General features: G+C 37.6%; 2 protein-coding genes and 2 long non-coding RNA genes across 4 annotated transcripts; 3 read left to right on the top strand and 1 right to left on the bottom strand.

Moving 5' to 3' along the window:
* The first annotated feature begins 12835 nt into the window (after positions 1-12835).
* Positions 12836-15626, top strand: LOC139136126 (uncharacterized). The gene is made up of 2 exons (XR_011553115.1): positions 12836-13339; positions 15159-15626. It is a non-coding gene; the product is annotated as an uncharacterized lncRNA (long non-coding RNA).
* Positions 15627-41785: 26159 nt separating this feature from the next.
* Positions 41786-68156, top strand: LOC139137828 (MAM and LDL-receptor class A domain-containing protein 1-like). Its single transcript, XM_070706093.1, has 11 exons — positions 41786-41894; positions 47919-48071; positions 49056-49321; positions 49913-50144; positions 50270-50381; positions 51469-51622; positions 52258-52309; positions 65128-65271; positions 67067-67128; positions 67680-67770; positions 68086-68156. Exons 1-11 carry the CDS (start codon positions 41786-41788, stop codon positions 68154-68156), a joined length of 1446 nt encoding a protein of 481 aa, XP_070562194.1.
* Positions 68157-68442: 286 nt separating this feature from the next.
* LOC139136125 (uncharacterized) lies at positions 68443-70458 on the top strand. Its single transcript, XR_011553114.1, has 3 exons — positions 68443-68601; positions 68873-69030; positions 70251-70458. It is a non-coding gene; the product is annotated as an uncharacterized lncRNA (long non-coding RNA).
* A 12409-nt stretch (positions 70459-82867) lies between these two features.
* On the bottom strand, positions 82868-86680 carry LOC139136812 (uncharacterized). The gene is made up of 4 exons (XM_070704651.1): positions 85940-86680; positions 84934-85093; positions 84544-84676; positions 82868-83408 (listed from the first exon to the last, which is right to left on the bottom strand). The coding sequence occupies exons 1-4, from the start codon at positions 86188-86190 to the stop codon at positions 83263-83265; spliced, it is 690 nt and encodes a 229-aa protein (XP_070560752.1). The 5' UTR covers positions 86191-86680; the 3' UTR covers positions 82868-83262.
* Between the last annotated feature and the right edge of the window lie 57499 nt (positions 86681-144179).

Raw genomic sequence — 144179 nt, 5'->3', positions numbered from 1 at the left:
TCAACATGTTTTGTGTCGTAAGTTTCTGTTATAAGGTTTTATATTTCTCTGTTATTTGTTCTGAGTCATCTGTCATAAACTTTGTGTGGTATCACTGGTTGACGAGTTATTTTGACGCTTCCTTATTATGTAATTAACAGTGTCTAGAACTGCTGTTCCACTTCCATTATCTAATGGTTTGATCAGTACCTCGCCGTTTTCTGATAGCGTTCTCAAAGTATTCTATTCTGTGTTTCGGAAAGGAAACCTAGTTTCAGGAAAGTATGCAATAACATTACACTAGTGTTATTAAAGTTATTATTTACTCAGGGCATTGATAAACAAATGATCACGTATGCAAGTTCAAGTTTATTACATTTATGGTTGAGTTTTATTACATTTATGGTTAATTTGTTTATTACATTTGTGGTTGCGGGTTGTTACATTAATGGTTGACTATTTTATTACATTTGTGGTTGATTTTATTACAATTGTGGTTGATATTACATTTGTGGAGATTATTACATTTGTGGAGGTTACAACCCATTCCGGACACCTGGTACCACCCGCTATTTCGTGGTTCAAAATGACCCCATTGCCTTTGTCATTTTCGATATATTCCTTGGACATGGTAAATTTCATAGTTACCTTGAATTACAATGATTATTGGACCTGGATTGATGTCTATTACCGTTATTGTTCAGGATGGCCAAAATCGTATTGTAAATAACAAATGCTTCAGGGATATGGCTATGAATTATCTTGGACAGATATGATTTTTGGACAAATTTTGATGACACATTTTCTGCTGAAGGTTAACCTTCCACATACTGCGCAATATCTCAATACGAAATATAATTTTAATGGCCTGAAACTTCATAGCATTTAAACATGTGTTATTTTAATAAAATGAACAAATTAAAATACATGAACCCGAGTTGTGAATCAATGGTACCCTTCAATAGAAATGATTGCACTAGGACACTTGATATAAATACTCAAACTAATAGATACTAAACATAGCCTAGAAATCTTCTTATCAAATATTCACGTCTTCTAAATAACAAGCATATGTGTATAAACCATTGAAAATTATTCAAGGAAACTTGTGCGAAAAAAACCCACAGTAAATGTAAAGAAAACGGATGTAATGATGTCACCGAATGCTTATATTTGGCTGGAATGTTTACTCTCCTCATGCATACATTTCTGACATACATTTTATTTGACGCTGTTGACTATTCTCGAAACAAAATGTTGACTATCGATGGACTTTGTTGCATTAAAGGACACTCCACATTCACGATTCTATATTGTGAATCGTAGCGGAATATTCAATTTGCCACTGTCATTAAGACCCTTCCCCTCTTACCGGTCATTTTGTCCAGACCGTCGGACGATATATCGATAGGGATCAACAATAAACACAGAAAGAATGGACAACGTTAAGTGTGAGAAAAGGATCAAAGGACGCCAACAGCGGTATACAAACTGTGGGAAAGGTTTGCTTGTTATCACTACACAAATATAACTTATATCATGTTTGCCTAGAGAATTTTCTAACTTATCAGGAAAAAACAAACTTGTACCCTTGGCGTTGAAACAATATATGCAACAACAACATACAATTATTTAGAATCATATGTGGTACTGTAAACTAGCGATAGATATTAGCATTTGTCACTCACATTTCGTTATTTATTTTAAGTCAACAATATGCAATTTCGATATTTTCAGGGGTGGCTTCATAAATGAAAATACGTGTAGGTGTAGGAGGTGAAGTATTTGTAAGTCCCTTCAAACTTTTAACGAATTTCTACCATCTTACAGCTTGTTTATTAGCTGCACAGATCACAAGTCAAATTGTTCTTCTTCGGACGACGTTTGTTTCGATGTTAATGTTACATTATTATCACGAGGCCTAGATATGAATCAAAACTATTTCTTGGGCATTAAATCAGGATACTATTACAGCAACAAGAACATGAATTGCGGGAATACTGTCACTTTCCCCATGTGAACACGTGGCAACAGCAATTAGGTTGTAAAATTTTTAAGTTGGAACCAATGGCTACGGAGAAGGATATGATGTGCGCGCCACTGGAGAGAATGTCGACTTATTTGCTTTTGGCAAGAAATGTTCTCTTCATTTCTTTGTTTGCGCTGTGAGGGACGTTTCGTCGTGAAGCTTGATTGATTAATGTCCAATGTAATAAGCGATTGCTCATTAATCCAATTGTAGCAATTCATCCGAGTATTGTAAATTTCCATTCACACATGCAATCAAGAACAAAACATGACTGCTCCTTTTAATTGAGATATTATTCACTCAATAATTATTAAAATTGATACACTTATCTTTAATATATTTCGTCTCATTTATTTTAAGATCTTTGTTTTACTTTATTAATAATACACTTCTCATCCCGATAGTTTTCTCTTCTCCCGATGCGCCGTAAATCTCCAGCGTCCATCCTCCCCACAAAATCATTTTCGCACAGTCTCCTTTATACTTTGTATCCAGAGTGACAATCTCACAGAACCGACAAAAACTCGAATCATTTGATTTGCCGCCCACTATCTTTTTTTCCACATTGCCCGCTCCGCAAGGGAAGAACTTTTCCCGCCGTCAATGGCAAAATTTCCTGCCTGTCCACAAAGAAATAAGTAGCGAATATCATTTCCAGTGACTGTACAGCATTGCTGGCTAACCTTGTTTGTTGTTGTAATATTATAATTTAGCTGTCATAGCACGTACAATCCTTGCTGGTAAAGCACGTAAAATCATGGCTGGTATAGCACTTACAAGGATTGATTCCAGGGTGTTCCTGTGACATCTGAGCCTTCTAATGTTATCATAAGTTTATTAGTCACAGGTACTATTTGAAAATCTTCAAAAGGGTATGATCTAAATGCTGAGCTTGTTGTAATTTCTACCAGCTAAAATATATTTTCTAGGCCACTGGAGGCTAATCTTCCATAAGTGCTCGCTGACATTGATAGCTTTCCTACTTTATTTCATTCTCTTCTAACTTATGTCTCGGTAAATACCTGATCTGTACAGTTTTTTAAACTTTGATCGACAGAGCAATTCACCTTATTTAACAAATATATCTCAGACGTACAAAGACACTCAGTTTGGACAGTCATCAAATGTATACAAATATATCTAGCCTGACAGGGCTTTTCGAATTTTAGGATGTTTCCATTACAACTGCGTTGACAGGCAGACATCGCCCAATACTTAGTCTTCACTTTTATGTTCAACACTGTGCAACAAACTCCAAACAACCACAAAACAAGAATGCGCCATTCAAAAGACCGATGACAATTGCCCTTTGTTTCGACCTAATGACAACTATTACTTAAATCGGTAAATGTCACGTTCAAAAGCTCTATGATTAACTTCTTTTGGAACTTTAAATCATTGTGTATACAAACGGTTCCCTTCACAGAAAACTTGACGAAACCTGAAAAAACGTACATCCAATGATACACTGCAAATTCTTCTGGCTTGAAATATAACCACTTGGTTTGTAGGTGGCTTGCGGGTGAACCTGTGTGTATATGTTTGAAAATATCGGTTTGCCCGAAATCCACTAAGGTTTTTATGGTTTGAAGTCACGCCACCACACAGAGTATGGATGGCGTGTATTCATACCAATGCATCGGTGGCTTATTATCAAGCCCGTCATGATATAAATTTAAGCCGAATGGCTTCTTTTTGAGCCAGTGACAATATAATTCATCGGTTTAAATTTGAGCCACTGGCATCGTTGGTTTGTTTATATACCGACAAATTCATTGGCTCATCTTTAAGCCAACCACAAGTGGCAACTTTGTGGGCATGGTTTGAGTTTAAACCATTCAACTTTAAGAAATTAATCGGTCTGTTTTCAAGCCATTGTCATCATCAGTCACTGGTTAATTTCTAAACCAGAATTTTTGACATCACGTCACGACTTGACAGCCCTTTCGCACGATAGGGAGGACCATGCGCATTCAGTGCAACAGACTGATAAGCTTTAATTTTGGGCGATACAATTTTGTGAAGTTTTCAATTGAACAAAAGACATGGACTTGCTTGAAGTCTGTGGGCACATAAATATCAAAACAAATTGAAGGAATTAATTGACAATAAAAAACGTTGATCTCAAATGACGTCATTTTTCTTTCATTAGGCCTAACATGCAAAAATAAATGTAGGGCCTATACGTCGGATTGTCAACATTTCCCAAGACAACGACGAAAGTAAAAACCCACTATAATTAATGGCTCAGACTTAAGCTACCACAACCGTGAGTCACGCATCCAACAACAAACTTTGGCCGAATGCGCGCGTGCTGTAGTAACAAACCTGAAATCGCGATCAATGCTATATTCTGTAGGCCGCATTGTAGGCATATCCTTAATTTTTGCCAGGCCACAGCCTTGATCCTGGGATAAGTCCGACGCATTTTATTAATAAGGACATGTTTGAAATGGATGTTCTATGCCCCTGAATGCGCCAAAAATATACACAAGCCATAGCAAACACAACTGATATTCAGACGGCCGTTCAAATTACCAAAAAGCGTACAAGGAGGAAGTCCTTAACCTTTGACCGTCGTTTCACCCTTTGTAACATTACACTTTAAAATAGTTCAATTTTACACAATGATTCATCAAGCCAATGTTTAAACTTCGTATAGATATTATATCTCCGTGACATATGTAAGAATTATAGTACTTGTTGGTTAATCGTAATCTTAAAGGGACCACTGGTAGTGGAATCCCCATCCCTTCACTTTAGGCAGTTGCGTATTAATACTGCTGTGCTGGGCGCGAAAATTCTGAATTCCACTGGCCTTCGCACCGTAGCCGAGCATGCCGAGGCGTTATTGACGATCGTATCAGCGCTTACGATTCAGTACTCCGGCACAAGTCGACAGTAATGGCTTCCGTCAGCGATGAAGAATTACTTCGCAAGCAAGAAATGGTTATGTACCTCAACGATAGCTATTCGCCACCACATATACACGGGTCATGATGCAAGTTGCAACCGACGTCTTGGAATGCACAGCAGCCACAAATCAACGTAAGCTTGTTTTTGCATATTCCGTGGACGATTTGCAAAGTCATTGATTTAAACCGGGCTTGTTTTTTCCTCAAAGCATATCGTTAGCTTGAACCATTTTTAAGTAACATACATGCGTTTGAGTATTGTTGGAAAAACTGAAAATTTCTTTGACATACCGCTTTCCTCAAAGCATATCGGTTAGCTTGAACCATTTTTAAGTAACATACATGCGTTTGAGTATTGTTGGAAAAACTGAAAATTTCTTTGACATACCGCTACACCATCATGACCATGGACGGGTGCACCAGCGAAAATTGATAGCACTGCTCATTAATGACAAGCCATTGTTATGTAGGTCATTTCCCCCACACTCATCATGACCTGAGTTCAATTAGTCTAGAACATTCTCAAGGTCACTGCCCTTGATGACCTCACAACCTTGAATTCAATTAGTCATGTTTGGAATGTTCTGGAAAGTTGATTAGTTGTGTAAGGGAGATAATTTTAGAACAGTAATTAGCATGTCAATAAAAGTTCTAGATTGTTCTTATATGCCTTTATAAAAGGGACGTGCTCAGCTTCCAGTCAGACTTTTGGGATCGTGTCTCTTGTGTGTTACTAAACTCCAGCAGTAGTCATTCTCAAGACCTTTCAAGACCTTCACTGCCAACGCTGGATTTATACTGTGGACTTTGTGCAGTTTCAAGCCTGCAAGCCAAAGGACTGTTCATTCATCCGACTGACTGTTACAACTCTGAGACTGGAGCTCTGCCGTCCCAGCTGAGATAAGTAGTCTGTACACTTTTAAAGCTTGTACTCTATCCCTGACTTAGCAATTAGTTTTATTTTTGTAATAAATTTTGTTTTAACGTTAACTGCTGAGTTCACCCTTTTGTTCGTTTTCTCTAGCACGTAACAAATTGGGGGCTCGTCCGGGAGACGAATATTTTGAGCCGTGTGACAACATTTTGTCTGCCTTTTCAAAACTACTGTATACTGTGAACTCAGCAAAATTCAATCATGGCGGAATTCAAGCCAGACGAATTTATGGATGACCTTGATCAGGACACATTTAATTCCCTCAGAAAAGACAACCTCATAGCACTGGCAAATTTCCTTAAAGTAGATGTCAAAAGATCTATGCGCAAGCGAGAAATTCAGTTCAAGATTGCAAAACATTTAGTTAATTCTGGCCATTTTGAAGAGTCTGCCTTAAAAGATTATGAGCCTGAGTCTTCCTTCGAACTCAAAAATTAGAATTAGAAATACAGGCAGATTTGGAGCTTAAGAAATTGGAATTAGAAAAGGAAAAATTACAAATGAAAGACAAAGAATTACAAATGGAAGAAAGACAGAGAGAAAAGGAGAGAGAACTGGAAGAACATCGACTACAGTTAGAAATGAAACGTTTAGAGCTTGGACAGTCAGGAAAATTCTTCCCTTCAGACAAGTTTGACATCACTAAGCATTTCAGGTTAGTTCCCCCTTTCCAAAAAAGGATGTTGACAAATATTTTCTCCATTTTGAGAAAATTGCTCAGAGTCTGAATTGGCCTAAGGAGTCCTGGTCTATGCTTTTGCAGAGTGCTTTGGTGGGTAAAGCCAGAGAAATTTACATTCAGTTGTCAGTAGAGCAGGCTTCAAATTATGATTCTGTGAAGGAATTAATTCTCAAGGGTTATGAGTTGGTGCCTGAAGCGTACCGTCAGAAATTTAGGGATTGTGAGAAGGCGAAAGATCAAACTTATGTTGAATTTGCTCGAACAAAAGAACAACTGTTTGATCGCTGGTGTTCTTCTGAAAAGGTCAGTCAGAATTATGACAAATTACGACAACTTGTTTTGATTGAGGAATTTAAAAGGTGCATCCGGAGTGACATCAAGACGTTTATCAATGAACAAAAGGCAGATACATTAGAGGTTGCTGCACGTTTGGCCGATGATTATTCATTGACTCACAAATCTTCATTTCTCAGCAAACCATCCCAGTCCTTTTCATACAGAACAATGCAGGTAAATTTAACTCGTCCTTTTCATCCAAGAATTTTTCAAAGGAGAGTAGAAAATCAAATGACAACAGTTCACAAAATTCAAGTAACACTTCCACATCATCAAATCCCAAGTCTCAATCTCCTTCTGACAAACAGTTCGGTACACTTTCTTGTAATTATTGCAAGAAAGACGGCCATTTAATGTCAGAGTGTTTCAAGTTGAAAAGAAAACGTGAAGGTCGAAGTGGTCAAAGTGGATCTAAGCCCACCGGCTTTATTTCTTCATCAACTCAATTAGAGTCTATAATGTGTGTAACACATTTTCTGAGGTTAAACCCCTCTTATCCCCAATTAATGAGGTCAAGGTCAATTCTTCTCAAGATAGCATTATGGGTATTTTCGAACCATTTATTCATAATGGTTTTATATCACTTTCTAGTGATTTTTCTTCCGCTACCCCTGTCAAAATTTTAAGAGATACCGGGGCTTCCCAGTCTCTTTTGTTGGCAGATACCCTGCCGTTTTCTGAAAAGTCATTTTCAGGTTCTAAGTTCTTATTAAGGGGGTAGATTGTAATGACTACATTCCTGTTCCTCTCCATAATGTCTATTTGTCTTCGGACTTTGTTTCTGGACCTGTGGCTTTAGGTATTAGGCCTTTTTGCCTTTTGAAGGGATTCACCTTCTTCTTGGAAACGACCTTGCTGGGGACAAGGTCATTACTAATCCACTTGTGACTGATAATCCTAGTTTAGATCAGGATCCAGAGCCAATTGAACAAGAGATACCCGATTTATTTCCTTCATGTGCCATTACTCGAGCCATGTCAAAGAAAACTTCCGAGAATCAAAATACTCTCAAAAATAATGTCACAGATGCTGACTTAAATGACACCTTTCTCAGTCAGGTGTTTGACACGGATCATTCCGTTATCCCTCGTGGATTTGAAACTTCCAGTAAAACTTCTGCTGACCAAAGTCAGACATTTTCTAGATCAAATCTCATTGCAGAACAACACAAAGACCCAGATGTTTTGTCTTTGTTTGACAGGGTAGATGATGAAGATAAAACTTCAGATAGCTCTGTTTCCTATTATACAAAATCTGGTATTCTCATGCGTAAATGGAGACCTCCAGATGTTTTGGTTGATGACGATTGGGCTATAAAACATCAAATTGTGGTTCCAAAGCCCTATCGTGCTGAAATATTGCGCCTGGCCCATGAAACGCCCTGGGCTGGTCATTTGGGAGTAAGGAAAACTTATCATAAAATTCTCAGTCACTTTTATTGGCTTAATCTCAGGCAGGATGTAGCACATTTCTGTAAACTTGTCACACATGTCAAATGGTAGGAAAGCCAAATCAGACCATTCCAAAGGCCCCTTTACAGCCAATTCCTGCATTTCAAGAACCATTTAGTAGGATACTAATAGACTGTGTTGGGCCCCTACCAAAAACAAGATCAGGAAATGAGTACATGCTGACAATATGTGTACATCAACTCGGTTCCCAGAAGCCATACCACTGAGAAACATAAAGACAAAGACTATAGTGAAAGCTTTAGTCAAATTTTTCACTTTATTTGGCCTCCCTAAATGTGTCCAGTCCGATCAAGGCTCCAACTTTATGTCTGGTATTTTTCAACAAGTAATGGATCAGCTAGGCATTAAACAGTATAGGTCATCCGCCTATCATCCAGAAAGTCAGGGTGCTCTTGAGCGATTTCATCAAACTTTGAAAACATGATTAGGACCTACTGTTTTGACACAGAGAAGCAGTGGGATGAAGGATTCATTTTCTGCTCTTTGCTGTTAGAGAGTCAATTCAAGAGTCTCTTGGTTTTAGCCCATTTGAGCTTGTATTTGGACATACAGTCCGTGGCCCACTTAAGCTCGTTAAAGAGAAATTCCTGTCTGACGACGATGATTGTCTGAATATTTTGCAATATGTGTCAGATTTTCGTACAAAACTCTCTAAAGCATGTGAATTAGCCAGAGAAAATCTTGAGTCATCTCAGCAGTCAATGAAAACCAAATATGATAAAAGCACCTCAAAACGGAAGTTTGAACCAGGTCAAAAGGTTCTTGTTCTACTTCCGGTTCCTGGCAAACCACTCCATGCTCGTTACTTTGGGCCATATCTAATTGATAAGAAATTGAGTGATTTAAATTACATCATAATAACACCTGACAGGCGAAACAAAAACAGCTATGTCACATAAATATGCTTAAGCATATTTGGATAGGGATAATCCTACTATAACTCAGCCTGTCAGTGCAGTCAGTTCAAACCATTATGAAGATAGTGATACTGAAACTGACTTGAGTGAAAATACTCTAAACTCAAAGCTGGGCTCGGTCAAGCTTCAGAACTCAGAAATCCTGGAGAAGCTGGAGTCTACAAAGTTGGCACACCTCCAGCCAGAACAACAACAACAGCTGAAAGAACCAATCCATGAACATTTGTTCCCAGACATTCCAACAAGGACAAACATCATCTACCACAACGAAGATGTCTGCGACAGTAATCCAGTGGAACAACATCCAGACGGACTGAATCCTGCGAAAGCGGAATATCTCCAGGAGGAAGCCAAGTATTTGCCGAACAATGACTTTATCGAACTCAGTAAAAATAACCAGACTTTGCCGTGCATACTTTATGCCAAATTCAGTGCCATTTCAAGTTTTCCAACAACAAATTGCAAGAGGATAGTCATGGGACCGATCATCCTGTTTGCTATTTTTAACAAATTTAGCAAATTTAACAAATCCCAGAGAAACTAATCCCAGAGAAACTACTCTACAATTGAAAAAGAGTGTTTATCTTTGATATTAGCTTTACAGCATTTTGAAGTTTATGTTACTTCTTCAAATCAGCCAATAGTGGTTTATATTGATCACAACCCTCTTGTTTTTCTGCAGAAATTTAAAGGCAAAATCAGAGATTGTTAAGATGGAGTTTAATGTTACAGAGTTTAATCTTGATATTAGACATATCAAAGGCAGAGACAATTAATTGCAGACTGTCTCTCTCGTATTTAGAGTTTATTGTTGTTCACTTTCAAGAAATTTTACTTTAGAGTAAAACAAAATTTGAGTACTTAATCCTTTTCAAGATTACATTTGTAAAAGAAAGATTTTTCTTTGAAAATTTTCTTTTTTTGAAGAGGGGGTGTGTTATGTAGGTCATTTCCCCCACACTCATCATGACCTGAGTTCAATTAGTCTAGAACATTCTCAAGGTCACTGCCCTTGATGACCTCACAACCTTGAATTCAATTAGTCATGTTTGGAATGTTCTGGAAAGTTGATTAGTTGTGTAAGGGAGATAATTTTAGAACAGTAATTAGCATGTCAATAAAAGTTCTAGATTGTTCTTATATGCCTTTATAAAAGGGACGTGCTCAGCTTCCAGTCAGACTTTTGGGATCGTGTCTCTTGTGTGTTACTAAACTCCAGCAGTAGTCATTCTCAAGACCTTTCAAGACCTTCACTGCCAACGCTGGATTTATACTGTGGACTTTGTGCAGTTTCAAGCCTGCAAGCCAAAGGACTGTTCATTCATCCGACTGACTGTTACAACTCTGAGACTGGAGCTCTGCCGTCCCAGCTGAGATAAGTAGTCTGTACACTTTTAAAGCTTGTACTCTATCCTGACTTAGCAATTAGTTTTATTTTTGTAATAAATTTTGTTTAAACGTTAACTGCTGAGTTCACCCTTTTGTTCGTTTTCTCTAGCACGTAACACCATAGCAAACGCAACTGATATTCAGACGGCCGTTCAAATTACCAAAACAGCGTACAAGGAGGAAGTCCTTAACCTTTGACCGTCGTTTCACCCTTTGTAACATTACACTTTAAAATAGTTCAATTTTACACAATGATTCATCAAGCCAATGTTTAAACTTCGTTATAGATATTATATCTCCGTGACATATGTAAGAATTATAGTACTTGTTGGTTAATCGTAATCTTAAAGGGACCACTGGGTAGTGGAATCCCCATCCCTTCACTTTAGGCAGTTGCGTATTAATACTGCTGTGCTGGGCGCGAAAATTCTGAATTCCACTGGCCTTCGCACCGTAGCCGAGCATGCCGAGGCGTTATTGACGATCGTATCAGCGCTTACGATTCAGTACTCCGGCACAAGTCGACAGTAATGGCTTCCGTCAGCGATGAAGAATTACTTCGCAAGCAAGAACTGGTTATGTACCTCAACGATAGCTATTCGCCACCACATATACACGGGTCATGATGCAAGTTGCAACCGACGTCTTGGAATGCACAGCAGCCACAAATCAACGTAAGCTTGTTTTTGCATATTCCGTGGAAGATTTGCAAAGTCATTGATTTAAACCGGGCTTGTTTTTTCCTCAAAGCATATCGGTTAGCTTGAACCATTTTTAAGTAACATACATGCGTTTGAGTATTGTTGGAAAAACTGAAAATTTCTTTGACATACCGCTACACCATCATGACCATGGACGGGTGCACCAGCGAAAATTGATAGCACTGCTCATTAATGATCATTGCCAAGGATGTAACAAATTAGCCTTCAATTTCATTTTATCAGGCTGAACTGATGTGTGTTTGTCCATTTTGTATGTTATCGTGTTTGTATGGCTTTTCACCACCGCGAATGAATGTGTTTCCCCGAAATCGTCCGTGCACGGTGAATAATCAAATGCGTTTCCACTGTGCTGTGTCAGCTGGTCAGCGACGAGGAGCTTTTCTAAGAGTAGCCCTGAGTACAGGTCTGTGTGTTCCCGGCGTTATACGGCCTCCACCACTAGCTTATAGCCCTGCAACGGTCTATGGAGATAACTGGGGTTGTTGCAGCGAGATTCAAAATGGCGATCCCCGTGGGTAAACAACTTGTCGAGTACGTTATGTTTCAGAAAACGAGCGGTTTTGGATGTTAGAAGTTAATCGCATCTTTCCTTGGGTCGGTAAGGAGGTAAGGTAGGCTGGGAAAGGATTTTGCCCCGATAGAGCTGAATTTTGGCCAAACAGACCACGTTTTCGTTGCGGTCCTCATCCGGACCGCAGAGACCCCAGTTATCTATATAGACCTTTTCAGGGCTGTGGTGGAGGCCGTGTAACTATAACTGTACGCAGGGTTATTCTGAGAGGTGGATCATGGTGTACGTCGTCCGTAGTCCGGCCCGCTGTACATTTAATAACCCCTTGCCATTGTCCATCCTGAACGGAAAGATGGCAATCATTTAAAATTTGTCATCCATCAGTTCACAGGAAAATTGCATTTAATAACCCTTTGTCATTATTGTGTATAGGACGGAGACACCAACAAATAGCTGCAACAAGAGCTATTGCCACAGTATAGAGATGCCCATTTTACCAGAAATGTGAGTAAAACTGCACATTTGTTTCACGCTACCTTTCTGTGTGATTTTCAGGCAAACTGACTTGCCACAGCTTATTTGCAGATATCCTCATGCCATTCTTTCAATAACAAACATAGACTGTTTCATGGACGATATTTCTTGTTTATGTTGATAATAACCTCAAACTGGCAACTTAGATGATTTAATACAGACACATACCTCACAAATCCTTTGGCCAAAATGATGTAATGGTTGATTCTGTTATTCAAGGCAAATTTATGTTTCCACAGCATGATTTGAACTTGGGTCCTTCAACATTGCTTACACAATTTTGTGAGCCATCTTGTCACTCACGACAAGTAAATATTAAAGTGATTCATTTTCAGCAAATAACTTCCTGTACAAATGTGACTTTTGACTTCCACTTACGGGTAATAGATAATTATTTGTTTTTTTTTTCAACAGATTGTCCAGGACATAATATACTTGATACAGAAAATGCCTTCAGCTCCACAAATTAACAATGGATTATCTGAGTACAATGTGTAAGCAGAATGAAGACTGCCCTCAGATATGGAATTCAAAGAATAGATATAAAAGGTGATCAAGTATCGTTATGTGCAGTGATAATAATTAAATCAGGCATGAATGTTCCTCATATTTCCACATATTACACTAACACTTTGGGTTTTGTTTAAATTTCAGCTGTTATTACAATGTACATATCTGTGACATATTATCTTTGTCGTGGTCACACAACAGACAGACATGTTTAAACTTTTTATTGTTATAATCAATCATAAGAGGGGAGCCACTTGCTTGCTCCTAGTTTATGATATTGAATCTTAGTCTGTTGTATCAAAACATAATTTGCCATTTCCCTTATTTTAAACAGGCATCAAACATTTTTGGTTCTCAAGAGTGTCTTTGGTGGAAAAACTGCAGTTGGAAAAATGGTAACAATTGTGACGTAAGTATTGCTTGTTGAAAAAATTTGTTACTGTGATTCAGTACAAACTAGTCAAGGCACATAATGTGCCTTGACTAGTTTGCTCTGACATTAGCTGTAAGTTTTAGCAATTTTCAATCTTCATTGTTGTGTGTACAAACTGCACAGTTTTGACAGCTATATAACAGTCTCTTGAATACCAGTGTTCTACTTGACAATGTACTGTGTACATGCTTAACAACCATTGTTATTGTTGACAAATGAATTCTATTCCAGACTGATATTAGATTTTTAACAATAACCATGCTATACACATATGAACTGGATTGATAATGTATGTTAGACATTCATCATGCCTTAAGAAGTAGAACAAGAAACTGCAGTATATACACACAACAAAACTACTTGGAAATTGCCAATGGCTACAGCTGATGGAGTTTTCATCATGCTGGATTTATAATTTCTGTCTGATTCAGTACAACAAAGTCCGTGTAACCCTACACTGGAAATCTCTCACAGCCCTGTTACATTCTGAGGGCTGGTCAGGGATGTGCACATACCTGTACCGGCTCTGAGAAGCTACAGAGACTACCAGCTATTAAAATAATATCCTCAGTATAGTATAGTCAGAAAGATAAGTAGCACAGCTGTATTTCACATCCATGTACCTAGTGTGTCAACAGTCCTGTACAATAGTTTTGCAAATAGTACATGTAACATGGGTTTGAAAAAATGAGCTTGAAAATTTGCTTCGAAATCATCCTTGTAGAAGCAATGTGTACAGTTCTGTAATAGGGAAATTCCAACATAACTGGTACATGAATGTCTGCATAGGCAGAATTGCACTGTGTGTTTACAATAAGGCTGGTACAGGGAGGTAAACTTTTATATGACCAGGTAAAAAGGGGCTGAAAATTTTAACAGGGCTAGCTGGTATGTGGATGTGTTCATTACTGTGCCTCAAATGCTGAACACAGGTCCTGGTACAGGGGTGAACAGCTCTTCTGGTACATGCATATAGTGCTAGGCACGTCACATACCTACAGCACACATTCCTATATCAGGGATGTGTATAAAATTATCCCTGCTAGTGTTGTCAGGTACATGGGTGGTACACAGAGTGCTCGTCAAAGCTGTGCTAGGATGTTCTACAAGGACATGGCCATGTCAAATCTGCATTTGTTAATTTGTTTCAAGATAATTAGACATTCCCTAATATTTTTCTTCGTTCAGCGAAGGAAAATACGAGTGACGTAATGACCGTGTCACCACGAGTCGAAGACAAGTGGTGACACGGTCATTACGTCACGAGTATTTTCACTATGATGGCTGTTGCATAGCCAGAGTGACAAAATACTTTCTCAAAGTCTTTCCAACTTCTTTGCAAGACTCAAAAGCACATTGCATTGTGACTCTAATATATCTTGCCTTGTAATATATTCATTTTGATATTCTGGAATTGAAATTCATTATCATGACATTCAAACCATAGTTTTACACACTTTTTGCCAGTGCAGTGATGCAGCAAGGCCTATGACATTGACAATAACTTGTAAGAGCTATCTTTTTCATGCTAAGAGACTTTACCCTGAGTAGTCATATCAGATTATTGGTGCAACAAGAAAGACTTGATAATAGTGTACCTGCAGTCAAATATGTGTTTAAGAACATGACTGTAATTTAGAATGCTACCAATGAACATTCCAATATTGTACAAATTCCCTAAATATACCAGTAGATAGGCCTTGCCCTCATTGTACTAGTAGCTTGGCACTGAGTGTTTTACCATGATCTAATCTTGTGCCTCAAATTTTAAATGTTTACATCTTTTATATTCCAGGATACTGGAAAACTCTGAGGAAGAGATGCAAAGCAGCAGCCCTTTCTACGTATGCTCGTCTATGAAGGAAAAAGCAGTCTGTGTTGTTTCTTGAAGGTGTAATATTGTGCAGCATGGAAAGAGACAATGTTATGCTGGGTTTGCTTAGTTATCTAGGGTTTCAAAGTTTTAATTACATCAGATGTCTGAAAGGAACTTGTCAATTTGTAGAGTACTTCTGGCTTGACAAAGCTGGGATGTGAACTAAATATGCTGACAATTATGAGTGGTCTGTAATGCACAGGGGATTTCCCGGTGAAACAGCTAGTAATTTTGCATCAGATGCATGAGGTAAACTTTATAACATCAAGGCGTTCATAAGAATATCATTTTCAGTGAGTATACCCTTGTAAGTATTAGATTTAATTATGTTGCAACAATTGCTGTTTCATTTCTTGTAAATTGCAATAAATGTTAATGTGAAATTAATTTTGATGATTGATTGTTGTTGTTTTTTAATGTAGCTTGCATGCAGGATTTCTGACTATTTCAGCTGTTGTTTGTGTTTCAGATATTTTACAGTCCTGCTTTGTGTAGCTCCATCACATAGAGGACCCAATAGGCCATTCCATGGGATGATAATCCTCCTCTGTGTCTACAAAATTTGAAGACATCCAATTTAAATTTGAAGGATGGTCAGAAATAATTATCCCTCCCCCCTGGCAATATGGCTAATATTGAACTGGTTTGTCAGCAAGCCATACAAAAGCCCTAGAGTGGCATGTCTGCAAGCCAGCTTGTAATGGCTTGTTGGTAAACCAGAGGAATCCGTATAGTGGCTTGCTTGTAAACCAGAATTAGTCAGAAATTGGTTTGTCGGTAAGCCACATTGCAGTAATATTGGCTTATCTTCAAACCAGATGGAACCAGAATTGGCTTACTGTTGAGCCAGAGATGTGTGGTATTGGTTTACAAATAAGCCACTGTTCAGCATTATCTGGTATATGGGCAAGCCACAGTATCTTAAACATGGCTTGCTAGCAAGCCTAGTTCATATAATAGTGGATTGCCTGTAAACCATTGTTCAGTACTAACTGGCTTACTGGCAAGCTGAAGTAATCTTTGCTTGGCATGTATATATGCCATATCAAAAACCAAACTGGCATGCACAGAAACCAGACTTGGCATGCCAGAAAGCCAAATATAAGCCAAAATTCACAACTCGAAACAATCCGTTTACTGACAAACAAGCCGGTTTATTTTTGGCTTGAATTTAGCTGGCCGGCAAACCAGAAAAATTTGCAGTGTATGAACATGTACAAACTATTCATCACTCAGACAGGAAATTATGAAAGTTAACCTTAAGGGTATTATAGAGGTTAACGGCTTGCACAAGAGTCAAACAATTTCTAAATGTCACATGTACCTTTGAGACTCAATCGAGCCCATGGGGATCCATTGTCATCATTTTCACAATAACGGCAATTAACATTGCTGACGAAGTCTATTAAAACTTACAAGTTGTCTTGCTACTTAATGATCTCGACTGGAAATGTCGTCTGCTGATTATCGCCAAATGCATTCATGCAAAGCGAAGATGTCAAACTGATGTCGATTCTCAGACATTAAAACGAAAAAGAGAGGCCTGACATTTTGATACACGCCAGAATCTGCCAAGGGCAATCCACATATATGTTTACTTAAACATAAACAAATGGCCATTGGTATCTATAGTTTGTAGTTACCTTCAGATTACTGCTATTCTATCAATCGTAACGTATGTAGATTTTCCCTTTTCAGCCGAACAATCATGATGTTTACTATATGCACAAACTTCAAAAACACAAACGTCAATATCATTAATGTCGCATTAAATCCTGAGAGGGTTGTAACTGGTCCAAAATAATAGACAAACGATACAACAACTCATTCCTACAAGTCACTCGTGTGAAAGATACTGATGATGGACATCTTTCGCAGCGTTTGGAGACATCCCTGTCTTGACGTGCGCAGATTGCTCAGGAGTTTCAAGCGACGCGCATCTCTCTCGTGGCCACCGCACATCAATAACGTTATAATCACCGTTATTCCAGGAAACTGAATAATAGTTTCTGGCGTTCATCGATGTTCCTACAAATAATACTTAATCAAAATGTATGCATTGCATTAATATCCGAGGTATTACTTATCTGTCCGATAGCGGACACATTTTCAGACGGCTGAAAGAAATGCGACCAATTTTCTATACCGAAATAAATATAAAACTTGATTCTCCACTATCTTTACCATTTATCTATATTTATTCAATATTATTATTTATTCATATAGTCAATTAAAGGACATAAACGAACACTGTAATTAGAAATACTATTGATGATCACCGTCATTTGTCTTTAGAATAGATAATATTTTGTTGGTTAAATTAAGCAAACTCATATATCGATAAACCAATGTATAGCCGCCAGCCATTTTATGAAAATGAGTTTTCGATAGTACTCCTAAATATAACAACACAAGCTAGTCCTTTTCAGCTAATTAACTGCTGATCCCTCAAGTAAATAACGTATATCAATTCATCAGCCGAAGTCATTACTATCGTCTCTCCGCTTCACTTGGTCAAGGTAGTACCGACACACTTGCTTGATAACATTACGACTGTTAACCCGAGAAGAGACTGTGAAAAGGGAAAACATTTATTTTAACAGCTACGTTTTTGCACAATTAAGTAATTATATTTTGTAAAGGGAAGAGATGAAAGTATATGTTGAATTAGTATCGCCAGGGAGAGCTGTCATATATGTTTCGTTCTTCTGCCAAAGTTAGTGATCTCCTACCCTTTCTTACCTTTGATGACCCCTTAAGAAGATGGTACAAATTTGATGCCCCAGCCTTCCACTACACATGCTATAGTAACATTAAATTTCGGTGACTTTGTCGATACATTAGTTACTCATGTAATTAACAGTAATAGTGAAATAAGCATTGCTTACATTGCCGAACATGATAACGATCTTGATAAATTATGAGCTGTATAAGTTGAATATTGGCCGAACATACATACATGTTCATATTCAGTACCAGAACCAGTTTTTCACTAACATGGCAACTGGCCTTTCTTCTTTTCGCGTATGGCAACGTTGAGATCTTTGGCCAAGTAAAGCGATGTATTCATAAAGTTTGTGTGCAATGTATGATAGCGAGTATGTGAGTGCAAGTGCTTCATGAACTCTACAGCGTGTGAAGAGGTCACAGTCATAAAAACTTTAACAACTTAGCTCTGTTATTTAACCACTCTATTTAAGGGAGGGGATTTTGCCGAGTGTTTTGACTGTGATGTCTTTGCTGCTAGGTGACTGGGTGCCGTACGTTGTGAGTTCGAATCCGATCAAAAATCTACTGAATCTATAAATTCTGTCACGTCATTCTGTTACTATTAGCATAATTACAACATAATATTACATACTATTAAATTTTTACACTTAACGGTCCTAGATAGGTGCTCCTGAACTTTTTGCAAATCAACTCACGCGACACTTGGTACACCTAAAGCAAGCAATGTTAATGTTGATAGGTCGATTTTCATTTGCACTGCTTGGAAAAGAAGGCCATGAGCTGTCATCAGAGTAAGCTTTAGAGCGATAGTTGTTATTCTAAGTTCTGAATAGAACTACATTTAATGCGTATTGTGATAAAGGGAATTATTTTCAACGCATCGTGAGACTGAACAAAAACATATGAAATCTTAGAGCGAATATCTAAGGAGCATAACGAAGACAATAAATAAAAGTAACGTAGAAGTTGACCTGAAGATCTGAGAAATCAATAACAATCCGACGCAATAATTATTTCCCCTTATTATTTCTTGATCTACATCAATGCCCTTGATGGCGCTATCACCACGTATTGATATAGAAAGGATTTCCAAACCAATTATGAAAAAGTAGGCTGACAGAGGGTCTCCCTGTCGAACTCCACGCGTAACATCAAAATAACCAGATGTATAACCATTGTTTATAGTACAACTACTAATGTTGGAATAGAAAACATTTATCCATCGAATAAAGGAAGTGCCAAATCCAAACGCATGAAGACATTTTTGTAAATATTTAAAGTCAATTGTATCAAATGCCTTTTCAAAGTCTAGAAATAAAAGTAAACCTGGAATGTGATTTCTCTTCGTAAAATACATAACATCTGAAATAGAGCGAATAGCTTCTCTAATATTTCTACCCTTGACATATCAACGCTGATTATGATGAATTATATGAGGGAGTACATTATCAAGGCGTTTTGCAATCGCTTTGGACGCTATCTTGTAATCAACATTGATAAGCGATATTGGGCGCCAATTCTTGAGAAGAAGTTTGTCTTTATCCTTCTTAGGTATAAGAGTGATGACGGCCTGTCTCTGTGAGTGAAACATTTCGCCATGAACATGTGAGTAATTAAAAGAGTCCACACACACGTCAGCTATATCTTCCCAAAAATACTTATAAAACTCAGCACAGATTCCATCATTTCCTGGTGTTTTGTTTTCAGCTAAATTTCTCACAATTTTCCCGCATTCAAGGATGGACAATAAACCTTAACATGTTTCACGCATGATATCATCGAGTTGTGGAATATTTTCATTTCCAAAGAAAAGATCTGCATTCTTCCATTCAACTCTACGTCTTTCTTTGAATACAAGTTGGAATAGTAACGCCTCTGTTCATTTAAAATGCCATTTTGATTTGTAATGAACTCGTCATGATCTGTTTTTAACTTCTTCATATGTTTTTTTGAAGATCTGGACTTTTCCAAAGCGAAGAAGAGCTTTGACGATTTTTTACCATACTCATGCCAGTTAATGCGGGGCCTTACAATTGCCCCATTTGTAATATTTTCATTAATATCGTCATACATCTTTTTGTATTTTTCATACTCAGCAATGGCGCTATCATGATTGGAAATATCCCTGGAGAGCAAACTTTCAGCATTTTGCAATTTAATGCTGATGTCCTTTTCGAAGTTCCTACGTTCTTTTGCACGACTCTTAGTCAAATTGACTGTAAAGTCCCTAATATAAAACTTAAAAAGCTCCCATTTGCATCTAGGGTCTTTCATGGAGCTGTACTCGTTTTTCCAATGGCTGATTTTGCGCTTCATTTGAGTTACGTAGTTACCATCATTTCAAAGAGCGGAATTTAACTTCCAGTACCCCGGACCCCGATTCTGAACGTCAATCTCTTGAAAACAAACAAAGACTGCGTTGTGATCTGTGTGCACTGCTGGTATAATATCTACGTCAGTAATCTCACTATGAAGACCATCAGAAACCAGCCAAAAGTCTAAACGAGACTAAATAAGAGGGGAACGTTGCCTCCAGGTATATTTTCTTACACTTGGATTACGAATGCGCCAAATATCATGCAGATCATACTTGCATAAAATGCGTTCAAGCATCTCTGCAGCTTGAGGTTTGTAAATGGCAGCACCACCAAACCTGTCCAAGTCTTTGTTAAAAACACAGTTGAAATCGCCACCAAAACAAATGTTGTCTTGAAAAGAAAGTTGACAGTCATCCAAAAATTCTTGCATATCATAAAAAACAGAATCTGTTCCCTTCCATTATTTGGTGAGTAAATATTTACAAATGCATAAGATCTGTCATCTATAGTACAGCGAGTGATGATTAGTCTTCCATTTTGTCACAAAAGGTCTAATTACATGAAAATCAAAATTCTTTCTGAAAAGTATGGCGACCCTTTTAGAATGTGCACTGCCATGGCTAAAATTCAGTGTCCATTCCATTATTGAGACCATCTAGTGACTACATCTGCTGTACTGTATGTCTCCTGCAGAAAAAATATCTCCTTTCTGCCTTTTCAGCCACGAAAAAATACTCTGTCTTTTCTTGTTACTTCGAATTCCTCGACAATTTAAAGTGATCACTTTAAAGGCAGGCATATACGTAAAGTATGAGAAAATGGACCAAAGGTATTGTTACCGTACCATCAGAACACAGCAGGAGAATAAGAGACGAAAAAAAAAACAAAACAAAAACAAAAACAGGCACAACATTGACGAAAACGGAAAAACGGCAGAGCAATCCACCTTATTTAACAAATCTATCTCAGACGTACAAAGACACTCAGTTCGGACAGTCATCAAATGTATACATATATATATATATATAGCCTGACAGGGCTTTTCGAATTTTAGGATGTTTCCATTACAACTGCGTTGACAGGCAGACATCGCCCAATACTTAGTCTTCACTTATATGTTCAACACTTTGCAACAAACTTAATGTACCTTTCGTTATTTTTATCACTATATTCATCGTTTTTGTAGGATATCAAGCACATAAAAAAGATAACGAAAATAAATTATTTCTTAAGTGCCACTCCTGATCCAATCTGCAATTGTAATGTAATGAGTACAAGTACACTGGGGTACAATTTATTCTGAAATTTCTTACTAAGATATGTTGCATCCTAAATAATACAGCATCATGCTACTCGTGATACAGCCCAATCGTATAAATTTACAAGTAAAGGCTGTGGATAAAGTACTCAAGGAGAGTAAGGTCAAGACTATTGCATTATGTCAACAGTTATCCCATGGGCAAAATTTATTACTAAAGATAATGTAATCTGTGAATTTTTAATGAAACTGCACACACATGCTGCCTTGGTTGAACTTTAAAACGTATTAAATTGATGACAAAATATTGTACAGCTTAAATGTTCATCAAGTCATGACGTCTTCTCAAGGTTTCCTTGCTGGTAAAGGAACATTTTATATTGAAAGATATCAAAGAACGGATTTGTAATCAGTGTTACTAATGCAGGACCTAATTTGCTCTCATTTTCTTACCATTAAAAATATCAAATTTATTTATTATTATCCAAGTCGAATGCTTGCTTGTCTCATATAGGATTTATCTATAAAGATAGATAGGAAGGATATATTAAAAAATAACGACATTCGACAAGATCATTGTCTCATATTACCGTCACTTCCTCAAGCAGAAAAAATATGTATCGAATGATATACACCAAAATAATTTTACTGAGAGAACAATGGCCAAGTGAAATTGACATCAGAGAGGTTTTTTCATTGAACGTAATTGTGACGTCATTGCAGCTTGCGCAGTCACACTTGTGAGTGTTAAACATCTAGTCACCTTCCCTTGCGAAAACCATGATAACCATGTGATTTGTAGATCGGTAACGTACATCAGTTCTATTGACAATAAATACACAAGTGTAAACAAATAAATCTTTGTGCTTAACTTATAATGTGATTTATTATACATAAACATTCTCGAAGGAACTTTCTAAAATAACAATACACTTATTACTTTATAACTTAATACTGAAATATGATAGTAATAGCTGCTTTACTAGCTGCAGTATGCTAAATTAAATGTGGAAAAAGTTGACTTCTTATTACTCTTGTAGAAAATCGTCAATTTAACATTCAAATATTGCCGATGAAAGGCTCCGAAATACATCACATAGTATAAAATCATCTAGTATATTGTCTTCAGCAATTGTTATTAAAATGTGAAAAGATTAATCATCTCATTTCTTTTCACTCTAGTAACACAGACAGGCGCTCACAATATGCAAGAGTCATATGGAAGGGATAAGTTTGAAGCAAATAATATCATTTTGAAAATTGTCGATAACGTTCTATACATTCGGTCAGGACAATTCAAATTTATCAACAGTTTTAGGTGTCATATAGCTTAAAGTTGCAATTTTTCAAATTAGCCATAAGAACAAGTGTATGGCGAAAAAAGGCAAAGCAGATGAGCTAACATTTGCAAATCACACTAACATGAGTACACCATCAAATTATCCCTAATTAGTTCCAATCATGTTAAATGAAATGGTTTGAAACTTTAGATACGATACATTGAAGGTATTCATCAAACCTGTAGGTAGTCAGCTCATTTATGTCACTATCCCGTTTGAAAGAACATACAGTCACTTAAATTGTATATTGATGTATTTATAAAGTGAGTAATATGAAAATGTGTACGCTGAAAGACAAATGTATCTTTACAGTGAACATATTGTATATTTCGATATAATGAAATATTAACCTAGCGGTGTGGTTCAATTTTCTAAAAACCCTTAACACTCTACCCTATAGAAGTTTTAATTTCTTGAAGGCATAATCACTTAGTCAGCTCATTTATGTCACTATCCCGTTTGAAAGAACATACAGTCACTTAAATTGTATATTGATGTATTTATAAAGTGAGTAATATGAAAATGTGTAAGCTGAAAGACAAATGTATCTTTACAGTGAACATATTGTATATTTCGATATAATGAAATATTAACCTAGCGGTGTGGTTCAATTTTCTAAAAACCCTTTAACACTCTACCCTATAGAAGTTTTAATTTCTTGAAGGAATAATCACTTAGTCAGCTCATTTATGTCACTATCCCGTTTGAAAGAACATACAGTCACTTAAATTGTATATTGATGTATTTATAAAGTGAGTAATATGAAAATGTGTAAGCTGAAAGACAAATGTATCTTTACAATGAACATATTGTATATTTCGATAAAATGAAATATTAACCTAGCGGTGTGGTTCAATTTTCTAAAAACCCTTTAGCACTCTACCCTATAGAAGTTTTAATTTCTTGAAGGCATATTCACTTAGTCAGCTCATTTATGTCACTATCCCGTTTGAAAGAACATACAGTCACTTAAATTGTATATCGATGTATTTATAAAGTGAGTAATATGAAAATGTGTAAGCTGAAAGACAAATGTATCTTTACAATGAACATATTGTATATTTCGATATAATGAATTATTAACCTACCGGTGTGGTTCAATTTTCTAAAAACCCTTTAACACTCTACCCTATAGAAGTTTTAATTTGTTGAAGGCATATTGACTTATATTTCAAAAGATTAAGTGCATTCACATTTCCATGAGGAATTACTTAGGCCATATGTCATTATTCAAACTCTATTCTCATCAATTGAAAGGAGAGTTATACGTGCACCTACCTTTAAATTATTAAATGAATAAGCAACGAGACTCAAAGACGATGGTCATAAATGTCATTTTAGAACTATGGAGACTCCGTGTTATCAAGCCATTAGTCAAGTTACTCATCATTGGTTGCATTTGTCGGTCACCACTGGGGTAACCCATGAATAATGGCGTGAGAAAACACTGCGAAGTGATACAGGCATGAACATAAGTGCTTTTAACAAAGCTCTCTGACAGTTCATCCACTATAATCACTGTAGTCACTATAGCCAGTAGGCCTCTATCTGAAGTTGTACTTCCTTAAAAGTTAATTGATATTTTATTAAAAATGAATTTCGTACATGCACGAGGGGTCTAAAACTTCAGGCCATGTCAGCCATTGCAACATAACGATCAATATAGCAGGCATAGGCACGTCATTGCTCAAGTCGTAAGACTTCAAAGTTCCGTATTGAAAATCATAAATCGTAAAAAATGACAAACTGACAATCAAAGGCAGATTATATTGTACATATAGTTCTTAAATGAAAAGCTTAAAACAAAGACATCTTTATTGTGTTATTGTCAACATTTATTTTTAAAGATAAGGTGACTAAACCGAATATTTAACAAATTTATCGATGTGAAAGTCGTTGTAAATTTGTGATTGTATTAAATATTTTTGTTTAAGTGAGATACACGATTTTTAGTGTGAATTGATGTAATGAACAAATTTTAATTATATTATACCTCTACGCAAAATTTATCTAAAACAATATGGTATATTTGACACAATCTTTTTAACATATTACATAAGGTATATTACAAGTGATATTCTGTGAGTGTCCTCGAACTTTGTTGTGAGTGATTATCGGAACCTTTATTTTCAACAAATGTCATTCCAGACATAAATAATCTTATCCCGATTGGCTTTTCAAAGCGTTGGCTTATTCAACATACTATTGATTTATGTTTTAACTTTGTTTCTCATGGATCAATTAATGTTACCATTCTTTCATAAAAAAGGTAATAGGTGATTAAATGGGCCAAAAACATTCAGAGGTTAGCTGCCAATCAAAGGCAGATTATATTGTGCATATAATACTTAAATGAAAAACTGAAAACAATGGCATTTATGGCTTTATTGTCAACGATCGTTCAAATTTTTAAAGATTAGGTGACTAAACCGAAAGTTCAACAAATTTATTGATGAGAAAATTCGTTTTAAATTTTAATTGTATTAATATTTTTGTTTAAGTGAGATACATGATTTTTAGTGTGAAATAATATAATGAACAAATTTTATACTCATATTTACTTCTAGGCAAAATTTGTCTAAAACAACACTGTATATTAAAAACGATAGCTTGTGAATGTCCTGGAACATTGTTATGAGTTATAATCGGAACCTTTATTTTCAACAAATGTCATTCCAGACATAATTGATCTTATCCCGATTTGCTTTTCAAAGCGTTGGCTTATTCAACATATTACTTGATTTATGTTTTCACTTTGTGTTTCGTAGATCAATTAATTTTACCATTCTTTCATTAAAAAAGTTTATAGTTGATTAAATGGGCCAAAAACATTCCGAGGTTAGCTGCCAATCAAAGGCAGATTATATTGTGCAAATAATACTAAAAGAAAAAACTGAAAAAATGGCATTTACGTCATAGTTGCCAACGCTCGTTCAAATTTTAAGAGATAAGGTGACTAAATCGAAGGTTCAACAAATTTAACGATGAGAAAATTCGTTGTAAATTTGTGATTGTATTAAATCTTTTTATTTAAGTGAGATACACGGTTTTTAGTGTGAATTAATACAATGATCAAATTTTACTCATATTATACCTCTAGGTAAAATTTGTATAAAACAACAGTGTATATTACAAACGATAGCTTGTGAATGTCCTGGAACATTGTTATGAGTTATAATCGGAACCTTTATTTTCAACAAATGTCATTCTAGACATAAATAATCTTATCCCGATTGGCTTTTCAAAGCGTTGGCTTATTCAACATACTATTGATTTATGTTTTAACTTTGTTTCTCATGGATCAATTTATGTTACCATTCTTTCATAAAAAAGGTAATAGGTGATTAAATGGGCCAAAAACATTCAGAGGTTAGCTGCCAATCAAAGGCAGATTATATTGTGCATATAATACTTAAATGAAAAACTGAAAACAATGGCATTTATGGCTTTTTTGTCAACGCTCGTTCAAATTTTTAAAGATTAGGTGACTAAACCGAAAGTTCAACAAATTTATTGATGAGAAAATTCGTTTTTAATTTGTAATTGTATTAAATATTTTTGTTTAAGTGAGATACATGATTTTAGTGTGAAATAATATAATGAACAAACTTTATACTCATATTTACTTCTAGGCAAAATTTGCCTAAACAACACTGTATATTACAAACGATATCTTGTGAATGTCCCGGAACATTGTTATGAGTGATTATCGGAACCTTTATTTTCAACAAATGTCATTCCAGACATAATTGATCTTATCCCGATTTGCTTTTCAAAGCGTTGGCTTATTCAACATATTACTTGATTTATGTTTTGACTTTGTTTCTCCTAGATCAATTAATGTTACCATTCTTTCATAAAAAAGTTTATAGTTGATTAAATGGGCCAAAAACATTCCGAGGTTAGCTGCCAATCAAAGGCAGATTATATTGTGCATATAATACTTAAAAGAAAAAACTGAAAAAAAATGGCATTTACGTCATAGTTGCCAACGCTCCTTCAAATTTTAAGAGATAAGGTGACTAAATCGAAGGTTCAACAAATTTAACGATGAGAAAATTCGTTGTAAATTTGTGATTGTATTAAATATTTTTATTTAAGTGAGATACACGGTTTTTATTGTGAATTAATATAATGAACAATCTTTATTCATATTATACCTCTAGGTAAAATTTGTATAAAACAACAGTGTATATTACAAACGATAGCTTGTGAATGTCCCGGAACATTGTTATGAGTGATTATCGGAACCTTTATTTTCAACAAATGTCATTCCAGACATAAATAATCTTATCCCGATTGGCTTTTCAAAACGTTGGCTTATTCAACATATTACTTGATTTATGTTTTGACTTTGTTTATCGTAGATCAATTAATGTTACCATTCTTTCATTAAAAAAAGTTTATAGTTGATTAAATGGGCCAAAAACATTCCGAGGTTAGCTGCCAATCAATGGCAGATTATATTGTGCATATAATACTTAAAAGAAAAAACTGAAAAAAAATGGCATTTACGTCATAGTTGCCAACGCTCCTTCAAATTTTAAGAGATAAGGTGACTAAATCGAAGGTTCAACAAATTTAACGATGAGAAAATTCGTTGTAAATTTGTGATTGTATTAAATCTTTTTGTTTAAGTGAGATACACGGTTTTTAGTGTGAATTAATATAATGATCAAATTTTACTCATATTATACCTCTAGGTAAAATTTGTATAAAACAACAGTGTATATTACAAACGATATCTTGTGAATGTCCCGGAACATTGTTATGAGTGATTATCGGAACCTTTATTTTCAACAAATGTCATTCCAGACATAAATAATCTTATCCCGATTGGCTTTTCAAAACGTTGGCGTATTCATCATATTACTTGATTTATGTTTTATTTTTGTTTCTCGTGGGTCAATTAATGTTACCGTTCTTTCATAAAAAGTTCATAGTTGATTGAATGGGCAAAAACATACAGCAGTCTGCTCAATTGAGGAGCACTCTAATTGGATATGTTAATTGTATAGTTTGAATTCACACATTGCTGACAGTTCTGATGGACGATGTTCTTGTGTATTCTGTCTTCGATGTGAACGAGTACTGATGGCGTCTAAAGCCTTTCTTGAATATGCATGGCAGGGCGTACTTTAAATCAGCCTGGAAAAGAATTCAAAACAAATTTGAAATCAACTTCAGATTTTAGTAAATGGTATGCTAGTCTTTGAGGTGGCATTGAACGAGTCAGAATGCAAGGCAACGGATGTGAGGATGTTATACTGGTACACACGGTTATTTATTACCGTATCATGAGTGGATACAGAATTGGTCAACAGACTAAAGGTCGGTGTAAGCTTTTACAAGCTTTTAAATCAATCCGTATCTGTTCAGACACCACTAAAACTTTCAGATTGTACAAGTATAATTAAATCCTGTTTCGAAAGTACAAATGCACTCTGAATTTTCAAGCGACTTTGAGCACGTTTTCTGTCAAATCGAAGAAACGAGTTGTGATTTTTCTATTTGTTTATATTTATGTATGTATGTATGTATGTATGTATGTATGTATGTATGTATGTATGTATGTATGTATGTATGTATGTATGTATGTATGTATGTATGGATGTATGGATGGATGGATGGATGGATGGATGGTGGATGGATGGATGGATGGATCGATGGATGGATCGATGGATCGATGTATCTATCTATCTATCTATCTATCTATCTATCTATTATCTATCTATTATCTATGAGCGAGGTATGTATCTATATATCTATGTATCTATCCATCTGTCGATGTATTTACGTCAGTGTTTTGCCCAGTGTTTTCAGAGTTCTAAATTTCTGTAATATTTATTCATTTCACAGAAATATGTATGCTAACAGACGATGTAACAAATACTCTCACTCCAATGGTTGAAAAATGATAACAAACATACCCTGAAGTTCTCGTTGAGGAAGGTGTAGATGAATGGATTGAGAAAGCTGTCTGACATGGCGAGAAAGTGCACGGCCAAGTATAACTTCGTGAATGTTTGTTGGTCGAAGATTATTGATGAGGGGGAAAATACATAAAGGACCCGTACTACATGTAACGGCAGCCAGCAGAAGAAAAATACCAACACCACCAGTAGAACCATTCGAATGACCTGCAAATGGTACGCATCACATAATTTCGTTATTTTCTAGTGAAGCGAGGTTTTCTGCTTCGACTGTGTTTGTGTGCGATTAATTCTAGCTTGTGAATGTGCGTGTGTTTCGGTGAACTAACAAGTGTTTTAAACATAACAACTTTCAACAACTTAGCTTGGTTATTGAAGTGCATTAAAGTAGATTGTTAGATTGAATGCCATCAAATATTAACGGAATTTTATCACATATTTTTGTCTAGTTTATTTGTTTTTGTTGTTGTTGGCACATTTGTCCTGTCAAGTCAAAAAAGAATTTTCATTTTTTCTTTTGGCAAGTACGAGGTATAAAAGTAATGTAAAATATTGTGACTATGAAACTGGATTATAATACTCTCGTTAATGAGAATATTAAATTCAAACTACATGAATCGATCGCTACGTTCTTTTTTTCGATACTTCGAAATTTAGAAAATTGTAGCAGTTCTCTGAAATCGTTTGTTAAACATGTTAACATATTATTGGTCAAATCTTAATTGGATAGTAGTATCAAATTTACGCTTACAAAATCCGCAATTACGTCCTCTTACGGCCTCAAACGTAGCAGCACCGAGCGTTTGTAAGCAATCTAACAACAGAAATTGAAACAAGGACTTGAAGGTAAATTGTTTTGACATCGGTATATTTTGTGAATATTTAAATCCGGTATATTTTGTGAATATTTAAATCATACCTTCCATTTCACATTCAGATGATGTTCATGTCTAGATTTGTTGTCGTTGTCAGGGACGTTTCTATTCCACAGTTGCTGTGCAATCCTGCCATACATTGCGCACATGATTACAAGTGGTACTAAGAACGATATAGAAATGTAGCATACTTCGTATATCTTCGCGACGTGTGTATGCCACGGCCAGGTTTCATTGCATTTCACGATGCCAAAGATGGTATAAGTACGTGTGAAGATCAGCTGGACGACTGCGATGTTAATTGCAAGTAGCCATATGAAGGCTATGGTCAGTAGTTTACGGTAGCTTGGTGACTTTGTTCTCACCCGCAGGGGACTTTCGACAGCCCTCCACCTTCCCACGCTGATGACTAACAAGGTGAATATGCTGACAAGAACAGAAACCTGCGATATAATGATAAGACAAGGGAGATTAAGAAAAAAGTTAAAACCTATTTCACTACAGACGATGTTTCACCGTCAAAACACTCTAGCCCTAACGTAAAGTGATACTTTCACACAATAATATATGTAAGGAGTTTTTTTATACTGACATAATTAGCCTAAAAGGATAGGACGATAGGTCCCATAAGTTTCAATTCTGTCAGCTTTGCTGACTGCGTTATCATTTTGAAATTAATATTGCGTAAGTGTTGGTAGCTGTCACGCATTTAATCCTGCAACGTTTGAGAGGATGTCACGGTGAGAAAATTCTTGTATGGAATATTTTTTCAACATTACATAAATGAACAGCCACACACACAAACGTAGATTGATTTCATTTCGATTTATACGATGATTACCTATGACCAGTTTTATTAACTTTCTGCAATATTCAATTGCTGCTTACTAATCCAAGAACTAACCAATCACATTTGGCTTCAGAGACTGTAAAAGGTCAAATTAAAAATATACTGTGTCCAGTGCAGCACAAAGTCGGCAAACTCTTATGGTTATTTGATAACGAAATATTACCTTGCCTATTAAGGTGGCGCGACACCTAACACAGCATATTTTGCTCAAAAATCTCGTTTTTGCAAATATTCATTAAATTTAATTAATATGTTAACCAAGATTAAAATGTTGTTGAGACACACACACACACACACACACACACACACACACACACACACACACACACACACACACACATATATATATATATATATATATATATATATATATATATATATATATATATATATATATATATATATATATATATATATACAGAGTTCGCGTTTACGCAAAAATCGTGCGTATTTACGCATTGAAATTGACTCTCTACGCATTTTTTTCATTGTTATGCGTTTTCTATACGCAAAGGATAACAGTAAAATGTTTCCGAAAGCACTCCCCACGACTGAGCTTAGGCGACAACCAGACGAAATTTGTTGCAACACACTTCTGTCAATCACTCATTTTGTGTGGAAAGTTTCGGATTCTGTGGGCGTTGTCTGAAAAATCAGCATCGTAGTTCACAGGCACGTTATCATGTCAGCTATGCCTATGAATTACGTTGCTAATTTTCAGGCGAGCGATAGTTTCTGAAACTTATGACACAAAGTGAGTGATTGACAGAAATGTTGCGACAAATAATATAAATGCCAACCCTGCACGATCATCGCGTCTCTGTATTCCAAATTTTGATCAAGCACATATGCAGCATGGCGTCGAAGCAGACAAATCTGTTTTCTTTCAACTTTGCTCTACGAGTCCGTGAAAAAAAATGATTCATCGGTAGAGCTCGTCGGAATCCTGATAAATTTTGAACACTGCAGAAGTGTCTCGATAAGCTGCCATAACTCTAACTTTTGGGTTGCCCGATGTGTTTTGACGGTCGCATGTATACCCTTCGCTTTTACGTTTCAACATTGTTCAAGTTGTTCGTTAAACTGTTTCCATTAAAATAATGTTACATCGTACAATCCGAATATGTAGTGTGGGTTTATTCAACGGCACATTGTATTTTGCAGTCAGTTTTTTCATCAATCGAGTGCGGAAGTGAAATTACGCACAAAAATCCAGCCATTACGCAATTTTAGCAGACTAATGCGTATGCCGTACGCGAGGAGAAATAAGTCACCGCGAACACTGTATATATATATATATATATATATATATATATATATATATATATATATATATATATATATATATATATATATATATATATATATATTTGATACATCATATATCACATGATCATATCACATATCAGATAAGCCATATCACAAAAATTATACCACGTAAATTGTATATTTATATTATTATTATTATTATTATTATTATTATTAGAAATCTTAATACTGGTAAAATGTGAAACTAAGAAAGTGCTTCCTCAATAACCATGACATTTTATATATTTTTTATGTTTTTTTATTTGGTCTCTTGAGAACAAGGCCCGGGACTTTGATGTACCACGTGTTCAATTATTGCCAGAGCATAGAGTTGCTCTAACATAAGCAAGGGATGAGACAACTACCATTTACTGAGATTGCGCAAGGTTCACAGGTCAACCTCAGTTTATACCTCCATATTATTAATGCTGGTGTGCTGAAGGCAGTAGCATACCATTTGTCTCACACCATGTGGAATCAGCGACAACTATGTATGTACCACGTTTAAGTAAAACACATTGACCGTCCACTCAACAAGGGTTTTCGACGAAAGAATATGGGACATGCTTTCTTTGAGTAAGTCCACGTGGTTGAAACCGAACTTGCTTGAGTTTCGGACGGAGACCGATAGTCGTCACGTCAAAACTATCAGGACCGAAACGGCATGATGCCGAATCGCCAAGTTACCGTTTACAAGCAGCCTCATACAATGTGCTATTACCAATTTAAAACATCTTCTCGACATCGCAAAGTGGCGATGTAATTTTCGATACAGACTCCCCACTAACTAAGAATATTCTGGAAAGCACAATTAATCGTACAAGTAATTAATGTTCAAAACACGCAATATCCCCAAAATGTCAAACTCTCATCACGTCTTTAATTTGCGGCAATCATAAGATAACAATAATTAGTTGGTTGACCGCACCCTTAGGGAGCAATTTATCAAGTATTAGTTTCAGAAAACTAGCTGAATTGACGGACACAGCGCCTTGGTTAACATTCGTAAAGACATGAAATATACCTTGTCTTCTCTTGGGGACCCTCCCTTACAACCTAAGAAACAATCACTTATTTGTTACCGTGAAGGGTTGATTGACTTTTACGAGAAGTGTTCTGCAGTCTCTCTCTCTCTCTCTCTCTCTCTCTCTCTCTCTCTCTCTCTCTCTCTCTCTCTCTCTCTCTTCTCTCTCTCTCTTTCTCTCTCTCTCTCTCTTCTCTCTCTCTCTCTCTCTCTCTCTCTCTTCTCTCTCAGGAATCTGACGAAGTTATTCAGAATTACTCTACAATAAATCAATGTCTAATCTCTCCTTGCATATAACAAACACGTACAGTGTTCTGCAGTCTCTCTCTCTCTCTCTCTCTCTCTCTCTCTCTCTCTCTCTGGAATTTGACGAAGGTTAGTCAGAATTACTCTACAATAAATCAATGTCTAATCTCTCCTTGCATATAGCAAACACGTACAGTGATCAGCTATCGAAACGTTGCTTGCGATGATTATTGGAATTTTGACAACATTTTGGATTCACATACCTTTAGATGACCAGGGAAATTGAATGTGCTTTTCAGGCAGGGCCAAAAATTAAAGGTGGAACCCTTCAGCACTGCCTGGATCAACATCATTCTTTTCTCCAAACACTCTTTTGACATTAACTTTTTAGTCGCAGAGATAAATTCAATCCATATCAATTCAATCATATTAATACGAAGTATATATTCACAAACAATCCCTTGTCATCAAATTGAATACATTGTAATTGACTTTACAGTCCAAATTTGACAGCAAAGTTATCAGATGTTGCAAAGGTGCAATAATATGGTTGCTTTGAGTAAGGACTTTGTAATACCACGTTACATAATTACACGACTGGACAGTGGCGCAAAGCATGCTTTTATTCAGGAATTCTCTTCAATTATTAAGATCCTAAAATAAACAACTGAACTAGTTTGTGTTTTTGAGCTTGTTATTCAGGAATGTACAAATTACGTCCACCAAAATATAGCACACTATACATGTGCAATATCAATAATAACATAACAGTCTAAAGTTGAGTTAAGGAAATATTGAGTCGGTCTTCTTATTGCAACATTGGTTTTGAACCCCCAAAAAATCATGAGGTGAAAATGATTTAGAAATTGTGATGAACAAGGGGAATATAATCGACTGTGAGGCATTAAAAGTTACAAACATCACCTTACCTGTTGTATAAAATTTACAGTTGGGCACATGAAATCACCAAAGATCCACTCTTGCAGCATCACGGATATAAATGTAAATGGCATGCAGAATATTGCCATGGCAATATCGGCTACTGCCAGATTCATTAAATATATATCTAAATTCGATCTTGACCGCTCACTTCGAGAAAGGACGGCTATCACCGTAAGGTTTCCACTGAGACTGAGAGCGATGGCTACGGAATAAACTGCTATTGCCACGTACTGTACAGTCGGCGAGACCGTGCTGTGTAACCAGTTGAGCGGGATATCGGTAGGCTGCAAGTCAGATTCATTTGAACACAGTATATGTCTGTTTGCCCGGAAGACTGTGCTATCGTTGCAGGACGCCTCTAAACACGTAAAACACTTGTAAAACTTTGCAAGGTAGTAACGCAATGCCATGTTGTCTACTCTACTCATTGTTACCTAAGATGTGTAATGATGTGTAATGAGAAGAGCTTTTGTTAAATGTCAGATACTGCACCGATGCGCAACAAATCCAAAAGCTAATCGATGTGCACAGCTCTGCTTACAAAGCCAATTGCGTTTCGTGATGTCTCTGGTTGAATATATTTATACCTGATTCATTCAAGCCTGCTCTGAGAATAATTTTGCCGTTGCACCTTACAGCGCATGCGTTTACCTGCTCAACGCACTCCGGTATAACCCCCCATGCCAACAAAAGGAAAGGGCTGTTTTAATCAGTGGACCACCCGCTCCTTACATTCAGTTTATAAATATACGCAAATAATCAAACCGTAGATGCAGCCGACTAAAGTTTCGCACACGCTCCTTATCTTCACAATCGAACAAAATATAGTGTATGTAGTGTGCATGTATCTGTGTATATGTATATGTATATGTATATGTATATATATATATATATATATATATATATATATATATATATATATATATATATATATATATATATATATATATATATATGAACGGACAGGTGGAACGATCGAGGAACTGAGCTATTCAGGGAGGGAGGGAGGTATGAAATATAGTGTGTACGTGTTTATGTAAATGAGCGTATGAAAGATGAACACCAATACTTCTTGGAAGAGATTGGCACTAGTGAAATAGACCTGGATGAGCATGTCTTCCTGAAGAACAGATTTTGCCTGTAAATTGACGTGTGCAGTTTAGTGAACATCGGGTTTCATTGCAATGTCTCAAGTTCATGAACATGAAGAATATCATACAATTTGAAGTACATAACAAAAATCGGCAATGCAAGACATTATATGCACATGATTACTCATGTCTGTGTCTTATCCCATGCCATGGTCACTGTTAAAAAGAGGAGATCAAAAATATACCTTTATAAGGTACAGGAGCATTGTGTAAAAACAGTTGTTGTGGAGAGCTGCCATTCGGTATGATAATAACCGTTTAACTGCTTGAAAAAGACAAAACATCTATTTGATGTAGCAATACTTTCAGATATTTGAAAATGTTATTTTCATCTGTCCGACGTTTCAGAACAAGGCACAAGAAGCTTCAGAGACTCTGGAGGTATAAGGGATGTTGGAGTAGAAATGCTATAATAACTGCTATCTAAGTATTGGAATCATGGGTGTGAGCCTGACTGCCATTGGTTTTTATTATTCGCTTCAGGGGCATACTTGCCCTTAATATTGTATGACAATACGTGAAGCTGTATCTACGACGACGAAGGTACTGCGTCAGTGACCCTGCTGGAGACTTCTTTACTTTCAAAGCATGCAAATGATGGATCAAAATTAGCAGGATTTGCTATTACTTATTCCATTCATGGTTTTGAAAAGAGTCCTCAAAACAGGGGGCTTGGAATCCAGGAAAAACTATCTGAACATAGCTGTAAAGCTAGCAGTACCAATTATAAGAGCTCTTGCAACAAAACTTTTTCTCAGGAAGAAAAAAGGCAATTCAAAAGAACGTAATGTATAGATGTGGCAGCAACAGTCAACATGACAGTATTAAGAGCCATAGTCAATGCCACTCATTTAAACGAGGCTCAATTCTCGGTCAAAAGTTATCAGGGTAAAGTAAAGAGATTGCTCAGGAAAGAGGAAACATGACTGAGCCTTAGGAAAAATTTACACAGACACTGAGAAAGACACTTAGCAAAAGGAAACATCTTATGACTGAAAATCGAAACAACCATGCAGCTTGAACTTACTGTTACAGATGGTGTTCTTGAACTGTACGCAACTGCCCGAGAAGATGATATACAGAAAGGAGCTGGCCCACTTACGTAATGGCAAAACCAACTTGCCAACTATTATACTCCTCCCACTAGTCAGAAGAAACGAAGAGTCATTTATATGGCTGGCATACTCACTGTAAATGAATTTTGAAGTTCAAATATTTCAAGCATCTATGCATAGCAATGTTCGGTTAAAAGCATATTTTAATGTTTTTGAAAATCATAGAGAATAACAAGGGTATAAGATACGCTGAAGAGATCACACAGGCATTTTTCGTCTATCAGCCCGGGGTAGCAAAAAGCCGCCACAAGATTTAGCCCTGGCTGAACATGGGTGACATATTTCTTTAACCAAATGCGCCCTCTACTATGAAAACAGTATTACCACATTTTTCAGTGCTCGAATCTCCATACCCTTACCTTTCGGGTCATTGCTCCTCGGTCGTCTGCTGATAAATATAGAATCTTCGATCCAGCCGTTTAAATGTGAATCTGGTGTATTTGTCATTTAGCCACTCAGAATATAAAACTATCATCATCGGTGTCTTTGAAACCACCAGTAAATTTTACGAGAGCATTCTCCTTCCAAAGCTTAAAGCTTAAAGTTAAGTGTCAGAGATCATAGATATCAATAAACACATTTGAACTGATGAAAAAAAGCTTTACCACATGAAATCCACTCACCTTAAAACTAATATTGAAATTTTCATGATGAATAGCGATTTAAACGTTCTGAATATACATCAGTGATCCGTACGTGCATGAGCTCTTAATATATCTCAAAAATACAGTAAGCTTTACTAACGTCTCAATACTCAGTAAATAATACAATATCAACCTGTGGATAAATATCCATGATTAAGTCTGTTAAGTGTCCTACATATGAAAAGAAAAACTATAGCATGATTTATATAAACGATATAATTTCACTGTTAAGTAATTCTTTGGTAAACATTTGCAAAATAGGCCATGCATGTGCAGTGTTTTAATCAGTGACAATCAGAAAGTATTATTTTTATTTTAGGATTTATCTCAGATCTTAAGTTCCGTAACCTTAGCTATTTCATTTCGTCATTTATTTTAATTATTTCAATTTTTATCGTTGTAAATTCCGGGAGCCTCAGTGAGTATACACACGCTTACCACAATATTTTTCCCACAATCCCATATGACATAAATGCACTGATTGCGTTTTTGATGAGTGGATGCTATGGTGATTAGAATTTCAAAACCGTTTATAGTCAGTTATAGCCTTTGAAATGAAAAATGACCCAAGAGTGTTTTGCTAGGCAAACAACTGCGTTGGGAAATGAAGTCTTGTATTGATTTAGCCGAGAGGAAATTATACACTCTGTAATCCCTGTGGCTTTTGAAACAAAATTGCGCTTTAAAAGTATGGCATCGCTAGTGAGTATACAATCCCGCCTAATTTCACAATTCTTTCAAACTCCATTCGTCACACAAAAGACGCGACAACCGCATTTCTATAACTATACTAATCACAGTGCCTGGTTTTTCACTTTAAGGTATAATGCGCCCTAAGGACTGATATGCGGACTCTCAACTTTTAACGATAATTTTTTGGTCTACCATTTGTTGGGGCCCATTTTGAAGCTCATTAAGTTTTCTCTGGCTTTTTTCTTTTAAATTGCAAATTTGATTTAGCTCATAGATTAACACAGGAATGGCAGCTACTCCGAATTTCAAGTGTTGGTATATATTTGGTAGTTTGTTTGTTTCGCTAGTACTAAATTTTGCACCGTGACCAAGATTGGTATTCTTGATTTCAAAAAAGAATGCTTCATAGTCTCCTTGGGGAAAGTTACAGCAAAAGTTTAAGTATTTTACTTTCGAGAAGCGAAGTATGCGATGTCATTTTCCACTTTTTCGACTAAATGTTGGAATATTTTAGAGGAAGAACAGTGTCAGAAGATACAGTTTGAAGTTTTCTAAAAATAAAAAGAAAGAAAAATCGTCGTTCACGTTGCGAAAAAGAGAGCATTTTTAAATCTTATCCCAACAATATAGTGTAATACAAAATAAGAGCACTTCCAACAAAACGCACAGTATCTTGTCAATGTATTGTTGACAAATGAATTCCAGGCTAAAATTTCGACTGTCAGTAATAACATTGCTCATTGCACTCTTGCAAAATGTATTTGTAAGTTGGACAGTAGACATTTCGATATAATTGTGCGGATAGAATAGTTTAAAAACAGAACAGAGGTTATGAAAAATACTTCAAACGTAAGCAAATTAAACTGATGAAGCATTGATCAACCACTTTACAGTCAAATTACACTCTACTGAACTTTAATGGTGGCTTCTATACTATTTTTTGTTCAAGCTATCAGTATCGATATTGTCTTTACGAATGACAACCAATTATCGCCTACCATCGAGAACATATAATTGTTCACTACATCAACTGAAGACATTTCGCAATTCAACGAACTATGCCAAGCAAGTGATTTACAACTCCGCTGAGCGACAGGCCAAGATACGAGTAGGAAAAATGTCCAGCATCCAAGAAGCTGTTATCAAATTGGTTCGCTGAATCTTAGCGTTATTATTGAATTATACACAATAGACCCCTAAGGTGCTGTAGATAGTGACAATCGACCAATCAGATATAACCTTTTGAGCCAGTTGCACATCAGTAGAAAAAAAGAAGTGCAAGGAAAAACGACCAATGGAGGCGTAACTAGAGTTATCAACATGTATTTTGACGATCCAGTCATATAACGCTGGTGGCTATTTTTTAACGCAAAGGCAAAAAGTGATTCATGCAGTAATCGCTTACGCATGTTTGACATTGTAGAGAACAAAAGAACCACTTGTACTTTGAAATGTACCGTGATAACACTTGATGCATACATTCGCTTTTATCGTGTGCTCAATTGAAGTAGTGTAGCAGAACAGAAAAGTTCAGTCTATGAGAAACGTGTCTGTGTAAGAGGGCGCGACATAAAGGAAACAAAATTTAACCTAAGTGGAGAATGGTCACGACACGATAGTTACTGAGAATGTGACATTTGGCTGATTAAATTCTCCAGGGAGTTGAAATTCATCATGACAGTTGAGTGCCTAATTACGAAAATTCGTTTCTTCAAGAAAACGTAATTCCAAGCCCAATACGACGTCACGATGCAATTAGAATATAATCGGAGCGCGCCTGAGCGGTGTAAGTAAGTAATCGATGACAAAGAATTACTCTGAATGGTTAGCTGATTAACTAATAATTTAGCGCTTGACAACAATCGTCACACTGTTAAGCATGACTCTGTAGTTTTCTTTCTGTTTAAGGAACTGGTCAGTTTCGTCGGCCACCGGGGGTTGGATTATTTTTGCCGACGTCGAGAGGTGGCTGACCCGCCCCCTTTTCCAACTTTCGAAAAGAGGGTGACCCTTCATTCCAAAATTTGAAAACAGGGTGACTCCCCCTGCGCGTGACAAAGGTAAAACAAAAAGGTGGAATATAAATTATATGTGCAAAACAGTCCCGTAGTTGTTGGACAATGGAGACAAGTCTGCATGTAAAGAATGTAAGGGATGTGTTAACAACCATGTCGAGGTTAAAAGTGTTGACATTTAACTCATTGAGCACCTATTGCAATTTGGTCAGATTGTTTGACACTTCAACTAGCATTGCCTGGCGTGATGTCAGTGCTCGCATAGGAATGAGTTGTACACTAAAAAATATTAATCACATTCCCTCCACACAAATCCTTGCTTTCTCGTTAAATAATAAATAATAAATTCATAGTACAATGCTCTAAGATCACCTTAGTAACAGTTAAGGATCATATGGTTAATATGGAAGAAATAATAGACGGTGCGTGACTCAGGTCAGTTGATTTGTTTGAATGCCATGTTATTAGACGACTTCAAGAATAAACGTAAATATGAAAATAAAGTGTATTCATTATTGACACATATACACACATTCATACATGCATAGATATGTATGTATGTATGTATGTATGTATGTATGTATGTATGTATGTATGTATGTATGTATGTATGTATGTATGTATGTATGTATGTATGTATGTATGTATGTATGTATGTATGTATCTATCTATCTATCTATCTATCTATCTATCTATCTATGTAGGTATGTATGTATGTATGTATGTATGTATGTATGTATGTATGTATGTATGTATGTATGTATGTATGTATGTATGTATGTATGTATGTATGTATGTATGTATGTATGTATGTATGTATGTATGTATGTATGTATCTATGTATGTATCTATGTATGTATGTATGTATGTATGTATGTATGTATGTATGTATGTATGTATGTATGTATGTATGTATGTATGTATGTATGTATGTATATATGTATCTATGTATGTGTCTGTGTATGTATGTATGTATGTATGTATGTATGTATGTATGTATGTATGTATGTATGTATGTATGTATGTATGTATGTATGTATGTATGTATGTATGTATCTATCTATCTATCTATCTATCTATCTATCTATCTATCTATCTATCTATCTATCTATCTATCTATGCATGTATCTATATACGTATCTATGTATCTGTGTTTGTATCTATGTATGTATCTATACATGTATCGATTTTGGTCTATGTATATGCGAACATAGTTTATATACATACAAAGAATGCGAGTAAAGGATAGAAACAAACAGGTATATACTTGCAGAAAATTATGACTGTTTTAAAAGCCCACGTAGAATCTGAGTATAAATTTTAATTATATGGTGAAATAAATGCTAAATCATCCAAGAAGTAGGACTTGGTCAAGGACAAACAGTGCAGCTGCATTTCAGACTGGCAACATTTCTCTCTCATCCTTGAGGCAAACGGTGTGCCAAAGGTCAAACATTATCTATTATTGACTTTATAGTGCTGTCACTGATAATTGTTGTTGGCACTTGTCGCTGTGTGACTTTCGAAGTCTCAAATAATCGTGCACATCATCTTTTGAATCAAATTATATAGTATGTGCCTGCTTTTGAAGTAATTTGAATTTACACCTCCAATCATATATATAATGGTAAACTTTTACCTCAACGTGAACAGCTTTCTGAAAGCTCTGAGTAATAGCTTGACAGGTACGTGTAGATTGACCGATAGTCTAGCAATCATTAACCTGAAAAAAAAAAAACAGTTCAAGATTCCTCGCTCTATACTGACGCCTGTAAATGTTATCAATAGTGTAATAATCTTGTAAACACATGAACTCATGAACACATGAAAATATACATATCACGATATTTATTTATTGTCGATCAAAACAATTGCACATTTCCCTTAGCAAAGAAGTGGGGTCGGTCAACCGAAAAATGCCACATTAATAACGACATCGTAAGATGTGCATATCATCCAAACGGATACTGAAACATGCAAGAGATGTTTGTCCCACTCAATCAAGCATCGCAATTATTATTAGGAACTGGACCGAAGCGCACCGGAAGATATTATCTCGTTGATTATGAGGTACATGCTATTGTTGTACATTTACGATAGAAATATGAAGAAATCGACAAAGGCTGACAACCTTGAGTATGAGTCATCGTCCCCGTTTACGCAAGTATACTCATTCCGACAGCAAATACCGAGTTTTCATACATTCCGCTCAGGTAGGCGGCGCACATGAGAAACAATTCGTTTACACATTAAAACACATTTTTTACAGAATATATGACACACATGACGACCATTTACATAGACATAAATAAGTATTGCGCATAACTAGTCTACGTAGTATAAACATGATTGCGTGCATTAATACAAATAAACACACACGCGCGCAAACACACTCACATATAAACAGAGGTACATGAATATATACATGCATAGTTATATTTACTTTGCATACATATTTTAGGGGAAATATCATTTTATTGATAAGAGCCTATATGCAGGCTTTCATCCAATAAGTGAACAAGGAGGTTCAATGCTTTTTTCGTATCCAAAGTCCTCGTATAATAACTCTCTGTCTGGTTACCGAAAAACGACTCGGAACTCGGTAGAAATTCCTTACATATTGTTTTACCTTACAGTCTGTGCTCTCGCTGTCGCTCGTAACAATCGTATTACGAACAAAAATGAAAATTTACGAAAAAAGTAAATGCCTGATCGGCCATTTACGAATAATTTTGTTATTTTTGAAGCCTGATTTTCGGTTAAGATTAGGAATTCCGGGGAAATACTGTCATATCTCGTCTTTCAAAAACTACTCTGCCCCTATCATCGTCGCATCGACACATGGCGATAACTTTGGACTTTGACCTGTGCTAACATGAGCATGCGCGAAAAGGTTTCAAGATTCTCGGGTCGTGTACTCAGATACTGGTGTGCCATGCATTACGGTAGTTTCGAGACACCCAAACACTCACACGCTGTCAACTTTCCGAATGGACGGTTGGAGCGGATCGAGGGAAGCGGGCAGTTATAAATGCTTTAGATGGATAGTACCCTCAGCTGCGAAAGGAAGTTAGGAAAAAACGGCAACTGATATGACAAAAATTGGAAACCATGAAACCGCCGAGAAGAGATCAAGAACAGTAAGCCTGAAAGACAGTCGACCTGCAGTCCGGACCGCGCATGGTTGAACGACGTACCGCAAAGTGTTTGTCTGTGCATGGAGGCACTAAAGCGAGCCGGAAATCTAGCCGGAAATCTTAGTTGTCATAGATTTGTCATTTGACGATGTGCAGATTGAATTTTTCTGTGAACTTTCTAATTTTAATAGGTTTCCTTCAAAATATTTTACAAGAAACTGTCTCAGCAAATGTTTTGAATACTGATAGTTTTCTCTGATGCTCCATAGACAATGCTGTGCACAGTCGCACGACGAAAGTTTATCCAGACACACAAACATAACGATCATCTGCAGCACTTTAAAAATGTGACTGTCTCTGTGAAAACATTTGCAGGATCACCAGTTTCAGTTTGCGCACTTAAATTTGCAGTTATAATGGGAAAAAGTTTGTGCGAAACCACAGACTGCCAAATGTTCTGATCAGTGGTTGTCCTAAAATAATTTTAGAGCTGAACATGGCATAATGACTGCAGCTATAGAGGTATCACCTAGTACCAAATGGATGACATGCATACTTTCAAAGTAACAGAGCTTTCCAAATATGAAAAACAGAGGACAGATTTTCTAGCATCTAAAACTTGTGCAAACACTGATAATATTAATGACTACTTAATATTTTAATATATATAACCATCAACCACTGAGAAATAAAATAATAATAAAGATCGATTAATTGAATAACATTCATGGGCCGGTTGACCAAAATGACACACGTTATTGAGACAAGGAAGAAATTTTAATGCTACAAGCATTTATGACCCATGGTGTACTGGTTATGCGATGGATCTTTTGAAAATGGGTATCAAAATATGAGTGTTAATTGTCATAAAAAGCTAAAAAGGAATTTTTCGTTTACCTTTGTCTATCATGTAATCATTCATTATTCATTGAGTACCAGAAGTGCATGTTGAAAATTGGCAGGCTCGGCATTACAGGGAGAGCACAGCTTACAGTCATCTATAAATTCAGTCATAATTTTCTGTGACTATATATATGTTTGTTTCCATCCTTTTCTCGCATTCTCTGTAAAATGTGAACGCCCATACATATACATAAACGAACATACATACATACATACATACATACATACATACATACATACATACATACATACATACACACACACATACATACATACATACATACATACATACATACATACATACATACATACATACATACATACATACATACATACATACATACATACATACATACATACATACATACATACATACATACACACAGACACACACACACACACACACATACACATACATACATACATACATACATACATACATACATACATACATACATACACACATACACACACACACACACACATACATACATACATACATACATACATACATACATACATACATACATACATACATACATACATACATACATACATACATACATACATACATACATACATACATACATACATACATACATACATACATAACATCATATCTATGCATTCATGCATGTGTGTGCGTGTGTGTGTGTGTGTGTGTGTGTGTAAATGATGAATACACCTTGTTTTCATATTTCCGTTTATACTTGAAGTCGTCTGATTTAGGTGCTTAATTGCATAAAAGTCTTTGCTTGTCGTCTGCATCCTGATAGGTGATCAGAAAAAAGTAAATGAACACAACGTTAAGACAATGTTAATCACAAATAAAGATATCATTTTTCCACAAGAAACCAAGTAAATAATGGGCTTATATTGGTACACTTGTGTTTTTGTCTGTGTTTGTTCTTTTCCTTGGCTGGCTGATAGGTTTTGCAAAAATCCCAGGACGGCAAACAAAGAATTATTTTTAAATGGCCTTAGAGCAGACCAGAAAGGTTTTTTTTCCTACTTGTTCTGATAACATGACATTCAAACAAATCAACTGACCTGTGTCATGCACCGTCTACTATTTCTTGCATATTGACCATATGATCCTTAACCTTTAGTAAGGTGATCTTAGAGCATTGTACTATTTATACCACTCCAGGTCATGTAACCTATTCCATACTTGCCATCCATTTATCCCTGAAATCACGACTGGCACCTATTATTCTCATGCAAATTAGTAATCAGTCACACTTTTATTCATATGTAAATAAGTAATCACCACACTTTAATGAAAGAAAATCATTATCATATCAATAAAAGTGTAGTGATTACTCATTTAAATATGAAAAAGTATGAACGATTACTAATTTGCATGAGAACAATAGGTCCAGTCGAGATGCCTAAAGCATTCACACACATTCAATAACACAATAAAGACAATTTTTCAACTGATATGTTATAACATCACATTTTATAATTCAATTTTAACTTTCTTTGAACCATGCTCAATATAAGCAACATGATTTGTTGATGAAGATCTGTCTATTTTTTGATTCGGCGTCTTCTTGGGTTGGACCAATCCTGTCTGTTTTGTTATGTTGTTTCGTAGCAACTTAAGAAACTGGTTTACTTACAGCTTCCTCTGCTTTAACACTAGATGAAAATGGTAGATGTATTCGACTCATGCTTTTGTAATGAGATCGACACACATTTTAGGCGCGTAAACCGTCATCTGATCTGTGACCTGTTTGTTCTTTGATAAGCTTCGCATCGAATCCCTGATGGTACAGAGATGTTGCCACACTCACCTGAAATTATCAAACACAAAAAATATGTCACAAATAGCATGGAAATAAGTACAGCCTTTTTATTTAATACGTTTGTGGAATAGAGGAAAGAAATTATGTGATATTGCCACACACACAACAAAATATTTTGATCAATGAATTTAATGTTATAACTTTACAGAATTCGTTTTATGATTGTATAAATATCTTAGTAAAAGAATAAATTACCTTGCCAGAATGCCCAGTGTGATGGCCTTCTATCCAAGCCATCTCGCACATTTGCTTCACGTAAAGACGCCTACTTTCTGGTAGGAGAACTTGATTACCCCTTGGCAAGGGTCGTCGATAGTACGGTCCTGTCGGCGGTATCATCGCCAAGTTCTTTTTATAAGTTGAACTACACATCGTGGATTGGATGAACTCTGTAGTAGCGGCTGCTCTTATAGGGCAGGTTGCCCGTGTAAATCCACTTTGGTTGTTTTTACATGGCCGTCCATGGACCTCTAGGAAGTCTCTAGGGTCATCAGATCAGACAAGTTGACAAGATCCATCTTGACCAGTCAAAAACACCAAAATGGCATTGAAAGCCTGATGCATCCACGAGGCAATCACATGCATCTACAGATTGAATGCCTTCTCCCTAGCCAATAGCCAATACGACAGAGTAAAGCAAGCCATTTTATTTAACCAATCAGACTAAAACAGTTTACTTCTACACAGGTGCATTATACCACGCTGTAGCCCTTATTCACATGCAGATTTGCAGTTGACCAAAGCCCTTGTCCTACTTGTCTGGGATAGGTCGTTCTCCCAAACTCGCATGCCAGGTGCATAATGACCTCTGTGAACCTTTCGACGTACAATGGTCGCTCCATTCCATTGTGGGTGTTAAAATGAAAAGTCGACAATTTATTGGTACTAAATTACAAATTTTTAGAGAAGATTGGCCTGTTTTTCGTGGTATAAGTCGTTAATCGCACCTCGTAGGTGAGCTGTTACAGTTGTAATCACCACACTTATGGTCAGGAACTTGTAAACATCACTCGGCCTTCGGCCTCGTGATGTTTACAAGTTCCTGACCATAAGTGTGGTGATTACAACTGTAACAGCACACCTACTCGTGCGATTAACTATACTAATTTATTATTTAACAAGCAAGCAAGAATTTGTGTGGGAGGGAATGTGATTAATATTATTAAGTGTATAACTCATTCCTATGCAGAGCACTGACATCACGCCAGGCAATGCTAGTTGAAGTGTCAAACAATCTGACCAAAATTGCAACAAGTGCTCACTGATTTAAATGTCAACAATTTTAACCTTGACATGGTTGTTCACACCCCTCTTAAATTATTTACGTTCAGACTTGTCTGCACTTTCCAACAACGATGGGACTGAAAATTTTCTGTCTTATTTTATTGGGGATCGTCTCAGCCACACATGGTCAAAGTAGGTCGGATTTTTTTCATTTTATCTCAATTTAGCAAGGATGGTTACAAAGTTACCTACATGCTTTTGGCAGGAGCGAGTTGTAATATTTTTAAGGGGCGGGTCCCCAACGGAAACGGACTACTAGTGTGTAGTCGGCAAGTGGTTTTAACAAGTGGGCCATGCGAGATCACTATACTCTCGAAGTGATAATGTCATTTTGAAGAAAACTTAAGAAGAAATATTGTCATGATTGGGAGGTAAATAGCGCATGGTATATTTATTCCTTGATTACCCGACAGCGTTCATATCATACTTTCTGGGGTCAATTTATTGTCAAAAAGCGATAGTATACACGTCTCAGTTGTTTTTGGCATGAAAAGGTTTATATGTAAACTTCATTTTCTTTTTTCAAAAAAATTAATTGAGTTTTCTTTAAGTGGTGATATTTAAATGAAACTTGTAATTATGGTAACCTTTCAATACCGACGAGTATAGCGACGAAGTAACACGAGAGTTCCCTTTCGCTAAGTTAGTATCACACGTGATATTAAGAGGCTCATGTCTTGATACTGTGAACTTTAAGCACCGTAATATTTTGAGGTTATCACCCAATATCGCCTGTTTCTATGTCGTATCAGCATGAGTGTCATTTGTGCTGCGTCAGACACAAGACGAAGCCTTGTTGCTGCGGACATGAAAAATTATCACATAATGGCCGGCACGCAGCCAATTTATTTGATCTTACCGTAAAAAATTCAAAGTGCATAGATATGACATCAGTCCATGTCCTTGTACCAACTTTGAATAAAATCGGTTGAGACGTATACCGTTAAATATCACGGCTTAAATATCACGGCTGATATTTTACATTAAACGTCACCAGAAAGGAGCGATATGGGCGTTGGTATATGATAATCATTCTTATTCCTACTTTTAAACTTTGAAAGTAACAGCATAGTAAACATCAAGATCTTTTTATTTTTTACAGAAAGTGGAGATGGATATAGCTGTGACTTTGAGACTGGTATGTGTGGTCTGTCAAACAAAGAGGGCAACCCAGTGAAGTGGGTTCGGAATCAGGGTGGAACGCCAACGCCGAATACAGGTCCATCTACTGATCACACCAAATCTAACAATCAAGGTAAAATCAAAACAGTCAGATGCACGCGCTAGAATGCCATGAGTTTTAAATTCCGACTCAGGCTGCATAATTCGAATTAGTATATTGCCTGTTTAAGTTTAACATGTTAAGTTTTCTATGAGATCGACTCGCACTGACAATCAATGGTTTACTACTTTGTTTGCTAGGGCTGAGGTTTCAGCATATCCAGTCCCCTTAACGTATCTATTTCCGGCTAAAATGTCGCTTCTGTGCCCTAGACAGAGCCAGTTACTGGCACTACAGATAAAACGTGTTTTATTGGTTTCTTTCGGATCTTTCCGAAAGTATTGCACTGAAAGTTTCAGTCTTGTATGGGCATTCCGACCCTAACAATTACTTAAAACGCAGACTACGGTGTAGAGTCGGAGTTGGATGAATGTCTACACACGACTGCAACTTTCAATCTTGTACTTTGAATTTTGTAAATCGGGCACCGAGGGCGTTGTTCTGAAAGTACACTGAGCAGCGTCCTCTGTCAAGTGTTACACATTCTTCACAGAAATAAATGTTTTTGATAACAACAAATTAATACCTCTTATATCCAAATGTTCCTACATGAACCACATACGTGAAACTCATTTGTTATCAATAAGCTTGCTCTTAATGTTATTCAGGAGAAAACAACTCTGTCAAACATATTGGTCGATATATTTATGGTAGCTACATACCTTATAGACAATTTCAGATTTTCGCATCTTCATTTAGCACATAAAGGTTTGCAATTTTCGACTTTTATCAAGCAGACAAATACTTTGTGTGGGAAGGACATTCATAGTGAGATGTGCCGAACTGTGCATATATGTAATAATTTTTATCCAAACTTCGCAAGAAAGTTGAAGTATTACGAGAGTTTCGTGCGTTAAGTGACACCTTTGAGTTCAAGTTGAAAAATGAACTCTCAGAGTGTATTTTGATAACTATTGCCTGCTTAACCATTTTGGCATATGATTACGTATTCTGTAGGTTACTATGCCTTTGTGAACGCTGCTCTCCTAGGCAACGGCGGAAAAAACGACCATGTTTACCGAAAAATTCAGCGCAACAAGCAACAGCTGTTTGAAATTCTGGTACTACATGTATGGACAACATTGTGGGTCCTGACGATATCTGTTGCAGACTGGAAAACTGGAACCTCAGCTACTATCTGGAAACGATGGTTCGACCAGGAGATGGATGGATTCTTGGTCAAGCTAATATCATCTCCAAGGAATCCTACACGGTGGGTTAAGGTAGTACGTACCTGGAAACTGAAATACTAATTGTTGCTAAACCTTTCCTCAAGGAAACTTTAAACCATTATCTTTTCTTGATCAAGATTCAAAATCAGGATTTAAGTGTAAATTTGGTATCGGGAAACAAACTAGTGGCATTTGAAATTCAAATAACGGCTTTCTCTATGTTATCTCTATAAGGAAAATTAAATAGTCACGAAAATAACACCTTAAAATCTTCAATTACTTCACAGACTTCAAAACGAATCTACACGAGTAGTAGACCAGGAAAAGTTTTGTAGAAACTAGAGTGTTCGAATATCTGTCCCTGAGGCGCATTCTACCATAAGTGTATATAGATAAAAAGTAATTTTCAATATTTTAAAGGAAATGAATTAGTGAACATTCAGTAAGGCGTAGGGTAGGGTAGGTAATGTGTCGACAGCTGTAGCGAAATTTTCTAAAAACGAGTCAAAAATATTCTTCATTGAATTGAAAGAGTGAAGTCGATGGTTTATATGAAACATGATTATGTCCTTTCTGTGTAATGCTCCCTTTGACATAACCGGCCTGGTGAGTGTAAAATTATCGTATATTATTTGTTTCCAGATTGAATTTGAGGTATACAATCGCATAGCTATCAACGCGTTCGAAGGTGACGTTGCATTGGATGACATTGCTATAGTCAGTGGTTCTTGTGAAGAAATCGGTGATTGTGATTTTGACCTTGATATGTGTTCATGGACAAACGACGCTGGAAATGACTTTGATTGGTCAAGACAAAAGGCGGGCGATATGACTGTCGGACCGAGAAAGGACCATACTTTATCGTCTGAAAATGGTAATGTACTATTTTCATTTACTGTACTGTTTACATTGAGTGATGTCTACTAAAGTATTCAAATAGAATTTTCATCATTTATTTCCATGTTACCTAGTACATATTTTTTCTTCTTTTCCGCGTAGTTTATTTTGTTCATCTGGCTTTGCAGTCTTCCACCGGAAGTGACAGGGAATCACGGTTGATAAGTCAACAGTTCAGCTCAACCGATGTCAACGGCAGGTGTCTACAGTTCTGGTTAGTAATTTTCTGTCCTCAGTTCGATTAAGATTATTTGTACAAATATTAACCTTATATGTTGATTTATACAAAAATATGAAGGATAGAGCTCTTGATACAACCAGAATCAAATTGCCTAAATAGGAATGTATTGAAAGGGACATACATTCTGATATCAAATATCATCTTCATGGTTAGTATGTTTGCAGTCTTTTTGATTTTATATAAATACACGAAAAACCTGTGGCGATTCTAACACATCATCAAATTACCAGCAATGTGATATTTTAAATTCTGAGGAATTTCAATATAAAAGTGATGTATACATATTTCGTACCGACACACACTCTGTCGATACTCAGCTACGCAGTATTAAGGGGGACAAGAATGCTTCTTGCTTGCTTCTTGCTTGGTATAAATAAACTATTTCAAGGTTGAAGCATAAGATCTAGTTACATACATATTTTGTCAATCGACATCCGGGAACATTAAAATGTTAACAGTTCCAATGTATTTTATAGAAAATGACATTCTATCAAAGACTTAGACCTATGAGCCTACAACACTGTAGATCATGTTTTCGGCAGAAAGGTTGCGTCATCGTTTTAGTATCGGATTCGGTATTCATCTTAACAGTCAGGATTTTGTCTGTTTATTTGAATATTCAGTCAATAGACTCATTTGATTTAAAGATTCAATTGCGTCCTGTTATCGGACATTACCCGTGATGCTCTTACAGTACTAATATTCTTGGCTACTATCTGTTACAAATGTGTTGTTAAAGACTTCTCTCACTTTTTCCTTTGTTTGCTCTTGTGGAAATGTTAATACAAAGGGATACCACGCTAGTATCCACTTTGAATTTCAAATTAAAGCATCAGTCAATATTGGGTAATTTGTTTCTCTACAACGAAAATTTGCACTGTGATATGACCCCTGATTTTTATTTCAATATAACGTTGAAATCTTTCATTTTAGATCACGTGAAGACCGTTAAAGATAGTGCCGTGTAAGTTGAGTACAAGTTGCAGTCTCGACTTTTATAACTGAGGATTAAATTTCTAATTGATTGGCAATTTTCCTTGCATATTGTACTGCATTACAGGTACTACACAGTTGGTTCAACGGGAACAATAACTATCTACGTCGATTATGGATCAACATTTCCATTCGAACAGCCATACTGGAGTTTGACTGGGAGTTCAACGAACGATTGGCAGAGAGGGTTCGTACCTGTCGTTAGCGAAGTTGACTATAAAGTAGGTGACATTCTGTCTTATTTATTTTTGTGAAGTATCGCTTTGAAAGATTTATATCTTGCATGATAAAATATGCTGAAATTTGAAGCGGTTATCTCTATACACAATTAAGTAATGCTTCAGATTGCATGTCAATGGAACTTGATTCAATGCAATGTAACGCTACTTTATAACTACTGTAATTCAACTATATTACATTAGAAAAGAGATGAATCCTATCAGATTTTCTGACCATGACGAGGGATATTCATCCGGATTTTAAGAATTCGACGCCCTACTAACTGTACCAAAGAACATGACTTTGTATTTTTACATTTACTTTAATATAGTGTATATAAAGCATTACCAATTTTGATCACGTTAGCTGAAGAAAAGTAAACGAACGGATCAGAAATTATCTCTGGCCTGTCTTTTGGTGCGAGAGCTTCACGACGGGCATCAGTGTCTCGGTAGACTTCTGACTCAGAGTCTCTCTCTCTCTCTCTCTCTCCTCTCTCTCTCTCTCTCTCTCTCTCTCTCTCTCTCTCTCTCTCTCTCAGATAATTATAGAAGTTGCAACGGGAAATGACAGAAACGGTGTTGTAATGATCGATGATATAAGACTTACTATTGGCTGGTGCGATATATCACCGCAGTCTGCTTACCCACCTGTTGATACTCAGAGTAGGCCTACAGCGCCCCCACATGGTATGTCTTACTAGTCCTGTTTCAAAATGACCTACATTACACGTCCTACACACATGTACTGCATACTCTGATTGGTTAATCCACTTCTCTAAGGTCCACTTTCGGAGCAGTCATTGGAGGGACCTCATGTCTTAGGTCTCAGTATTATGTATTATTCAATTTACAGCTTCCTGATTGGTTAATGTGTAGGTCTGGTCCTCCAGTGTTCACTGCCTCATTATGCAATGTCCCATGTACTTTTGGATGATGCCTGCACGCGGTCGCAGCTCGATCCCAGTATATGAAGAAAGGTACTCATGCCGAGTATTTGTCAAAATATCTAGTTAGATTTGACCTTGTTCGAGAGTTCCTTCACTATTCATGGCATTATTTGCAATGATTGAATGGATCAAATACCCTCTGCAGCTTTGTGTTCTCTTCAATTGCATATGTCAGTGTTTTATTTCAATTGTCAATAATTTTTCAGTATAGTACATTTCCACGTTTGATCCTTATTTCTGTGTAACTTTACATACTAAAATCATTCTGTAATGTATATTGTTTCAAACTACGAAATTTGATGTATAGTGCTATACGAGGTAGAAATTTAATATATATATATATATATATATATATATATATATATATATATATATATATATATATATGTATATATATATATTATACGAGGTAGAAATTTAAAATATATATAATATATGTATATATATATTATACGAGGTAGAAATTTAAAAGATAGATAGATAGATAGATAGATAGATAGATAGATAGATAGATAGATAGATAGATAGATTGATTGATTGAGTAATTTTGAACGAAGTTGGCATCGGCACTCAGGTTCGAAATTACTAATTTTAGGACCATGCAAATCAGTGAACTCACTGCATATTATACACTTAATGTCGTAACCTATGGGAGTTTCGGATGCGCTATTTTGCGGGTTGCGGGCTGCGGGCTGCGGGTTGCGGGCTGCGGGCTGCGGGTTGCGGGCATGAAAATATGTGTGATTTTTGGTATCATTTTCGCTAGTAGATAGAATAAATGCTAAAATAGTATCTAGATGATTTGTTTATGGAATAAAAGCCGTGAACTTCTTGAATAATGCCGTTATTTTAGCTTACATCTGGTAAAGCACCACCAACGTCAGAATAGTCCATTTCCCATCCAACATTCGCCGTTGCACAGCGCACTGCCGATCAAAGCTTTCGAAATGATATGACTGAACACGGATGAGTAATAATATGAACACAAGACAGATTTCACAACAACTCGCTATATTAACTTTTTATGTAATGATTAGGACGGATAGTTTAAAAGTAAGTTTCGGATCGTTGACAGCACAGATGAACTGGGAGATGAACTTCGGTTCGTTGAAACTCGACACGCCTAATAATTGTTACTTTTTCACAGAATGCCATACCCTTCTCACACTTCAGATTAGTTCAACCGCCGATAAAAGCACAATTTTCAGAATCGTTTTCAATGCCGTTTAAAATTATTTTATTGTGGTGAACACGATAATATTCCTAGGAAACTTTTCATAGTCACGCTGGATCAAATGCATATGGAGCGACTATCATGCTGCAGGTGCAAGTCATAGAATATGTTCATGATATTAGGAGATACACAATTATTGAGAGCTGCAGAACACAAACTCATCCAAAAATATTCCTATTAGATCGATTCCTGAAAATAAGTTGTTACGTGCAGAGAAAACGAACAAAAGGGTGAACTCAGCAGTTAACGTTTAAACAAAATTTATTACAAAAAAAAAACTAATTGCTAAGTCAGGGATAGAGTACAAGCTTTAAAAGTGTACAGACTACTTATCTCAGCTGGGACGGCAAAGCTCCAGTCTCAGAGTTGTAACAGTCAGTTGAATGAATGAACAGTCCTTGCAGGCTTGCAGCTGCACAAAGTCCACAGTATAAATCCAGCGTTGACAGTGAAGGTCTTGAAAAGTCTTGAGAATGACTACTGCTGGAGTTTATAGTAACACACAAGAGACACGATCCCAAAAGTCTGACTGGAAGCTGTGCACGTCCCTTTTATAAAGGCATATAAGAACAATCTAGAACTTTTATTGACATGCTAATTACTGTTCTAAAATTATCTCCCTTACACAACTAATCAACTTTCCAGAACATTCCAAACATGACTAATTGAATTCAAGGTTGTGAGGTCATCAAGGGCAGTGACCTTGAGAATGTTCTAGACTAATTGAACTCAGGTCATGATGAGTGTGGGGGGGAATGACCTACATAACACACCCCTCTTCAAAAAAAGAAAATTTTTCAAAGAAAAATCTTTCTTTGCAAATGTAATCTTGAAAAGGATTTAAGTACTCAAATTTTGTTTTACTCTAAAGTAAAATTTCTTGAAAGTGAACAACAATAAACTCTAAATACGAGAGAGACAGTCTGCAATTAAATTGTCTCTGCCTTTGATATGTCTAATATTAAGATTAAAACTCCTGTAACATTAAACTCCATCTTAGCAATCTCTGATTTTTGCCTTTGAATTTCTGCAGAAAAACAAGAGGGTTGTGATCAATATAAACCACTATTGGCCGATTTGAAGAAGTAACATAAACTTCAAAATGCTGTAAAGCTAATATCAAAGATAAACACTCTTTTTCAATTGTAGAGTAGTTTCTCTGGGATTTGTTAAATTTGCGTGAAAAATAGCAAACAGGATGATCTATACCATGACTATCCTCTTGCAATAAAACAGCACCAGCAGCCGTATCACTAGCATCTACAGCTAATTTGAATGGCAAAGTGAAATCTGGTGCAGACAATACTGGGGCACTTTGCAGTATGGCTTTAAGTGTATCAAATGCCTGTTGGCATTGCTCTGACCAAACAAACTGTACTTTCTTTTTAAGTAAGTTAGTCAAAGGCTCAGTAATTGTGGAGAAATTTGGACAGAATTTTCTGTAGTAACCAGCCATACCGAGAAAGCGCATCAGTTGTCGTTTGCAGTTTGGTATGGGAAAACTTGAAATGGCACTGATTTTGGCATCAACAGGTTTTACCTCACCCTGTCCTACAGTATGTCCGAGGTAAGTTACCCTAGCCCAACCAAACTCAGATTTGGCAAGGTTGACAGTCAACATTGCTTTGCTCAGTCTCTCAAAGAACTTCCGCATGAGCTTGATGTGTTCCTCCCAGGTGTCACTATACAGGACGACGTCGTCAACGTAAGCTGCACATCCGTCTAGCCCGGATATGACGTCGTTGATCATCCGTTGGAACGTTGCCGGAGAGTTCTTCATTCCGAATGGCATCACCTTGTACTGGAACAATCCGTCTGGTGTAACAAAGGCGGATATTTCACGAGCACGATCCGTCAGAGGGACTTGCCAAAATCCCTTCAGTAGGTCAAATTTCGTCACATACTTGGCTTTTCCCACTCGGTCGATGCAGTCATCAATCCTCGGGATTGGGAAAGTGTCTGTCTTTGTTAAAGTGTTGACCTTCCCAAAGTCCGTGCACATACGATAACTGTGGTCTGATTTGGGAACAAGTATGCACGGCGAACTCCAGTTACTTTTACTGGGTTCAATAAAGTCATTGTCCAGCAGGTATTTGACTTCTTCCTGGAGATATTTCGCTTTTGTTGGATTCAGTCTGTATGGATGTTGTTTTACAGGCTTACTGTCCCCAACATCAACGTCGTGATAGATGACGTTTGTCCTCGTTGGAACATCTTGAAACAGGTGTTTATATTCGTGGAGCAGTTCTTTCACCTGTTGTTGTTGTTCTGGCTGGAGGTGTGCCAACTTTGTAGACTCCAGCTTCTCCAGGATTTCTGAGTTCTGAAGCTTGACCGAGCCCAGCTTTGAGTTTAGAGTATTTTCACTCAAGTCAGTTTCAGTATCACTATCTTCATAATGGTTTGAACTGACTGCACTGACAGGCTGAGTTATAGTAGGATTATCCCTATCCAAAATATGGCTTAAGCATATTTATGTGACATAGCTGTTTTTGTTTTCGCCTGTCAGGTGTTGTTATGATGTAATTTAAATCACTCAATTTCTTATCGATTAGATATGGCCCAAAGTAACGAGCATGGAGTGGTTTGCCAGGAATTGGAAGTAGAACAAGAACTTTTTGACCTGGTTCAAACTTCCGTTTTGAGGTGTTTTTATCGTATTTGGTTTTCATTGACTGCTGAGATGACTCAAGATTTTCTCTGGCTAATTCACATGCTTTAGAGAGTTTCGTACGAAAATCTGAGACATATTGCAAAATATTCAGACAATCATCATCGTCTGATAGGAATTTCTCTTTAACGAGCTTAAGTGGGCCACGGACTGTATGTCCAAATACAAGCTCAAATGGGCTAAAACCAAGAGACTCCTGAATTGACTCTCTAACAGCAAAGAGCAAAAAATGAATTCCTTCATCCCACTGTTTCTCTGTGTCAAAACAGTAGGTCCTAATCATGTTTTTCAAAGTTTGATGAAATCGCTCAAGAGCACCCTGACTTTCTGGATGGTAGGCGGATGACCTATACTGTTTAATGCCTAGCTGATCCATTACTTGTTGAAAAATACCAGACATAAAGTTGGAGCCTTGATCGGACTGGACACATTTAGGGAGGCCGAATAAAGTGAAAAATTTGACTAAAGCTCTCACTATAGTCTTTGTCTTTATATTTCTCAGTGGTATGGCTTCTGGGAACGAGTTGATGTACACATAATTGTCAGCATGTACTCATTTCCTGATCTTGTTTTTGGTAGGGGCCCAACACAGTCTATTAGTATCCTACTAAATGGTTCTTGAAATGCAGGAATTGGCTGTAAAGGGGCCTTTGGAATGGTCTGATTCGGCTTTCCTACCATTTGACATGTGTGACAAGTTTTACAGAAATGTGCTACATCCTGCCTGAGATTAGGCCAATAAAAGTGACTGAGAATTTTATGATAAGTTTTCCTGACTCCTAAATGACCAGCCCAGGGGTTTCATGGGCCAGGCGCAATATTTCAGCACGATAGGGCTTTGGAACCACAATTTGATGTTTTATAGCCCAATCGTCATCAACCAAGACATCTGGAGGTCTCCATTTACGCATGAGAATACCGGATTTTGTATAATAACAAACAGGGCTATCTGAAGTTTTACCTTCATCATCTACCCTGTCAAACAAACACAAAATATCTGGGTCTTTGTGTTGTTCTGCAATGAGATTTGATCTAGAAAATGTCTGACCTTGGTCAGCAGAAGTTTTACTGGAAGTTTCAAATCCACGAGGGATAACAGAATGATCCGTGTCAAACACCTGACTGAGAAAGGTGTCATTTAAGTCAACATCTGTGACATTATTTTGAGAGTATTTGATTCTCGGAAGTTTTCTTTGACATGGCTCGAGTAATGGCACATGAAGGAAATAAATCGGGTATCTCTTGTTCAATTGGCTCTGGATCCTGATCTAAAACTAGGATTATCAGTCACAAGTGGATTAGTAATGACCTTGTCCCCAGCAAGGTCGTTTCCAAGAAGAAGGTGAATCCCTTCAAAAGGCAAAAAAGGCCTAATACCTAAAGTCACAGGTCCAGAAACAAAGTCCGAAGACAAATAGACATTATGGAGAGGAACAGGAATGTAGTCATTACAATCTACCCCTTAATAAGAACTTTAGAACCTGAAAATGACTTTTCAGAAAACGGCAGGGTATCTGCCAACAAAAGAGACTGGGAAGCCCGGTATCTCTTAAAATTTTGACAGGGGTAGCGGAAGAGAAATCACTAGAAAGTGATATAAAACCATTATGAATAAATGGCTCGAAAATACCCATAATGCTATCTTGAGAAGAATTGACCTTGACCTCATTAATTGGGGATGAGAGGGGTTTAACCTCAGAAAATGTGTTGCACACATTATTAGACTCTAATTGAGTTGATGAAGAAATAAAGCCGGTTGGCTTAGATCCACTTTGACCACTTTGACCTTCACGTTTTCTTTTCAATTTGAAACACTCTGACATTAAATGGCCGTCTTTCTTACAATAATTACAAGAAAGTGTACCAAACTGTTTGTCAGAAGGAGATTGAGACTTGGATCTGATGATGTGGGAGTGTTACTTGAACTCTGTGAAACTGTTGTCATTTGATTTTCTACTCTCCTTTGAAAAATTCTTGGATGAAAAGGAGGAGTTAAATTTACCTGCATTGTTTCTGTATGAAAAGGACTGGGATGGTTTGCTGAGAAATGAAGATTTGTGGGTCAATGAATAATCATCGGCCAAACGTGCAGCAACCTCCAATGTATCTGCCTTTTGTTCATTGATAAACGTCTTGATGTCACTCCGAATGCACCTCTTAAATTCTTCAATCAAAACAAGTTGTCGTAATTTGTCATAATTCTGACTGACCTTTTCAGAAGAGCACCAACGATCAAACAGTTGTTCTTTTGTTCGAGCAAATTCAACATAAGTTTGATCCTTCACCTTCTCACAATCCCTAAATTTCTGACGATAAGCTTCAGGCACCAACTCATAGCCCTTGAGAATTAATTCCTTCACAGAATCATAATTTGAAGCCTGCTCTACTGACAACTGAATGTAAATTTCTCTGGCTTTACCCACCAAAGCACTCTGCAAAAGCATAGACCAGGACTCCTTAGGCCAATTCAGACTCTGAGCAATTTTCTCAAAATGAAGGAAATATTTATCAACATCCTTTTCTTGGAAAGGGGGAACTAACCTGAAATGCTTAGTGATGTCAAACTTGTCTGAAGGAAGAATTTTCCTGATTGTCCAAGCTCTAAACGTCTCATTTCTAACTGTAGTCGATGTTCTTCCAATTCTCTCTCCTTTTCTCTCTGTCTTTCTTCCATTTGTAATTCTTTGTCTTTCATTTGTAATTCTTTGTCTTTCATTTGTAATTTTTCCTGCCTTTCCCTTTCTTCCATTTGCAATTTTTCCTTTTCTAATTCCAATTTCTTAAGCTCCAAATCTGCCTGTATTTCTAATTCTAATTTTTTGAGTTCGAAGGAAGACTCAGGCTCATAATCTTTTAAGGCAGACTCCTCAAAATGGCCAGAATTAACTAAATGTTTTGCAATCTTGAACTGAATTTCTCGCTTGCGCATAGATCTTTTGACATCTACTTTAAGGAAATTTGCCAGTGCTATGAGGTTGTCTTTTCTGAGGGAATTAAATGTGTCCTGATCAAGGTCATCCATAAATTCGTCTGGCTTGAATTCCGCCATGATTGAATTTCGCTGAGTTCACAGTGTAAAGTAGTTTTGAAAGGTAGGCAAAATGTTGTCAAACGGCTCAAAATATTCGACTCCCGGACGAGCCCCCAATTTGTTACGTGCAGAGAAAACGAACAAAAGGGTGAACTCAGCAGTTAACGTTAAACAAAATTTATTACAAAAAAAAAAAACTAATTGCTAAGTCAGGGATAGAGTACAAGCTTTAAAAGTGTACAGACTACTTATCTCAGCTGGGACGGCAAAGCTCCAGTCTCAGAGTTGTAACAGTCAGTTGAATGAATGAACAGTCCTTGCAGGCTTGCAGCTGCACAAAGTCCACAGTATAAATCCAGCGTTGACAGTGAAGGTCTTGAAAAGTCTTGAGAATGACTACTGCTGGAGTTTATAGTAACACACAAGAGACACGATCCCAAAAGTCTGACTGGAAGCTGTGCACGTCCCTTTTATAAAGGCATATAAGAACAATCTAGAACTTTTATTGACATGCTAATTACTGTTCTAAAATTATCTCCCTTACACAACTAATCAACTTTCCAGAACATTCCAAACATGACTAATTGAATTCAAGGTTGTGAGGTCATCAAGGGCAGTGACCTTGAGAATGTTCTAGACTAATTGAACTCAGGTCATGATGAGTGTGGTGGGGGAATGACCTACATAACAAAGTCAACGCACCGACGTGTTTTTCCCGCTGAAATTCTCGCGTAAAATGTTAGCGGAATGTCGTTCTCTGTGGTCGTGACCTCGGTTGAACCGAAACGGCAAAGTAAGCTAAGTCCATTGTCGTACGTCTTTTTCTTTTTAAAGATTTCATGAAAAATACACGGCATTTAAATACACAACACTTCTACGCTTTTTGAAGTCAAATCTTTCCTTACACATTGCATTTAAGTAGGCATTGTTTAATTTTCTGTATGTGTTGCCCTAGAACCGAATTGTGAATAGATGCATTACAAAGAATTTACTTCCTATGGCCTGATACTAGAAATGTAACAATTTTCATTCCGCGATAAGTGGCGACATTTCCGAGGCGCGAATTTTTTTGTCAGTCTGGTATTATTTCTCACTCACATCCATGGCAAGAAAGAAAAGTGATTTCAGATCCCAAATTATTTGTGATGGCCAGGCAGCTCGGAACAAATAAATTGGTCCTCGGAATCGCCGCTTTTAGTTTAGCAGATTTTGATTTTTTTCAGAAACATGACGTATTTCACCCACTTGGTATGGTCTGTTATAGCATTTTTAGTCCAAAAAATCAATTTTACAGCATATATGTTTTCAACAGCCTTCAAATGTACAGTATTATGTTAAAATACACAATATGGAATATGTTGTGTTTCATTAGTTTTAACCATCTTGACCTGATGGTGAAATATGGACTTGGCAGGAAAAGGGATACTGTACGATAGACCTGATCATGATTATTGATAATAGACACCTTCTAAAGGTTTTATTTCTTATATACTAAATGCCATATTACATATATTAGAAATCTAGCCATAATTCTAAAAACCCGCAGCCCGCAACCCGCAGCCCGCAACCCGCAACCCGCAGCCCGCACTTTAGCAGATACCTGGGAGTTTGACCGTCCAATAACTTTCCGTATTTTGTTAGTACGCGGAGTCCCGAATACGGGAGACGCGCGACGCCTCTGTTTGACCTTTGACCTAGCGATTATCGGATGTGAACAAACTATTTTACGGTGAGTTAAAAACATAAATTAATTGGCTTCGTGCCAACGATCCCCCGGAGCAGTAGATCGCGCGCGTTCCACTCATATCGCGCGTGCCGCATCCCACAAAATTTACCATAGAATTAGTATATACGGACGATTAATGGAGGGAGGTGTATAATGATAGGGTTATACACAAAATACGGCCCTGTATGGACTCGGGCTAAGTGAGTGACGTATTGGACTCGCCTTCGGCTCGTCCAATACGTCACTCACTGAGCTCTCGTCCATACAGGGCCGTATTTTGTGAATAACCCTATAGTACAGTATAAACGGACATAATCTTATACCAGGTTGAATAATCTGTAGAGAGTGTTTGTGGATTCTTGCAGGTTTGCTAAATGGCTCTGATAAATTTCTTGATCAAGTCAATTTTTCATTTCTCCAAGAGTTTGCGAGAGGGATATTCATTCATATCTGTCCAAATATCGGTATATGTAGGTTACGACCGGTACGACGTCGACTGACCCACAAGAATCTATGACGGCTGGCACCAGCTGCAGTCAGTTGACTGCGAACAATTGTTCTCACACGGTCAAAATTTTCGATCTTTGGAACATGATAAATGGCTTACTGAATTATATAATAAACCCCATGTGTTTCCCTTGAAGCTCTATTGTTTCCTCTTGTCATTCACAGGCCTCACTGTTGTCGATGCGGCCAATGCCCCCGTCAAATCAAAATGAAAATGAAAAGCGTGAACTTTGTACGTAACCAACAATTGGAAAACAACGAGCCGACATGACTGTAATGCATAAAGGGGCAGGGATAAGTAAAAACATGGAAACTTAACACTTGAAGGTTTGTCGGGCATTTTTCGTTGCAACTTTCGGCCGATCCGTAAACATCACGAATAACGTAATACTTCAGCGGCAGCCAGGACGTACGTGGGACATTGCATAATGAGGCAGTGAAAATTAAAACAGTGTTCGGAAATGCAGGTTCTGTGTGGGGATGTCAACATCGCTGCAAAACAGTGCGTGCAATATCTTGGTACTGACTTGGATCAATCCTTGTCTGGTGAAACAGTAGCATCTGAGGTTATTAAAAAGACATGCTCTCGTCTCAAATTTTTATATCGTAATAAGAAGTTTTTAGATTTTCATAAGAGAAAACTGTTGGCTAACTGTTTGATACAATGCCGTTTTGATTATGCAAGCTCTTGCTGGTATAGTGCCTTGACTCTAAAAAGCAAACAAAAACTTCAAACTTCCAAAAAAATAAAGTTATACGGTTTGTCCTTGGTATGTCAGCAAGAGCACACCTTGAATCGCTTCACTTCAAACAAATGGGATGGCTACCTGTTAGCCACAGAGTCGCATATATAAAACTCAATCATGTTCATAGAGTTATATTAAGATTAGCACCGAAATATTTGTCTGATAATTTTGTTTTTAACAGTCATGTCCATAGAACGAGGTCCGGACCCTATTCTATTTTTATTCAAGGTGGGGCTCGGTTTTATCAGAATAGTTTTGTATATACAGCTAGTGTTGAATGGAACAAAGTTCCAAGAAATATACAGAGTATTACTTCAAATTCTCTGTTTAAAGAAAGTTAAAGAAGTATTTTATGAAGCAATGAATCAACGTGAGCAAAATGATTTTGTTTTTGTGAGCAAAATGATTTTGTTTTTTATAAATTGTTGTGGTGCCGATTTGCTTGTGATTTTATTTTTCGTGGGACCACAGTGGAAATAAGTTTTTAACTTTTCTGTGTTATCCCAGCACTTTTGTCTTTGTCTTTTTTCTTGTTTGTATTGTATGGTTATTTTTTTAAGTGCTAAATAAATCAAATCAAATCAAAAACACACTGGAGGACCGGACCTACATATTAACCAATCAGGGAGCTGTAAAGTGAATAATACATAGTAATGAGACCTAACGCATGAGGTCCCACCAATCAGCGTAACGCAAATGGATCTTAAATTACCAGATGAACCAATCACTGATGTTGGTACATATGTCATGGACCTGACTTATCAAACAGGACTACTAAAACTAAATATGGTATTATCGAAAAGACACAGTAACAACCTATGAATGTACAGAAATCAAATTTACGCTGTCTTCCTGGATAAGTGAAACGTGGCTCATAAAAGCCAGTTTTGCTGCCTTTATATATTTATGTGCTGTTACACAGTATTATAATATGACTCGTGTGATGCGGCCCACAACCGCACTCGCAGCAATACGACCCCACCAAGAGGTTATATCGAGGGATAACCTCTTTATCATATACCTATGCCCACGTTATTGAATGAATAAATCTCGTATATTAAAATATGATACGTTTCACTGTGGTTTTATTGATGGACTACATTTGTTTGCGTCATCTTGCTAAGGCGGATTGATATACTAGCGTCTGACATAATCTTTCAGCTGGCTCATTGCCAATTATTTTACGGTTAACGGTAGTCTGGCAGAGACCTGCGATTCGCGTTTCTTCCTGTTGGAACACGGGCGCGCCCTTCAGAGACGCGACGCGAATCCCAGGGTCTGGACGTTCTTGCAAGCGACCGGTCGGATTTCTGCCTGATCCGGGTACTTTATAGAGCTCCACACATCCGTTAATCAAAACAAAAACTAACAAGTAGCATAGCCAAATAAAATTAAAAATGAAAAATAAAAACATACCGCGTATATAGGTCTACCAGCTACTAGTATATATTCTCTCCGCCCAGTTAGATAGGTTTTTCTTTTGACATCACTACCCTTATGAATATTCATATACTTGCAAGAACAGACAGTCGCTGTGTCTGGCAGCGCGTGCTCACAGCTGCACAGCCTTCGAATGCAGGCCCATCGCGGCGCGCACAAAACAAGGCACAGCGACTGTGGAGAGTCTAGGTTTGACGGTTGAGCAGAGAAATGCTTGAACTCTGTCATCAAACATGTAGGATATCTACCAAATCGGTACGGTACATGCAAGTGTTGTGTTTGGTATTATTTTCCAGAGCGCATTTACCATGAATACACGATATTTTTCAAAGTTGTGCTTTTGAATTTGCCGGACCTCCGACATGTCCGATTTGCTTGTCGTCTGCGCGTCTGTGCTTATGCACGGACGGAACAGCTGGTCTGTCATCGATCTGTCAGTGCCCGTACGGTGTGATGCATGCTCTGCTCTTTAATTTGTTCAAATTGGTAGCACTACTAGCAGGTCAATCCGATATCGACACATGTGTTTTATTTAGTTACCCCGCATTTCCCTATGCTTCAAAACCCTGCCACTTTTGGAGATCGGACATGATATCGTAGTCAAAGTCAAAATCATAGACGGGGCACCATAGTTTGTTTTGATTTGGGCGCCACCATGTAAGTAGTCCGGTATGCAAATCAACAGGCCGTATCAGGCTTTGTTATGTAAATCAACAGGTCGTATCACTTTTTCATATGCAAATATTCAATTGAATGAAAGAAAGACGCGCTGATCATTCCTTTCATATGCAAATCAACAAGGCGTATCACTTTATTGACATGCAAATCAACATGATAAATCATGCCACTGAACTCAATACAGACACAATACAGAGCATAGGTATATGATAATATTTTGATATCGACTGCTAATGATATGGATTGGCTTTGAAATCTCCTGCAACAGACTGACCTGAGATCTTGAATGGAATAGCATGAGATTCTGTATTCCTTTTATAGGTTAAAAGCAGATACTCACTTTATTGCTGAACAATAATGTCTTTAATAGTCTCGATCAACACCGGCGTTATTTATAGTCACCAAATGCATTATGTCACCCACCAACTGTCACAGGTGTTCGGTCAAAGTTACTGACAATATACTGGAAACGTTTTTTACATTAGGTGGATAATACATAATCATTGTTCTTTGACTACATTTCAGTGTCAACTCAGTATGATTGCGACTTTGAATTAGGCTCCCTGTGTTCCTGGACTCAGTCTAAAACCGACCACTTTGATTGGAAAGCTATACAAGCTAAAAGCAACGGTGGACATGGTCCTGTCATCGACCAAACTAGAAGAACAGGTAAAATGTTGAGGATAAAATATAGCGATCACATGCTTGCGCTTCATTCTTGTGTCCTGCAATGTGCGTGTCAAATTATTTTGGTTTACACATTAATATTGTACTAGAAATCATATAATTGTACTTTCTATTTTTCTCTGATTCAACAAGGCATACTGAATTCATACTCCAATTAATACTTCGTCACATTATCACCAACGTTTCCTTATAATCAAACGATGGCATTATACGTCATAATTTCACCATCATCACTGCAAGCACAATTCATCTGTACTGCGATAGCATGTCTTGAGAATGAAAAGTCGACTGATTGCGATGCTTAGTCGTACACTGTATAGAAAAGTTTGATTGTTGTCCATAAAATTTTTGACTTCACTATTCCTTTTCGAGACATAGCCGGATTTTCATCTCTCTTCATCTCGGCCTGGCTGCAATGCCTGATCATCGTTCAATATCTTGATGTATCCTTGAGTCAACAATGTGATACACCTGTGTTTGTAACCTGGGGAGTTTTATCGAACTGTGAATATTGGTATCAGTATTCGAAAAATTCAAGTGCAGTCCAATTTGGTACTATTGAAAGTTACTTGACTTTGAATAATATTTTGCTGAACTATGATTTCTCATGGCGATAGCGGTTTAGATTTTTGTTCCGTATGGGCCACTCAGTTGACGGTCTAGACGCATTCTCCCTTCATGCATTTTGCGCACAGGATATTCTGCAGACACTATTTGTTCAACTTTGCTAATAAAATTCTCCTACTAGAGTGATAAAGGTTTTTCACAAAATACCGGGATCTACGTTCTTGAACACTGTACGGCGGAGGGAAAAGTGCATCTGCAGTAAGATGTAATCTTGCACAGACATAAACCCCGATTGTGTCATTGCATTACTATAGTCACAGACAAATAGAAGAAACAGACTCGCAACGCGACATGGCTTTTGTTCCATGGTCGTCTCGGTAGACTATGGCCTTTTCATATCAAAATGAGCTTCAAAGGTGTTAAACTTTTTGGAGACTTTGTTTGTGGTTGATAATTGCACGAGATTATGCGAAAAGTACGACGAGATGGCATCGTGCTGCCAGTCGCGTAGCAACCATACTTACTTTGTGAGCTCTCAGGGCAGAAACACTGCTTCACGCCAATCAAAAACATAACACGCCCACAGTTTCATAAACGCGTCCTTCCATCACCAATTTTTAAAAGACGATATGACTGACCGTAAACCATTGAGTAAAACCAGACAGTATCGATAGAAGATTTTCAAATTTGGTTGAAACACACTCATTATATATTCATAAAAATGTGAGAGAAATTTTTAAAATGGTAAAACTCACCTTCCCAAAGCTCAAAACTTTCCGTTTTCGCCAGCATGTCGATTCCACTCAGCACCACACGACAACAACAACACGAACTTTGCCGAACATACTTTCGCTTAAAAATTGGCGAAAATCCTGAAACTACCGAAGGGTGCATGGTCGGCACTCTTCGGAAAAGCGAGGCGAGAGCTACCTGAGGCGAGGCGAACATGGATGACTTACGTAACCGCTTCACGCCTTGAACAATACCCGTTTTGCCAGTCTGTTTCCATTTGTCTGTGCTATAGCGCATGTGTGCGTTTACCTTTCAGTAAAAGTTTATGTATCTCATCAAATATAACGAGTATTTCTTTATTTCGCTTATGTACACAGTAAATTAGATCCATTAGGTATTTGATGTCTTAATAAAATATTTGATTTTTGATATTAAATATTTCATCGACGATTTGCGTTCTGTTTGCATGTTACTGAAGGAAATGGTTGGTATATTTACATTGAAAGTGAGGACCAGACTGTCGGTGATAAAGCCCAGCTCGTGAGTGATGTCATACCTGCATCGGATCAATCGTGTGTCACATTCTGGTACCACATATATGGCACACACGTTAACAAACTAAAAGTTTATACCAAAGCAAAGGATACGACATCACGACTTCCTATTTGGCTACGAGAGGGCGGGGAAAGCGACGAATGGACATTCGGTTATGTTTCATTTTCGTCAGCAGACGACTTTCAGGTATTATATGCTTCGTAGAATTTTCCCTATAGACTGGAAAACTATTAAATCGTGAATTTTCAAAACGATTTCTCCCGTTACACTTTGTCTACATCAATAAAGCGTTTCCTGGTGAGTTATACGCTGGCGAGTACTTATCTTAGCCCGTGCATTTCTTAAGGTAGTTAAATTAATCCAGCTTCCTTACTATTTCAATTATTCACTGCATTGAAGTTCGTAGCAAGCAACGCACATTTACACGACGACTGTTCTAAATGATTTCAACGTTTGCATACAGTATTTGACAATTTCGCCTATAGATGATGTTTGTAAAATTGATTGACCGTTTTGCTAAAATTCCTTTCTCAAAGCTCATCTTCGAAGCTGAATGTGGAAGCAGCTACCATGGAGACATTGCGCTGGACGGAATCTTGTATATGAACGGAGAATGTCGATTTCCAGGTAGGTTGAAGATAATAAAACTGAAGACACTGTCGTCAATTGAAGATGTATGGCAAAACGCTAAGCTATCAAATTCATCATCAGACTTTTCTCAGTATTCTTCATAGCTATAACTGAAATTCACTTCATTTGGATAGTTTAAGCTTTTTATGCCTTGAAAAATCGTAAATAGATGCGTATAAACATGACAACAGCTTTGTGTTCTTGATCACGGTACTGTATTTCACACGCTTTCTCTTTCCGCCGGGGATACATTGATACACTGCGTCGACGATGTTGTTATGTAGACATGATTTGAATTTGAATATATTTCAGTGGATCCGAGCACATGTAGCGGATTTCGGTTAACTACAACCTTCCCTAACATCATTGCTGGACGGTCCTAAATTGCAACAATCGTCTAAAAATGGTCTTTTGCTCAAATGTAATGGGAAGATATTTCGGAATGTATGGTTTCCTGCCGTAGGCGTTAGTAAACATGAAGCCATAATGTACGACACAAGTAACAAAGTCGATCCAATCTGATAAAATGTTACTCTGTCATCCCTCAAAATTTCCCCGTTGTTTTACTCTTAGCTTAATGTGCTACGTTATTTGCTCGTTTGTCTCTCTGCCGTCAGATATTTTGAGTTTAAAAATGAATGAGTTGTTTTGACTTCTCTATTACAGAGATCCATGATATGGATTGTGACTTTGAAGATCCTTTTAACAGGCTGTGTGGCTGGCAGCAAGAAAAAGACGACGATTTTGATTTCGTAGTCGGAACTGGCGCCACACGAATTCACCATGAAATCGGTCCATCCATTGATCACACGACCAGAACCGAAAACGGTAACTTTTAAGATAATACAACACACAAAGCTCTTTCCTGCTTTTCTTTAGTTTAATATCGAGTGAAGTTTTGTTTTATACACACTACGTCATCTTTTGAACGTCATAATGCCTGCTTAAATTTTGTGCTGGAGAACATTTTAAGTGTATCAGCATCAGGGTCTGCACAGACCTCTATCTCCATGTGGAAACCATCACAACATGCTTTGTTCTTTACGATGTATGGGAGATGTTGCAATACACTATTAATGTAGATCTCGATTGATCCTAGGTCACTTTATTTACATTGATACAACTGACCATGAAGAGGGGGAGGCAGCATCCATTTTGTCTGGAAAACATGAATGGAGAACTTCATCCGTGAACAAGTGCTGGATTTTCCACTATCACCATTGGCTTACCACGGGAACGTTGTCAGCGTATGAACAGGTAATGAAAAGCAGTTAACACCCCGACCTGAAAACGGTTTCCATGGCCGTGGATTTACACATACACAAAGTTGAGACGAAACACTAAGAACAAGACAATGCTACAATCAAAGCAGAAAAAAAGATATGTGCACTTTCTGTCGTAAAACTAAGATGCATGCATGGCAGGTTCATCAATAAGAGTGGATGTATCCTTCCCTACGTGAGGCAAACATCATTAAATATAATAGATAGTTTCAATGCATGTAACTTTCATTGGCTACCACCTACACCAACCCGATTCTAAAGATAAAATCCATCATCAGTGAAAATAAATAGATTTTATTAGTTCCATCCATCTGCACATACATCAATCTGATTAAAATCATGATCAGATGCAGAGTACGGCGACGTCTATACTTACGCGGTATTCTCTTGCTGTCGCCTATCACTACATCTGATCAACTCCCATGCATAGAAGGTGGCATTTAAATCTCGCGCTCTGAAGCTGCAAATCAGATTGCATGTTACATCGATAACACTGGAGGAAACTTTCTAACTTCTGCTATATAATCACAGAGTCTCAGAAGGGCCGACTTCGATCGCCAGGTCGTTTGTCGATGCGATGTAGGGTTCCCTTGTTTTTATTCATGTAAACATCCGATCGTTGTTCAAATCTGCACTGACAAGTACACAACACAAGGCATTTTCAAATTTCAGTCTACAATTCATAAACCTGACAGTTTGTTTATCTTGTCTCTTCAACATATCGAACCAAAACTCATCTTAAGGTCCAACTACAACTCTTCGGTAGTTTTCTCAGTCTCCAACTGGGTGGATGGCTCGGTTACACACTTCGACGACATTTTGATTTTCGTAGGTCTTCTTCTCGGATGCTCGCGAGTCATACCTATTGTTCTCTGTAAGGCGCGTTCTGATAGGTCGGCTGTTCTGGCTAGCGCTTGAGATTTGAACGCGACCTTGTATGTGAGTTGGCCAGATGTAGTGAGAGGCGACAGCAAGGGAAAACCGCGTATAAGTTTAGACGTCGCCATCTGATTATAATTAGATAGCACAAACATGGATATGTGCGTACGCACGTACGTATGTATACAGGTATATAGAGAGTGGTGCCAATCATGTAAAATTTACAGCTATTATAATTTAAGGATTTGTTTATGAAACAGACTTTATTCACTTACAACTGTTATTCGCTTAAATAAAATAAAAAACTTCTTGCAGTTTGACTTCAAAGGGAAGACTTATAGGAAAATCTATGGGTGGACGGTACGTCGACGTGGCAATAACTGGGGAATGGGAGCCCTCACATTGAAACTCTATCAACATCCTAATTCACCTGTGCAGTGGGCTGTTAAACTGTATGTCGGTCGTGATGATAAAGGAGATATGGCATATGATGATTTTACTGTGAAAGAAGGACCATGCTATGCGAGAGGTGAGTGAAATAACACATAAAAATCAATTTATTTAGACACCTGTGAAAGAACAAATATCTGTCTGTCAGACAGACACTCATGCATTTGTTATAGAAATCGTCCGATTCGCTCTTTGGTTACGTTGATCAGCAAAACGCCCACCTCAGAGAGAAACGTACGTTGAATCAGCTAAATTAAATTTGTAGTAATAAGGGCATCCGTCAAGAGTTGAAGTTCCACAACCGCTCGTATAATTGTTAGCTCACAGTTAGTCCAGATACTAGACTTGCAATAAGATGAAATCATAAAAAATACTTTTATATGGTGAAACGCCTAACGACTAGAAATCTTCAAATTTGATGTAAAAAGGCAAACACAATGAAAACAAGAGCACTGATATAGCAATTTAGTGCAGTTGACTCGCGATAGTCTTCAGTTAGTATATTTATTTAGAGAGGCCCGGTAAATGAGGTGTTACATGTACTAAAAGTGTAGTTGAAACCTCTTTGTTACATCAAAATGATTTCAGAAAGATACAGGGTCTGAAGTCAAAAAATATTGTTCCATTACAGACTTTGCCCCATTGTGTGCACTGTTAGATCTAATTATTCATAAACTTGCAAGTCCCCCGACATCTATCTGCGACGCCGACGTAACAATTAAGGTCGGAAATATATCATGCCGTAAACGTCGCCTTTGCGCCTCCTCTTGTACTGATAAGTATAGTAACCCGCGAAGTAAATGATAGACAGTTTCGACTTGAACAACTTCGTACATTTACATGTATATACCATCTTACTTTTCAAGGAAATGAGCCGTTCGAGGAGGGACTTGGCACATGGCTTAATGAACATGATGAAAACATGGACAAGTTTGATTGGCTACTGGCGTCAGGTGACAGTGTTTATGGAGTTTCTGGACCACAAGTGGATCACACACTTGGTACTGAGAGAGGTGAGCCCTGGACAAAATGTTTGGAACTCTTCAAGTTAGAAAGCGTCTTGCCATAGGTCGTCAATTCATTCATGTCTGTATCTTGTGTATTTTGCTTTTGTGAAATTTTCATGGAGAGTGTAATGTGGTTAATCTATCAATACATTTTGTACATTTATTGTGAGATTTGATCTACGGCTATGGACTTGACTAGTCCTATGGTATTTGCATGGTCCTAACTAGACTATGATGTCTTAGCATATCATCAGTATCAGCTTTTAATGGTTCTACTCCGGAATAAAAAGGACGCGATGAGTTCTATAGCCTCCGTACGACCAAGAGATCAGGTGATGGCGATACAAACAAATCCACGTATACAAGCGCATACGATGGTCCATTCGAATTCCGGTTTTTAGGTTACGTGAAGGGTCTACACGAAACTAACTGAGTATTGTCATTTTTTCTGATGTCATTTTTTATATTGGGCTCTAGTCAATTATATCAACAACCATGAACAGAAAAAAGGGGTTCCCGTCCTATACGTTTTGAGTTGGGAGTCCTAACGTACGGCAGGCAGTTTTCATGCCAGAAAATCCCAAGAGATTTTGACCGGTTGACCTCGCTGTTAATTTAATGCAGGAAATTACAATAACAATGCTTGGTCGAATGACGCAGTGCCTTGAGGGTGGGATCGCCAGTGGTATATGGGGAGGAGTACCTTCCCGATGGTGATAGTGGCGCAGATTACCGTCGCCTAGGTGACTGGCGTATACGCGTGCCAAAAGACACCTATGGTTGATTTCCTGTTGACCAGTCGGATGGCAGAGTTGCAAATACCTGGACTGAACCATTTGGTTTTTTTGTGGGTGTTGGTGGTACTTTGACAATATAAGTAAAGATGCCACATATATTGAATTTATTGTCTTGTTTATGAGCGGCCAGTGTTTCCAACAGCATAAATTATGTGCATTTGCCCTTGAAGAAAAAAATAATTTTCGAATAAAACATCGCGAATGTAACTACATTCCTTAAGCTCGACGTACACTTAAGTGCCCCAAAGAACCATGAAATCGCCCGACTTTCGATTGAAGAGATGAGTTTTGCCAAACCGCGTATACAGAAAAAGTGGCAGATGACTTTATTTTTAGAATCATAGACAGTATAGCGAGATGTAAAAAATGTGAAACAGGCTCCCCACCTAACTATCCTAAATTTTTTTGTGTCGAGTTTGTGTTTGATTCGTTTCGAAAATGTGTTCCTACATTCTTATCCGATTGTTTGTGTTAATGAAATGTTTGTTTCGCTTTGGATATTTGTAGAGAAGTTTGGATTAGTGTGTACGGTAATGTTTTGTTTGTGTGGGGAAAGCTTATGGCGAGACGCAGCCGGACCTATGTTGTTACAAAAGTTGATAGAGTCGTCCTTTGACGCTTGCGTTTCGAAACCCGAGTGTGGTTTCTCATCAGTCGCAGTGTAGATTCTTTCCTTAGTTTGTGTTTGTGAAAATTTATTTTAATGCATTTTAGTGGTCTTGCTTTCCGATTAGCGAGGCAAGTATATTAATTTTGGTCACGTTGTGAGTCCGTTTGGTGGTTCGGTTTGTTTGTTCTATATTTCTTTACTTCGGTAAATTTTGTTTTGACTGGTGTGTCTTTAGATTTTTGCGGAGGTTTGTGAATTTTTAGGCAATAAGTACCACTGCGGGGTACGGATTTTATGTTTATTAGATCAAGATACTTACAAGTATCCTGGTTGATGTGCTTGTTCTCGTACATTTTAATTAATAGTTCGTTTACTTTGTTTACTGTTTGTTCTGGCTTGTTGTGTATAATACTGAGTGTTACGTAATTGCCTTTCGCATTCGAGTACGTAATCGTTTGTGTTGACAATAACGAAAAACCGACCCTTGTCGAAGGGTTATTTTCCGTAATTTGTCAATTGTTTGCAAGCTGGTTTATCGCGATTCTTTTGGCACGCGACATGTTTTGTTTCCTTGTTTGAAAGGGTATCTCTAGAAGTGCGAGTTTAGAAGCTTCAGATAGCTTTCAAGTTTTTGTTTTTTTGTTGTTCGTGGAGTCCAATTTGACTTTTCTTTGAATTGGTGTTGCGATTGTTTGTGTCTCACGATGTAGCGTAGTCACATTATACGACTTCATTTGTTGAAATCCTGAGGTGGTTTTATTCTGTTTGGTTTTGTTGGTGTCCGAATGAATTTTAAGGCTTTTGCCTAGTACTATTTTCGGAGTTCCATAGTTTGAGCGGTGATAGGCTGTTGTTGAATTTCATGTTGTTGTCGACTTTTCTTTGGAAATAGCTGATTTATTTCCACGGCCATGTTTTCTGTTACGTTACTGTGATTGTTTATTTTGTATTTAATGTTGTGTTTCAGTTGTTTGTTATGTGTACGATTTTTGTTATTTCTTTTAAGTGTTTGTGTGTTCTATGTCATTTTATCGTATTTTTTGGTAGTTCTCTTTTTGGAGTATTTGGTGGCCCTGAAAAGGGCCGCTTGGTATGGGTTTTGTTAGCGCTTGGCGCGTTTGTTTTGGCGATGAGCCTAGCTTTTTTATGCTTCTTTTCGCCGATTCGATGTTCTTGGTGAGTAGGTGTTTGCCGCCTTCTTGTCACTGTGTGTGCGTACATGGACAGTCTGCATAGCCCTTGAATGTGGTCTCGATTTTGATCAACTTACAATTTAGGAGTATATATCAAACTGATAAATGATTTATGTGATTACTGTAGATATAGATAGGCTACATTCAGGACGGGCAGCGACGGGCTGTAATTAGTAGGCAAACCAGGTGGTTTTCACCGTGGGCAGAACTCGGTGCAATGATACTGAACATTAATAGTAAGCCTGTCACCTTAAAGGTAATGCTGTAGGTGAAACAAGGACTTCAAACGCACGATGGTACAAACAACACCACAAGTGAAACGTACTCATAGAAATACACGCTTTCCTACGTTGTGCCCACCCGGGCCACGCGATCAAAATATGACTGATACTGCTGGATAGTGTTAATTGGGTCGGTAAACAGTCAATTAATAGTTTAATTGACTACCTGGGTGATTGGCAGGTCGTGTTCAACGACGCATATGCAAAGCAGGCCAAAAGACAAAAGCCCCCAAAGATATTGACAGCTGGCCAGGGGTCACCATGAATACGAATGACGCTTCACTACGCAGAAACTGCGTAGTCAAGCCCTTCTTAACGGTCAAACCCTCTTGGCATTTTCCCTCATGTCTACTACAAACTGGTCTTTTTTTGTCATTTTGTGACAGTTTCAGTGAGGAGCTCTGTCTGCGAAAATTTCCATTTTCCCGATTTTGCATATGTTGTGCATACTCTGATTAATGGTGTCAACAAAATGAAACAAAAAAGGGGGTTTCCATCCTACGTTTTGAGTCTAGCTTTTCTGCAGTACCGTTAATCAAAGCTTTTTTCAAATACAGACTGGCTTTTTTGTCATTCTCGAGGATTTCAGCAAAGAACATGCCTAAATCGTGTCTGAAAAAAGTGTCACTTTCCCGATTTATGCAGATATTATAAATTCATTTATTGTAACAACAAAAATAAACGACAACAGGGGGTCACAGTCCTAATTTTTATGTTGGGGGGAGAGGATCTGATTCAGATTTACCCTACCGTGCGATTATCAGCTGCAGCTGGGCAGGTTTTTGTCATTGTTTTATAATTTCAGCAAAACATACGGCTAAATATTGTAGGCGAATATTTTCTTATTTTTGAATATACTGTGTATGGTATAAGTGAGTAGAAAAGAACAATGACAAGAACGGGTGGTGTTTCATCTTGTTTTTTGAGACACATCTTATAGTAGCCACGTCAAACACCCGAAAAATTATTCTGCCGAGTGAAGTTCACGTAAAAAGTCCCAACTTTAAAGGCATATTTCTCCTAAATAAATGATTTTTTTCAGTCATGATACTTCATTTCGATTGTCATAAATTTCTTCTTTCATTTGTAAAGAAATAAAATGGAAAAAACAAAACTAATAAAAAGTTATAAAAACTTGAAAATTGGGTTTCGTTCTCTTGCGTGGATCGCCAGAAAAGGGTGATTTTGCGACACCTGTATTTAATGAAACATTCCACTAAAACGTATGGGCGATTTCAGTGTATGACCCCTTTTTGGAAACGTCAGATAATTTTCTAATGTGTCAGAGACCCGATGTTGCGATGTTCACATGTTGTCATCGCTTGAAATTGAAAGAAGAACTTTGATCGAAAATCTCGACCTCAAGACAGCAAAATTTTGGATGAGCGGCTATCTGATGATAAAATTTAGTGTATATTAAGTAAGATTCGAATGTTTCATGAAATTTTGTTGAGCGATTTTGATGGAAATTGATCGACAAGTACGTTGAGCGCGATCGGGAGGTAGCGTGAGTGCCACTATCGACATTTCCGCTGCAAAAAAATAAGCCTACGGGCCTTTGTTTGCCGTGTTGGCTCTCAACATAGCTGCAATTTCCACGTGTCTTTCTTTTGCCGTGTTGGCTATTCAGCCACTTGCATGGCGGGGCTGAATAGCCTACACGGTAAACAAAGGCCCGTTGGCTACAATTATTGCAGCTGCCGACATTGTGACTTGAGTGAGGCCAGTGTGTACGCTATCGCGTACTGCGTAGACAGTTTGGATGAGTGTATATTCGCATAAAAACAAAATATTGACTCGTGTAGTTTTGGAAAATTTGAAACCACTGTGATTCATAATTTACTTTAGAAGATGCTTCGGGACTAGTAAATTTTCGTAAACTGATAAAATGTTACTTTCTTTAATATTAACAAATGCAAACAAAATTTAGTGGCAGAATACATACATCGCACACCATGAGTGTTTTTTATGGACTGGTCTGGCACAAATGATTGTAGTTACCCATTTAGCTGACATATGCTAATTACAGAAACTTACAATGAATAAATCTTTTTGAAATGTAATAATTTGCATAAATTAGCATACCTGAAAGGCTGATCAGGAAAACTTATAGGATATGGTCAGACATCATTTTGAACGATTTATTGAATTTAGCATATTTGAAAACTTACAAATTGAAAAATCTATGTCTCTATGTGGAAGAATAATCGAGATATTTAATTTTTGCATATTTAATTAGGTGGACTTAGTTTTTCTGTGAACGCACTGTTTTTACGGTCTGTGAAATTAGATAATATTCAAACTTTGAACGCATATGATTTGTAGTTGAATAAGTTTTTTTCAGAGTGAATGGCCACAATTGGTTTCCAAAGGAATATTGCAACATGTTTTAAGCTTTCATCAAAGCTATTTATGTATTATTTCTGATATATTGACATCAAAACTTCATTAAAATTAGAAACGTTAAACACTTTCAATGAACGTCAGAAAAAAATACGAAAATTTATCACTTTAAAAATCTGTATCTCCGGAACTACTCGTCCAATCTTGATCATTCAAGGCTTGTTTTGTTCCTCTCTACTCCAAATTTTTAAAAATGGCCTGACATGGCTACTTATAGAAATATGCCATACCCTTTGATTTTATGTAGTTTTCACTGCTTTAAGATACATTTCAGCCCTTCAACATGACGGGATTGATTACGACTAAAGAATTGCTATTTAATGCAGTATAGAGTTTGAAAAAATCCTTGAAAATATATGTTGCTGACCACTCGATCAAGTTGCATGATTTTATATTCATCAAAGGTACTAAGTAAAAACTTTAAGTCACCATTTTGTAGGTTGTTTTGTCGGAAAGGAATCGCGCCATTCATTTATCTTGAACCGTAGCACAGTGACAAATTTTTAAAATACGTTTTTCAAAATGACCTTATTTTTGTAAAATTTTCAAGGAAACTCCAATATTGCAAACCAATAGAATTGGCTGATACTGCTTTTTCCAAGGGTAGTCCCCTAACTTAACCTGTTTGACCGATATCTTTACATTACTTTTTCTTTGAAATGTAAATACTTTCAAGCTATGTTTATCAGTATCTTGTTTAATAAACTACTGCTATCATATTATACATTTGATCGTGACATGTTGGTTTACTGAAGTTCGGGCTTTTTATCAAAATCATTTTCTTGCAGGCTCATATTCACTGCTTTAAGATGACTTTTGGCAAACAATGCAAAAACTTAATTATCTAAAATAGATAGTAATGTTACCCTATACATACTATCATTGCTGGAACGAATGCCATGTATTCTGTTATTTATAATGGATGAGTCGAGATAAGCTTCATTAAGAGCCGTATTTGACTACACCAACACAAATTTAGTTGGCAAGATTATCAAAGGCACTAATATCAAGGTTTTCTTACACAGGTAAATATATGCTATTGGGTGTATCGGGTGGCAGTGCAGGGGACAACGCCCAACTGAAAAGCGAAGAGCTGACTTACACTTATCCCCGCTGTTTCGGATTTTGGTATCATATGAGTGGAGACAATATAGGCGAACTGCGTGTTAGCATCAGAAATATGGACACCAACGACGATACCTTGTTATGGAAACTAAACGGACCACAGACAGCCGGTTATGCATGGAAAGAGGGATAGTTCCACTTCCCGAATATCCTCCTGCAGAAATAGGCCAGGTAATTAGATCGGCTGTCTTCCTCAAATATTGTTTTGCTGTTTATTGTCGCCAGTGGATTATCTAGTTAAAGTGACCACAACGAACTGTGTCTGGTATAATCATATTAAACAACGAGGCAGAATAAATATTACATTACCTTATATGATATGAATACACATTTTGCAGAACAAACACGAATGAACCCTTTAAGCGCCAAAGTCATTTTTTGTCGCCCTTATAAAATATACCTCAGTCATTATTGTCAGATTTTTCCCAAAATTTTGATAAAAAACTGTGGCCAATGAAATGTTGTGTTCATTTGGTCTAAAATTATCAGAAAAATTACAGAAAAGTTCATAAATGTTAGTAACATGTTACACTAAAATTTTGGTGGGAAACAATACAGGACTAAAAAGGTTAATGAAAATCATGTTGTCCATTACCATCGAAGTGTGCTTGATATGATTTGATTTAACTTCTGCTCCCTCTGCAAACGAACCATATATTTTAGCATTTGGATTATGTATGTAGTTTCCGAGCATTTGTCAATTAATGATCTAACTGCGCCTTGATAATCTCGATGTAGCAAAGCAAATAAGCCTAAATAAATCGTTAAAGTACATGTAAAATTTGTCCCTCCTGCTCCTACCGACAGCTCGTTTTTGAAGGTATACGTGGCACAGGTACCCATGGTGATATTGCTATTGACGACACAGCAATGTATACAACGCCGTGTGATAGAGTATTGCCAACAGAAGCAGACCCTAACACAAGTTCAGGTAATACACTGTGTCAAAACCAATAAAATTCATCATTTTCCTCTCTCATTCATACATAGTGCACAATTTTAGGCCAATGAATATATTCCATTGATAATAATTCATTGTCGACCGATATACATCCTAAAGCTATTCTCATTCATAAATACAAATATTGGGGACATTGAACATTACGTGTAAGTGTTTATTCATTTGGCACTATCATAGCTGACTTCTACCAATTTCCGAGTCAACGAGGAAAACGTACCCTTTGCGTTGAGAAAGTGACACGTTCTTGCAAGTGTGAGCATCAGCGGATCTAGTGCGTCACTGACAAAATCGAATCGGTTCTCACGGTTCTCTTTACTTTGGTATCATCGTAAATGACAAATTAATCAAGCGATGCAATGAAATAAACTTGTCGAGACAAAAAAGTTATTTAAAAGGCGATTGAGTGCCGAACAGCTTCCTCCGTAAGTTGCTTCGAGAGTCAAAAACCCTTTTCTCGAACTGACGCTGAAAGGTTTTATGTGTACGTCAAATATCATGGAAATCTTATCCATATTTACAATGTGCATTTTAAGCAAGTCATGCTATATTACGGCGATCGAACGTCTGGTAAGAAACATCTGTATAAATTGAATTTATAAATTATGAGTTAAGCTGTTGCAAGGATCGCTTAAAGATAGATGTATCTCTTCCAAGATGTAACCTGTTCTTAATTTAAGTAACATGCGATGATCTAAACAATAGCAGGAAAGCTTCATGTAAAGAGTAGAAGACAAAACAAGATATTAAATCGAGTAATTCTAGCTTTTATTTTTAATCAAACCTGAAACATCAAAACTTACTGGGAAATATCAATATAACAGTCCTTCATAAAGTAACTATTTAAGAGTTCTCAGACATGAAATAACATTACCAAACCTTTGATATCATATTATTTCATCAAATTGAAATGATAAAAGTTGCATCAAACAAAACAGTAATTTCCCTCAACTTAAAGCCTGTTTTTCCCTTTTTGTCAAGTAAAGTGTAGTTACTTCTACGAAGCATTTAATTACGTCGTAATTGTATGTCATAAATGAAAACAAGTCTCTATATCCTTGAGCGGTAACAGTTTAAATTTCGAACTTGTTCATATGTGTTTTGTCCGAAGATTATTAACTACTGTAGTGAACTTTGAAACTTTTGTAAATTCTACAGCATGCATGCGTTGTATAACACAAAGCTACGCAGTATTTTAAATCATGTATCGTTTTATTGTTTTTCAGGCAACACGGGCGTGATAGTGGGAGTAGTGATTTCTTTATTATGGCTATAACGATAGTCGTTGTTGTTATCTTCATTGTTGTACGCAGAGATGAGCTGAAAGTGTGAGTGAATTCGAACACAATTACGTACATTTTCAAAACGATTTCATCAGGTTTGATTTATTTTGTATTTGATACATGTATGTTGATTTGATAGAGCGTTTTCCATCCTTCATCGTTTAATGCAGAGAATGAAAATGTGAATAAGTTCGCTAATTGCAAGGTTCCGTGCACTAACTAAATTTGACTTATATGCGCACCCTTCGCACATCGTTGTCTATCAAACATTTTGTGTCAATACAGTTATTAGCATGGATTATGATATTAGGACCCATCGGTCTGGGTAACGAAAACCTGTACTGTATTTTAAGTCCCAAGTTCCAAGATCCCGCCCCAGAAGAGTACCGCCATTGACTGGTGATCAAATGGCCCTGCGCACAGTCAGCAGGACAATTTATGCAAGGGAAACTACTGAGTCACACCTGTAATGGTGAAAATTGCTGACTGGTCTGACTTCGACTTAGGATAAACATTTGAACCTATATGTAAAGTGTGGAGGCTAGACGTTCCTAACAGTGTAAGTCAAAGTCAAAACTGCACACAATATGGTCGACAGAATTATGGACTGTACAAAACTTGAAGTTCTATTCAGATGTCTTTATATATTCGCGAGGCCCTTCGTGATGACCATACTGTGAATTGCGATAGTGGAGGGGGCATCAAACCACAGGGAAATTTGGAGGTAAAATTTAACAAACAAACAAAAGAACTGAGTTTATAAAATGTTTTGTTTATTAGGCAAAAAAATAATGTTTTGGTCAGCGCGCGTCACTTGAACAACAGCACGTCACCCTTTTTTTCTGTTTGTGGCCGGCGGCCGTGGCTGACACCAAACCAAAATGGCTAAAGAGAAAGAGAAAATTCTTTGGGGGCATGATCAGTGACTGCATGAACAGTATATATGTGACTATTGATAAAACTATAAAACTGACCCTCCTCCCTCCCTTGAGGGAAAAAAAATAAAATATAAAAAAATAAATTCGCATCGCCGCACCATTTTTAAAGAAAGAACTGATCAGAAACATGTTTTTTCTTTCTTTCTTTTGTTTTTGGCCTAACGCAAGGAAGCGGCGTACTATGCGAAATGGGAATCCATTAAAAGGCCGTCACCTTTTACACAAAGGGTTCAGCTTTTATAAAGTCCTAGGGCTTTTGTATATAATAAATTATTCAAATGAACTTCGATTATCATTCAAAGTTTAGTCAAAACCTGCGTAGGCACAAACACAGAACAAGATGCACTTAGGCTTCTATGGCATGTTCCATTACACTTGTAGGTAACTTTAACAATCAAAGTTTTTTTATGTGTTAAAAGTGTTACATTGACGAACGAGATAGTCAATTTAAGACAACCCATACGAAAAGATGTCGGTTTCGGGTGTTAGTTTTTCAGTCCGATAAAACCCACATGTACAGGCTCTTCTCGTATATGAAGTCCTCCCCTACGATAAAATGTCGAAGCCAATGGCTGAGACATTGTTTTCGCAGGATCGGAATTTACATATCATAAGAGCCCTCGTGCTTGGCCTTTATCCCTTACTTTTAATCTATTTTTTAATTACATGATCTAGTCAGTTGCGGGGGCCTTTAAGTGTTATAAATAAATTGCGTTATGACTAAATCGTTTTGGTCTGTATTTGTTACTTGACACTGTCGTCACTGAATTTTCGCAAACCACGTTATTTTACATTTCAGGTCTAAACACCTGACTACGCTGCAGGATGTCGTAGTATTTTGGCGAAAAACGGACGACACAGACGAGATGAAATTGGAAGAACAATTGCCTCAATAGTTGATTATAAATGTTTGGAGAACAAATTCAACAACGGTAGACGTCAAAGTTTGATTGCGTCATGTTCATATACAAAGTACAGTCTTTACTTGGTGAACTAATATCACCAATTACCAGCTTCAAAGATTTTAATTTTTTGTGAATGATAACATGGCGTTGATGCATTGCCGTGAATTATTCTTGACAAGTTTATGTACAAAACTTTCTCGATTTTAGCATAGAGAAAGATAGATAGAGTGGCAACGGGTATTGTTTAAGGCGTGAAGCGGTTACGTAACCCATCCATGTTCGCCTCGCCTCAGGTTGCTCTCGCCTCTCTTTTCCGAAGAGTGCCGACCATGAATCCTTCGGTAATTTTCGGATTTTCGCCAATTGTTAAGTGAAAGTATGTTCGGCAAAATTGTGTTGTTGTTGTCGTGTGGTGCTGAGCAGAATTGACGTGTTGGCGAAAACGGGAGTGTTTTGCGCTTCAGGAAAATGAGTTTTACCGTTTTAAAAATTCCTCTCATATTTCTATGAATATATAATGAGTGTATTTGAACCAAATTTGAAAGTCTTTTATCGATACTGTCTGGTTTTACTCAATAGTTTACGGTCAGTCATACCGTCTTTTACACGTGCGTCAAGGAAGGACATGTTTATGAAACTGCTGGCGTGTTATGTTTTGATTGGCGTGAAGCAGTGTTTCTGGCCTGAGAGCTCACAAAGTAACTATGGTTGCTACGCGACTGGCAGTACGATGCCATCTCGTAGTATTTTTCGCATAATCTCGTGTAATTATCAACCACAAACAAAGCCTCCAAAAAGTTTAACACCTTTGAAGCTCATTTTAATATGAAAAGCCAATAGTCTACCGAGACGACCATGGAACAAAAGGCATGCAAGTGTTGCCACTCTGTCTATATGTTTCTCTGTGATTTTAGTAAATTAAGTCACCTGAATAAAAAAATTGCAAACATGAAATTAAAATAATTCAGCATCTGCGTGTATATTTCCCCAAAAGTGGCATTATTTAATCAACGACCAGCGACTTTATTTCAAAAATATAAAGTTAACATGGAATAAATATACAGATTCCTTGTTCTCGATTAACATCCTTCACAACTACAATCTGCAAACATGCAAGATTGAACATTTGTGTGTCGTTCAGATACAGATTGTAAGGCAGGCTGTTGCCATTTTGTTGGTAAACAAATTTACAATACTGAAGTACTCCTGCATAATTGACAGGATGAAAAATAAAACACCACTTAGGAATATTAGATTTAAATCGTTCAAGTATACTCTTCTGATAACATTAACACTTTATTGTTATTGTCCCTCAATGCTGAAAAAAAAGTTCGATAACATCTCAGGAACCATTTTCCTCTTAAGATTTGAAACTGATTATAGTAGATACCTGTAAGACAAAAGATGACTTGGTATCCCCGGCATACGAATCAGCTGGATGGTTGCCTTCTTATTTCTATTCCTAGCAAAATTTACAAAGCGAGACCATTGAGATCCAATCGATGAAATAAAGAGTGGTGTTCCTGTAAGAGAAGTATATCTGTCAGCCACTTTGTTAGGTGCTATACGAATGAACTCTTCTGTAAATCGCCTGATCTTATGTTACATGTAGCTTGATTCACACTAGATTAACTGTCTATGATCGACAACACTAGAAATAATTAGCGTCGCCAATTTTTAGAATCTTTTTCCCCTTTAAAACGCACAGCTGTTATTGAACGATGTTATGTTTTTATTCCTAAAGAAAATATTGATTACTTTTGATTTAGTTAGAAACTCCAAAGTTAACTGAGTAATTTTAAAATTTTATCGCTTTCAAATATTTATCAAATAAAAACATATTCAAGGTAGGTTCCTGACATTTGATGACGCACTCACAAGCGTTGTGATTGCCATGGCAGCGACCGTATGGCTATGGAAAAAGTTCTTATTCTACTGAAGTAACGGATGTATATCTGTAAGCGACTAGTGACCGGCCTGGTGGTCCATTGCGCGAACTATGGTAATAAAATTACGAATGACTTTTTCAAAAGGCATTTTAAAGAAATCGCATTTCAAGCATGCAAAAGCTTTTCAAAAACTCTACTGAATGGTGGTTTTGGAATCAGATAAATGTTTGTTTAATTTTATTTTGTTTGACTCTCCCGGCATTGCTTAGGCAGTTTAATATCACATGCAATTCATTAATCTAGGAGACTGCTGAACATCTTTATTCGAGTTAATCTCTATCACCAGACACGATGATAATATCACTTAAGCTAACATTAGAAACTTTGTTTACCACCATTAATGCTGCCATAAATATAGAGAAGAGGCTGGGTAGTGTTATCGATCAGTATCTAAATGAATTAGCTATCGATCAACTATATTCAATGAATGAGGTGTTTGTAAGTCAGTTCATTTTTCTGTTGTGAATACCATGTTCTTGACTACCTCTGATCAATCTTTTCTTTAAACTTTAAATTCATATGGTGACGTTATCTTCTTTCACATACATACATACATACATACATACATACATACATACATACATACATACATACATACATACCAACAGACACAGACAGACAGACAGATAGACAGTCAGAATCTATAGGAAAGACGCAAGTCAAAAGAATAATGTCTTGTCGATGTATGTTGTGATTTTCGTGCACCTACTTTCAGCGATCTCCTGTTCATCTAAGGACAGAACATAATTGTCATCTTTGTACGTCATGAGGTCATCAGATATCCTTAGTGCATCTTCTAATGTGTGGACAAATTTTGATTTTTTAAGATGATCAACCATTTTCTGAAATGAAAGCATGCCTTAGTCAAATATTTTGTATCTTATTCTTGCCATTTTTACAACTACAAATACACGGCTCTTTACGAGATACTGTCGCATTTACATTCTTATTTTCGAAATATGTATATTTCCTATCATCAATAATATAAATATTGATTAATACTAACGCTGCGCAATGAGAGCAAGATGGTTTACTTGATTTTGTATTTCATCGTCATTCAAAGATAAACCCTCAACATTCTGGGAAACTATTATCGTACCTGTTCGTATGGAGCAGTACAGACATACAGGCACGACATGTTGTGTTCTTGAAGTGCCTGCCAAACGAGGTCTATAATTGTATCAACTTCTTCTGACAAGTAAGCCAGGCCTTCCTTCACATCTTCCGTACATTCAGGCGTTTCCATGCCAGGCCTACAGCTAGAACATATTTATGCACATTTTTATTAGTGCACTGATCACTGATGCAAACATAACCATTAGTTAAATTCTTATATTTAAAGGCGGAGCCTCCCTTTAAAAGGGCGCCAACCTATGGCGGCGTTCACTGTGTAAGTGGACACCAAACAGGCAACATGAGGGCACACGCTCCAGAAAATGCCAATTTTTAGTTTTTTCCGACCGCAAAAACGCTGACAGACTGCCAAGCGGTCAGCACGAAGTTGCTGCCGATCGAACTCTGTGGTTATATTCAAATTCTAACGTGACTGGAAGACGTTTTTAAGGAAATTCGAGTGTGGTGCTGGGGAATAAATGACCGTTGGCAATTTGAACCGACCGTCAATCAAACGGTTATATAAGCTCTATTTGCAGGATTAGCAAAAGATGACAAAAGATTGAAATCAGTTTTTGTAATTAATGTAATAGAAATCAAACATCGTACTGGCCATGTGTTTGACTGGGAGGAGAACTCCACTAATGCGAAAACCAGGGATTGAAAAGTGCGGCTTTAAAGATAGGGGACTTAATTCCAGGGATCAAGTTTGTTCTAGTCTGTAAGAGGATTATGGAAGTGACATAGCCTTTTGTTTTCAGATGAAATTGTAATCTACTGAGTAAATTTCCGTGCAAGACAAGATTACCGAAATAATGCTATCACTAAAAATTATTTTGCATTTTGTTCCTCAGTGTTTTAGATGTACAAAAACTACTGCCCGTTGTGTGACTTGCACGACAACATTTTTCATAATGTGTGCTCTACGTATTCTGTCTACTTTGTAATCATATCAAAGTAGTTATGATGTAAACAGAAATACAAATACATACGGCTCTGCACTTTTGTTCCTCCAGTGCATCACAGCAAAGGATCCCTCGCATATTGTCCCCATCACTTCATCAGCCATCCTGCGAATGTATGGTGCTCGGATGAAATATTTAGATACCTTCTCCTCTATCTCTTCTTCTTGAAGTTTCTGTTGCCGGGGAGTGATGTAGCCAAGACATCGTACTTGTGACATTGCCTTAAATCTTTCAAGGACATTTTCAAGCAAGGGAGGAACCTCATTCACGTTAGGCATGGTAACGCCTATGTAACGTTCACATTCTCCTTTTATAATGTTGTATTCTTCAAGTTTAAATTCATCGATGAATCGCTGCGGGTAAGGTCCCTCTGTAATGTTTTTAAGTGTGAAATGAGTACCACAGTCTCTTTTGAATTCGTCGAAACTACTGACACTGACAATTTCCCTAGCTTTGCCGTGTCAAACGTCTCGTCAAGAGTTCGTTCTTCAGGTCCCGTTGCCTGTGTTAGATGCTTGTGCAGGTATGGTATAACCAATGATCTATTTTGATAAATTGCGGCAATTATTGCATAATACAAGTGTATAAATAGACCACTTGGCCCATCTTCGTATTGAAACAAGGGAAGTAGATAACGGTCATCATTACTTCGTTTTATGGGCATGGTTGACCATTTTGTCAAAGTTTGCTCCCGCCTGATCTGTGTGAATTTCTGCCTCCTTTTGCCGGTGCTATTCCATGTAAAGCTCCCTTGAGTGCTGTGACGACCTTTTTGTGACCTGTTGAGACATGGTGTAATCACTGACAATACCTTCAAACATTTTAGTAGCAAATATTATTATACACATTTGTCAGTAACCTAAAAGTTTCATCGTACAGAAAGTTTTGCTATACAGTAAGAGGACGCGAAATCCAAAACATTGACGAAGAGTATAATATTTAAGCAACAAGTCATCGTTGATGACACAGTCCCCATTTGTCAATGAGAACTTTGATTACAGGTCCTCAGAGAGGATAGAGTCCTCTTCATTAGGTCTGTGATAAAAATACTTTGATACAGATGGCACTCAATGGCCAAGAATGAGTTCCATAGTGATGAAAACATAAAACCAATGTAGGCCACTATCCTAAAAGTCATTAAATGAGTCAACTGGGAATTAATTGACAGGATGTTGCAAAACATTTTTTCATACTATCCTAACACTAATAGATTATCCCCGGTACCATATTTCGTAAAGTTTAATGCAGTATTTACAACACTATGAGATCAACATCTGTATCAAGTTTCATCAAATTTGATGTTGTATTTGTGGATACAATTATATCACTCTAATTAGGAAAGTTCATTACATATGCAATTACAAATTAATTAAAATGACACTGATAAATGTCTTTTTCACTGTTAAAGCAATGTGAGCTTAACATCTGTACAAAGTTTCATGAAATTTGATGCCTGAGTTATGGCTTTGTACATGAAAAAATCATAATAAAATGGCCGACTGGCGGCCATATTGGATCGTATCAAAAAACAAATCGACGTGCATCTGTATGACATATGAAGTAATCCTTGTACCAAGTTTGAATGAAATCGCTCCAGGCATCTCTGAGATATCTGCGTGAACGGACGGACGGACGCACGCACGGACATGACCAAACCTATAAGTCCCCCCGGACGGTGTCCGTGGGGACTAATAAAGCACACCCAGCGATGGTGTACCACGAGATTTTGACCAGTTCAATACATATATGCACGAGCGATAGCGAGTGCATATATGAAGTGAACTGGTCAAAATCGAGTGGTATACCGTCGCTGGGTGTGATTTATTGCTATTATATCATAACAGTATATTGAAATTCTGGTATGGAACGTCATAAAAGGAATTTTCCTCAAGCTGAGAGCTAGTGCGCATGCCAGCCGTGGTATATCGCCAATATACCACGGTTCTTTTCGCGTCTCGACCACTCAGATCGCTGTATTTGCACCATCAACATACCGTATGATATAATATGTATAATATCATACTAGTATATTGATGGCGCAAATACGGCGATATATTGGTATATTGGCGATACGGCTGGAATACGCGCGAGCTCTCAGCTTGAGCAAAAATCCGTTTTTGACGTTCCTTGCCAGAATTTCAATGTACTGTTATGATATAATAGCAACAAATCACACCCTGCGACTGTACACAACACGATTTTGACCAGTTCACTTCACATATGCACTCGCTATCGCTCGTCCATATATGTCGTGAACTGGTCAAAATCTCGTGCTATATATATATTACATAATACATAATATAATACTCTACTCCAAACTAGAAACTATGTGCCCGAGGGTAGACGACCGTTCGCCTTACGTCAGGAGGGCGAATGGTCTTCTGCCTCGAGGATACATAGTCATTTGTTTGGGCTATGTTTTATAACATGCTTTTCATACTTAGTTTTCACTCTAAATGTTTGGATTTATTAAAAATGACAATCATATGCTTTATATTCATGTCAGACAAAAATCCGTTAAAAATGAGAACGATTTTCATCATAGAATGGCGCATCAATTTGATATATTTAAATCACTTTTATATGATTTAACGGCTCTTCATGCATAATCTTCTAAAAACGGTTGTGCTACACATATTTGAAAATTTTGAAATTCCGAAGTTGTAAAGTTTAAAATAGTGCCGGTTCGATTTCAAATGATGAGTATGCAGCACTCGACGTAATCGACGAGCTACTATTGAACACATGTAGCACCCGTTCATTACCACGAGGTGCCGTGCGTTACCAGAAATACATCGCTATTCCACGAGGCCGTAGGTCGAGAAGTACAGTGGTCTTTCTGGTAAGGCATGGTCACGAGGGCTAACAAAACGGGCGTATTGCCAAGGATTTGTAACTCTGACCATCGGTTATAATTTTGCATAGACTTCCCTAGGGATATAGTCTTTGGAAAAATACACTCTTTCATTACGGAGAAACTTGGCACTACACATATTCACGTTTTTGAACGCTGACCTTTGGCATTATAACTGTTTTACGGCAACAGAGGTACAAGACAAGATTTCAGATTTTTTTCAATATATATATATATAGATTACTAAGTCACGCAGTGAATAATTGTCAATCCTAAACCTGTGAATTTACGTGAAATATGATGCCGTACTACAACGCTTACCAGACGTGCTAAACGCTTTGTCTTTCTGCTCATAATATCATGACGCAGTTGTACGACAGGGCATTTACATAATAATTTTGACTTCCAGTTTCCTGGTAAAATTGTACTATAAAAGGAATGATAATAATGATTTTATTTTTATAAAATGCCCGGATTTATGTGCTCGTACGTCATACGCTTCGATATTTTCATCAAACCCACGCGTCTGGGATATCTTCGCTATATGTGGCGCTCCGATATAATTCAAGGTAGTTTGTGAATCACCTTATATTATATTTCAGGTGAAGGGGCGAACAACAAAGGTTTTGGCGTCATCAACTGATTTGAGGAAACCAGCATACGACAAGTTTGTTTCAGGCAGATAGCCTAGCTGATTATAAGTCTCTCATTTCTTCAGTTTTGTGGGAGTTTTATTAATTTCGATTTTGTTGCCACTGTACGAAAAGTCAAATTTATCATTTGCTTTACCTGGGTGTTACAGTTGACGAAGTACCACCTTTATACCACAGTTACAGTGTTACTTATGCAAACATGGTAAAAAGTTGTACTTTGTCTTCTTTGCCTGGGCAGGACAGTTTATGACAAACTTGACTTTTTGTACAGTGTTGTCTTCTTATACTTGTTCTCTTCACGTGTATCTTTTCAGATTTCTAAATAATTATCATCGACTCTTCCATTTTTCATTCTACTCCTTGTACATTAGTCTTTATGACTGAGGGGGGCATACTAGTAAATAAATAAATTGATAAATAAATAAACAAAACTAATTGCACTTGATCTAACAGTGGTATTGTATAACGTTGAATTCGAAGAAAAATAGCTTAAGCTGATAACTCAAAAGAGTCAAATTTCAGCTGGTATTACACGTTTGTGCGATCCACTGACAATCTTTCTGTCTAGACGGACGAAGCCCTGGCAGGTTTTACAGCAATTTATCAGTAAGGCAGTGACTGTGATTTGTGTTGCGATACACGTGTGCACTATATACCTGTATCACACAGGAGTTGTGGAGCTTGACTCAAATCCATTCTAAATTCTAATGCCAGTGGAAACGGTTGGCGTGGACCGTCGTTATCGCTGAGAGTGGACATTTTTAGCTCACATGTATGTGTAAACACGTGGGCTAATGTCATAGCGATGTCTATCTGTCTGTCCGTGTGTGTGTGTGTCTGTCTGTCTATCTGTCTGTCTGTCTGTCTGTTTACACGATAACTCAAAAACGACTGAACGGATTCAAGTCAGATTTAGTACACGGGTACCATATGCTACTTGCAAGTACTGATTAGATTTTGGTTGGTGTGACTTGCATATTAATGAAGTTATGCAATATTGTTTTTTTCCGTACAATGGTTTCCCTATGGAGACGGTAATGACAGTGTAGACATATATCAAGAAATACTGCACCAAATTTCATGAAACTTTTCACAGAGGACAGTCTCAGAACATTATGATGATACTGTGAGTGTCATGTCAATTACCTTCTCATTTATATATTTAATGAACTTTTGTTATTAGTGAGATAACTCTAAAATTCCTGCACCAAACTTGATGATACTTGCAACAAATATTGATCTGATATATATCTAATTATGCTTAGAAGCATTTGGCAGTGTCAAGTTAACAAATAGCTCATTTGCATATTTTATGAAGTTTTGTAATTAGTCATATAACTCCGAAATAACTGCATCAAACGTCATGAAAACTGCTGCATATACTGATCCGACAGATATCTAACTGTGTTGTAAAGCATTTAGTAGTGTAAAGTTAATTAAGGGTTCATTTGCATATTTAATAAACTTTGTAATTAGGTTTATAATTCTGAAATTACGGCACCAAATGTTTTTAAACGTGCTACAGAAATTGATTTGATAAATATTTAATTGTGCTATGAATCATTGTACAGTGTCAAGTTAATTTAGGGTTTATTTGCATATTTAATGAACTTTGTAATTAGTTACATTACTCTAAAATTACAGCACTAAATTAAATAAAACGTGCTACAAATGTTGATCTGATGGATATGTAATTGTCCCATGAAGCATTGAGCAGTGTCAAGTTAATAACAGCTCATTTGCATATTAAATAAAGTTTTGTTATTAGTGATTAAACTCTGAGAGTACTGTGCGAAGTTAAAAACAACCTGCTACATATAGTGATAACATAGAACTATTAATGAACCTGTTGTAAAACACGTGAGCATATTCTAGGTAGTTGTGAATATACGGCTAGCGGAGAGGCCACAGAGAGAACCGCTTGGCTAAATATCCACTCCCAAATAAAAGAGTGGTTCAATAGCCGGCTAAGTTGTTACATTTTCTGACTGAGACCGCTCCACACATTGTAGAGTTCGTGAAGCACTCACGCACGCATGTTCACTATCACACATCGCATATACAAACCTTATCGAGGCGAAGAAACGAATTTCATCGCTTTAACTTTAATAAACAGGTTGTTCTACACATTTTTCGTGAACATGAATGCGGAACGTCACGAATTTATTGGATGACGTCATCGACTTGTGGGTACGTTCTCGACGTACATAATAGACAGGTTTGGCTACACGTTTTACGTGACCGTGAACATGTAACGTCATGAATTTCTGCGATTATGTCATCGACTTGTGCGTACATTCTTCACGTGCACGGAGCCGGCTTCGAGTAATTACATGGAGATAGCTGTTTTCACGTAATCTGTAAACGTGTAAATTTATTCTCATCTTTAGGTATCAAAATATGATATAAACTGTGAATCATTTTTTGCACATTGTAAGTTTGATATATGCTTGTGCTATCCTCAAAGATATTTATGTATTTTCGCCATTTTTATGTGAAATTTCTTCGTCGATTCGCGGCATACTGGATAACCATTGAGCTATCCCTGAGATGCGGAAACAGATTACGCGGACCCAAGCCGGGCCAAATCATTTCTTGCGCGTGCCACACGAAAGGGTGACGTGAAGCGCAGCCAAATGGACATTAGAGAGGTTTGGCTACACGTTTTACGTGAACGTGAACGTGTAGAATCCACGTTGGCGTTAGCGTACACGTTCGCGAGCAAAAATCCGTTTGGCTACGCGTTACGCCACCCGTTCTTTTTGTTTCACGCAGAGATTGAAGCGCGCAGTGTGGATAATTTAAGCAAGCTAGAGGGTCTCTGAGTCGTTGACTTCGAGCCCAACCATTTATTTATCATCGCAACTTTCTATGTCTGCCTTTTTTTTTATTATTGCAAAGAATGCACATTACATTAAATGTTTTCACTCAGTACCGTCAACATACGAACATATCAGCTTTAAATGTGTCTACCAAAATTGACAAGGTCTATCAAATATGCAAACCTTCCGAGAACTGACAAATTCCATTTTGACAAATATCACCAGTACAGTTAATTTTTTCGATATGTCACTAATTGACTACATCGCTACCGGCATCCATTCATTCACCGTAATCACAGCTCTTCTTGTGTAAACATGAATAGAATGACCCACTCTTTACAAAGTTGGCAAATAATTATAGTTCTTAGGGTAATGTTCGGTCAGGCTAGGTCAGAGAATGCAAAGTAACTATGTTTGACGCCACATGTGCTGTTAATGCTACAGTGTGCCTTGTTTGAAGTTAGGTATTAAATGTTTTCCCTAATGCGATTATTTATGTCTCTGCCATGACAACACTTATTATACTGGAAGAGGCTGCCTGACTATCGGGTTGTATTAGGGAGTGACACAAATAGTAATAGCTTTAATTCGCTAATATCTGACAGATTCATTTAAATTACGTAACAATTTTATCCGAAATCTTTCAATTGTCAGGGGGGAAACCTGTCATCGACTAGTCACAGTTTTTGGAGTGTAAATTGCTCTGGCTTTCACATTCGGAAACAACATGACCTCTCTCGCCATCAAACACATGCAGTAGATAAAGCTATTAACTCAGCTGGCTGCGACGTTGCTCGACTTACCTTGGGTTGATATGATTGGCGCCTTCCTATTATTTGATGCTGCTCGCCAATATTGACGTACTTGCTGGCAATGAATAGGGGAGAGAAATCTCTAGACGTATCGGCTTTTTGTCTATATCCAATCATCTTTCCGTTGGAAGTATTAAGAGGATGACACATACCACTAAAGTTATACAGTGCCATCAAAACAAGAACTGTGACACCACACATAGAATACAACAAGAAGTACCAGCGGCTAATCGATCCTTTGATGGCCATCCTACAAAGGAGTAATGATGGATTGATAATTACATCGCAGTAACGTCTGTAAATCCTATTGAGATAACCTGGCATATCGTTAAATTTAGGCGATGCGTATTGCATTAAGAGGCGAAATCATGTGTTGACAACCTGAATATGCATGTTAAGCACTCACTGTGAGACAGATGTTCGGATCGTAAATCCTATTTGAATATTGCTATGTAATCACTATTTGCAGACCCTTGCTCAGTTGATTTCAGTCTACCTCCATATTGAATTACAAAACTATGTGTCATCCCATTTTCATTAATAAGGAAAAGAATGTGCAATATATTAATATTCAAGGTGTTCACCTATGAGACACGTTCCATTGTATTACGATAGTATTTGTATAAACATTTCTGTGACCAATGCTCTTGCAAACAAAAGTATTATGAACTTGTTGCAAACTCATTCCTCAAAGAATTTCTCAGTATTTACACAATGCTTCATGATTAGAAGCCTGGTTCTCCCTCTGTACATATCTATTTTCCCCTCACGTGACTTGTTCTGGCCGGTAGTTATACAGAATGAGCAAGCAGTGTGTTATAATGATCCTAGGGAGTGCACGGTGTTAGATATACGAGTCATTTAGATAGCTGTCATTATTTACAGCCTTGGGTTCGAAGGAATGTGAGGGAGGTCACTCAAAAATTTTAAAACTTCAAGGGGGTTGCTCAAAATATGAAGAGGAAGAAGGGGTTACTCATTTTTTTTGTGCGAAATAAATTGAAATAGCTCTCAGATTGCACCACTGCACACATCAATTTCACAAAATGTTCGATGCGAGAGGAGTAACACCCCCTCTCGTGCTCCCCCTAGGGGTGTTCTGACAGTTTACTGGTAAAAGACAGATTGGAAATACCTCTCCGATTGTACTCTAGAGACTGTACGATTGCACACATGAATTTCTCAAAAAGTTCACAGGATCTAAAACAAAGCATAACTGTTGTGAATTCATCCTTTATTATCACATGAATTTCCTCAGTTCAATAACCATTTGGACATTTAAACATACCATATTCAGGCGTTTCATTAGAAGTCGCGGTGTCAGAATTGACACGAGAAGATCTTGCATTCCTGCATATTCATTTGTATTCAATCTCTTGCAAACTGAGAACTCAGTCTGTTTTCACAAAACGCATTGCCTTGTTTGGTTGTTGAATATCATGACACAAACACAGATCACGCAAAAAATGTATTGAAAATATAACTGTTCGATGTCATTTTCAAACAGTTTCACAGAGTACAAAATAAATTAAACACCTTTCAATTGCACCATAACACATCAATTTCTCACAATTTTCGATACGAGAGGGGGGCCCCCACCTTCTCCTTTGCTCTCCCCTTGGGGTGTTCAAACAGTTTTACTTCGTAAAAGAACAAATTGAAAAAAACCTTTCAGATTGCACCAGACTGCACCATTGCACACATCAATATCTTAAAATTTTCCATGCAAGATAGGGGAAGCCTCCTCTGACACTTTCCCCCTCAGCGTCTCGGGTGTTCTCCCCTGTACTCTAAAATTCTGCCCCGTCAGATATCCTAGTGAAAACCCTGTCATGATACCCATCAAAATTAAAAAATTTGCTGTATGGTTAGATACTGGTTGTAGCATGAGCTTTTATATCTGTAGTTTGTTGTGACTTTGAATTTCATTTGATGGTATCACCTTTTTCAACTGTCATGATATAACCGATGATAATCTGGCAGGGTACATCAGGATTTGAAAGGTCATTACTATTGCTGTACTTTGTAAATTTTACAAATATATGTGTTAGTATTTAACTTTTCTAAGGGGCGGGGTCAGTCAGAGTTAGAGAGGGACGTCACTCAAATTCATCGTGATTTGCATGAAGGGGGTTACTCGAGATGTCGAAGTTTCCGATGAAATTCCTCCGACCCCCGGCTTTAAATTATGACGGCTGCCTTATTAAGTAAATTATTTTATCATATAGCTTGAGCCACGTTCCTGTATGTGCAACGCTATGGGAGAAAACGCACTTATATTTGTGTAATAATTTTCCTTATCATACATGATATGCCTGTATTGCCATTCTCCTATTGTTTAGACGGTACTAATATGAACCCGTATTTAAACTAGTGAAAATACGATTATATTTTCACTGTAACCGAACTACTTACAGCTACGCGTACGCGTGACCTTCGGTTGGATGTTCACATACATGTGAAACTGCTGAGCGAATAGACTTGTGACACTCCGAAACGTCATTGTGAATGTGATTATGGTCAAAATTTTGTTGTTTGCAGTCAGTTCATGGGCAGTGCACTAAGGTACAAGTACAGTTGTACCAAAAACATACAAACGAACGCATAGAAAATGTGTATGTTTTGCCGACCCTACACCTGTCATCTTTCACGGCCAGTCCCGTACGGTGGTGTTTTCAAGTCGTCTACTCTTCGCTGCCGAAGATTACGATCTCGGTTGACAGAACCGCTTTATGAAAAGTTTCCTGTTGACGAGTTTAAGTATCTAAGTGGTGAATTACATTGTTTACAGCCATAAATGAGCCACAAAAATCCAACCGCAATGAAAATACTCGCGACAGACAAGGTGCATATACTATATTTCCGATTTGAACCTGTCAGTGAGATTTACAGGTCATGATAGTTGTCCGGAGGCACCGGTGCGAGTTTCGGAGACAATGTAAGATACTAGGGAAAGCAAAACTTTCGTTTAGGTTATTGTGAAAGAAATTTAGTTCTAATTAGGCAAGCCAGTCACGAAAATATACGAGCAGACGACCTTTGAAATGTTTTATTCGTGCAGCAACATACGAATGAGTTACGACACTACAGCTTTCAGTATACTCACTTCACGTTTCCCCTAATCCGCTCACAAATTCCTTTCTAAGATGGTAAATTCGGCATATTTGACGACTGAGGACATGTATAATTCTTGGAGATAAACTGACTGGTACGGCTATATATCCACTGTGCATTCATAGATGTCGCAGAGCTGCTTGCTTCATGCTCTCAGATGCTCGATCGAGTTTGAAATCGAACGTTGGCGCGGCGCGAGTATTTTGACCCAATTTTGGCCGGCCTCATAACTTTCGCGAAGGGATGAGTTTATGTTTCAAAACACGAAAACACACTCATTTTACACACTCCAGGCTATTTTTTACATCCATCGCCATTTCACGCTAAAAATAAATCGTCTTCAAAGTGTGAAAACCTGTGTCGACATCTTAATATTTAAATTGTTCGCTTTAAAAGTGTGCTATAAACCCTCTTTTGAAGTGGAATGGCCCAACAGCGGAATAATATCAAGAAGTGATACGGTTGTCATCACTACTTAGCAACCAACATTTTATCAGTACAGCGATGAGCAAGCAAGGTCGATTTCAGTTGATTTCGGCGCTAATTTTGGAACGTCCGTAGGAAAACAGCCATACCAAAGCATGCATGTATGATAAAGGCGTTATTACAAGAAGTTTGGGCGATACCGCGTCGTATTCGAGTGATGTGTCCGTATTTTGACGAGTCAAAATGCGGACACATCACATCAGTATCGTTTGAACAATAGGAAAATGGCAATACAGGCATATCATGTATGATAATTAAGGGTTCGCAACTCGTCAAAATACGGACACATCACTCGAATACGACGCGGTATCGCTCAAACTTCGTATGATAACCCCTAACTATTACGCACAGACATACTTAGTCCAAACATGAGCAAGTGCGCGCATTTCAGAACTAGCTTCAATCTGGTTACTACGCGCGTTGCAAACGTTCCATTCGTAAAGAGAGATTCGTACGTCTCCTCGTTCTAATCGTACGGTACTGTCGACAGTGCATGCAGTGAAATTAGCGAAATCAGGCGATATTTCTCAAGGTTTCTTATCATATATCTACATTCACGTGCCTGTGTAAAGCGCCCTAAGATCCGTGCATTATTTTACGTATCACGCCCGGCCCGGTGCCAAGATATGGGCAATCGCGTGTATTTCTGAACTACCTCGATCTTGGTTACTACACGCGTTGCTATCCGCAAACGTTCCATTCGCACACAAAGCCAGCGCGAGATCATTTATTGAGAAATCGTCTGCTCGCTCAGATCGTAGTTGCGCGTGGCGACAGTGGAGCCGCGACGGTGACATGCCCTTATATTTCTGAATTCTAGTGAAATCCTGTGTATACTAAGTGCGTGCCTGTTCAATGTAAATTACAATAAATTGACATTTTACGCTTTTGTCCTTCTTACACCTCGATTTCAGCCTGGATCTCTGTTGGTCACGTACTAGTGCGCACGATGCTTTGAGCGTTTCAGAATTCTGCAAGTAAACAAGTTACGTCATTGGGCTGCGTTCACAAATGACGATGGGGGGGGGCTGGAGGAATCGCGATTGAAATCTTATTTTTTTTTAGATCCCCCTCAGTGCCCTAAAACAAAAATTAAATGCCCCTGCCTATATGATCAAAAATCCCCCCAAGTATCACAAGCCCGCATTTTGTAAAGGATGTGCATGCAGAAAATATCACGCATTGCGGCGTTCCACTCGCAGATGTTCAACACTACCTGTTATTAGCACTTTGGAAAGTCATATTCCTAAAAGAAGTTCTTAAATTGGTTCATTTTAAAGGCGTCAGTGAACTTTTGGATTTATCAGTCTAAGCCAACTTGAGTTAATCCAATTCTAGTCAGGTCACACAGCCAGTCAGAGCACACAAAATGACGATCATGAGAGAGTAGGCAAATTGTGAATTCTGGCTAATTGCCATATTGTAAAAAACTGAGCACAGTGCAGGTATGTAAGGGTCCCAAATTCGACAAAGTGAGCGTCGAACTGAGCGTGGCAAAAGACAAAGTGAGCGTCAAACTGAGCGTTGGAAATGGCAAAGTGAGCGTCGAACTGAGCGTTGGAAACTGACAAAGTGAGTGTCAAACAGCGTTGAATACGAAGTAAGCGTCAAACTGGGCGAAAAAAAGAAGAACTGAGCGTTGAACTTAGTAAGAGTGCTAAAATCTAGCGAATATGCGAAATATAGCTTGCATGGGTGCTCAGCGCGTACTATTTGCCAGTTGGCTAATAAAAACGTGTTTACAATGATGCGCGCAATATTGGTGTCATAATTACAGTTAATTACAGTTTACTCTTCGTAGTAAAAAAGAATAAGAGATAGGAGTCAAGGTCCTGCAGTCAACAGACCTCGATGGAGCAATGTCAATCACTATCTGTAGTGTGCATGTATGTGAGTTGACAAATGGCAGGCAGAGCGAGGTCAAATATACGTCATTCTCTTTGGGTTGACCGAGACTGACTGGTTGACTGAGCCAATCATAAGCTTACGCCTGAAGCCGAAAAAATTACTGTAACTTTCACTTTTCGGGTGAAAGATGTTCTTTCACAATGCTTTAATTCTGAAACATTTGTCATGATAAGACATTGTTCGGCAATCGTGATGTAAAATGGATAGAAAATCACGGTCATCACTAGCCCTGCGTACGATGCTGTGTGTTCCGCTACAGCTAATCGCCCGCGAGCGGGACGATCCCGGGGGGACGATTAGCTGTAGCGGAACACACAGCATCGTACGCAGGGCTAGGTCATCACATGCACAGAATCCCACGTCCAAAAAACGATCATCGCATAGAGTGTCACGTTCAGCAAACGATTTCCAGACGATGTGTTTATTCAGGCAACGTCTAAATTGACCTTTCAACATCAAGAGTCTTTGGATAACAAGTCTGATTTATGTAGAATCATTATTGAACGTACGCGAACTGTACGTCAGTCAAGTTTAGCCACGCTGACGGGACTTCAAACAAATCAAGTTCATGGAATTTTCAGTGCTGCAGTGGGCCACGTAGTCTAGTCGGAAGGTAGGGTTCCCATGCACCCCATGGATGTATTTTTTAACCTACATTTTTGTAATCCTTAGGGTCTATATTTAATGAATTTTGATGTTCCCAAAATCAAATAGTGTCCCATGGGGTTCATTTGGCGCCATCTTTGCCGCCATCTTGGCCGCCATCTTGGATTTCAACAATGGGGTAGGGGTCACGTATTTACCGCTCGACGGAAACAGAAACAATAAAATACTATAAACGTTACACTTTTAAAAAGCTAAGATCATGGCCTTTTCATTGATATATAACTTAATAGGGATAAATTAATATTCGAACGTCGATTAGACTTTATATCGGCCATTGACCGTAAATCGTAAAATTTGCTAAATTTCACACCCAATAATTAAGTTCCCGTTCCTCCAAACAATTTTTCATAAGGTATTTATATATTTTTTGGAAGAACTCAGTGCAATAAACAAGAAAAACAACATTAAAAGTATGTGTCTTGAGATTTAGTGGGTGCATGAGCTTGTTTTTCTTATTACGCGGTATGCCATATATCCGTGTGTAACATAAGGGGTAGGGGTAATGTTTCCCTTTCTGTTTTGAATCATGAATGATGAAACCATAAATGTTACATTTTTTGAAAGTGCTACATCAGACCTTTCTAAAAATATATAGATTTATGGGGAAAAGTCGCATATTTAAAAGTTACAAAGCTTAAACCTTTCGGTTTGTGTCGATTTTAAGTGATTTTTAAGAACGAAATTACAACATATGGGGTAGGGGTAATGTTTCCCTTTCTGCCTCGAACCATGAATTATGAAACCATATAAATCGTATACTGTTTGAAAGCTCTGAAATGGGCCTTTCCAAACATGTATAGTTTTATTGGGAAAAGTCCATATTTTAAAGTTACAAAGCTTATGCCTTTCAGTTTGTGTCAATTTTAAGTGATTTTTTAAGAACGAAATTACAACATATGGGGTAGGGGTAATGTTTCCCTTTCTGCCTCGATCCATGAATTATGAAACCATATAAATCGTATACTGTTTGAAAGCTCTGAAAAGGGCCTTTCCAAAAATGTATAGTTTTATTGGGAAAAGTCGCATATATGAAAGTTACAAAGCTTAAGCCTTTCAGTTTGTGTCAATTTTACGTGATTTTTTAAACAAAATTATAATATAAGGGATAGGGGTAATGTTTCCCGTTCTGCCTTGTACCATGAATTATGAAACCATATAAATGTTATACTGTTTGAAAGCTCTGTAATAGGCCTTTCCAAATATGTATAGTTTTATTGGGAAAAGTTGCATATTTGAAAGTTACAAAGCTTAAGCCTTTCAGTTTGTGTCAATTTTAAGTGATTTTTTGAACAATATGCACAAAACAGTTAGTCCGTTGGCCAGGTATCGAAATCATCCCCTCTAAGGCATTTTACCCACTATGATTTTCTGTTAGCTAGTATTCTCAGCTGTCATAATCTGCGTATTTTCCATTTAACTGATGGTGTGTGAGAGTGTAACGACTTGTTTGTGAAGGGCTGTCACGCCCTCAGTAGTAAAATAGGAATGGGTTAGGGGTAACATATTTACCGCTCGTCGGAAACAAAAACAAAAAAGTACCATAAACAATACATTCTTAGAAAGCCAAGATAATCCCCTTACCATTGGTATACAACTAAGTGGGGATAAATCGATATTCAAACATCGATTAGATTTTATATCGGACATGAAATGTAAATTGTAAAATTTGCGTAATTTCAAACCCAATAATTAAGTTCATGTTCATCCAAACAATTTTTACAAGGTATTTATATATCATTTGAAAGAACTTATGCAATAAAGAAGTAAAAGACATTAAAGGAGTGTATCTTCTGAGACTTATGGGGTGCGTCGATTGTTTTCCTAATATATGGTATGCCGTACATCCCTCTATAATATACATTTAAGGGATAGGGGTATGGGTAATGTTTCCTCTCCTACCAAACGCAGCGAATAAGGAAGCCACATAAATATCATATCTCTGAAACACTAACGCAGTTGTTTTTCCAACAAGATATGGCTTGATGGGGTAAACTCAAAAATTATGCAGTGACAATGCTAGACTCAAAAGTTTGTATTATATCAGTATATTATATTATATCAGTATATTGAAACTTGTGATAAAATAAAAACAATTTGAAAGAAACCCACTTTGGAGATAGGAATGGCCAACTTTACAGTATATCATAAATATATGCACAGTCACGTGACCGTCTGGGCAAATCAGAGCTCACTATTAATAGTGTTACTTTTAATACCACACGGGAACACGAGAGAATCTTTTATCGCTCAAAACCAATCACCATTAATCCACAATATAGCTTCTCCATACTAAGATAAGATGGATCGACAACACTTTACCTTCCTTACCAGAAAACAAGAGATCATAACCAATTTTTCGAAATTATTTTACAACGCAGAACACTAATACTCCCAATGAGGATTACATTTTCGACTGGGTACTAAAATTCAATAGCAAATAATTCTGGAACTAAAACCCGAAAAGCCGAATGTCACAGAACGCATTCAAATGACGCAACTAAATAGTAAATAGAGGGCGAACAAACACTCTATACACAAGCAATAAGAAGGCGAGACAAACCTCAGAAAATAACTAAAAAGACTTATATTCCCATTGACACCTCAATGTTTAAAATGCTTTGTGAGTGAATATATCATTAGTTCTTATCATGGATGACAAATAACCAATGTTAGACCCTGACGTCTTTGAAGCAAAGACCCTACAAACGGACGTTTTAGGGTCAATGCTTGAAGATACCATTCCCACCAGCATGATCGAATCAGAGACACTAGATTGATCTAACTTTCGAGCTAGATCAGCCACCGGCAGCTGAGAAAAAATAAGTCAACATAATCATCAGAGTCAAGCGAGCTAGACAACGGCTTCACACATTATACTCCACAGAGAGGATATTCTTACACAATTCACAAAAAGCGTTCAAAAGCTTCGTTAAAGGCATTGTTCGCGATCCCAGGGACGGGCATGGCTGGTTGCGTGGCAAATGCAAAATATTAGTCATGCTGAATCAAGGTGTAATCAAGTAATAGCTTATTTATAGATTGGGAAAATCCTAATCCTGATAGTAATGATGGAATATAAACTTTGTGAAAAGTTGAGAAAATTTGCCACTTCTTTGATTGTATGTTTTACATTCCATGTTGTACAGTTCTGCTTGTACTATACATGAACAGTCAATACATCCGGCAAGTATTCTGTGCTGTTCTTTTATAGTTAGGTCCCGCAGTCGGAGATAAGTCTTTCTATAGTGTCAACCATTCTCTTCGATTACTGTAATCTACTCAAATAAATTCCCATTTAACTCATTTGTATGATTACAGGGAAGCCTAAGCCTATCTCTTACAATCTAAGATTTGAGATATTTGACAACAACATGTATGCAATTTTCATATTTTTCATAGGCCTAAATAACACACAGAAGAAAGTCATACTCAATGTTTTGTCCAATTGAAAGTCAAACTTTCATCGAAACAAGTAGAGGTGGCCACTTGTAAGCCAAACGAGAATTAATATTAGCAAAGATAGATATTAATTAAGACTTTCCCATTTCCGATCCCAGTTACTCATACAACGGGGTATAAGCGAAAGCCAAGAGTATCGAATGTGTTGAAACCTAAGTGGCCCCTATTCAGTACCACGTAGCCTACAGGTACACCTTAAAGAATACTTACAAGGCCAAAATACCGAGTGTTGAATTCCTTCAAAAGTGGCAACACCTGGAAAGACACTGCGGCAACCAATTTATCACCCTGATCTCTAACTGTTTACCTCTACACCCAATAAAGCACCGGGACTCAAGACAGTTGTACATCACAAACTTAAGAGAGCGATCGAAGACACTTGCTACACAGAACGCAGGATGGAAGGTTGCTCAGACGATTCTTCAAATAGGCAAAAAAGAGGCTAAAAACAACACAAACATTCACAGCAACGACGATAGGTAGGGTTTTCTTCCTATACTACGGTACAAAACCAAACCAAAGGGTCTTTCAAAGGCCACCGCACTTCCGTTAAAGCCCGGCTCGAAATGGACTTGGATCATGATTAGTGCCAAAGTTGGTTGGGCGTTTTGGGGCATGGCTCGGCATAATGAGTCTGTTGGTAACGGTTGCGATCGTTCGCATTATCTGCGTATCTGTTTGCTCTCAGGTCACGCTCAGGCTCGGACTAATTTAGATACGTACAGCCTTCGTTTCCAGGTTCGTTTCAGTCTTGCCATGGCAAATACTCGAAATAAAAAAGAAAGGAAAACTACCAACTTAATCAAAAAAGAGTTTGCTTGAATGAATTTACCGAAGTTTCAGGCCATTTCAACGTTCATTATGTGAATGATTCGGCTACGGACCTCCGTGTACATACGGAATATTGGCGCCGTCTAAAGTCGAATAATTATCAAAAAAGTAAAAAACTTATATCTGGGCTTTCTAAGAATGTATTGTTTATGGTACTTTTTGTTTTGTTTCTGACAAGCGGTAAATATGTTACCCCTAACCCATTCCTATTTTACTACTGAGGGCGTGACAGCCCTTCACAAACAAGTCGTTACACTCTCACACACCATCAGTTAAATGGAAAATACGCAGATTATGACAGCTGAGAATACAAACTAACAGAAAATCATAGTGGGTAAAATGCCTTAGAGGGGATGATTTCGATACCTGGCCAACGGACTAACTGTTTTGTGCATATTGTTCAAAAAATCACTTAAAATTGACACAAACTGAAAGGCTTAAGCTTTGTAACTTTCAAATATGCAACTTTTCCCAATAAAACTATACATGTTTGGAAAGGCCTATTTCAGAGCTTTCAAACAGTATAACATTTATATGGTTTCATAATTCATGGTACAAGGCAGAACGGGAAACATTACCCCTATCCTTTATATTATAATTTTGTTTCAAAAATCACGTAAAATTGACACAAACTGAAAGCCATAAGCTTTGTAACATTAAAATATAGACTTTTCCCAATAAAACTACACATGTTTGGAAAGGCCTATTTCAGAGCTTTGACACAGTACACGATTTATATGGTTTCATAATTCATGGTCCGAGGCAGAAAGGGAAACATTACCCCTACCCCATATGTTGTAATTTCGTTCTTAAAAATCACTTAAAATTGACACAAACTGATTATTGATTATTCTCATATGCAAGAATTCCAAAATTCGCGATAACTTTTCAAGTCTCCTGATCTTCCATATGTTGCTCTCTGGCCTGTATGTTTCACTGTCATGAGCGTCATTTGACCCAAACTCTTCTTCAACTACCGTGTACATCAGAGTCAGAGCTATCTCTGTCACTGTTCAGGTATGCAGTAACAGTGACACTACAGTAGCAGGGCAGTATCTGATAGTGACACTGCCCGTAGGCAGTAGCTGTATTAACTTTGATAACTTTTACAATATTTTGGTTCAGTTTATACATCTTAGTTCTTGTTCTACTCCCTACAGCATGTTGAACTGTCGAGTATTCAGCTTGCTATCACAGCCTGTGTATGTGTACCATGCATTTGTATCACTGACAACTGACTGTCAGTCTGGACTCTAATTAAATTATTACCTAATACATATTTATATATAGGCTTTGTCGACAAACTGAATATTGTGTGTTAGAGCATGCTGTAGGAAGACAGCAAGAAACTCTAGTTGATATATTGCATAGGAATATTGCAAAAATCATCAACATTTGCAGCTTCTGCCCTGTTGCTAGGCTCGTTTTGTTTTTTACCACAAATCATACATGTTTAGATTTTTTCGAGATAAAAGTCATGAAATGTAACAAAGTGCTTCTAGATTTTGTTACTAATATTACAACAATTCGATGACATAAAAATGATATTCATTTTTCATTGAATTACCTACAAAATCTTTGAATTGGAAAATGTAAAACATAAAAGGGAATCAAAAAATTTCAAGTTCCCCCCTACAGATACAGCAACATTTTCAAGTACCCCACTCTACTACCCCCAAGATTTTCGAATCCCCCTGAATTCTTCGAGCCCCCCCGAACCATTTTTTGTGAACGCAGCCTTATGTATGTCAAAATGCGACGGGAAGCGGCCATCGCATTTATGAAAAACAATTCACACAAATGGCGAAGAATTTTTGATATCGCACGCATTTTTATCGCCTAAACAATGTTGAATATTATGAAAACTATATATTTATCATTCCATAAGGTATATGATAAAAACTTTACGGCCCTGATATGGCTTTTGCGGCCCTTGGTCGCACTGCGTGCGGGCCCTCGCACGCTTGGGCCCTTCCGCAGTACGACCTCGGGAGACAAAAGCCGTATCACGGCCGTAAAGATTAATATTAAAATCCAGTGTTAACTAAGCACGCTATCAATGATGTCTGCGGTTTTGAAAGATTTGAAAGTAAAGTGAATATAAGTGAGGTCGAGCGCGATCGTGCGGTAGATAAGCTAAGCCGTCTTCCGTGACCCAGCTTCGAGTACACGGTTACTTCATCGCATGCTGATCATAATAATGCAGGTGTACGACAAGACATTTGCAACATAATTTCGACTTCCATTTTCCTAGTAAAATTGTGCTATTAAGGGGAAATAATATTAATGTTATTCACAAAATACCTAGATTTGTGTCTTCTATATTTTCCTCGACGTCTTATGTCTCGGATAATACCTTCGCTATACGATGTACTCTGATATAATTCAAGGTTGTTTGAGAATCACCTTATAATATTTTTCAGGTGCAGGGGCAAACAACAAAGGTTTTTGCATCATCAACTGATTTGAGGAAACCAGCAGCAAACGAAAAGTTTGTTTCAGATAGCTGATTATAAGTCTCTCATTTCTTCAGTTTTTTGGGAGTTTTTCTTAATTCCAATTTTGTTGTTTTGTTATACTTGTTCTTTTCACGTGTCTCTTTTCAGATTTTTCAATAACTGTTATTTAATCTCACTGTCTTCCTTTTTCAAACAGTTGTTATGACTGAGGGAGCCTACAGTAAATAAAGCAATTGATAGATAAATAAAACTACACCTGATCTAACAGTGGCATTGTATAACGTTTGACTTAGAACGAAATCTAAAAGCAGCTAGATCGGATCAAGTACAATCAATATCAACTGTAAACTGAGGATTGAAGTAAAATATGCAGTAGAGTATGTAGCTTTAGCTGATAACTCAAAAGAGTCAAATTTCAGCTAGTATTAACCATGTTTGTGTGATCCACTGACAATCTTTCTTGGTGGACGGACGAAGCCTTTGCAGTTTTTTACAGCAATTCATCAGTAAGGCGGTGACTGTGAGTTGTGTTGTGGTACAAATGTACTCAATATACATGTCTCACATAGGAGTTGTGGAGCTTGACTGAAATCCATTCTAAATTGTTATGCCCGTTGAAACGGTTCTTATCGGTGAAAACGGACAATTTGTTATTTTGTTGAGCAGACAACAAAACAGAAGGCGGCGGCTAGGTAGTAGTGAATGATAGACAGGTTTTGCTACACGTATTACGTAAACGTGAAAAGGGTAACGTCATGAATTTATGCGATGGTTTCATCGACTTGTGCCTACGTTTTCCACGTACGTTTTTACTTTGAGACAGCTGATTTCGGTTGAAAACGTGTAAATTTATTCTCATCTTCAGGTAGCAAAACGTGATATAGACTGTGAATTATGCGCACACGTTATTGGTTGGATATGTGACAGTGACATACTCAAAAATATTATTGTATTTTTGTTATTTTTGTGTGAAATTTCTTCGTCGATTCGCATAGTACCGATGTTACCGGGTAACCATTGAATTATCCCTCTGAAACAGAAACAGAATACGGGAACCCGAGCAGAATAATTTTTTTATTTGATATCAATTATTTGATAGTATTGTGCTGCATTTGTGCTCCTTACACTACTACTGTACTACCAGTGATAATCTGAAAATCTTTGGGGAATATAATGATAAACAAATATTTCTTTAATTTGATTGCATTTTGTAGACCGCTGTGACACTGCCGACTGTGATACAGGCAGACGGTGACGAAATGGAAACCGATTGTGCATGCCACACGAATCAGTGACGCAATGTGTCGCCAAACGGATTTTAGCACGTGAACGTGTACGCCTACGCCAACGTGGATTCTACGCGTTGACGTTCATGTAAAACATGTAGCAAAACCTCAATCTCCACACAGAAATTGAAGCGCGGTGTGGCAGCAGTGCGGCGTGGATATTTAAGCAAGCTCGAATTATCCGAGTCGTTGACCGAGCGCCCACAGCTTTTATATGTCTAGTGCCAAGTAACCAGCGATGTGGAACACGCATTAATTTCTATCATTACAACTTTCTATGTCTGCCCGTAGTTTAATTATTGCAAAGAATACACATTACATTGAATCTTTGCACTCAAAACTGTCAACATGCGAATATATCAGCTTCAAATGTGTCTACCAAAATTGGCAAGGTCTATCAAATATGCTAACCTTCCCTGAACTGCCAAATTCCATTGTGACAAATGTCACCAGTACAGTTAATTCTTTCGATATTTCACTAATTTCTACATCGCTTCCGGCATCCATTCATTCACCGTAATCACAGCTCTTCTTTTGTAAACATGAATGAAATGACTCATTCTTTACTTAGAGTAATGTTCGGTCAGACTAGGTCAGAGAATGCAAAGTAACTATGTTTGACGCCACATGTGCTGTTAATGCTACGGTGTGCCTTGTCTGAAGTTAGGTATTAAATGTTTTCCCTGATACGATGATTTATTGTCTCTGACATGGCGACACTTATACTACTGGAACAGACTGACAATGTGTTGTATTAGCGAGTGTCACAAATATTAATAGCTTAAATAAGCTAACATCTGACAGATTCATCTTAATTAGAATAACAATTTTATCCGAAGTCTTTTAATTGAAAGTAGGAAAACTCTACATCGACCAGTTACAGCTTTTGGAGTGGAAATTGCTCCGGCTTTCACATTTTGAAACAACATGACCTCTCGCCATCGAACACATGAAATAGGTAAAGCTATTAACTCAGCTGGTTGCGACGTTGTTCCACTTACCTTGGGTTGATGGGATTGGTCCCTTCCAGTTATTTGATGCTGCACGCCAATTTTGACGTACTTGTTGGCAATAAATGGGGGAGAAAAATCTCCAAAGGTATCGGCGTTTTGTCTGTATCCAATCATCTTTCCGTTGGAAGTATAAAGAGGATAACACATACCACTAAAGTTATACAGTGCCATCAAAACAAGAACTGTGACACCACACATAGAATAAAACAAGAAGTACCAGCGGCTAATCGATCCTCTGATGGCCAGCCTACAAAGGAGTAATGAGTGATTTATAATTACATCGCAGTAACGTCTGTAAATCCTATTGAGATAACCTGGCATATCGTTAAATTTAGGCGATGCGTATTGCATTAAGAGGCGAAATCATGTGTTGACAACCTGAATATGCATGTTAAGCACTCACTGTGAGACAGATGTTCGGATCGTAAATCCTATTTGAATATTGCTGTGTAATCACTATTTGCACAGCCTTGCTCAGTTGATTTCAGTCTAACTCCATATTGAATTACAAAACTTAGGTGTCATCGCATTTTCATTAATTAGGAAAAGAATGTGCAATATATCAATAACTTCTAATTTTTCGCCGCTGTATTCACCTCAGAGACAAATAGAAAAAAAGTGGCAGACACACATGTTCCATTGTGTTACAATGCTATTTGTATAAAACTTTCTGTAATCAACGCTCTTGCACGTAAAAGTGTATGTATAATGAGTTTGTTGCCAAGTGATTCCTCTCAGAATTTCTCAGTATTTACACAATGCTTCGTGTTTTGAAATCTGGATCTCCCTTCTACTCTGGCTACCACCCCTACGGAATTTTTTTTATCTACATCTAGTCTGCGGTAGATCTACAATAGACTTTATTTTAATTGGGCTGTAGATCTACTGCTTCATCTACTTTTGTGCATACTAATTAGGTCATAGGTCAGCTGGTAGATTAGATGTAGACATAATGTAGACGATGATGTAGACAAAAATTAGATGAAACAGTAGATCTACAGCTTCATCTACTAGCTCATTAGTATGCACAAAAGTAGATGAGACACCTTGTAGATCTACAGTAGATCTGCAGTAGATCACTCAGTTCATGTAAATCAACAGTAGATGAAATTACATATAAGATGTGGCTTAGACAAAAGAACAAGTAGATTAATTATGCATGGAAATCATTCAAAAGTGTTGAATATGAGAATGCAAGTATGGGAACATATCAATGAATTTTTTGGCATTAAAAATTGACCAATGGCAATGATTTGACGCAGCAGGATATAGGGCTTCACATCCCTATGAGTATCACAATATTGGAATTTTGATCGGAGCAGCTTTCATCCGACATGCAGTATTACCTGCTCTGTGCATGGAGGTAGAATTCTACCTCCATGCTGTTTGTAAAGACGATAACTTCATAAATGTCACAACCACACCCTCTCGATGTAATTTGGTGGCAACTTCACAGAAGACCATGCTATCAATTAATGTACCTTTACATAACATGAAATATTTCAAACGGCAAAAAGCAATCATTCAACAACCGATGAGTTTCAAAAATTTACAACTGAAATATTCTACATGTTACAAAATCAAAATTCATGTGGCCGTGGTATTGAAACTGATCAACAAACCTTGCCTACCTCACCGGCAACTTTGCATTATCAGTTGCACTGCTGCTGTTAGATGCAAACTGTCTCTCAACTCGATGTCATTCTCGATCAGAACACTTTATATGCATATAAGAATTGATGTCGCTAAAAAGATTATTCCAAGGTGTACAGATGACGAAAATGTGCCTGAAAAATAAGTTTTGTAGAAGTAACAGGAGCGGTTAACTGGCTTCTCTCTCCGATGCAGGACTGTGCGACTGAGCCGTTAAAACATGGCGCCTTTTGTTTGCACATTTTTTTTTTTTAATCGAAGACTTTATTGGCATTTCTTAAAGCATGTTAACAACGTCAAAACTTGTTTACATCTTGATTGCATGAGAAAGAAAAAGAAAACAAAAGTTACTTCAACATCTGTTTGACACTTTTACAGTAAAAGTAATTTGTATGAAAAAACAGCAGCACATCGCCATAAATCCATCACTTTACTAAGCTTGCAAAAATAACCGTCGGAATAAACAAAAACAAAAACAAAAAAAACGGTGAAGTCAACTTCAACCTGCTCAAAGAGAGCAAGTAAATACTTCAGAACTCTCACAGTCGAACAATAAACTCATTAATTACTTTTTTGCGTTTTTTGAAACATACGCACAAGTTCAATTTTCACAGCTGACTCGGAAGTTAAAATGTGTTTAGGTCATTTGCTTTCTACAAATGCGAGAGAAATTGGGAGATCTAAAGTACGTGAACTCTTGATAAAAATGCTACAATAATACATCATCTAGGTGAAGAAATTACTTCTAAGCAGTACTGGTAATATTAAAGTTGGCGCGTGTTATACATGTACTGAAATGCTTTTGCTAACATAATTGGTCTTGTCTACGCGTGTGCGTAGATTCCACTCCAGTGGCAATGATAACAAAACTATAAATGTAATTTGACTGCGAGATAATGGCTGCGGCTGCTGATTTTCACATGATTCAGAAGTGACTTAACTTGAAAGTTTTATACGAGATGGTTTTCATGTTATTTTTAAAACGAAAATGATAATTAAAAGCAGCTGCCTAACAGGTTTGTTTCATTGCTTTGTTGGTTATCAAACCGAGAAAATAAAAGTCAATTAGCTATATTAAACTTAAGAATTAGAGATGTAACTGTATTGACCCACATGAAGAAAGTCAATAAAACATACTGATTTTTATGTTTTTAAATTTGTGATTCACTTTAAAGTCATTTTTCAAAGATTCATGTACATGTTTTCATGTACATTTCAAGTACATTTCATGTACAGGAAAACTTTACCATAAAACTGCATTGGATTCCTTTGATACATTGCATGCGTGCTCCTTGAGTCAAAATGGAGTCATAATTGTTCATTATTTGATGCTGCGTGCCTTTTACCCCTTCAAAATAATATTTTTTATCCATCAGTTAATTTGGGCATACTTGAGTTAAAACAATACTCATGCGCATGTTAACGCATGTAAAAACTCAGTAAGCAAAGTATCGTGTTTCACAATCTGAACTTATACCCATTGCCTCCGAGGTCTTGTACATGCAGTTATTTTCAGCAGTAAGCAAAATAATTTTACTTTTGTCTAAACAATATGAATTTAGTGATTTCACAGTACTTAACATTTATTTCATATTAATAATACAGGAAGCCCACAGGATAGAAGTGACCCTCACACCTCCCCCCAACTCAATATTCATTGATTAATTCCATTTGTTTTAGTGAAAAAAAGTATTTCACTAATTTCTTCTCTCTGTTGTTGTACAGTACATATTCAAATGTAAGGTAAAATGTCTAGACATTTTACTGATGCCTTCTGCTATGGAGCCTGCAGTTTGCTAATCATAGAATTTGAAGGGGATTGTTTGACATAGTATGTGCAGCAATTCACACAGTGCTGTAGATATAATTTAAGATTTAGTTAAAATGTAGACGAGATTGTGCTTTTGAAGTAAAAGTAGATGACTCTTTGTTGGCCTAAGTGAACTTTGTAGATGAAACTCCCTTAGATTTGATGGTAGAGCAAATGTAGATCAAGCGCAGATGAAGTTAGTCAAATTGAAAACAGAGTCATGTCTGGTGTGGACAATATCTGTAGACAAAGCTTCATGTAGACAAACTGCTTTGGTTCTTCATCTACAAAACCCTGATGTAGAACTATGTAGAACTACATAAAGTCTACTGCAGACCGTCCGTAGATCTACTGTGATCTACTGTAGACTCTGGCTTTCCGTAAGTGCTGCACCATCTCCACTAAAATACAGGTCTTTTTCCACGATTTACATGTCAAATGTTACAATTAGTTATTCATATCTGACACGTGACAAAGACATCAAATGAAACTCTCGTGTCTTTTTATTTAACTCAAACGTGTGCTGTTTTCTATGGCGTCCTCAATAACAAATTGAAAAACATGATGTTATGTCCATGGCCAAACATTGGTGTTGATAGCTGTTCTTCAGATGTATTTCAGTGTTAACGATGTAATTTTACTTGAACCGATGATGATTTATCTATACGATTTCCGAAACAACTTAGAACTAACTTATGGCCTTTTAATTGATGGTATCCACTTTAATATATAGCATCGAGTGTTCCTCCGTCTATGACTGATAGATAAATGAACACTGTGTAGAATACTGAGAACATCTTCGCGGAATGATTTACCTCTGTAACAAGCTGATTGATTTCAAAAATCGACATTTTTTATGTCTTACCGAGAGCATCACAACCTGAAGCGTACGCAAGAAACAATCATTTAATGATATACACTGTGAAGTACGACGACATTTGTTCCAAGTGCGATATACAAGGCTTCGATATATTACATCGATGTTAGGGAGCCTTCAGTAATTACAGGGGTTGTGGGCCGGGGGAATTCAATGCACACATATACTGTAAAATGTGACCCTACCACTATCCTCCTTTCTAAAATGTGACCCTCCCCCTGTCCGACATTCTAAACCTGACCCTCCCCTGACCACTGAAGTATTCTCTGCAGGAATAAGTATATGATATTTCATACATTTGAGGGAGGGTCACCATATTTTGTGCAACTAGAGAAGGCAAGATGTGACGTTTCACCCAAAATGTCATATCATAATTCATGGAGTCTATCAGACAAACTATTGACAATTTCCCCCTCCCACACAATACATATCACTTTTTATTTCATAATTAATAAAAAGAAGATACACAAGAAACCCAGGTCCTCAGCCGAATATGAGAAAGGCAAAATGTTCTTCGGACTGGCAAGAGGCAGGGCAAACAAAACAATGCAATAACAATGAATGGCATGACATAGAACATCTGGGCAAAAAAAAATCAACAAGGAGACAAAACACACAAAGACAAAAAACACATTCTCTAGAAATCAAAATTAAACAGGAAAGAAATAAAGAAACAAAAGCAATTCTTTATATTACAGATGTACATGTGTTTGGCTTGGTAAATTTACAATATACAACTCTATTAAGTAGTGGCACTTAATATGTTATGAATTAACATTTTTTGAGGAAGACAAAATTGAAGACTCACACCATGATGGTTCGTCTTTGGCATGAAGTAGACAGTAGCTCGAGATAAGGCATAGTTTACTGATATCACTTATCACGATTTATGCTGTTTACTTAATTTCAGTGCCTTAAGAAGTTGTAGAAGTCTGAGTTTATTGTCTGTCGTTATGTGTCCTCTCGACCCGACTTCAAAACAAATGAGTTCCATCGAATATAATTGAGCTTGTAAAGAGTCAACAAGATGTGAATATTTCATGCGTTTTTCCTTGTGACGTCTCTCAATATTAAATTCAAACCGTACTGCTAGTTCAAAAATGATCATTCTTTTCACATTACTGAACGGAATAACAAGATCAGGACGGTCAGGTGTACATTAAACATTGCGCGGAATGGTACCTTTGTATGACCTGGTATATCGGCATAAATAGATATGTCCATAACTGATGACGAAGCACAAGTTTGAAAAATATAATTCAAAATATTATTTCGTCGCCAAGTCTATCTGTTCAAGCATGGTCTTGCAGCCATTCAAAATATGATGACGGGTTTGAGTATTACCGCAAATTTACACTTTTAGGACAGTTTCTTACCCCATCTATGTAAATTATTGAACGTTGGAAGACAGTCAATGTCAGCTCTGACTGCGAAGCTGAGGATTTTTATTTTCATTTTATAGATAATGCTTCTCCATGTAATGTTAGACATTTCATAATCAAGAAGCTCCAGGAATTTTCCTTGAACAACAAGAGATTTTATTTTATCCATCCAAAGACACTGATATTTTGTTGTAACGATATTTTGATGTTTTCCTTCAGATGGTCCCACTTACTACCTGTTGATTTTTGTCAGATCACGTATTTACATAAACCTAATTGAAGAAAGCATATAGTTGGAATAAACATGTAAATTATATTCGGATCTTACTAAAGAAAAATAAATATATGATAACATACTGGTATTTTTTTTCTTTCACAAAGGCGAAGGCCGCTTGGGATGTACCTGAACAGGTAACCCATGAACCCAGAAACTTTTCAGGAGCGTCTTTAAGCAGAGTAACTTGACTATCTGTATATTTATGTATGTATATTTATGTAGCTATATCTGTATATTTATGTATGTTTGATATTATATTTAAATGTACCTTGCTTGAGGTACGAAGTAATAGACATCAAATCAGGTCCAATAATCATTATCATTCAAGGTAACTATGAAATTTACCAGGTCCAAGGAATATATCGAAAATGACAAAGGGAATGGGGTCATCTTGAACCACGAAATAGTGGTGGTACCAGGTGTCTGGAATGGGTAAGCGTACCCTGCCAGCTAGCTGCACCCGTCAAGATTGACCCAAAACGACAAATCCATTGTTATTTGGTGAATTCACCAAATTACTTTTGTGAGTCAAAATTTGGTATGCTTTCACTCATCATTCGAGAAACAGACAGGTCATATTTTGATACAACATCTCCGTATCTACGGTAGAACTTCTTAAATGATTTCACTAATCTACTTTCTGAGAATCCTTGCCTCACTAACTTTTGAGCTAATTGGCTGTGTCTAACTCGAAAGTCTTCATATGAATTGCATGCTCTATTGTATCTAAGGAGTTGTGAAATATACACACCATAGCTGGAGATGATGATATATTAATCGACAAAAAGGGAAAGTTTATGATTTCAAAATTGAAATCGTCTCTTTTGTCATACAGCTTAGTATATAGTGTATTTTGTCTAACTTCAGAAAATACGTCTAGGTATGATGCCGAGTCCACACTTTCAGTTGTTTCTTTTATTTCTAAATCATCTGGGTAAATGTGGTGTAGATAATTGGATATACCAGGATTGTTTAAACTGGTGAGATCATCAATATATCTGTGGGTGTTGTTAAATCGCTTGGTAATCCTTTTACACCAAGATTTCTGAAGTGATTGCATGGACTCTGCTTCATACGAATACAAAAATAAGTTTGCAAGAATTGGGGCGCAGTTTGTGCCCATAGAAATGCCTATGATTTGCCTGAATGTCATGCCAGCAAACTTGATGAATATGTTGTCAATTAGGAAATATAGCATTTGAATCACTTCAACGTCACTGTATTTGAGTTTGGCATCAAAAGATGCATTTATGTACAAAAAAGAAATTTTTATATTTCATCGAAAATGTTGATTTACTATACATAATTAGTCTATGAGAGAACCATGAATTTTTTTTTCAAATACAAAACTGGGCAAATCTTTGTAGTTCTGTACGCTTGATTATTGATATTAATGTACGTGATAATACAAGGGTGGTTACAAGTCAATGTATGTGCAAGAAATTTGATTTTTGAATCCCACTGAAATGTCGATTCACTTTATATTGGAGTCTATGAGGAAACTATGAATAAGTTTTATTTCCAATACAAAACTAGGTAAATCTATGTTTTTATGAATGTTTATTGAAATCGTTATTCTTGATTAGACTAGGGTCGTTACAAGTGCATGTGTGTGCAAGAAATTTGATTTTGGAATTTAACCGAAATGTTGATTCACTATACATGTAAGTCTACATTTTTTCAAGCTAAAACTAAACAATATCTGTGCATTTGTAGACGTCTGATAATTGATACACACTTTGCTACCTGACCCCCATGTTTTTGTCGCATGACTTTCATCAGTTTTATCTGTTCAAGGTGTTTAATTCTGGATACCACGATATCTTCTTTGCTTGTGAAACTTGTTGACTGTATGTATTTAAAAAAAAATCGGTGTATTTCATTGGTGATTTTCTATTCAGGAAATATCACATGGAAAATCGAGACCGCTTCAAAGGTGTTTGCACGAAAAAAGTGACCCTACCCAATTTCCACCCACAGAATAAAGTAACCCTCTCCTTTTGTGTCACAGTCAACATCAATAATATTTTTGACATATAATTAATGAGGGTCAGTGTGTGACGCCATTAGGTGCCTCATCCCATCTAATATGAAGGCGAAACACTTGTTGTTACTGATCAATCGGCATATTTGTGAAATCTAGGTCAAAGCTCGTCCTTGTCCCAAGGCAATCATCATTCTTTCATTCCAATCATCCCTCTCCACCAATATTCAGACCTCTAGCTTTGTTGGCTAGCCTATAATTATACATGTGCAAAGTTAGTTTATTATGGTGACATGAGGTCAAAATGACATATTGTTATGTAGGTCATTTACCCCACACTCATCATGACCTGAGTTCAATTAGTCTAGAACATTCTCAAGGTCACTGCCCTTGATGACCTAACAACCTTGAATTCAATTAGTCATGTTTGGAATGTTCTGGAAAGTTGATTAGTTGTGTAAGGGAGATAATTTTAGAACAGTAATTAGCATGTCAATAAAAGTTCTAGATTGTTCTTATATGCCTTTATAAAAGGGACGTGCTCAGCTTCCAGTCAGACTTTTGGGATCGTGTCTCTTGTGTGTTACTAAACTCCAGCAGTAGTCATTCTCAAGACTTTTCAAGACCTTCACTGTCAACGCTGGATTTATACTGTGGACTTTGTGCAGCTTCAAGCCTACAAGCCAAAGGACTGTTCATTCATCCGACTGACTGTTACAACTCTGAGACTGGAGCTTTGCCGTCCCAGCTGAGATAAGTAGTCTGTACACTTTTAAAGCTTGTACTCTGTCCCTGACTTAGCAATTAGTTTTGTTTTCGTAATAAATTTTGTTTAAACGGAAACTGCTGAGTTCACCCTTTTGTTCGTTTTCTCTGCACGTAACAAATTGGGGGCTCGTCCGGGAGACGAATATTTTGAGCCGTTGTGACAACATTTTGCCTACCTTTTCAAAACTACTGTATACTGTGAACTCAGCGAAATTCAATCATGGCGGAATTCAAGCCAGACGAATTTATGGATGACCTTGATCAGGACACATTTAATTCCCTCAGAAAAGACAACCTCATAGCACTGGCCAATTTCCTTAAAGTAGATGTCAAAAGATCTATGCGCAAGCGAGAAATACAGTTCAAGATTGCAAAACATTTAGTTAATTCTGGCCATTTTGAGGAGTCTGCCTTAAAGATTATGAGCCTGAGTCTTCCTTCGAACTCAAAAAATTGGAATTAGAAATACAGGCAGATTTCGAGCTAAAAAAATTGGCATTAGAAAAAGAAAAAGAATTACAAATGAAAGAAAAAGAATTACAAATGGAAAAGGAGAGACAGGCATTAGAAAAAGAAAAAATACAAATGCAGTTAGAAATGGAGAAAGAAGACAGAAAGAGAGGGAATTGGAAATGAAAGAAAAAGAATTGCAAATGGAAGAAAGACAAAGGGAGAAAGAAAGAGAGGAAAAAGAAAAGGAAAGAGAATTAGCAGAACACCGACTGCAGTTAGAAATAAAACGTTTAGAGCTTGGACAGTCAGGAAAATTCTTCCCTTCAGACAAGTTTGACATCACTAAGCATTTCAGGTTAGTTCCCCCTTTCCAAGAAAAGGATGTTGATAAATATTTCCTTCATTTTGAGAAAATTGCTCAGAGTCTGAACTGGCCTAAGGAGTCCTGGTCTATGCTTTTGCAGAGTGCTTTGGTGGGTAAAGCCAGAGAAATTTACATTCAGTTGTCAGTAGAGCAGGCTTCAAATTATGATTCTGTGAAGGAATTATTCTCAAGGGCTATGAGTTGGTGCCTGAAGCTTACGTCAGAAATTTAGGGATTGTGAGAAGGTGAAGGATCAAACTTATGTTGAATTTGCTCGAACAAAAGAACAACTGTTTGATCGTTGGTTTGTTCTCGGAAAAGGTCAGTCAGAATTATGACAAATTACGACAGCTTGTTTTGATTGAAGAATTTAAGAGGTGCATTCGGAGTGACATCAAGACGTTTATCAATGAACAAAAGGCAGATACATTGGAGGTTGCTGCACGTTTGGCCGATGATTATTCATTGACCCACAAATCTTCATTTCTCAGCAAACCATCCCAGTCCTTTTCATACAGAAACAATGCAGGTAAATTTAACTCCTCCTTTTCATCCAAGAATTTCTCAAAGGAGAGTAGGAAATCAAATGACAGCAGTTCACACAGTTCAAGTAACACTCCCACATCATCAGATCCCAAGTCTCAATCTCCTTCTGACAAACAGTTTGGTACACTTTCTTGTAATTATTGTAAGAAAGACGGCCATTTAATGTCAGAGTGTTTCAAATTGAAAAGAAAACGTGAAGGTCAAAGTGGTCAAAGTGGATCTAAGCCCACCGGCTTTATTTCTTCATCAACTCAATTAGAGTCTAATAATGTGTGTAACACATTTTCTGAGGTTAAACCCTCTTATCCCCAATTAATGAGGTCAAGGTCAATTCTTCACAAGATAGCATTATGGGTATTTTCGAACCATTTATTCATGATGGTTTTATATCACTTTCTAGTGATTTTTCTTCTGCTACCCCTGTCAAAATTTTAAGAGATACCGGGGTTTCCAGTCTCTTTTGTTGGCAGATACCCTGCCGTTTTCTGAAAAGTCATTTTCAGGTTCTAAAGTTCTTATTAAGGGGGTAGATTGCAATGACTTCATTCCTGTTCCTCTCCATAATGTCTATTTGTCTCGGACTTTGTTCTGGACCTGTGGCTTTAGGTATTAGGCCTTTTTTGCCTTTTGAAGGGATTCACCTTCTTCTTGGAAACGACCTTGCTGGGGACAAGGTCATTACTAATCCACTTGTGACTGATAATCCTAGTTTAGATCAGGATCCAGAGCCAATTGAACAAGAGATACCCGATTTATTTCCTTCATGTGCCATTACTCGAGCCATGTCAAAGAAAACTTCCGAGAATCAAAATACTCTCAAAATAATGTCACAGATGTTGACTTAAATGACACCTTTCTCAGTCAGGTGTTTGACACGGATCATTCCGTTATAGCTAGGTGATTTGAAACTTCCAGTAAAACTTCTGCTGACCAACGTCAGACATTTTCTAGATCAAATCTCATTGCAGAACAACACAAAGACCCAGATATTTTGTGTTTGTTTGACAGGGTAGATGATGAAGGTGAAACTTCAGATAGCCCTGTTTCCTATTATACAAAATCTTGTATTCTCATGCGTAAATGGAGACCTCCAGATGTCTTGGTTGATGACGATTGGCTATAAAACATCAAATTGTGGTTCCAAAGTCCTATCGTGCTGAAATATTGCGCCTGGCCCATGAAAACGCCCTGGGCTGGTCACTTAGGAGTCAGGAAAACTTATCACAAAATTCTCAGTCACTTTTATTGGCCTAATCTCAGGCAGGACGTAGCACATTTCTGTAAAACTTGTCACACATGTCAAATGGTAGGAAAGCCGAATCAGACCATTCCAAAGGCCCCTCTACAGCCAATTCCTGCATTTCAAGAACCATTTAGTAGGATTCTAATAGACTGTGTTGGGCCCTTACCAAAAACAAGATCAGGAAATGAGTACATGCTGACAATAATGTGTACATCAACTCGGTTCCCAGAAGCCATACCACTGAGAAATATAAAGACAAAGACTATAGTGAGAGCTTTAGTCAAATTTTTCACTTTATTTGGCCTCCCTAAATGTGTCCAGTCCGATCAAGGCTCCAACTTTATGTCTGGTATTTTTCAACAAGTAATGGATCAGCTAGGCATTAAACAGTATAGGTCATCCGCCTATCATCCAGAAAGTCAGGTGCTCTTGAGAGATTTCATCAAACTTTGAAAAACATGATTAGGACCTACTGTTTTGACACAGAGAAGCAGTGGGATGAAGGAATTTATTTTCTGCTCTTTGCTGTTAGAGAGTCAATTCAAGAGTCTCTTGGTTTTAGCCCATTTGAGCTTGTATTTGGACATACAGTCCGTGGCCCACTTAAGCTCGTTAAAGAGAAATTCCTATCAGACGATGATGATTGTCTGAATATTTTGCAATATGTGTCAGATTTTCGTACGAAACTCTCTAAAGCATGTGAATTAGCCAGAGAAAATCTTGAGTCATCTCAGCAGTCAATGAAAACCAAATATGATAAAAACACCTCAAAACGGAAGTTTGAACCAGGTCAAAAAGTTCTTGTTCTACTTCCAATTCCTGGCAAACCACTCCATGCTCGTTACTTTGGGCCATACCTAATTGATAAGAAATTGAGTGATTTAAATTACATCATAATAACACCTGACAGGCGAAAACAAAAAACAGCTATGTCACATAAATATGCTTAAGCCATATTTGGATAGGGATAATCCTACTATAACTCAGCCTGTCAGTGCAGTCAGTTCAAACCATTATGAAGATAGTGATACTGAAACTGACTTGAGTGAAAATACTCTAAACTCAAAGCTGGGCTCGGTCAAGCTTCAGAACTCAGAAATCCTGGAGAAGCTGGAGTCTACAAAGTTGGCACACCTCCAGCCAGAACAACAACAACAGGTGAAAGAACTGCTCCATGAATATAAACACCTGTTTCAAGATATTCCAACGAGGACAAACATCATCTACCACAACGAAGATGTCTGCGACAGTAATCCAGTGGAACAACATCCAGACGGACTGAATCCTGCGAAAGCGGAATATCTCCAGGAGGAAGCCAAGTATTTGCCGAACAATGACTTTATCGAACTCAATAAAAATAACTGGACTTTACATGCATACTTTATGCCAAATTCAGTGCCATTTCAAGTTTTCCAACAACAAATTGCAAGAAGATAGTCATGGGACATCCTGTTTGCTACTTTTCACACAAATTTAACAAATCCCAGAGAAACTACTCTACAATTGAAAAAGAGTGTTTATCTTTGATATTAGCTTTACAGCATTTTGAAGTTTATGTTACTTCTTCAAATCAGCAATAGTGGTTTATATTGATCACAACCCTCTTGTTTTTCTGCAGAAATTTAAAGGCAAAAATCAGAGATTGCTAAGATGGAGTTTAATGTTACAGGAGTTTAATCTTGACATTAGACATATCAAAGGCAGAGACAATTTAATTGCAGACTGTCTCTCTCGTATTTAGAACTTATTGTTGTTCACACTTTTAAGATTACATTTGTAAAAGAAAGATTTTTCTTTGAAAAATTTTCTTTTTTGAAGAGGGGGTGTGTATGTAGGTCATTTACCCACACTCATCATGACCTGAGTTCAATTAGTCTAGAACATTCTCAAGGTCACTGCCCTTGATGACCTAACAACCTTGAATTCAATTAGTCATGTTTGGAATGTTCTGGAAAGTTGATTAGTTGTGTAAGGGAGATAATTTTAGAACAGTAATTAGCATGTCAATAAAAGTTCTAGATTGTTCTTATATGCCTTTATAAAAGGGACGTGCTCAGCTTCCAGTCAGACTTTTGGGATCGTGTCTCTTGTGTGTTACTAAACTCCAGCAGTAGTCATTCTCAAGACTTTTCAAGACCTTCACTGTCAACGCTGGATTTATACTGTGGACTTTGTGCAGCTTCAAGCCTACAAGCCAAAGGACTGTTCATTCATCCGACTGACTGTTACAACTCTGAGACTGGAGCTTTGCCGTCCCAGCTGAGATAAGTAGTCTGTACACTTTTAAAGCTTGTACTCTGTCCCTGACTTAGCAATTAGTTTTGTTTTCGTAATAAATTTGTTTAAACGGAAACTGCTGAGTTCACCCTTTTGTTCGTTTTCTCTGCACGTAACAATATTCTTTACACAAATGTGAATAGGGAAACCTTCCTGCCCAATAGACTTATGTCACCTTGAAAACAAAAACAAAAGAAAAAATGTGCATAATTTATAAGGTACAGGATGATGAGCATCATAGATCAGTGTCAACCCGAAATTTTGTTGGGCATTTTGGTCCCATAACGGCCATCATTCAATAGATACTAGCCCTTTCGGACTCTTATAGGATAAGATATCTCCCTAGCTAGCTGTAGAGGTATAGGGCAGTTCAGAGGTCATACAAAATTCTGCAAATTGAAACGTTAAAACCTTCTACCCAGCAATTGACATGGCTTAAGATATTTGCAATATAGAAACTTGGCGATATGATCTACAAAATTAATGTACAGAATTGTGATTAATAAATATTTATGCGAATGAGGTCAATTTTAATGTTAAAATCCGATAGCCGCAAGAGACTGGGTCTAAATATTATTGATGTGGACTAATACACATAAGGGGAGGTTCACTGTTTGTTGCGCATGAAAATTCGGGTTGTCACCTTTTTCTTGCCAGTACTTTGGAAGGGTCACTATTTTATGAATAGCAACATTTTGAAAAACACCCGCCCTCTCTCCCTCCCTCCCTTTAATCGCTGTCAGTCCCTTACTGCAATAACCTAGGCCCTACATGTAGAATTCGTAAAACACGCATATCGCTGGTCACCACTTCATGCATATGGAAGGGTCCGTGGCTAATGACGGCCAAATAAAATTATAATATTTCCTGAAATCGGTGAATTCGATTTTAGGCGTAATTTCAATTTTTGGGATTAGTTTTTATTTAGATATTGCGTTTTTGTACTTATTATTAAGAATTTTGAACGATTTTAAAATTTGATTCTGCAGTGTCGATCTCGAATTACAAACTTCGTTTTTGAAAATCAGTAACCAGAATCGAGAAAACAGAAACGAACAATCGTAGGGAGTCTCTCGATAAAATTTCACAAATTGGTATCTACAGTGTAGCGAAGATTAAAGCAAAACGTTACAAGTGTTACATGGACTGTCTGCCAAGTTGTCATGGCAATAGGTTTTCCGACCGGAACTTCTCTTGCCCTTGTGACCTTCTCTTGTAAGTTTGGACTCCTAACAAAGGAAAGGTTTGCAGACGACTACATCGTTGCTGATTATGGAGTTTTCTGAAGGTAGTCGACACTACAAGACACTTCTCCCGCCGAGATCAGCTGTCTACTTATTCAAAAAAAATCTCGTAGACTGACTGGACTAATTGGCAGCCCGACATCAAACTAAACGGGAATATTTCAGCGATAGGACACGATTCCCGAAGTCCATTCCCTCCGTAAATTTGAAATACTGAAAAAAAATGCCAAAAATTGAAGCAACTGTCCCTAATATTTGGGTGACTTATTTCCTATCTCCTGCATTGAAAAGTGCACAATATTACAGACAGCTTGGGCGAGCTTCTGGTCTATTACAAATGTATAATAAACGTGGCATGAGTAGGTTGGGGGTTTTGATTATCCGGCATCTCTCGTTCTGTAATAGGTGAAAGGGGTACACATAGTGTGTGCGTAGGAGTGGATAAGGGAGGGGGCTCTCCCGGTTGCTTCTGTCGAATTTATAGACAAAATGTTGCTTTTTGTGCATTCTAAGACGGACAATGATACAGTATCAAGGTCTCCTTATACCATCTCAGTATTTTTCGGTACCGTCCCGGCATACCCTTAACCTTTTCCACATCTCCTCGGTCAATTTTTCCGCCCTCTGGAGGTGTTTGTCAAAACACTTTCATCAGCCTTAAAATGAACTAGTTTTAGGCGAGAAATTTTTCATGATCGTAGGCAATGTAGAGTAGTATCGTCACTGACTGATGGCATTACGATGAGTATTTTATTGAATCGTATAAAATCGTACGCCAAGTGCACTACGTAAGGGACTGGTAAGTTTCTTAGGCCAGGGGGCGGTGGATCCAAGAGGATGTCAGCCTATTTTTGACTTTGGTAATAGGGAACATCATTATGTCTTGAAAATGCCCAATATGGGGGGGGGGGGGTCAGCGTTGTATTTTTTTTTAATTTCGACACGGACTCATACTTACCTAAAAGGCTTCGTGCCTCATAATTCTGTTGCATTTTTCGGGCGCGTAATTTATCAGACATACTTTTTAGCACGCCCTTTGTACTCGCGACTTACATATCACACAGACACAGACACTAGTTATTTATATATATATATATATATATATATATATATATATATATATATATATATATATATATTGCATTAGACAAGCTAGATATATTGTCGAAATCAAGGTGTTGCCAACACTCAGGTGCAATTAACAGCTAAGCGGTTATATATATATATATATATATATATATATATATATATATATATATATATATATATTATATATATATATATATATATATATATTGCATTAGACAAGCTAGATATATTGTCGAAATCAAGGTGTTGCCAACACTCAGGTGCAATTAACAGCTAAGCGGTTATATGAGTCCATCACAGAGAAATCAACTCTGCAAAAGTTAAAACATTGTCTTACAGCAGGTCAGGTGTAATCAAAACAAGTACACCTGAAAACAAGTGATAGGACTTGGACAGTGCGTTGACATTTGTGGTGGTTTCGTTCAGATTACGTCTGACTGTCTGCTAGACAATGTTTCAACTTTTGCAGAGGCAACACCTCGATTCAGACAATATGTCTAGTTCGTCTAATGCCAATGCTTCAAAGCAAACAACTGTATGTATGTAAATATATATATCGGATTCTTACTTTTCGCTTAATGTTGATGGATCAAAATTATAGTCGAGGATTGCAAAAATATTGTCACGATCTCGGTTTTATTTCCCGGGATTACTTTCAATCAATAAGTAAAATGGCCCATCGCCCTGGAGATATGCAAATATTTACTCGGTAGTTTCATTTTATAAATCAGATCAAGTCGAAATTTTGATACACCGAATGTCATCTTAACCAACCAATCAAACATACGAATTTGTTCCCGACGCCAAAGATAGTCGCCGTGGTTTAGGCGTTGGCCTTACAGCAATGCATCATAGGATATCTTCCAGGGCGGCGTGCCTGCCATGCAGAGCTATGCGGATCAAAGGTCAAGCCCGCCATCGCATTGCTACGCACGCTACCCGCCAACAGATAGCTGCGTTTCGACAGCTAGTGTTTGAAGATTAAAAACCTCAATTTCAAAATGTTATGGCTTTATTTCGAGAGAGATTTGTGAAGCTTCACAACTCCCCTGACTATATAGGTACTGTAGTGAATGTGGGAGTACGTGTTCATACTGATATTATCAAGGCGGCACGTGATTTTGCCATGTATCACTTTGTAGTTCGACCGTGATTGAAGTCACTTCAAAATATTCCGTTACATACCTAATCCGTTCATTAAACCCAGTAAACCAACTGCGGTGGTCACGGACATTATTTAAATATTAGATTTTATAGGAAAAAATATTGGGGTTGTGGAAATGTTGTCATTTCGTGATTTCGCGATTTCGCAAAGTATCTATTTCGTTGTTTATCATAAGCCCCATTGGGGTGGGGATTTACTCGTTTTAGGTGAGAATTTTCCAGATTGTCTTCCCCAGGGGGTGGGGCATTTAACAAATTCATAAGATTAATTTCCAAATCCCCACTATGCCCCGAGGTGGGGAGGGTTGGGATTGACATTGACTGCCGCATAATATTTTCAAATATTATGAAGGGAAGGCAACAACAAGATCGAAACGGTAGTTCTTCTTCTTGGAGGTGTCGTGGCTTTCAAAATATCACGATCTTGGCGAGCCCGAAAAATTCAGTTCGATGGCCCCACTGATTATATACTGTGACCGAAATCTATATGGCCACAAAGGACCATCACCACCATTACCGGTCTCCGCCGGTGTCAACTTGTCAGTCCCGATCCCAGTCGTCAATGTTTATGTCTCACGAACTTTGATATTTGCAGTGACACATATCTCGCCCGTAGATACCCCTAATATTGTCACTTGACGGAAACACTGTTCTATTGTCCGGGTCAACTTTCGATAATACATCCATAGCGCTGTACGATCACAGGGGGCTCGTACTTGTTTATTTGTGTCTGTTTTTGTTTGTGTGTATGTGTTTGTGTTTGTTTATTTGTTATTTTTAATAAAATAACAGCGAAAAGCTATTTTGTTAATATTTGTCATTAAAGAGCAGTTTATTTATTTGTTTGTGTGTTTGTTAATATGTATTTCCGATGGTTAGGGTTAGGGTTAGGCTTAAGTTAGGGTTAGGGTTAGGGTTAGACTTATTCACTCCCTCTATATATTTAGACAAGGGGAGCAAGTGGGATTTCAACATCTGTATTTTCAAGTCAAGAAAAACACACCAAATAAATGCCAGACAATTGAAATATTGGGTTTGTGGCAGCATCATGTCCTGTACTTACCACACCTATCCTTTAATTCGATGGAAAGGGCAAAAATCGGCGATATTTAGCATCTTTCTCCTTTGATTCGTACAGTTTGTACGGCAAAACGTAAGTGTCACACTTTGGCGGGTTAGTACGTCAGTGAAATTCAAATCGGACCAATCAGGCAGCTTGTTAGACTCACAACACTACGCGTACGCCAGTTCTCAAGCGACTATACCACAGCAAGATGCAGTCGTGCCTGTGACTAATACTAGGTCGCAGATATCGAGAATGTAACAAAGAAAGTCGTTGAGTCACTGTTCATGACAACGGATCATACTTTAAATTAATAAAGAAACCATTAAAAGATGTTAAAACAATGGGAAACTCGAGTTCCCTCGACAGCAACGTAAGGAAAATGACACGTTTTTCCAGTACTTTCTTGATTCTTTGACCCTGCTCACCCCCGGCACCTAAATAGAATAGTCTCACACACGTCATCCATGGTTTTCATTGACGGCCACGATCTATGTTTTCATCTTCAGAACATGCAGTTGTTTTTTTGAAGCAATTATCCTTTCATTAGTGAAGCCTTTTTCCTGGTTACTATTACAATCACTGTTATGTTGTTGTTTTCACAAGATGTATACGGTTTGATACTGGAATACTGAGTTGCATTTCCGTGTAGGCAATATGCATGCCATGCCAGTTCACATTTACTCAGATCAGCAGCATACATGTACATGACATCTTTGTTTCAAGTTTTGGGTTTTTTTCGACGCTGAAATTTTACCAAAATGTCAATTCTGTATTCAGGGATTGTGTAATTGTTGATGGCGCTGTTGATCGGCTGCCCCTTTTATCTGCTCTCGGGTTTTCAGCGATTTTTAATATTTTTTCGTCGTGGTTTTACGCTGATTTGTTTCATCCAGTGGTTTTAAGTATCCTGTTACCGTTCTGTCCAGAAGAAGACGTATTTCATCGTTTCCAGCGACTGTAAATCGTGATTTCTTATACCAGTTGCGACGCAGTTTCCCGGTTCAACATGGCAGGAAGCCGAGCTACACTATTACGTCCACGCCGCCCTGGAAGATATCCTATAATGCATTGCTGTAAGCCCAACGCCTAAACCGGAAATAGGCTCATTTGGCGTCAAGACACCAAGGCGAGCGGATCGGCTTCACTCATCCAATTTTGCCGCATATGGCAAGCATTTGCGATGATGACGAATGCCTTATTCCAAAAATCAGTAAATGACATGCATTATCCCTCCCCACTTCAGTGAGACACGTTCCCTAGTCAGTAAATGACAATGGGGCCGGGGTATATGTACCCCAGGCCTCCCACAAGTATCAGATTGTTCAGAGTCCCGTGGATTGTTGTAGCGAAGCCAGCAGTTTTTCTCACAGAAACAAGTTGCATAATGTATTCAGTAAAACGTTGTCAGGTACATGTAACATGAAAAGTGACTGGGGTCGAAGTGATAAGGCACCGGGATTGATTTGACCACAAACAACGACAAGAAGGTGTGAATTACTTGGGTCGAAACGGACAGGGGTCGAGGTGATCTGCTGCCCGGGCCCCAAGCTGCAGGCCACGCTGCAGGCCTAGCGGCCTGGCTATGTTTACATAAGGCGTCCACATTTTAGAAAATCGCTAAAAGTAGGCAGAAAGAAAGCCCCCATTACGTGAAAACGCTAGGGGTCGATAGGGGTCGGATGACAGTTTGACACATTTCGTACCATTAAGAGTCGAATGATACTACATTGACTGAGTTGACCATATGACTATCATCAAAAACGTCCGGGGAAAAGTGAATACATTGGATGTTTGACCAAACTTTACAAAGCATCAATTTTCGATCAAAAAATTCATGCGTAGAACTAATGAAAATTCGTAAAAAAATACCACTGTCTTGTACATCAGGCAATAAAATGTCGTAGGCGTGAAAATGAGTTTACAAGAAAATAAATAGTGGCTCTAAAAATTAGTTTGAAAATTTAGCGTCTTTACCGCGGTAATCGCTAGATGGCCGTCATTTTTGAAGCGAAGATGAAGTGGTGGATTCTGGGATATCTTCCAGGGCGGCGTGATTACGTCATAGTCTTTGTTCATCACTCTGCAATACTTTCTTACGTCCTTTCAAACCCAGGGGGAAAAGCTGGACTGAAACATCCGAAACCAGTACACAATATTCCTACCATCATAACGACTGAGCGAGCCAAACGATGCCTGAAGAAAACTTTTCGACCAAGTGCACTTCTCCAGGTAGATTGTCATGATCGTGCATACGGTGAGCCCAAAGCTATTCAAAGCTTCATTACACATCGTATTATTCAACCAGCTGTAGAGAGACGAATTCCAGTCCTATTGAAATCCCAAAGTTGTCGACTTGTTTGCAAAAATTACGACTCAATGCTGCTGTTTGGAATGCTCGCTCTGTAACTGGAAAAATTGGTGCCATTGCAACAACCCTGATTGACAGTGAGTTGGACATTTTTGTTCTCACCGAAACATGGCTCAAGAATCAAGCCGATGCTGCCATCGTTCCCAGCCATCAGCGGATATTCTATTCACCACCAGTCTCGCTCTAACGTAGAGGAGGCGGCGTTGCTGTAATTGCCCGTTCTAATCTACGTGTTACTGAGAAACGAGCCGGTTCATACCAATCTTTTGAGTGTTTGGACGTCATGTTTAAATCATCTAGCTTGAGATTGATCGGCAGATTTTTCTGATAAAGCGAATTGAATATTTTCGCCGCTGTGACGAATTAAAGGCCGACTACCATCGCGCTCGCATCCAAGAAGCAGATGACAAGAAGTTGTTTAAGATCGTCTCTGAATTATCTGATACGAAAGCTATCAACGCTAAAGCTCTACCCAGTGAGATTCCATTGAAGGAACTACCATCTAGATTCCTGAGCTATTTCAACTCCAAAGTTGCCAAACTTCGTGAAGGCCTCATTAGTTACAGTACCGACACCGGCAACACCTTACCATCTCATAATTTACCAACTTTCAATGAGGTGTCCGTGCATCAGGTCCGTACTCTTATTGAGCGGGCAGCTCCAAAATCATGTGATCTGGATATCCTCCCGACAAACTATATCAAGAAATTCGCCTCTGTTCTTGCACCGTTCATTACGCATCTCTTTAATGCATCACTATCATCTGGTGTCGTTCCCAGTCATTTTAAATCTGCGATCATTCGACCATTGCTGAAAAACCCGGACCTTGATCCAAACAGTCTGAGGAACTACCGACCTGTGTCAAATCTGCCATTTCTATCGAAATTACTTGAACGGGTTGTTGCTTCACAATTGAACATTCACCTGGCTAACCATTCACTGCTAACCAAGTTCCAAAGTGCGTATCGCGCTCACCACAGCACAGAGACTGCCCTTCTGCGTGTGCATAATGACATCATGCTCGCTCTCAACGAAAAGAAAGATGTTCTCCTTATCATGTTGGACTTGTCTGCTGCCTTCGATACGGTTGACCATAATGTACTCCTTCACAGACTTCAATTCCGTTTTGGCATCACTGGTAAAGCTCTATCATGGTTCGAATCCTATCTCAACGATCGTAATCAGCGTGTAAAGATAGATTCATTTACATCACCCAGCACAAATATGACATATGGCGTCCCCCAAGGTTCTGTTTTGGGACCAATTCTCTTTACACTGTATACAGCGCCACTTGAAGACATCATTGTCAAGCATGACTTCAACTATATGTTGTATGCGGATGACTCGCAGATTTATGTTGTGTGCAAGAGACCTGATGAAGTGCAAGTTTCTCTTGAGATATGCGTAGATGAAATTCGCAGGTGGATGAGATCCAATATGCTGATTCTAAACGACAATAAGACTTAGGTGATTCAGTTTTCGTCACGCCTGATTCAGTTTCGTCACGCCTGAGATCAGATGCGGTGAAAATTTCAAGCCTTAGGATAGGCGAGTTTGATATCGCCCCGTCCACTTCAGTTCGCAATCTTGGTGTTAAACTCAACAACGACGGTTCTGCTTCTGATCATATCAGCCATGTCTGCAGGAAAGGTTTCTACGCACTATCTAGAATTGGCAAGATCCGCCCATTATTGGACAAACCTACAACGGAAAAGATGGTTCATGCATTCATTACGTCTCAGCTTGATTATTGTAATAGTCTCCTGTATGGTGTTAATAAGACTCAGCTGGATCGCCTACAATCACTTCAAAATGCTGCGGCTCGTCTCGTCTCCCGGACTCGGAAATTCGATCACATCACACCTGTTCTCATTGATCTTCATTGGCTGCCAGTTGGTGCTCGCATCAAATTCAAAATTTTGTTAATCACCTATAAAACCATTCATCGCTTCGCACCACTGTATTTAATCGATTTGCTTGAAATTTACACCCCAGTGAGAGATCTCAGATCAGCTGACTCTTTGCGGTTGGTGCCACCTCATGGAAACTTTAATAAGACATATGGGCAGAGAGCATTCTCAGTTTGTGCACCTGCTCTGTGGAATTCGCTGCGCCCCGCCAGTGATTCGCAACGCCAGATCTGTGGACTGTTTTAAACGTCTTTTAAAAACTCATCTGTTTAATCAGTGCTATTTGTGATTGAGTTTTTAGGATCATCATCTTCTGTGTGGTTTTTTTAACTGGGACTTTTTAACTGGGATTTTTTAACTGGGATTTTCAATTTATTCTGCTGCTTTCGTAATGATTTTTTATCACAGTCTCTTGTTTTGTTTTATTTTTATCAATTAATTTTTTACATTTTTATCACCGTCTTTTGTTTATGGAAAGAGAATGGTACAGGTGTTGATAGATTTGACATTGTTGTTTTCCTTTTCTTTTATTGCTGTTGCTGGTTTTAGTATTTGTTTGTTTCTTTTTATAATATGTAAATCGCACTGAGACGTATGTGTAGTGCGTGTAAGAAATAAATATTATTAAATATTATTAATCAATTTCATTGGATAAAGTTGATTTGGAAAGAGATAGAAACATCCAGAGGAGTTGAAAAAATCGTGCACAAATAAACAAGTACGAGCCCCCTGTGGTACGATGTGCACTGAAGACTTCAGGTTACAGCTATACCTGACTGTAGCCCTACGAGTATGGCGAGAGTGTCCTGCTTTGTAGCCAAAGCCGGACACTGTCGCCATACTCGTAGGGCTATACCTGACAGCTGATGTCTCCGCTACAGTGCTACGCTTCAGGCAGGTTCGATTCCGATCGAGAATTTACGGAATTTTTATGTGATGAAGGAAATTTATTGTTGTTCGTCGAATGATTTGATGTTTTTGCCTTCTATGTCGCTTTCCGAAGATCATACGGTACTATTTATTCAGTTGAACTTACGTTGAGGCGCAGCTTTCGGGTTTGTTGCCACATCAGGTTCAACGGGTAGCACCTATCGACACGGTCATCGTGTCTATAGCCAGAACGGTTTCAACGTGTTACGTTGACGTTGAACCGTCCGTCTGAGTTGGAGCACTAGCCGCGACGGCAACTCCATTCTATTGTTTAGAATAGTTACAAAAGCTTTAGGGAGCGTTCAGTTTTTACGGCCTGGGGGGGGGGGCGGCAAAATCTTGTCGCCGGTGTTCAAAAAAATATAGACCCCCCTGCATTTTTTGTGAAAAAAAGATGACCCCCCCCCTTTGTTAGACGAAAAAAATTGATGACCCCCCCCCCCCCCCCGAAAAATAACCAAAACCCATATGTCAAATTTACCCGCATGGTTTGGATTTGAACTCCGGTACGCGGCGCACTTTATTCGTGAAGCAGAGATGCCAGTGCACAAACTTCTCAGCCACATCCATTGAAACGTCTGTTCATTAGGACGACTGTAAGGCAATTTTAACTTCATTTCCATAGACAACTCAAGTCCATGGACATTGTATAAAGTAAACTTTATTGGAGTGGTTCGCCAAAGGCAGCCCTCTGGTTAAGAGGGTCATGGGCCATTACATAAAGTCAACTTTATTCTAGTGGGCCACCAAAGGTGGCCCGCCGGTAAAGAGGGTCGATCATGGCTATTGCATAAAGTAGACTTTACTGGACAGGGCCGCTGAAGGCGCGCGGCCATTACCATTATTCAGTGCGTGATCCAAGGGGTCCCTCAAAAATGTTTCTAATACAAGCCGCGGCTTCAATTGGGAATTTTACAGTAAGATTGCCGTGGGGTATTACATAAAGTCAATTTATTGTAGTTGGCCGCCGCAGGCGGCCCGCCGGTAAAGAGGGTCGGATCATGGCCATTGCATGAAGTAAACCTAATTGGAGTGGGCCGCCAAAGGCGTCTGCCCATTAAGAGGGTCATGGGTAATACATAATGTATATTTATTGTAGTGGGCCGCCGAAGGCGGCCCGCCAGTAAAGAGGGTCGATCATGGCCATGGCATAAAGTGAACTTTATTGTTGGTATTATGTTTTTGAAAATGTGGTGACCCCCCCTTTCCTACCAGTGAAAAAGCGATGACCCCCCCCCTTTGCGGATTCCAAAATTACGATGACCCCCCCCCCTGGATTTTGCCTCCCCCCCCGGCCGTAAAAACTGAACGGTCCCTTAGAGACTCGAAATTTCGTTGGACATGCCTTCCGTGTTTCCATGTCTGAATTCATCGCATTAGCTCACGTAGATCACGGCATCGATCTCGACAGACCGGCATGTGCATGAAAGCGTCACGGCGAAGAGCAGGAAAAAAGTTCTGGTTGTTGACGTAGGACAGGGGTAATTTGGATTTCTTATAAGTCCTGTTCTATGTCACACAGATGGCGGATTCTGGCAAGTTCATGTGATAATGAAGATTAGGCCTAGTATAATCATAGACCCTCGTTTTTTTAGGGTCTATGGTATAATACAGTAATTGAGATAGCTTTTCTCTGATCTTCGGTACACTGTTGCTATCCAAATGTGACAATCTGTCGCGAGACTCCCTAGCACCCTTGTAAAATTTAACGTTGGTCGTTTCTGTTTTTCCGATTTTGATTTCTGAATTTAAAAAACGAGTTTGAGATTCGAGATTATAACGACAAAACTAAATTCGAAAATCTTGTCGAATTCTGAATGGTGAGAACAAAAATATGCAATATCTGAATTAGAACTAACTCCAAAAATTGAAATTTCGTCTAAAACCGAATTCGTCGATTTCAGGAAATATTAGAATTTTACTTGGCCGCCGTTAGGCACGGACCGGAAGGCGCCATTGAAGCCCTAATGGTGATTTATCACTGTAGATAAATCGATAAAGTAATTGGAGTGAAAATGCATCTGTTTCTAGCTGAAATTGCAGAACATGTATCGTGAAATTTGGTATGTGGCCCGAGGCGCTTGAATTATGCTTACCTGTCAAAAGTTGTTCTATATTCAAGATGACGTTCAACAATATTGAAGTTCTACTAATATTATAAGTGACGACGTTGGTTATTGACATCGTATCAAGCATATTTTATTTTGATTTCTCTATTTTCAGTTCTTTTTTTCTTCATTTCCCTATTTCGCCAATTATAATTAGCCTCAGTTCACATGAATTCATGGCTTTTATAAGTCTTGGGTTTTTTGTGTGAGTTTTTCCTCTGATTTACATTTGGACAAGTTACCATATTTCGTCCGATTTTCTTGGTTTTAATAAAGCTGTGTTCCAAAAGGTCAAATGGTGACTCACATTATTGCATATGACTATTATTGGAAACGTCCGATGATGGAAAAAGCTGCAAAGTCAGGTCGATGTTATTCTACATGATAGTGTTTTCAGCCATAGATTTTTGGTCTGAAATTGTTTTGCCAAGTACAGCCATGTGAAATCCGGCGCTTTCTTTTTCTATATAATGCATTTTGGTCTATGCCTCTCACTGTGACATAAAATCATAAGTATGCTTTCATCACTGTATGCCCATATTAGCTTAAACAAATATGGTACATTTATAATAAATTATTAAGCAAACATGAAAATAGGGTTGAACAGCTAAAAGTCCATCATTTGGTTTCATACCTCGAATGAAATGAGTATGCTGTGGGAGTAAATATTGAATATGGTCACAGCAGGTAAGATATCGATGAATCCGAGCAAGTAGTGATAGCGGCCTAGCAACAGCCTGTCAAGTATTGACATAATGGACCTGTGACTTCAATAGTCGGCAGTGTTTCCTTATAGCAACAATGGAATTTAAAGTTTAATAATTTCATGATATACTTTTACTTGCTCTGTGCTTCGAGATTTACCATCTAGAATCGATAAAAGTGACAACAGCATAAAATTCATAAGTCCTGTCGAAGACTTTCTACTTTATAATAAGCATCATTTAAAAAGACAAGATCAAAGGGCTAATCCTTATACTTTTTACAGGGCTCTTTATCAATAGAAGATAAAGAAATGTGGTATCACAACTACAGTAACAGTTGAAAGTTACAGATACCTTTTTGATGACAATTTCGAAAACTTTTATTCTGTTCAATATGATATACGATGGTGTTTGATATGGTTTTAGGCTTAACATTTATTTTTGTATACATACTCCTTACTTTTTTATCAATAGGTTGATGACACTTTCACAATAAAACTAAAATCTTCTTCAACCAAAATATTTGTTTTTGATTTTTGTCCCGACAAAGTTGTTTGTTTCTTCGAATTGCTTTACTTCTTCTTGTTAGGGAAATGTTACAATTCTCTTCCTCGTCCTAACGCCTTTTTCATAGTCATAAACATGCATCTACCCCGGCTGGGAGATCATAGTAAATCTGAAACTTTATAAATCATCGAACATCTATTGGCTTTACACACTGAAGTTATTTGCGAGCGATTAACATTATCAGATACATAAAAAACTTACCCACGTGCCACGACTGAGAAAAACAAAGTCTCTATCGAAAGTTGCGAAAAATGTTGGTACTATTACAATGTACTTCAATGATTCCATTTCATTGATAAATTAAATCTGGAGTCAGGACCCTGTGTGCCAACTTCGGTTCGGTGATCGTAACAGCAGGGCTATGTATTGTAGCAGAGACATTACAGTCTTTATTCATTTCAGCCTAAGATTGTAATCAGTTTATCATTCACTTACTGCTTAGTAACACTGGGGCTACATTTAAGCTATTGCTCGATCATATTTGAACTGTACCGTGCACAAAAATGGAGAATTAATCACTCGGCTACATCATTACCTCTAAAATGGTGGTTCAATAACCTAGCTAAGGTGTTGTAATTTTAACCGCAACCGATGCACATAGCTTTACATCAATGAAGAACCAACACACATGCAAGTCAACAGACTATACACACGCTCAATCAAGGCAATACCTTGCTGTACTCCGTTTTAGATAGTTTCTGGTACAATTATGTCTACAAGCGGATGTATCCAGGGCGAAACCTTCAGTAATTTTCCTATCGGACTCGAAATCACAACCTATGTACCTACCCACCTATTAACGAATGTAAACTGAACTAGCCGCCGTCTATATGAACACACATTAAGTAATCACCGTCGTTTCTACGTTTGTAGGACCTGTGAAGAAAAGACATGTGGTATTCTCAACGCGAGACGCATGCGCATAGCTTTGCTATCAAAGGCCAAATAGATTAAATGTTATTTAGAGCTTCGTTCACATACTCTGTTGTTTAATAGATAAAATACATAAGATCATTGAGAGAGAAAAACATATATGAATAAAAACTCAGCACTTCACCATTGTAATCATTGAACCAGTCGTTTCTTCCATCATGGAGTATAATGAAAATTTCGTTGAAAATAAATGACGGGACTGATTCTGCTCCGTCTACTCAAACGAAGATTTGTGTGTACGGCCAGGCTACGCTGCAGGCAACACAGCCTATCAACTTCGCATATCGTTGTCGTACGGCGTAATTGAAAACGCTCAGAAAGGAAAAATTATATCTTGAATGCAGTACAAAAGTCTTACTTATTACATTAAAAGAATTTCAAAATAATATCGAACGTAACGGGTATCTAATCCTCACAAGGACTACAGTAGTACAACAAGTATCGGCTAGCTGCGATGCGATGGAAGTTCAAACACAAGAGAGATCCCGGCCCGGCCTCACTCAGCTCACTGCAAAGTCGTCCCCTGCGCACCCGGCCCGACAGCAAACTATTCAACCTCTTGGTTTGATTCTGTTGTTTATATTTTTGTATAAAATTCATGATACATATCTGACTTTCACAACTGTACAATTTGCTCAGGCTGTAATCTACAGACGATCGGAGGGAGCTAAGGCAGGCCCCAAATTTGCATGGACAATGCCCATAGACGCAGCTCGATTAGAAACTCATTCACATAAACCTAAATGAAGTGATCAATGCAAAACTTTTAAACATCACTGGTTCTGTAAATTTATGATCAACGGTTCTGACCAACGGAATTTACACTGCGACGTTGTTTTTTTGTGTTTGGCCAGCTACTAGACCTGTAAGGCTGTACTACATGGAGGTAGTAGACTGTACAAGTGCAGCGGGGCCGGGCCGAGATTGTATGGGGCCTGCAGCAAGGTAAAATTGACAGCGTCCATTGCATAATGCCCGCGTGTTATCCTTTGTCGTTTGGGAGGAAATGCCTTTTTACCAGTATAAAAGCTCAGTAACTGATGTATCAAGAGCCAAGACTCTGTAAATTTCTCGGCAGTAGCTCCATTGTTTTTTTCTAAATTTTCGCTGAGATAGAGCAGTGCGTATACTGTTCCCGATCGTTCTGACTCAGGCGTTCACGGCTGTTTAGGGAGCCGTCATTATTTACGACCTGGGGGTCGGAGGATTACATTAGAAACTCCGAAATTTTGACTCGCACCCCTGCCAACCATGATGACTTTGAGTAAACCCCTCTCTAACAGAAAGTTTGGCATACTTGAGCCCATGTAATAATATGTATATATAAAAGCTCACCTAATAAGCAGTCTCCGACCATATCGTATTGTTAAATTTGGATGGGTAGCATGTCATTATGGTATGGTTAAATGTCCAAATGGTTGTTGAACTCAAGTCAAATAAAATGTACATTTCTATGATATATAAAGGATGAATTCAAAAAAGTCCAGTTTTGTCCTAGATTCTGTGCACTTATAGTGATATCTGTCGAGAACATTTCTCCATGACCCAGCCTCTCCTTCCAACCTGGTAACGACTGCAGAAAACTACTGTATGACATCATCATCACCACTGTTGATCCTCATCTTTAATGTCGCTGGTGCCATTGCGTACATGAACAACGATATCATTCTCATCGTCACTATCTTCTCTTTCATAATAAGCTAGTAGTAGCACCTACTGGTAGTTTTTTGCCTTGCTTCATCTAGTTGATATTATTTGTACTGTTAGAGTATTTATTTTCTTTTATTTAATATGTATCAGAGTAAAATATATATAATCAACTAATCATTATGTCGTCGAGGACAGAGTAAGACAAAGAAAAACCATTTTGAGCACCCCCTTATAACTTTCAATTTTTGAATGACCCCCAGGTCGTAAATACTGACGGTTCCCTTACTTGGCACTTGCTGCCAAAGGCCATTCGACAGCCTACCATACATTGCCAAACTATGTTGCTTCGATTTCGCAATCACCTTGCCGCTAAAGCGACAATCAGCCGAAATTATTACTTCAAGTTACTCAATTTTGATAGCTATTTGCCTACAGAAATGAGCCAAGTGTATATAGTGTCGTCTTGATTTTACATCGGTACCCGGAGTTCTAAGTGACCAACTGCAGGGTGCGCATCGGTGCACTGCCGACTGCAGTTTGAATAATCCGTATATAACGCACACGGTACCAGAATAGAATGTTAGCCTCCTCTGCCAAAGTTCTGTATCCTCTGAAACACAGTAGCAGTACGTATTTGAACGGAGAAGAACAAAATAAAACCATTCGCATGTCATTTAGCCGGCGACCATGGGCCCCGGGGGGGTAACTCCCATAGATGGCTATACGGGGAGGGTCCGCGCGAAAGGGGTCGTTTTTTTGCGCTGTTTGGTATCAGAAAGGGTATACTTTTCACGAGGTGTTGGTATGAGAAAGGGTCCGGTTTTAAACACAAACTGACATTTGTTAAAAAATCATGCTGTCAACACTGGAAACCCATGTATTTACATCCCAGATCTACCATCAATATTTCCGATCTGTCGGTTTGACTGTTGGTACCCTGGTACGCAAGGCGAGTGAGTCGTATCTGTATACGTATGGTATTGTATGGTATCAGATAGGGCGCCGTAAAATAAATTCTTTGTTTGCCGTCCGCGTGCGGGTAGGTTTTTGGACGAAATATGAAAAACAAACACAGATCGTACGCTCGAAAATACGACGCGTTGTGTCCTTCCTTTGTTGGCAATGACGCAGCAACTTACTCAAATGTCTCAAAAACGCAAATGTCATACGATCGTTTCGATACAAATCAGATTACCTATCGTAAAGGTGTGTACGTAAAGTGTACATGTGCACCTCCTGTTGTAGTGGACTGCAGTATACCGTAAGTGAAGATCGATCGACCGTTTCACAAGTTTATTTCTCCCTCAAAGTTTCCAAATCGGCGGAAGTGCGCTATATTGGCTTGGTCTCCATACAAGACGGATCGAAAACAATTCTTGACTGGTTTAGCTTCGAATAAGGCATGGAACTGAATTTCCATCAGCTTCTGCGCGATCCGCGATTGATCACGAGGGGGCAAGCAGCCCGGTGGTGGGGCAAGCAGTTACCGCCGGTGAAATGTTCGTTGTTGAATGCTCCAAATAGTTCGTACGCAGTATAAGTTGCTCTTACTTTGAACATTGTTTTTGTGCTAAAAACGATGTGGTCATTTTATAAGTCCGGATTAGAATTCAGTTTTCAAAAATAGCAATGGCCATTCGGCATTGCATTGCTGTCTTGACAAACAGAATATTCAGCATTTTAGTATGCATTAGCGCTGATCACTTAACGTCATTTTTCTTTCATTAATGTGCAAAAATTTGTCCGCATTTTCGGCAAGAACGATGAAATCAAACCTGCTAGCGTCATAATGCATACAGAAAATCATACTAATTCATATGAATTTATGGCTCATACTACAAGTTGCAACAACGACCGCGCATGCAGTAACACAATTGTCCGATTTTCAGGCAGCGGTGTTCGAAGTCGCGCGCGCAGCTATATATAGTAACAAACCTGACACCGAGATCAGCGCTATTAGAATTCGGGTAAAAGACTAGTTGATACACAAAATTCAGAATAAATAGCCTTTAAAGTTACAGCTAATGGAGCATTTAACTCAACAGAAACAGTGCTCAGGACTTGTATTTATTTGACACTTAAAAAGGAGGATTTGTACTCGAGGCTGTTATGATTTGCTCAGCTACCCACTCTTCTTACTGTAAAAATTCTAATTGTATGCACAGTCCCTCTATCCACTATGGATAGAGGGACTGTGTTGTATGGAAGAGACAGTAGTTTCACCTTTTACCAAGATGTTTAGCATTTGTTTTCTGAGTGACATCTATACTTTGTTATACTCAGTAACTTTTGCAGTTTAATATGTGGAGGTTCAGGTTTTGCAAGAACACCTTTTTGTTGTAAGCTTACCCCAACATTTCGAAATAGTGTTTCGTTGGTACTATATAGACTTCGGTAGACAAGCTTGACAGGTGCCGTCCAAGCTACGCTTCTCCAATTGTCTAAATGCCCTGGACTACTCTTTGGTCGTTGTGTCCTCCTGCCCTGTCTGTTGTATTTTTCTCTCTTGTCCTTTCCCGTATTATTTTAGAATGGGATTTTAAACTAAGTTTAAAGCTTGGTTTTGATCATATGATAGATATAAATTAAAGATAAAAATATACGTCCAATCGTAAACATCAATACAGGTCTCGATCTTAAATTTACGTGTTATAATTAATATACAAATGTCACTTAGACACGTTGCAAAATTGAACCCATTACGTGAAATTCTTAGGTTCCTTCATTAGGTGTTAATTCAAATATATTTTGTTTTCTTCAAAACTTTGTAAACATCCTCGTATACGTAAGTTGCATTTGTCGCAAATATGCTTTTTATTCATATTTGAGATCTTGTTATTTAATTAATAGTTTTACTGGCACCTATGACCACCCAGTGCATAAATCTCCGTCAGAGACAATCTGTAGATCTTCGTAACACAACCAGTTGATTACTATCACACTGTACATGTTGTACATTATGTACTGGTATAGTGTTTATTGCCATTGTTTATTATGGAATTTTTGTTCAGACTCAGAGTCACCTAACTCTAAGTATGCTTGTTGTATTTACACAAGTATAACCTTTGTTTCCACGCATTGTTTTCAGCGTGCTAATGAAGAGCATAAGAAACACTGCATTGTAAATGTAACAGATGATTTTTTCATACTTGTGACCCATAAACCGATGGGAAAGTTAGAGTTTATGCGATTGATCTGTGTTGTGTTTTTTTTCTGTGTTTTTTTTTTGCTGGCTGGCTGGTAGGTTTTTCAAAAATCCAAGGACGGCAAACAAAGAATTTTATTTACACGGCCTAAGCTGTGGAAACGCAGCTATCTGTTGGCGGGGTAGCGTGAGTTGCTATGCGGGTCAAAGGTCAACCCCGCCACTCACATAGCAACTCACGCTACCCCGCCAAGAGATAGCTGCGTTTCCACAACTAGGTATCAGAAAGGGTAGGTTTTTTTGCTCAAAACTGGTATCACAACAGTTTGGGTTTCCATGTTCGTGCGGAGCCCCCCCGTACTATTAGCCATGGAGTTACCCCCCCGGGCCATGGGGATTACCCGGGCAGTGTGGCGTGGCATGGCAAGGCCCCAGGAATGTTGCAGGCTCGATGATGTCATCAGTATCGGCGTTCTCGATCACGTACACAGCCTACAAATGTCAACAAACCCGCGCGGCAATCCAACTCGATCGGGCGATATTTAGCGTTTGTATGTCACTACAGGAGCACAAATTTGGCTTATTTCTTTACTGAACAATATTTCACGATGGATGTAAGAGAATAATATGTAATTTATAACATAAAAAAAGGTTAAAAGTTACAAATACAGGGGCTTTAAGGATTCTTTAACATTGACATGAGTCGGATGATCGCTTTTCGTCATTGTTGTTGAGACATGAAATTTTGTAACTAAGTATGTAATCCAGCATTTTATATCTGCATTACTTTGCTACAAAAGGCATTCAGAACAGCCAGAAAAACGCTGAGGGCGCTGCTTTTATCGGCAGATCAACATGTTCGTGGGCTTGGTTGCTACATGTGTGATGTTTTGCCCGTCTTTTCTCGAGAAAACTTCGTATTTCAGGTTGAAACGGTTGCGCAATGATTTTCCTTGGAGATCCGAACATGGCATCTGAAATGGTACTAATATCTCTGCAAGGTTTCTTTTGCGCCCGCGCAGTGATAATCGACTAAGAAGAAAGTTGAAAGCTGTCAAAATGTGTTTCTCTTCAAATATCCCAGTCATAGCATGATTTTACAAACCTAGGTCAGTTTTCCAAGAATAAAGCTCACAGTGCTTGGTTATTCAGCCTATTAACCAACTACCGCCCTTCTTGTCAAACAATATTCTAAACCGCTGCAGATAATTAGTCTTTTCAATGATACATCGTGACCCCTGTTTCTGGATAAAAAACAATTGACAAAACTATATGTAATTTTATCACTAAAATGTTACATTTTAGAGTGAAAATATTGAATACACCCGCCATACTTAAGTAATTTTCCCAAAATAGTTCTTTGGAAGATCGTCTCAATCTTAGTAGTCTCAATTTTCCCCCTCTTACGAAGTCAACGAATCATGTCCTTATTATGATTCTATGCATAGCGCCCTCTGTCGGAGTTGTCATCGATCACTGATAATCACTAATAATGAGATTTGTTGATTTGGCATAAACAAAAGTTGAGTGAATAGTTTAAAATACACTGAATTACTGAACAAAATATTGATGCTCTGCCACTATAAGACAATACTTTGGCTATTATTATAATGGCCGAATGGTTACAGAAACGAAAACAATTGGTCTGTCGGTTTAGTCTTGAGTGTGTGTGTGGGTGGGTGTGTGTGTGTGTTTTAGGTTTGTTTTCACTTTTACCAGCAGTTGCAACACCGACAATTAAAATGAATACTCCATGAAGCGAGAAACGACTGGCCTATCAACGTGGAAATAGAAAGCTGGTCATGCATTGTATTTCCTTCTTTTTATAGTCGGCGAAAACAATAATGAAAGGTGACCATAAAGGTCGTTCTCTATTGTCAGCACACAATCCTGGCCGGCGATGACGACTTGTGCTTAGTTCCTCAATTCACAGTCCCTCTATCCACGTTAAGTATTGAACAAAAACTCCATTTAAAAAGGCGTGGGAGTAGAAACGTATACCGCCATGATCACATCAACCTTTCCGCTAACGTCAAGTCACAGTCCGTAAGTTTCTCACTCGTAGGTTAAATCGCATTGCACTTCCAGCTTAATATCATAAGTATGCGAAACTTTCTCGGAAACACAGCAGCACAACGCAGATAAGATTAGAGTTGTTGATGTTAGACGTTAATTGAACAAAGATAAAGCTCACCTACCTAAGGTATGCTGCTGAGTATGTTTACACAATGTCCCGGATGTAAGGTAAGGCTGTCATGGTAACATGGCCTTTGACATTGGAAACAAAAGTATACGCAAACCGCAATTCACCCGAAGGAATATGGGGTGAGAACACCGCCAAAATTATCTTGAAAACTTTATTTAAACTTATCTCATTATTGTTATTCCATTGTTTGGTGATTTAATGATAATTATATCAGTATTTGGCCATTATTTTGCAATTATTTGATCATTATGTGGATATTATTTTGACATGATTATGAACTTATTTGGTAATTCGGTTGTTTTGACATTATTCAGCATTGATGTCTTGATTTGGAACTTATTTCATCATTATTATTCCATTATTTGGTGATTTGGTCATTTTTATGTCATTATTTGGTCTTTATTATGCGATTATTTGGTCATGATTACGACATTGTCTTGACATTCTCTTGATATTGTCTTGACATTATTATGTTAATTCGGTTCTTTTGCCATTATTCGGCATTGATGTCTTGATTTAGAACTTATCTTATCATTATTATTCCATTATTTGGTGATTTGGTCATTTCTATGTCATTATTTGGTCTTTCTTATGCAATTATTTGGTCATGATTACGACATTGTCTTGATATTCTCTTGATATTGTCTTGACATTATTATGTTAATTCGGTTCTTTTGCCATTATTCGGCATTGATGTCTTGATTTAGAACTTATCTTATCATTATTATTCCATTATTTGGTGATTTGGTCATTTCTATGTCATTATTTGGTCTTTCTATGCAATTATTTGGTCATGATTACGACATTGTCTTGATATTCTCTTGATATTGTCTTGACATTATTATGTTAATTCGGTTCTTTTGCCATTATTCGGCATTGATGTCTTGATTTAGAACTTATCTTATCATTATTATTCCATTATTTGGTGATTTGGTCATTTTTATGTCATTATTTGGTCTTTCTTATGCGATTATTTGGTCATGATTACGACATTGTCTTGACATTCTCTTGATATTGTCTTGACATTATTATGTTTATTCGGTTCTTTTGCCATTATTCGGCATTGATGTCTTGATTTAGAACTTATCTTATCATTATTATTCCATTATTTGGTGATTTGGTCATTTTTATGTCATTATTTGGTCTTTCTTATGCGATTATTTGGTCATGATTACGACATTGTCTT

This window comes from Ptychodera flava, chromosome 7 (assembly GCF_041260155.1).
Source record: "Ptychodera flava strain L36383 chromosome 7, AS_Pfla_20210202, whole genome shotgun sequence".
NCBI lineage: Eukaryota > Metazoa > Hemichordata > Enteropneusta > Ptychoderidae > Ptychodera > Ptychodera flava.
The sequence above is the reverse complement of the archived record's forward strand: the minus strand, read 5'-3'. Positions and strand labels throughout refer to the sequence as shown.

Coding starts and splice junctions, on each gene's coding strand:
- LOC139137828 (XM_070706093.1), top strand. CDS start 41,786: ATGAAGAAATCGACAAAGGCTGACAACCTTGAGTATGAGTCATCGTCC. Junction 48,072..49,055: donor CACCAAATCTAACAATCAAG/GTAAAATCAAAA, acceptor CGTATTCTGTAG/GTTACTATGCCTTTGTGAAC. Junction 67,771..68,085: donor CGGAGAATGTCGATTTCCAG/GTAGGTTGAAGA, acceptor AATATATTTCAG/TGGATCCGAGCACATGTAGC.
- LOC139136812 (XM_070704651.1), bottom strand. CDS start 86,190: ATGCCTAACGTGAATGAGGTTCCTCCCTTGCTTGAAAATGTCCTTGAA. Junction 85,094..85,939: donor AGGAACAAAAGTGCAGAGCC/GTATGTATTTGT, acceptor AATATGTTCTAG/CTGTAGGCCTGGCATGGAAA. Junction 84,677..84,933: donor GTACTGCTCCATACGAACAG/GTACGATAATAG, acceptor CTTTCATTTCAG/AAAATGGTTGATCATCTTAA.